The sequence below is a fragment of the Echeneis naucrates genome, chromosome 24 (genome assembly GCF_900963305.1).
Source record: "Echeneis naucrates chromosome 24, fEcheNa1.1, whole genome shotgun sequence".
Lineage (NCBI taxonomy): Eukaryota > Metazoa > Chordata > Actinopteri > Carangiformes > Echeneidae > Echeneis > Echeneis naucrates.
Window position 1 is genome coordinate 3,227,371 of NC_042534.1, and position 141,849 is coordinate 3,369,219.

General features: G+C 43.5%; 7 protein-coding genes across 12 annotated transcripts; 2 read left to right on the forward strand and 5 right to left on the reverse strand.

The window, feature by feature from the left end:
* Positions 1-2,611: 2,611 nt before the first annotated feature.
* kif3ca (kinesin family member 3Ca) lies at positions 2,612-23,890 on the reverse strand. Of its 2 annotated transcripts, XM_029496661.1 has the most exons (10): positions 23,834-23,890; positions 19,494-21,368; positions 9,128-9,229; positions 8,494-8,616; positions 8,212-8,220; positions 6,612-6,730; positions 6,080-6,196; positions 5,718-5,826; positions 5,064-5,209; positions 2,612-4,590 (listed from the first exon to the last, which is right to left on the reverse strand). In XM_029496661.1, the coding sequence occupies exons 2-10, from the start codon at positions 20,898-20,900 to the stop codon at positions 4,503-4,505; spliced, it is 2,220 nt and encodes a 739-aa protein (XP_029352521.1). In that variant the 5' UTR covers positions 20,901-21,368; positions 23,834-23,890; the 3' UTR covers positions 2,612-4,502. The 2 variants fall into 2 exon arrangements, with proteins under 2 accessions (XP_029352521.1, XP_029352522.1); XM_029496662.1 differs by lacking the exon at positions 8,212-8,220.
* Positions 23,891-25,341: 1,451 nt separating this feature from the next.
* rab10 (RAB10, member RAS oncogene family) lies at positions 25,342-38,805 on the forward strand. Of its 2 annotated transcripts, XM_029497001.1 has the most exons (7): positions 25,342-25,513; positions 25,999-26,135; positions 31,635-31,695; positions 33,448-33,586; positions 35,222-35,311; positions 36,971-37,072; positions 37,629-38,805. In XM_029497001.1, exons 1-7 carry the CDS (start codon positions 25,506-25,508, stop codon positions 37,713-37,715), a joined length of 624 nt encoding a protein of 207 aa, XP_029352861.1. In that variant the 5' UTR covers positions 25,342-25,505; the 3' UTR covers positions 37,716-38,805. The 2 variants fall into 2 exon arrangements, with proteins under 2 accessions (XP_029352861.1, XP_029352862.1); XM_029497002.1 differs by having other exon boundaries at positions 25,342-26,135.
* Positions 38,806-40,288: 1,483 nt separating this feature from the next.
* lats1 (large tumor suppressor kinase 1) lies at positions 40,289-47,620 on the reverse strand. Its single transcript, XM_029497000.1, has 8 exons — positions 47,450-47,620; positions 46,270-46,716; positions 45,546-45,666; positions 43,848-45,253; positions 42,743-43,325; positions 42,035-42,217; positions 41,638-41,744; positions 40,289-41,556 (listed from the first exon to the last, which is right to left on the reverse strand). Exons 2-8 carry the CDS (start codon positions 46,615-46,617, stop codon positions 41,044-41,046), a joined length of 3,261 nt encoding a protein of 1,086 aa, XP_029352860.1. The 5' UTR covers positions 46,618-46,716; positions 47,450-47,620; the 3' UTR covers positions 40,289-41,043.
* Positions 47,621-48,040: 420 nt separating this feature from the next.
* nup43 (nucleoporin 43) lies at positions 48,041-51,289 on the reverse strand. The gene is made up of 8 exons (XM_029496716.1): positions 51,084-51,289; positions 50,174-50,296; positions 49,906-49,983; positions 49,617-49,779; positions 49,356-49,491; positions 49,070-49,221; positions 48,801-48,917; positions 48,041-48,482 (listed from the first exon to the last, which is right to left on the reverse strand). The coding sequence occupies exons 1-8, from the start codon at positions 51,201-51,203 to the stop codon at positions 48,253-48,255; spliced, it is 1,119 nt and encodes a 372-aa protein (XP_029352576.1). The 5' UTR covers positions 51,204-51,289; the 3' UTR covers positions 48,041-48,252.
* Positions 51,290-52,374: 1,085 nt separating this feature from the next.
* On the forward strand, positions 52,375-58,598 carry pcmt (protein-L-isoaspartate (D-aspartate) O-methyltransferase). 3 transcript variants are annotated; one of them, XM_029496615.1, is made up of 8 exons: positions 52,375-52,529; positions 54,753-54,857; positions 54,948-54,979; positions 55,442-55,546; positions 55,720-55,840; positions 56,632-56,717; positions 56,912-57,139; positions 57,631-58,598. In XM_029496615.1, exons 1-7 carry the CDS (start codon positions 52,475-52,477, stop codon positions 57,089-57,091), a joined length of 684 nt encoding a protein of 227 aa, XP_029352475.1. In that variant the 5' UTR covers positions 52,375-52,474; the 3' UTR covers positions 57,092-57,139; positions 57,631-58,598. The 3 variants fall into 3 exon arrangements, with proteins under 3 accessions (XP_029352475.1, XP_029352474.1, XP_029352476.1); XM_029496614.1 differs by having other exon boundaries at positions 56,912-57,081; XM_029496616.1 differs by lacking the exon at positions 54,753-54,857 and having other exon boundaries at positions 52,399-52,529; positions 56,912-58,598.
* lrp11 (low density lipoprotein receptor-related protein 11) lies at positions 58,493-64,303 on the reverse strand. Its single transcript, XM_029496613.1, has 9 exons — positions 63,214-64,303; positions 61,975-62,132; positions 61,480-61,621; positions 61,084-61,209; positions 60,714-60,911; positions 59,925-60,092; positions 59,783-59,839; positions 59,599-59,691; positions 58,493-59,511 (listed from the first exon to the last, which is right to left on the reverse strand). Exons 1-9 carry the CDS (start codon positions 63,965-63,967, stop codon positions 59,357-59,359), a joined length of 1,851 nt encoding a protein of 616 aa, XP_029352473.1. The 5' UTR covers positions 63,968-64,303; the 3' UTR covers positions 58,493-59,356.
* Positions 64,304-65,199: 896 nt separating this feature from the next.
* Positions 65,200-113,947, reverse strand: map3k5 (mitogen-activated protein kinase kinase kinase 5). Of its 2 annotated transcripts, none has more exons than XM_029496207.1 (30): positions 113,059-113,947; positions 100,264-100,403; positions 98,004-98,027; positions 93,819-94,012; positions 92,193-92,361; positions 90,983-91,089; positions 87,216-87,386; positions 85,014-85,126; positions 83,583-83,742; positions 82,348-82,501; positions 82,169-82,276; positions 81,403-81,455; positions 79,204-79,299; positions 77,796-77,877; positions 76,165-76,298; positions 74,275-74,402; positions 73,882-74,018; positions 72,493-72,598; positions 71,545-71,702; positions 70,010-70,187; positions 69,724-69,741; positions 69,057-69,234; positions 68,531-68,699; positions 68,257-68,442; positions 67,369-67,474; positions 66,674-66,917; positions 66,459-66,571; positions 66,237-66,352; positions 65,948-66,024; positions 65,200-65,684 (listed from the first exon to the last, which is right to left on the reverse strand). In XM_029496207.1, the coding sequence occupies exons 1-30, from the start codon at positions 113,492-113,494 to the stop codon at positions 65,624-65,626; spliced, it is 4,116 nt and encodes a 1,371-aa protein (XP_029352067.1). In that variant the 5' UTR covers positions 113,495-113,947; the 3' UTR covers positions 65,200-65,623. The 2 variants fall into 2 exon arrangements, with proteins under 2 accessions (XP_029352067.1, XP_029352068.1); XM_029496208.1 differs by having other exon boundaries at positions 81,403-81,448; positions 82,165-82,276.
* Positions 113,948-141,849: the final 27,902 nt, after the last annotated feature.

Sequence of the window (141,849 nt, forward strand, 5' to 3'; positions counted from 1 at the left end):
GTATTACAGCTATTGTGTTGAGTCAACACTTCAATTCAAGTGGACACAATCCAGTAAATTTGCCACTGATGATCTAAAAAGGGATTTCAGACTCTTTGGCTCAAATCTCATTTTCTGCCCCAATTAGCAGCAGCCCAAGTTAATATTTAACTTCTTCAGCGGAAAGAAAAACGACAATGAACTATTCAGCAGCAGCACGTGTAAACAGACACACCAAAGACAGCAGCTGTTGTGAGCTGAGTTTGTAAATGTATTTATTAAAAGCTGTGTCACTCTCAGGATGGGCTTTGGTGCTGCCGTAAATAAGGACATGCCTTTCTCAGAGGAAAGTGGGGTCTATGCAAAAATGGGACATTTTAAAAAAGATAAATAGAGGATTAGAGGATAAATAAAAAATGCTGCTCCGTGTAGATCAAGTACGACCAGCTGATGATATTTCAGAATCTCCTCTCTTTGCAGTCCAAATGGAGACGATACATTTTTCCACTGAAGGTTTGAATCGGGCAGCCATTTTCTCCTCCTCCTGCAGCAGAGGGCGACCTCAGCCCAGTTAGTCCCCACTCACAGTGAACCTCTCTTGGAAACAACAGGACCGGCCTCCCTCCAGCTGGGATCAGCGTGCAGCAATGCACCACTCAGTTGCATAATGTCAGAGTAGTTCGAGAGCGGCAGTAAGATGGTCAGAACGGGAGTTCATAACTGTCACAGAAAAGGATTAAGGCTGCCGTGCGCTCAGATAAAGTAGGTAAATAGGTCTGATCGGTGCTCAGGGGAGAGAAGCAGGCAAACAGGTCAATAATCAGTTCACTTCAGGTGCGTGGGAACTGCAGGCCAAGGACAGAAACCGCATCATGTGTTTTTGGGAGAAGAGGGGTGAAGGATTTTTCCAGAAGATCTGAAGTAGATCTGTTGAAAGACAAAACTCTGTGTGGCATAACCAAAGGAACCAACGCAGGCAATAAACCCAAAACCTCTTCAGTACCGTCGGTCACTGACAAACAACCTAAAAAAAATTGGTTTTTATGCTGCTTTTTATTCCTCTCACGGCTGTAAAGCTGATCTGGGGGGTGTTTTCATTAATCAGTGGACCACAGTCATCTTCTGTTTTAATGAGGTTAATGAAAGCACGTGCACACACACACACACTTTATCTAACATCTATTGATCATGGAGAATTAAACATGACTGATTGACCAGCAGGCGTGTGTGACAGTGTCTTTATTGGACTGGCCCACCATATTATGTACATACATATAGAGATTCCCCCACCCCGCCACATACAGCCCCATCCCAACACCCATTACCAGCAGGTTACCATGGAAACAGGCTCCTCCACAGTCACTTCCTGATCGTCTTTGGATTCCTGCATCTATCCATCTGTGCCCTCCCCCCTCCCATGCTTCTCTCTTTGAATGAGCACCATCCCTCCTCCACACACACACACACACACACACACACACACACACACACACTCATTTGTACAATATGTTACAGCCCTGGCAGATGGGAACCATACATTGATATGGATATATATATTTTTTTTTTTTTACTGAATAATATGACAAAAACGTTTACATGTGAGAAACTGTCATCCAATTTATACCATAATTCACATAAACACTGAGGCAGTGGAGGCAACGCAGCACGCATAAACAAGTGGAGGTTTAAACATTTAAATGAGCTGTTTCAGTATTATAGACACCTTTTCTCCCTACATTTTGCTTAAACATCACATCTTTAATGCCGTATTTTGATCGTTAGCACCCTGAAATGTGACCTGAAATGTACAATGCCCTCCTCCATATAATTAAGAATACACTTTCAATTGCTATAGAGCTTTCATCAAATTAAAGGTATAGTTGCATGTTTCTATTAAAAAAGCACAAACATGAAAATTTGGATGAGGCCTCAAGAGTATTTCAAGTTACTTTTTTCACAACTGGGCCAATTATGTACCCAGACTACAATGACTAAACACATAAAATCCTCTGAGCGTCAACACTGAGGAGTAAGTAGGTTAACACAGACTTAAATTCACTCAAAACAGCGTCTGATGCTAATTTGTACCATATCAAGTGCCTGTTCTTGATATTTTTAACCATTCCCGCCCGTTTAGTTTAAATCACTGAGAGACAGTTTTGGTTTTCTCAAAGCGAGCGTGGACAGGACCTTTGTTGAAACAATCTTTATCAAAAAAAAACAAAAAACTGGAAGCATCATCTTGTTCTGGCTTCTAAAATGTGTTGAAATGCTTCAAGCTGAATATTTTTTTAAACGCTGTCTGGTTTTCTTTTCAGGGAGATTATTTGTCTTTTTTTTGGTCATTTATCATCAATTGAGAATGTGTATTGATTCGGCGTTGATGAAAATAACTTTTCTGTCCAACTATCTGACATTTTTAATGACGCTTGGGTCATGAAACAGCCACATTTAAAAAAAGGTTTGAGTCAGATATGTCAGACAGGTGAAGGTCTGTGTTGTGCTCTTAAACCTAGCAGGGGGGCGCTCAGCTGCAACAGGATCTGTGGCATCAATAATGCAGTGATAATTGGTCAGCCTAACCTAACCCCCCCCCCCCCCCCCCCCCCCAAACCTAAAGAACCCAGTGACACCAAACTGCTCGGGCCAGCCTGGCAAACTTCAACTTCAGTTCATCAGCCCTCAGTTAGCAGAATAGGTTTTACTGATGTTCTCACCACAGCAGCCATGATGAATTTACTTCATTTCTGTTTTACATCCACATTATAATCCACCGTGTCACTTCACAGAAGCTGCACGGTGGAGAAAATGGCCAGGCTACACTGACCCACTTAGGGCTATTGTGCTGACATTGAGTGGAAAAAGTAAGCGAACCTTCTGCCTCCAAGTGTAAATATATACCTGATGTAGAGGCCCGATCAGAGCCCGTTACAGATGCTGCAGAGGACCGTCAGAATATGGCTGAGCTGAAGCAGTTTGTAAAATAATACAAGTCAAATTCTAACCAATCAATGCAGAAAACCACATGAAGCTCACATATTTTACAACATATACACATCCGGGCAACTTTATTAATCCAAGACATGTTGATTGAGCTATTTATTCATTACTAGTCAGTGGTGAAGGTGTTGTGGGTTGTGTTACACTGAGGTGGAACTATAAAATCCCCCATCATGTTTGGAGCTGGGATCAGCAAAACATTAGAACCACCTCTCAATATGACAGAGTCCCGTTCAACAAAACAGCCTCAATACTAAGCATGTAGTTAAAATAAAACCCAGCAGAGCCGCTCAAAAACAAACATCATTATTTTTTATAACGGTGGAGTGATTAAAGTGGCTACTGAGACTTTTAAATTTTGTATCACCACTAACAGATTGTTGTTTGGTCAGAGTGTTCGATCTTCAACGGGGCCACAAACAGAACTTCCTTTTGGTGCATAAAGCACAAAGAGGCATCTTGATAGACAAAAGTACATCTGAAGATGAGGCAGAGAACAATATAAGGCAACACAATCACTGACTCTGTACTGTTGTGCTTTCTGGAAGTGGTCCACCAACAGCATAAAGACCGGTTGTGTTTAAATTGAGGTTTGTCTCAGCTTACGGCGCACTTATAAGCTTTTCACCACCTTTTATGGCCTTCATCAAAAATACGGAATAAACAGATCAAATGTAATCCGTCCAGCTCCAGAAAAGGAAAACGAGTGGACTTTTTTTCTGTCAGTGTTGTGTTCATGATCAAGAATACATTTCATAATTGTTGTGATTATTGTTTAATCTACATTGGAGACTTTGTGCCTTGGTTTCAGATTTGTGTTTTCCACGGCCCTGGTATGAATAAAAAAAATCCAAATAAAAGGCATTTCTTATGAATCAGACAGAGTATAATGTGAGACAACAAGTATAACAAAGGTCATCATTCAGGCTTCGAAGCACTTCGTCTGACCCACAACAGCAAACATTATTTTCTACTTTGGTTAACTCAACACAGGTAGAAACTCTCTGACGGAGTGAACCATGAACACAAACCCGCTCTTTTACACACAAACCAGGCCAAACTGCCTCCAAAGAAAACCCAGATACATGAACTATTTACACCAGTTGAGCTCTCAGATCCGTATCGATCACAATAAAATGCAAACAGGAAATCATACAGGCCTGTATGTACAACTCAACACACACACACACACACACACACACACACACACTCTCTGAACAGTCTGGGCAGTGCAGCACTGCTGCCAGTTGTTTAAGGATAATCTGAGGCCCTTGGTCTCGAACATGCACAGGAGAAAGGGATCAGGTGGTTTCTTTCTGATGTTACACAGAGTTCCTGAGGTTCATCAGGTCGTTCCGTTTCCTGTCATGACATCATTTCCTTATTTACAACCCATTTAAGTATCTATGACCTCTACGGATTCAGCAGAGGTGGTGTCGCAGATGAGAAGTCGTCCAGGAGCAGAGGAATAAAATAAATAACAATCGTAATAATCATTTAAAAGGAAAACTCTCTGCAATGCTTCACTGCGCCGCCGTGGGCGTGGCAGTGTGACATGCTGCCAAGGAAATGTTAGAAGATGAGGAAGTGATGGATTTCCGGGGCTGGTACCTGCAATAGAAAAGGAAAAAGTGTTTTAACATATACATCAAAATAGGTTAATATGATTATCAGGCAGCATTTAGATCAGAGGCTGCGGGGCGAATAAAATTCACCTCAGATTAAGAACGGCTAGAGAGGGTGTGGCTAATCCTTAATAATCCCATTTTTAGATTAACTGAGTCTAAACCATTTACACTCATCAGATACAGGATGAGCAACAACGACTGCATTTTACATGAAAGTCATAATGACAACAAAAATATTCATATTTAAGATTAATACAAATCCTTCACTAAAAGATAAAACAAGACGGTGAGTGAGAGATTTTACGGATGAAAATAAAATAAAAAACAAACAAGTGTTTTGCATTTAGGTATTTATCAACGGGATAAATTAATTAATGAAACCTACAACAGAAATAAAAGGCCCAGAAGATGTTTTTCTATGAAAATAAGAAGAAAACAGGAATTCGTCCGGCTCACCAGGAGCGAGACTTGCGGACGCCTCTGTCCTTGGAGGGGGAGTTGGCGGCAGAGTGACTTTGGTTCGACGCTGCCTCCGTCGAGCGATCCAGCGACGCCGTGCTTGGAGGAGTCATGTCCAGCTCCAGAAACATGATGTTCTCGGCCTGCAAACACAAACAATCAGCCATCTGGATCACACTGGATCCACCTCGGTCTCCGCTGGAGGATCATCGCGTCAAGACTTTCTCTCACTCTTTAGTCAGGTTTATTTTGAAGTCCATAAATTTCACATACGAGGCCTTTAATGGAGGTTTTAACTGCGCTAACATCCCTCTAGCATGAGATGTAAGCTTGTGGCTCTGCAAAGCAAATAGGGATGATCACCAACAGAACAGGTTCACTTTTCTTTTTAATACAGGAAAGTGGAGCGTGGCAGGAAATGGGGCAGAGAGAGGAGGAAGGTGGACCAAGGAGACCTAAACATTCAGCCGTCAGGTTGACCTTTTATAAAATAACGTCATATTTCTACTACGTCTGCACCTTGTGCACAGAAACGGGGCATCTCAGCCTCAAAATCTTCTTTCACATTTATTTCCAAATTTGCTTCGGTGAACATAAATCAAACTCCCTTCAACAGGTATCCTGTCCTGTGACACACACACACACACATACCCTGTATCTGGAGTGGGCTCCCATCGCTATGGCAACCCTGGCGTACTGGCTGATGGGTCGTTTGTATCCGACTGCAGATGCAGGCCTCTTCTTCATCCGTGAGGATTTACTGAAATGAGGATCAGGACGAGGTGATCAATGAGAAACAAGTCTCAAAAGTCTATGTTGTGATTTCACATTAAAATCTCAGTTTCCACAAACAGCGTCTCTGTTTGGGTGACAGAAGAGAGAGCAGGCCTGTTACAAAGGGTCAAAGGTCATGAGCTTTGACCGGAGTCCACCACGTTTTGAGCACATCGTTTCCTGATCGAACACGACAACCCGCAGAGGGAGCGTCCCAACTGCCCCCGACACACACTGACCTTTCCCCGGGAACAAGAGGCTGAAACTTCCACTGATCCTCCTCAGGGTCAAAGGTCAGTCTGTTCATGATCTTATTCTTCTCCTCCGGAGGGATGAAGTTCTCTATGATCAGATACCTGCACGGACACAAAGAACGCCTTCAGTCTGAGGTTATATCAAAATCAATTAAAACTCTTTGTCGGGCTCCAGCTGCAGACTGTTTTTATTTACTTTTGTTTATACTGTCGTTTAGCACTGCCACCGTTACAGCGGAGCCATTTTCTAGGAAAAGGGGAAAAGTGTGCATTTGTGAATTTTATGAATGTGGGAAAAAGTTAGAATAAGTCCCCCCCCTCCCCTGCTGTGCTTTGTATAATTCCAAGGCAGAACATAAAGCACATATTTAATCAAAGCTTTTAGCATTTTAAACCTAAGCTGTGGAAAAGAGACACTGCAGTGAAAAGGAGGGAGAAATAAATTCTAAAAAATGGGATAAGTGGGTCTAAACATTGGAGGAAATGAAGAGATAGTGGTTGTTTTCTCTGGACTCACTTGAACTTGAGCTCTCTGGTGAGCTCGTTCTGAGTTTGCTCCAGCTCCTGCCGGCTCCTCACGTGCTCGTCGTTCACGTCCTGGATCTCCGCTTTGATGCACTGGAGCTTGGCGTAAAGCTGGGGAGGGAAGAGAGAGCGAGCGAGGCAAACGGAGAGGGTGAGAGGACGAACCGGTCTCCGACTCGCTGCAGCTCGGTCGCCCGTAGCAACAGCACTGGAGGCGCTGGTGTCTGCAGAAAACGGCCAGCGCTACACAAACATGGCAGCCATTCCTCCTTCACTCCTGAGCTTTCAGCCTGCTCACTCTTTGACTTCCGTCAAACACAAGTAGGTTAATCCTGACTTTAGTCCTGGTCTGGCCTTTTAGATGTCGCTGCGGTTCCAGTAAAATTTACATGCAGCTTGAGCGTAAACGTGCCCAAGAAGAAGCAGCATTTTATGTTGCAGCAACCAAACTGATTGGATATATTGTTTAAATTACGCTGTTCCAAAATGAGAAATTCAAAATAAGAGCAGAATGCTGTTGTGGAGTTTTCTGATGGACTAAAGAGCGTCTCCATGATTCATCATGTTTGGTTATTTATGATCCACTCAAATCACGGATGACACTTTTCTGCAAGCCTTCAATCTGTGTGACTGTGGTGTTTTTTAAGCTTTCAGCCAAAGCCTTGTCCACAGAGTGTATGAAATCTTTATGTTCTAATGAGCCGGTGACTGCAGCAAACGTTTGCAGTGTGATGCATTTCTTACTGAAAACTAGGAGCTTGTTGTTTGCTCGTCAAACAGCCTCCGATGATTTGATGACCTTTAGCTTTAACCTTCTGAGGGTGTAGTAAGGAAAGTCTCAGCTCATAAGAATGGAAATAAAAAACAAAAGTGTTGTGTTTAGTTTATCGATTAAATTTGAGGGGAAGAAAATAATCTAATACACCCAACAGTTCTCGTCAACAGATCCGTATTGACATGAAAGTGAGAGTGCGAGGCTGAAGTCAGCTGTCTGATGCCAAAAGGCTGAGAGCTGCCAGCCCCAGATGCTGCTGCTGCTCTGCTGTGAATACTTAATGCACCAGCTTATAAAACACTCAGCGGCTTTTATCAACCTCTAGTTCATTCATTGCTAATGAATCTTGAAAGCAAACAGCGTGCACAAACTTTGCTGAGATTTTTCCTCATCCAATTAAACTTTCTGTTCCTGATCTTTAAAATCATAAATCAGCTTCTGTTCCTCAAACCAACAACGCCATGCAGTGAGAGAAGGATGGAGGGCACACGTGTTGCATTAGGCCGTCGGGGGGAACAAGAAAAATCAACGCAGGATCATTAGTCACACTGTCATCCACATTCACACCCGTTCGCTGGGTTAGTCCTGCTGTGTCGGCCAGTGCAGAGGACCAGGAAGTGGAGAAATGCGGGAGGAGGGATTTATGAGGTTTGGAGCTTTAGGCTTCGGAGATAAGGGATCTTAGGAGTGAGTTACTGGGAGGACCTGGATAATCTGGCCGGTGAGGAGGGTTAGCATGGGAAGGCAGGGACAGAGTGACAAAGGCAGACGGAGGAAGGGGAAGGTCCAGGAAAGAGGAGGGGACGGCAGGACAAACCTTCAGGTACTGAGATTTAAGCATGTGTCCGGACGGAGCATGAGTCCGAGGCCGGGGATCATTAAGGTCCAGGTCAAGGTTCAGGGGTTCAGGGGCGAAAGAGGGATATACTCACATTAGGAACAAAAAAGAAAAAGGAAAGTGTGTGTGTGTGTGTGTGAAAACAAATCATTGTGTCCTTACTCATCTTTATAAATGATAAAGTGCATTTGGTGGATTTATCTTATGTCTGTTTTTGGATTGTGTACGCGTGTGTTCCAAATTTCTTCAGTGATATTTTACCTTCTTGAGTTTCTTGGTCTTGGCCTCCACCTCCTGTTGCAGGGACGTGAAGGTCTCTCTCAGCTCCACCGTCTCCTCGTCCTGGACCAACATCTGCTGCTGCATCTCCCTCTCTCTGCGCGTCTGAAAGCGTCAACGTGAAGGTCACCGTTCTGCCGACTGACACGTTCATACGCTGATGGAACAGCTGCCCCATCTTCTGATGGGTCCACCTGCAGTCACTCTGTATTTAACTTCAACCCTTATGTCCTGTTGTTGATGGAAAACTTTTACTTCCTTACTAGCCACAAAATGTTGAAGAAATGAAGCTGCCGTTTTAAAAACCACAATCACCGTCATTGTCACGTCTCCTGTTGGTTTTTAATAATGTTAAGATTGATAATGCCCACCAGCCGGGCAGCAGAGAAAGGCCTGGTTAATATTTATTTTTGATAAATAAGGAAAAGGCAGAACTTGGAAAGTGAAATCTAAACTGACATGGACAGTATGAGAGAATAAACAGGTGGAAATGATCGATTATAACAGCACTGACAGAAATACTAAAACAAAAATAATCTCCAGCCATAAAAGTAAACACATAAACACATTCAGTTTCCGAGTTAAAAGCCTCCGCTGGGATCAGAGGAGTCTTTACCTGCTCAGCGATCTCCTGCCGTTTCATCTCCAGCATCTTCTGCTGCTCGTTGGTGTGATCCATGATGTTCTTCCCTCCGACCAGCAGCTTGCTCTCCATCGCCTGCGACGGCGTCAAACATTTGGATTAATCATCAAGTCGCCACACATCAAACAGTTCACACTTAATGTCACCACTGTTGTGCATTGTACATGAGTACACCTTTTTTTTTCGTTTTTATAGATCTACTTTATACTTAAAAGTGAAGCATCCATCCATCTATCACTGCAGATATCACCCTTCAAACGTTTTCCAAATGTGTCGTGTGGAGGTAATCTTGACGTCTATTAAATGTCAGTTCAGCAGTGTTGCATTTTGATGTTAATGCCATTTTCATTTCCAACCAAACCTCAACATCTGTCTGATTTCTGACATCCGGTGACAGGCGGCCAAGAAAGTGGTTTGAACTAGAAATGACTAACAAACACAGCGGCTGAAAGATGTCCGTCTCAGTGCTGCTGTCGTCAGCGCAGACATTGTGCTGATGATGCGGATGCAGCTCTGACCACACCGATCAACACAACTGTAGTCAGTGACTGTATGACCGGTGAGGAATCCCTTCAGTATATTTTACTCTCATCAGAGTAAGCCTTTACATCTGTCTGAAACTTTCAAATGTAATGTTTAAAGAAGACCGACATTTACAGAGAAAGATTGATTACTTTTGATAAACAAGACAAACAATTCATCTGAAACCACAACATACCTACATGCTGATTATTTTTAGGCATTATCAGGATGGCCAGTCACACAGCTTGATGATTGACGTTGGTATTGATCCTGAGGGACGCTGATAAGGATCAGAGAGTATATTGACCTGGACGACTGAGCAGCTTCACATTTTGACAACGAAATAAAAAAACACAACTGAGATGAGCTTTTGTTTGGCTGTTTTGTTACTCCAATCGGTGAAAGAGCTGCCAACAAACACAACTGTCTCTCACACAGGCGGGAATCCTTCTTTGCCAAATGCTGTCTGCTTGTGGCCAAGTCGCAGTTGTTCAAACCAATCAGCGTGCTGTGGGGGAGGGACTACAGGCTGCGACAGAGAGGACACCGCCTTGGTATTTGTGCCTTTTGTGTGTAAACTATCTTCACAAAGACGGCAAGAATCATCTGCTGACAAGCTGAATACCTTCAGGAGCCGCTCAGACGGCAGCTTGTTGTCTCAGATTTATTTATTCCTCTACAACATCAGATGACTGACAAATAGCTCCGCCAAGTGTTTCCTGAAAGCGTTCCGGTCTTTTTTTTTTTTTTCATCCGTTTCCAACGAAGCCTTCCCGGATTGTTCTGTTTAACAAACCACCTGGCACATCAGGTTAGGTTTTCCTGCTTCTGGGCTTTACAGTTTCTTTTGAAATCAAACAAAACACAACATGTCACTTAACTCCAGCTCTGCCATCTGTACGCGACAACAAACAAACAGTAGACCACCCGCTCGCTCCTTCTCCAGCTGAGCTTGGGATGTCAGTTTCACAGCAGTTAGAAAAACTCCTGTTTCTGCACTGAATAATGGCCTGAAGCGGTTTTGTGGAACAGATGTGGGAGTGATGCTGACCTCTGACCTCTGATGTGAAACGACAAACATTTGTGTTAAATTCGTCGTGTTAGCGCATTGATTCATGAGCCAGGACCAAAATTGTGTGTTGTTAGCTCAGAACGACCTTTGATGGACAACCTGATGAACATAATCCCTTCAAAACAAAAGAAAGTGTATCTGTTGCTAACCCTGAATGGTTTCTAGTCTCACTTCTGCACTTTCAAGGGACGAAAATGATTATGATTTCAGCACTTCGGTTACAGCGTCTCAGTTTACTGTGGAGATTAAAGGCCTCGGCTTGAAGTGATGCAATCTGTCTTCCCTGCCTTTGTCTGAGAACGGATGAACGCTGGCCTGGGGGGTACAAATCTGAAGTGAAAGTAGAAACAGCAGAAGAATGAGAGATGAGAAACAGGAAGAGGGCGAGAGGAGAAGAAAATGTAAAAGAGAATAAAGAGGCCCGAGGAGGGCAAGCAGGGGCCACGGCCATTTTATACAGGCCACATTCCAGTCTCAGGACTTTATACAAAAAGACCGTGTGTGTGTGTGTGTGTGTGTGTGTGTAGCCTATACATGCACATACCACACTGTCCACTTGATTATAGGAGCAAACACACACACACACACACACACACTCATGCAGAGAGTACAGTGGAGTCCTTTAGAGTCGATGCGTCTGCAGCAGGTTTTTACAGAAAGCCTCTTTGTTTTGAGCTGTCTTTGTGTCCGCTGTGTATTTGTGTGTGTGTGTGTGTGTGCGTGTTTGTGAGACTGCCTGGTTTGCTGCTCTTTGTGTTTTGTCATATTCTTTTTCAGGTTCATTAAAAGGGCTGATTCATGTCAGAGATTTTCTCTCTCTCTCATGCATCCTATGTCCTCTGTCTGCGAGGAATCAGATTATTTAAATCACCGGTACTGATAAACACAACACACACACACACACACACACATTTGTAATCTTTCATGTTTCTAACAGAGTGTTGGGAGGTGAAGCCTCGGATTTAATGACTAATCGAACAGGGAACAACAGCCTGAGGTGAGCTCTTCCAGGGGCAGCTGATCAGATCTGGAGCTGAAGATACGGCCTTGTGCGTTTATTAGTTTTTCACCATGTTGCTGTTTTTGACATTTAAAATGATAGCAGTGTGTGTGTGTATTTATACTTAGTTAAACCTCTCTACATGTATGAGCGCAGGCGATGAATAAAAGGTCATATAAAGATAAAGGAGATGACTCAATGTGACATTTGAATTGATGATTTGGAAAGAACTCATCTATCAAAGAGTTCACAGCAGTCACAGGGTGATGAGTGCGCAGGGCAGATTTTCAATCAGAGTATTTGAAAAAAACAAAAAACCTCCAACAAAGCAAATGTGGGCGTCGTGTTTTTGATGTTCAGGTCTGCGCTGGTGAGACGGAGGTGAAGGGCAGGAGGAGCGATGACGCAGTCACATAACTCTTGTCATTTGAGTCATTAGACACCAACAGACAGCCACAGTTGTCCGCCGCGTCACTACGAACCTGACGTCTCACTGTTTTGTGCTGAAGCTGTAAAGCAGCTTTCATAAACTCTCCAGATGTGAGTCAGTCTGATTTTGAGCTACTTTTCGCTGATTTAAGGCTCTCCAGCTTCTCCACACCAAGAAGAGGTGGAGAAAATTTCACTTAAGAGCTCGATGAGACGAGACGCGTCGTTATTCTGCTGCAGTTTTCCCTCAACCAATGAGAAGACCTGAAATAGCAGCAATAAGAACAGCATATCTCGTTGTAGTACTTTTCTACTAAAATAATATTTGTGTACTTGCTTACTTCCCACTGATGCAGCCTTGTCTGTTTGCGCTCACATGATCAGAATTATTAGACATGCTGTGTATTTTAGTGTCTGTGAGCTGATTCTGGGGGATGAAAACTAAAATGGAGAAGAAAACTGAAGCGTTCAAAATTAAATTTATCTTTTCTTGGAGGTCATGTGCAGTCAAGTGCCAGCCTGATTATTTGGCTGTGACTGATTCATATCCTGACAGGAAAGTGAGGAGAATGGGAAGTGCTGCATATTGAGCTGGTTCGTCCGCCATCAGGCAGCCAATCACAGCGGGACCTGGAGGCCTGCGGGGAGCGAGCGGGCTATAAATACAACGTGACGACAACAGGTCTCATGTGAGCCGCTGAAGATGAGAGGAAGAAGAAGAGAAGAGAGAAAAAAAATAGAAAGAAGAAAAGACAAGAGACACAGCAAGAAAAATGAGAGGATAAAGGTCGGGACGGAGCTGGGAATCTGTTTCACATCAGAGGACACAACTTAAAGCCAACGACGTCCATACCAATCTTCACCGTCAGTCGAATCCGGAGTCGAACACACTCAGTGATGAGAGAGATCAGAGATCAGCCCAAACTCCAAAAGAAACGCCATACGCACAACATTCATGCCACTTCGTGCAGCTGTGCGTACAGATGTGCATGTTTATCTTTGATTCTCAGAGATCAAAAAAAGATGTGTGGATAAGAGCATGGCATGGAGAATAAAGAAATATTTTCTAGAATAATCAAACTCCCTTAAGATGAAAACAAGACGCTGTTGCTTTACACAGCTGGTATAAAAATCATCAATTCATTATTCATGTGTTGTGATAATTGCTTTGAATGTTTTATGAGGATACAGCGGTTACATTTGTGAAATATCACATCTCGCTTCTATCCAAAATGTCAATTTCCAATTTTTCTTGACTTGTTTGTTTGCAGTTTTACAAGATAAAGAAACATGCTCAGATATTTCTGTGTTGGGTGTAGAGTTGTGAGAGTGATTAAAGAAATGGCTTTCTCCTCTGATCCCATGACTTAAACATGTGTACACTCACACACAGTTTCATCAATATTTCAGCGACACAGCAGGGATGAGCTCTTTTCTGTTTATCAGAAGATCCCCCAACACAACGAGACAACTACAGACACGCAACAACAGCTGCCCACGTCCTCCCAACGCCGCTCCAACGCCGCAGACACACACGGGACGGTGTTACACCTACAGCTGCAGAGGACGGCATCCTCATCCTACATCACTCGTTTCTCTCCTCTAAAGCGTCACAAAACAAATCTGATAGTTTCGACAAAGGCCACCAGCACACTGACCTCTTCGCCAAAAGGACCGACCCCAAAGACTTCTATCAAGCTCCTCATCAACCCTAACCCACCCTGCAAATACACATTATGTATAAATGTGTCTCCTTATATTGATATTTATACACTCACAACAATGTACTTTATATACTGTAATTATTTATATACCCTGTATTTATTATAACACTGCTCAGGTATTCTGATTATCGTCGGCACAATGACAAACAATAGATGCATTCTGTTCTCTTCTACTCTATAAGCCCCCCTCTGTCCAGGCTTTTTCTCCTCTAATTAGACAGGAAGGGAGCTACATAAACAGGACACAGACATCCTATCCATACAGCCATGTATCTGTGTGTGTGTGTGTGTGTGTGTGTGTGTGAGTCACGCCAGCAATCTTTCCAATGAAGCAGCGGGCATTGTTTTCTGCCCCTGAACTCTGATTGGCTGAACTTCAGCTGGCAGGATGTAGGAAAAGCCTTGATGTAGAGTCGACGTCCATTTGCTCCGATAACACAAAAAAAAAAAAAAAGAAAAAGAAGTGAAGGATTACAGGAAGTTTTAATTGGTCCAGAGACTGTAAACGCTCTGTGGCACCGGCGTGTTTTAATGCTGTAACAGTCGTCCTGCCTCGTGCAGACCTGCTGACGATGCAACGTTTACTTCAGGCTCCTCACCAAATAAATCAGAAGACCAAAAGCATCAGATAGAAACACAGATTTTATCTGGGCTGCTTGGCACAGAGGACTCATTTGACATCATCCTCCTGTTATCGCAGATAAATATTCCTCACTTCGATCCAACTTTCCGAGTACTTGTAGCAACACTGACGAAGGTGGCCCAGATCTCTCAGATCTGAAAGCTCGTCCGTCATTCATGCCCCAAATGATCAGGTTAAAAACCAAAAGGTCACAGAAACTGAGACTTCAGCAACAAGTTTGATGTGTGAACTTTGGTTTTTAAAACCAGCCTGGATGAGAAGTGCTCACGAACTGGAAATTCAAAGTTGGTGTGACGTGACTGAAAGCTTCCTCAACAGGCCGTGGGGTGAAAATGTGACTTTAAAAGCAGCTAGGATTAAAACTAGAAGTGAGCATCCGTTAATTCTTCTAAAAATAAAACTAGCTCAGACGGATTGAGCAGTTTTTATGACGATGAGGAGCAAGAGAAAGACTGATCAGTCAACTGTCCACGGCTCGGACGCAGCACCCTGATCACGCTGACTGTGTCGCAGTCGATAAGATCACGAGAACGAGCAGCTGCAGACAGACTCGCTTTTGTCTCAGTTTTTGAGTGGCACACACACACAAAAAAAAAAAAGGCAGCCACATCTGTGCAGCTGAGCGACGCAGCTGCTGTCGGCACATCGTCCCTTTTTAACTACAGAGCGGAGCCTCGTCAGTGTGGGTGAGTCCTGATGGGCGGAAAGAGATGAGCACCACGTTTTCAAACCAAATGCCGACTTTCCCGCTGGGAAGTTTTTCTGGAGTTACGGCTGTTGCTAAAGACGATTCAAAAAGTTGAATGCACTTCATCATCCTGTGAGATGTCCACAAAAAGGCAGACACAAAGAAATATCTACAATATCGGCCACAACATGAAGACAGCAGCAAAGACGAGGCTGAAATTAAATCAGCTCCTTCTCAAACGGTTCTGATTTCTCTTTTCATTTTGGTGACAGAAAGTGAAATAATTCTCAGTTTCAGGAAGCACATTCTCTCAGTTAAACTTTATTTTCTATCAATCAGCATCATAAACCTCCAAGTTTGAATTAAGATCTCCGGAATCTGCTTCAAATTGCTGCTCACGTTCACAGTGGTGAGTATTTCTTTGGCCTGAAAGTCCCTCAGGACAAATAAACCTTTGTTGTATGCGACCTCACAGTCGACTCTCCTCACACGTTATGGAAGAGAAAGCATTCGGGCACACGAGTCCGAGCTGGTGGCGTCTGGAACGGGAGGCCGGTGAGCTCACGGCGCCCTGCAGAAACACCAGCTGACCCGGCGCAGCTTCACACGGCGGCTTTCTGACCTACTTTTATATATGTTGTGTGTCTGCGTTGTGTGACAGAGAGGAAAGCAGAGATGTGATCTATAACTGGTGATTTTTTTTTTCTCCCTCTCTCATTCTGACTCTTTGCCCAGGAGCCTCTTTCTCATTGGTCTGGAGTCTTCAGACGACCGTCTGTGATTGGTGGGTGAATATCAGTGACAGCCAATCAGAGGACAGCTAGGCTGGGGTCTACTAAACTGGATCACAACAGTGATTTTTGCTTGGCTTGGACACACGTTTTAATCATTAGTCACACTGGCTGTTAAATATTATTTTTTATTGTCTGTTATGACCTATTTTTCTTTTTCATCGTGAATTGTAGATTTCATGTAAATGCAAATTATATATACAACAACAGTTTACAGACCAACAACAGGAACAAGCTTTAACTGGATTAAATCAGCTTGTTTTGGGCTTTTAGCTGAATTTCTTGGCAAAAAGAGAAAAAGAGGAAGTCAAATGATAATTCCTTTCAGTTTTTAACACCAATGAATCTGTTGCTTGCCTGATAAATATGGATTTGAGCTTTCTCAGGTTTCCTTTGAAAGCACTATCAACAAAGTGATGCATCAAAGGCAGGAAATTCTTCTTCTCCCTAACCATCGTCGTCCTCTGGGGAAGAGGAGGAGGAGGACAGTCAGTTTTGCAGATTTTTTGCACCACCATCACTCTGTGCATCCCCGCAGCCTGCACCAAACACTTTAATCGTCCTTCCCTCCCAGCTTTGTCTACCCAAAGGTGCCAAATATGAAGGGCGTCACGCAGAAAGGTACATGAGAGTGGTTGGTCAGGATCAGGATCATGGGACTTCCCCAGACCTCACAAAGAAAAAGTGCCCGAACTCACGAAGCGATAACAAACGTTTGCTTGTGTTGCTCTTAAAACGAAGACGTCGGCACAAACGCTCTGACATTTTTTGCTAATCCGAGCGATTTGAAAACGTTTGCTCTGAGTGTGTGCTGATCGGTGCATTTTCTAAAAATAAAGAAAATATGCAGCTTTGGCTTTTTGTTTCTTTGCTGCCATCAATATTAAAGCAAATTATTCTGTAAATGTACGAGCCCCGTTGTGTTGTCCATATCCGGCATGTTCCCAAAACCAAATAGAAAGGTTTCCATTGGAATCATTTTTAGTCAATTTAAGCATATTTTTTCCATTTTCCTGTAATTCATGTTCTGATGTTCTGTGAATTTTGGAAAAATTTGGAGCTTTTATCTTCTTTTTAACCCGATCAGGTTTTGGTTTTTATTCGGTTCAGTGAACATCAGATTTATTATTTTCTGTATGACTTTGCATAGATCTGCAATGCCTAAAAAAATCCCGACAGTGATCTGGAACATGTTGCTGCTGTAGGAGAGTCAAACAGATCAATGTGACCGCTGAGAACGCTTTCAGCAGGCCGCCGTGCCGTTCTCCCGCATTACATGCAGACTTGTTAGACGTTGGGGAAACCAGAACATTTCCTAAAGTGTAAAATCTCTGTGTGTCGCTCCTTCTGCCTACACACCCCGCCTCTGCTCTGGGAGCTGTTAGAAACACTCTGGTCGGAGAATTCAAACCAAAAATGTCACAAATGAAACAGAAAATGAGAATGTGAGCATGTTTTCTCTTTTAACCCGTTTAGATCCACATCAGGGCTTTATGTTTTTTTCCTTATAAAGTCGCTTTCATTTCTTCTGAATGTCACCAAGTCTCCACAGAATCGGAATCAGCACAGCCACTAATTATAAATGTCATTCAATAAAGACTGTTTGCTGTATTTGGGAATTGCTTCGAAGGCATTTTGAAGTTTTTATCTTTTTTTCATCATTCTTTTGAGCAATAATGATGAAAAATCTGCCACAAAGCCTCCCAAAGCTCTAAATGTTTTATTGTCCACGTCTTCGTCTTCATTCTGTCACTGCAACAAACTCGACCAACTCTCTGTTCTCTGTCAGAGCAGAAAAATACACAACATCACCCACCGGAGCCAATAGGAGTGTCCGATATAGAGGCGTGACTTCAGCCGTCACAGCAAAGATGGAGGATGAGAACTGTCTGACAAAACAGGACTGCTCCTCTAAAAGAGTCAGACCGAACCAGCTCAGACCATCAACGCTCAGAAGACGGCGTGATCAGGACTAAAGGCAGAGGTGACACCGACGGTTCATTTTCCCTCCTCGCATTAGCGCCTCGGGCTGCAGCTCAGCAAACCCCCCCCGACGTGTCTCCTGTTGGACGGTCCTGGCAGCGCTGGGAGCTGCAGTCGTTCTGCACGGGTGACTTATCGACTGGATGCCCTCATGAATCAGAGCGAGTCATTGATGCGGCTCTGACTCAGCCTTCGGCAGCCGGCTGTGTTTTTGGGAAGGACCGACATTTTTAACTCCAACAATCACAGCCCCTGTTTGGACATATGAGACAGCCAGACAACAGGCACACAAACACACACAGTGCCAGTCACTGGAGCCAGTTACAGCAGCTGTTTGTGAAGTTTAAACACAAAATAGTGCCGATGTAGAGGGAGAGTTCAGTGTGTGTGCTGAAGAAAGTAAAAAAATATTAGATTTATATTAAAAGTGATTTTGTTTGCATGCCTTTGTCCTTGTTTGGGTGCAAATTAAAGAAAATATTAATTTGTACTTTTTTTTTAAATGCTCTACACTCCCTGCACATCTTTACACACAAAAACATCCTCATTATGTTCGCTGAGATCAGCTGACTCATTATTTTATCTCCAGTCGGAGATAAACATACTAAGTCAATCCAAACAGTAACACTAATATCAGACATCGAAGAAGTTTAAATTGTAGGATGTCTTTCAGAACCCTGTTGGTTCAGTATCAGTAATTAGACGCAGAGATCGCAGGGTGAGTTCCCATAATGTCACTTAATGACGGATCATCAGATTATCACACACGATAATCCCTGGACTGCATGTCCTTAATCTAAATCCTTCAGATGAGTGTGTGTGTGTGTGTGTGTTTGAGGGTTTCTATGAATCTGAAGTCTTTTTTTTTTGTGTGTCACACAGATTATCAGAGCGGACATTCAGTTTTTTTCAACATGCGTCACAATCGATCTCCAAACGAGTTTCAGCGGACCGCGATGTGAGATTATTTTCCCGCCTGCTGGACGTGCTGCTTCTGGAAACGCCAGAAGGTCACTGATGTCACTGACTTCACTGATTTCATTCATATATCTCTTCTGTGAGGTTGGAAATCTTCATCTTCAGGCTTCAGGTTTGGCTCTTGGAGGTTATTGAAGGTGTTGTGTGAATGTGATTAATCCAGAAAGTAATGAGGAAACGTAATTGTTGCTCTCTGATGCTGACTGATAATTACCTGCAGGTTTTTTGTTCACAAGCTAAAGAAAGGATTGCTCCTCTTTTGTCCTGATGAATTAACTGAGAGTTTGATCCCGATCAAAGCCGCCTAATGCTGTCAATGGGAAAATGAATGGGATTCCCACTTTTCTATGCAGATAATTGTTGACACTCTTTGTGTAGTTTGTGTGTTGCTCTGTTCTTTGACTATTCACTTCATATTTGACCCTTTGTGTGTTTTTGTCAGTGAGCTGCGGCAGAAAGAAAGGAGGAATAAAAACCACCTGAATCCGGACTCAGGTTTAAACTCTCACCTTGTACTTGGCGGTGAGCTGCTCGGTGGCTTCCTGCTCCTTCCTCAGATCTCCCATCATCCTCTCCTTCTCGCCCAGCAGCCTCTGCTTCTCCTCGGCCAACAGGAATCTGTCCTCTCTGATGGCCTCCTTCTCCCTCTCCAACCGCTGCTCCTCCAGCCTCACGTAGTCCTCCGCTTCCTTCTCCACCTCCTCCTCCTCCTCCTCCTCCTCCGTCTCCCCATCTCTCTCCCAGACCTCGCCCTCCACCTGCTCCTTCTTCTGTTTGCTCCTCCACTTCCTGTGGTTGAGCTGAGCCCTGAGGCGAGCGATCTCCCTCTGAAACTCCCGCAGGAGAGCGTCCTTGGGGTCCTCGTTGACTTTCGGCTGGTTCTGGATGTTCTTGGCTCGGCTGGCGTAGCGGAGGGTGGTGATGGTCTCGTCGTAATGCTGGGGTGCCGGGCCTAAGGTGGCGACCATGACCGTCTTTGCGTTACCGCCCAAAGAGTCCTGCAACAGGCGGGTAAGCTTGGAGTCCCGGTAGGGCACGTGGCCACTGCGCCCATCTGCTAGAGCCGAGATGACGTTCCCCAGGGCCGACAGGGAGAGGTTGATCTTTGCGGCCTCTTTCAGGCGCTCCCCCTGGACGCCAGTCTTGGCTTGGCGCTCGCTTCCAGCCAGATCCACCAGGTTGAGGCGTCCAACTCGAATGTGTTTCCTCCCATCTGGTCCGGGCTGGCTGCACTCCACCGTGATCAGGAACAAAGCGTGGGACCTCGACGAGTGCTCGTTCATGTCTGTGGCTCCAACCGCCCTCGCCTGGTTGCCCACGTTCATCACCTCCTCGATCTCCTTGATGCTCTTGCAAACACACGACGTCAGATCCCGGACGTAGACCCCCGTGTCTGGACTCTCTCTGAGCTCCAAGGCTCTGGCGTTGGCGTGGTTGGGATCGAGAAGATCTCGAATCTCCTCCCGATAGATCTCGAGGTAGGATGCCCGCACCAGGTACTGCTTATCGGACTGCGAGCGGGAGATGTGCGTGAAGATGTGGTCGAAAGCGTTGGGAATCACGCCCCGTTTCTCTGGGTCCAACCAGGCCCCCTGCATGGTGTACGTCTTTCCGGTTCCAGTTTGGCCGTAGGCAAATATGGTGCCGTTGAAGCCTGCGAGCACCGAGTCAATCAGAGGCCGCACGCTCTCGTCGTACAGGTCTCGCTGCTTGGAGTTTGCATCATAAACTGCATCGAAGGTGAAGGTTTTCTGGGGCTCGCTGGCTGGCGCCCGAGGGTTTCTGAGGATGACCTGTCCGAGCCGCAGGTCCATCTGCACGATGCCTCCTGCAGGCCCGTTGGACTCCTCTCTGCGGTTCAAAGGGCGGCATCGAACCACCACCTTCACCGACTCGCTGCTCTTGCTCTTAGACATGACTTCTCTCTGATTCTTCTAACAAGATGAATTCAGAGAGACGCTCTCGTGAAAACGGGCTGAATATCCTCCTGTCTGCTGTAACCACTGACTGTTAAATCATTAACACCAAGTTCACTATGGCTCCTTTGTCACACCAAGAAAGCCAGCAGCCACAGCACCTACTAAAAGACTTCAATGATTACCAGATATTATGGGATGCCCCTGGTTCTAATGGCTAATTCCCATTTGCTTATTGTCTGCGATGAAACAGGCAGACGGTCAGCAGATCTCCCATTTCAGTCCCGCTACACGTCCGGATTCAGTCGGTGAAAAAAATCCCCCACAGCCGGTAACACAACCGCACAATGCAGACCTCACACTCATGTCGTCCTGGTTTTAGACCCACAACACCCGGTAGGTCCGGATCCAGCCCGCCGCCGGTCCTCCGGCTCTCAGATGCTCCGGTCCGGATCTGCGGCTCCCGGTCTGTGCGGGGGGAGAGAGAGAGAGAGAGAGAGAGAGAGAGAGAGAGAGAGAGAGAGAGAGAGAGAGAGAGAGAGAGACACAACCACCACACCCCACATCACTGCGGAGTGGAACAAAGGATCATGGGAGATGGAGTTTTTGTTTCCTGCACAGGAGAGTTAATTTTTGTCCAAGGCTGCCACCAATGGACGAAATGACACCTTTAATTTATCTTTTTCTGTCTGTCGTTATTCCTGTCGAAGCTTTCACAATTCACTCATTCATCCAGGAGGATTCATATTTTATCTTATTGCACAATGTATGACAAAACGATGCAATATATTCTTTTTTGTTTTTATAGTTGCAGCAAATCAAAATAAAACACCAATGAGGTTTTGTGACTTACTTTATAAATAAGGTATGATTTCTATCATCTAGACGTTTTATGTTGCAAAACGTTTTCTAGAGTCACAAGATCCATTTTCCTGTCTCTGTTTAATTAATTTTTCTTTTTTCAATTTGGCTAATAACATTATAATTTATCTTAATCTATTTTTTTCCTGCTACCTCTAAATACAGAGTTGTTTCTTGAGGAATAGAGGACTAACGACTGAGTGATGAATTACTTAAGCTACTCAGGCATGTTTAAGATAAATCAATGTCATTGTGATTTCCAAGATGCTCTTAAAGTGGCACAAATGGAGCAGAGACCCAACGCAAAGCTGATTTGACCCCATGGCGCCACCTAGTGGAAGAACTACGGAGAACACCGTGACCTGCAGCTGGTCAAAGTCACCACAGGAGGTCAGGAGACTCACAACCGAAACACAACTGTCTCCAGGTTCCCAGTGTGGTGTCGGAGGTCACATTGTGGGAAGCTGGGCTATTCCTTCTGAAACTACCCACATTTCACCCTCAGTGCTGTTCGGGGAGTTACTGCTGACGTAGGGCGTGAGTGACCACAAAGGGGAAACACTGAGCCACATGGGGAATTTAACACATCACATTATTCCTCTTATGTGGAGGAGCCGGTTGACACAAACAGCTTCACAGCCCTTGATGTGTCACCTCTCTGTGATGTGTTTAGGCTGCCTGCGCAATTAACACTGACTACAGTCATCGTAGCTTTGTGCGGTATTTGTTGAAGTTTTGTGGAGCAGAATGGGAACTTTACCCGGCTTTGCACCGAAAACCCCCTCGAGTTGTTATGGACGAGCACACAATCAGGACCTTAGTGTGCGAGGTTAACTGTAAGTGTGTCAAGTGTGTGCTATTGTGATATTTGAAAATGGGATGTCAGGAGTATTTTTGCATTGTGAATACATTATGGCCCTGCCATTGTCTTTCTGCTGAAGGGCAAAATGCTTTCTCCTCTAAAGGTCAGTAAATCACACAGGCGAAGCTGGTTTTATATTACTTGTGGGTTTTACACCGAAATTACTCAGATTTTAACCCTGTGGAAAAATCAAGTTTTAACTGAAAACAATCATAAATACCTAGTCCCTTGTGAAAAAGACTTTAGGGAAGTTTGGCCAAACAACACAAACTAAATAACTGTATCAAAGTGGCTGGATTTGTGCCTGATGTTTCTCTAGCTTGGGTCTTTCAAAATGTGAATGCGATGCAGATTATTTTGTGTGGACTGGCTTTATGTCCATCTTGTTTCAACTGAAATAATTTAATTTTGTTTTTATTTCTGTTTTTTTTTTTGTGTGTAACAGTGATCATACAAAACAAAAGCTAATTTACATTCCCCTGACTGTTAATCAAGGAGAAAACAATCCCTTCAGGGGACAGGGGATGTTTGCTTCAAAAAGTACATCACCAGCAAACTGGTTTATTGGTTTCTTGTTTCAGTTTCACAATAGAATAAAAGTGCTGTAACTGCGGATGAAAGCTGCATTTTCTCCAAGATGAACACAAGGATGGGGCGCCTAGCGATCAACATGCATACCATTTACTGTTGCTCAGCTCTTCCCCCCTCCCTCTCAGCCCTCATTTCCTGTCACCTCTCAGCCATCCACTGTTGTTTGAAGAAAAAATGCTGCTCCAAAACACAAAAAAAAACCCAAAACAAAACGTGACTTTACTTGTGAAACAGATACACATGAAGGCAGACTTTTTCCCTTAAATGTGCATAACTATCTCTGCCAGAATAGTGAAGATTGTAGAGATTTGCAATGAAGCTGCAGGCAGTTTTTGAGTGTGTGGGACGAACCCTGGGGCCCCATGCAGCAAAATTTAGGGAATGCACACAGATCTGGGAAGATTTCTGTGTGAAGACATGATTTATTAGCGTTACAAACATTGCTTCACTGAGGAGAAGGAGAAAAGCAAATTTACCCAACTGGGATCAATAAAATCTCATCTTATCTTAGAAAATGGGCTAACATAAAAAATATTAATTACCTTTACTTATCCAACAGGACTTTAAATGAAAGCCTAAAGAGAATCGGACTTCCATAAAGCCTTTACCCCATACCAACCTTTTAACCTCTGTACCATCTGTTTCAGTCCATGCACAGACTCCTTTGTGTTGAGATGTCTGTCTTTTTTTTTTTTCTTTCTTGAAGGTCATTCGACTAGCATGGCTGCACGAATGTTGGTCTGTTGTTTGGCGATCTGGTCCACTACTATTGTCAAGAAACTGTCTCCAGACATTCATAGTCCCCACAGGATGAATTAGTTTTTTCTGCTTTCCCTTAAGCTCCACGTGAACACATGGAAAGAAAAACTATCATTACATAACCCTTTTCACAGTCTGCTGGTTTTAATAGTTCTTAATATATTTATCAGAGATTTGAATTTCCCCACTATTTTTTCACTCAGAATTCAAATGACAATCAAAGAAAGTAATAGTCAGGATGATTGATAATAAAAGAGAATATTGTGAGTTCCCCATAATAATAAGCAATTTGATGACATAAAACAATGTTATCATACAAAGCAAACCATTTAAGTCTTAAAACTAGAATTTGCCTCAAAGACAAAGCTAGAAGAAGGGATGGGGATGGAGGACCTGATGTATCTGATATTGCATTTAAGATGGCGAACGTTTCTAACGTGTTTGTGGTTAAGCAGATTATGTAGATCCAAATAATATGGACTAAATTTGGGCTGATGGGGCTCCAGGGGGTCTGGACTCCTTAGTTGTCCAGTTTGCTCAGTAGGTAATCAAACCTGCATTATCGGGTAAAAAAGTTAGGTTTTCTAATATTTAGAGTTTTATTTATTTATTACCTAAAAGTTGGTTTTCTTTATAACGGATAACATTGACAGCACAGCTCCTAAGTGTTGTTCGTTCTTTCTTATGGCCTGACTTCTTTCTCGTTCCTTATAGCTTCTTTCTTTTTTAAAAAAATCTTTCTTCGTTTGTGTCAAGTCTGTACTTGGCAGCAGAAAGCAGGCCATACTCAGCATTCCTGAGGAGTGTCTAAGAGTTAAACTACTCTGACAGGCGGAAGAAGGAAAGAGTAACACACACACACACACACAACATGGAAGGATACACACAAAGTCCTCAGTCCACGCACGAACCTCCTCGGTCATGTAAAGAGGATACATGTCTCTGCAGTCTTTAAAGCAGAGGATGTGGGAAACGCCCGTGACAAGCACAGAAGTACTTATATGACATCACTCAGCCTGACTCACAGCTGGGATAGTCACCGCATCGAATGCCAGCTTGCCATGAAAAAGACCAAGACACCCCGGCTATGACATGTAACTGGCCGCCATGTTGGATCTTTGAATAGATTTTCCATATGGGAGCAAACGCAGCTTCGAGCCAAAATGTCGGCGCGTCTCATGCAGTGGCATTCGCCCTGTGGGCCAACCGAAGACGCGCCCCTTTTAATTCTTAACTTCCGCGATCATAGCCAATCGCATTAGAGCCCACTGCCGAGTGACGTCGACGTCGACCAATCGGCGTGCCGGGAGCTGGCAGGAGGGGCGGGGAGATGGGCGTGGCCGCCGGCCCAGGGTGTCGCCGCGGTGGCTCCCATTCGAAGGCGACGGCGGTCGTCCGTATTTCGGTCCTAATCTCTCCGGAGAAGAACGGCAGAACAACTCCGCACACACGGCGGAAAAACCGACCCGCTTTGACGTCGATATTTGCCTTCTTAATCCCCCGCCGGGTCGAGCTTGTGGCGGAGCTCTGGAATGACCGGGTGTGTGCCGAGAATCTGAATTAGCTCGCCGTTAGTTTGAAGAAAGAGTGAGCCGAGTGAGAGAGAGAGAGAGAGAGAGAGAGAGAGAGAGAGAGAGGGGAGCCATTTTGTCCCGACTGTGTGGGAGAAAAGAAAGAGTGGAAAAGAGGAATCACACGAGAGGAGATCCTATTTCTGCTTTCTGCCCTCATGCTGTAAAGGGAGGAGGAAAAGACCAGTCGGGCTCGGGAAGTATAACTTCTGGGACGCGTTATTTCGGGCGGTATTTAGCCAACTAGCTCGCCGAGCTAATCAACAAATCCCAGATTGTTAACTGTTAACAGTCAAGAGGAAGGCTGCTGGTTCGGTTCGGTTTGGAGAAGGAGCTGGCTTTAGACTTCACAAAGGCGTGACAGCTTATTCGGGGTTTTTTGTTGTTGTTTTTTTTTTTATATTTTATTATTATTATTATTATTATTTTTTGTATCTGTCTGGGTAAACACAAGCTATTTTTCAATGGCGAAGAAGACGTACGACTTGCTGTTCAAGCTGCTGCTGATCGGGGACTCGGGCGTGGGGAAGACCTGTGTGCTGTTCCGCTTCTCTGACGACGCCTTCAACACAACCTTCATCTCCACCATAGGTAAGAGGACCAGGGGCTCACATCTGCCGGGTGGTGGTGGTGGTGGTGGTGGTGGGGGGGGGGGGGTCTGGTTTCCACTGGCCTGACAGCTGGGAGACTCCTCTGGCTCTGCCCTGCTGCAGCTGGACATATTTGGTTAGCCAGTGTGCTATCTGCATGCAGCGGCTGTCCGGGCCTGCACATGCTAGCTGGGGAAGCTAACGTGCAGCTTCAGAAGCTCTTGGCTCATCCCGAGTAACCCCTGTTTAAATTTCTAACAAAAGTGTTTTGTTCTTTTTTTTTGGGGGGGGGTTAGTCAGTTAGCTGGCAGGTATAACCGGTTTTACAGTTAGAGCAATTGCTGTCATGACAGCTGACCCAGTGACTGATAAGCTAACTAGGCTAGCAGCAGGTGAAGGCCGTGCTGTTGTTTTAGCAGCACAAGAGACTGCCTTCTATAGTGTCAGCCCACATAACTAAATGCTTTAACCCTTTAATTTTAGTCTAAAGGAAACTCATCTCTAGGTCATGAGAACAAAGCTCCAATTTATATACAAGTATCACTCCATATATACATTAAAAACTCATACATGATCTCTAATGCTGCAACATGTGTACACACCATCTATAGAGCTGTGTGACCACTGAGTCTTATCCAGAACAGTGGATTACATTATCTATGGGGATGTTTTGTAGAGCTGCAGCAATCATTTGGCTAATCTAGTAGTTGCTAGAAAGAAATTCTGGCATTATTATGGTATTATTGGCCACTGCAGAAGCAGAGGTGGTATGATTTTGCCTGTTGTGGTAGCTCAGATCTGATGATTTCATGTATTATAGTGAATTATTGTTGAGGCTTGACCTGACTGACAGACAAACCAGCTAATTTTTGATTTCACCTAATGGTGTGGGAAGCTTGAATGGTTGTTCTTTACTTTAACTTAAAAGGAAAATCGATTTAGCTAGAAAATAATTAATTATATCCCAAATGTTTTTTTGTTAAAACTCAGAATCTGCTATAGCTGTCAAATAATTATGGTGATATGCATAAAGTAACAGAAACTAAAACCGAAAACACTGAACTAAAGTGCCCCCGGTTCATACTGGAATGCTGAAGTAAATACACTCAGTAACTTTCCATGTCAGTTCAGAAGAGAACCATAAACAATTCATAATGGTGGCATCATCAGCTTTTTTCTCTCGCCTTCTATGCATGTGTCCAACATCATCCTCGTATGAGTCAAGTGTCAAGCTATGCCAAATCCCTACATGGGCCAAGTCGAGGCTCCTTTTACTTCTGTTGCTTAAGACCAGTGCTGAGTAATAGTGTAACATGAGCTTTGCTTTGCTGAGCCAAATGAAACATGTTTGCAGTGCACTGGCATTATAGCCTTGATCTCTTTGTTTAGCTCCACTTTTTTACGTAAACTACTCCTGACTGTATGCATAAGAACACACAACCATAATGGCCAACTGTGTTCCCTGTGGTGTCCGGGCTAGAATAGATTTGTTGAGGTACAGCCATGAATGTTGCTCTCTTGCAAAGCTTCTGTCACATGCAAGTATTTATGGATTTATTTATGACTTTGTTAAGGTTTGGGTGTTGTCTTTCAATTAGCCCAAGATTTGTTGCTCTAAATCTTGTAGTCATAGTTTGTGCTTTCGAACTAAGTACAAAATTATGGTGATTTATGTGCATTATTAGGGCTAAAGCCATCACATCGGAGCTTTGCTGAGAGACAATATGTATGATGCTGGTGAGCTGCAGACTGCCAGGTTCCTCAGCAAAGATCAGCAGTGATCTTTGTTTATTTGAAGGGTGTGTTCGCTGTCATATTCCGTAGTAAGTCAAGTATTTCAATGCATTTACAGCTGATTTCACCCCACCCTCATTCAACAAGCAAAGATTTCTTCATCTTAAAGCAAAAATTAAGTTACAAAAACACAGATTTTACTTGCATTAATATTATGGTTAATTGGGTCCAACCACAAAAATGCTCAACTCGAGTGATTTGTTATTTAAGTTTTGCGAGGCATTTTAGGTGACCAGAAGCAAAAATGATCACATGCTTAAACTGACACAATAATATTCACTTTTATTTTAGGAAGTGTTCATTTGCTGTGTTCCACCTAAGTTTCGCCAACAAAGCATAAAGATCAGTGGAACCAAAGAGATGCAGATATCTCAAGCCAACATAATGTTCCTGATGCCAGTATTTTCACTTTAAGAGCTGCCATTACAAACTGTTGTCACCCAGTGACAAGACCCTTGTCTTTATATGTCTTCGGTTTACGCCAGCACTCAGACCAGCATGTAATGTGTGAGGTTGTAAAAAGTTATGTATACTGAAATAATCCATCTGAAACTAGTTTTGATGTTTAGATTATACCTGCCAATGTTTTGGTGCACTATAATTAGTGAATGCCACAAACTGATATATAAAGAAAATCAAAGTACTATAAATGATGCAGAATATATTGTTTTATTTTAAACCACAATTTCCTTTTGAGGTTGGAAACCTCTTCTGTAAGAGTGACTTGGCCAAGACAGAGACAGTAAAAATTTATGGCTTGTTTGAAAAAAACAAACAAACACACCCAAAACGAAAAAAAAAAGAACAACAATAATAACTACAACAAAAACTGCAAGCAGTCTTATGAAGTTTAAAACAAAGGAGGAACCCCACATTTGGAAAGGGGATTTCTGTTGTAGCAGACCATATATCATGAGCAGATGGCAGATATGCCCTGCAGTGGAGAATGATCGCAAGATGACCAGTTTACTGCGTTAACAGTAGCCCAGACAGCAACTTTGACCATGTGATGGCGAAGGCTTAAATTCAGGCACTAAGTTGGCAGTAATATAGGCGTAGCGCAGTCCGAGTCAGGACCTAAATATTGTCTGAAGCTGGACCTGGACCGATAACCTATAGGTGATTTAGAATCATTTCTGAATTCATCTGTGGGTCCTTTTTACGACGCTGGTCACATGATACTGCTCAGCCAAACATTGTGATTTGAGTCAGTGAGTGAGATACACAGACTCAGGGCACATGACAGCTCGCAGTCGACAGTTTAAATTTCTTTTTCCACAAGTCAAGTATGAAAAAATCCCAAATGAACGCCATAATAATGTTTAATTCATATGAATTGTGCTGTGGACCTTTTTTTTTTTCTCATTTTACTGGTTTCCATTGTAAAAGGGTTAACCTGAGTCATGCTCTGTAGCCGAAGCACTCATACTGCACAGCTGTTAGATGGATTGTGTTGGATTCCTACTCAGTACTTGGACACACATGTTCAGTTATTGGAAGGGAAAGGATAGGATCGAAGCATTTATAAAAGCAAATGAACTTTGGTAAGTAACAGCAGAGCCAGGAAATGTGAAACAGGAGTGTGTTCTTCCTCTGACACAGTACTCATACCTTTGGAGACACAGATGCACAGCTGCTTCTCAAAATACCCCCTCTGGAAAACCCCCCTCTCTGAACTTCATTTCCAGTCCTCTGCTCTGAATGTCCCTCTCTCTGCTCCCCCTTCCTGGTATATTAGAGCTTATGCATAGTAAGAGCGGTGAATATGCAGAGTGCTGCAAACTGAAATGTCTTTCTACAACACATCATGAATTTTGCATGGAAACTCTGGCGAATAGATTCAGTGCAGTTCATACTTATGGACAGAGCAGCTCCGGTGGGATTAAGAAGAAAGCTGGTTATAAACCATGTACCTTCAGCATTTGGCTGCAGGAGAAAGCGTCTTTCTCTGCTGCTCAAGTGTGCCCACGTTTCCAGGGGTCGGGTCAATGTTGTGCGATTTTGCAATGCTCTGTGTTTTGTTTTTTTGTTGTTGTTTTTTGACAGCCTCTTGGTGCACATCACCAGGAGGAAAAAAAGGATTCATTCTGTGTTTTCACTACTCACCAGGAAACACCAATATTACGTGAACGCTGCTTAGCGTGTTGACTTAACTATCTTTTATAATTCTTATCCCGAAAACGCATCCTAACTCGGTAGTAAGACAAGTTTCAATGTGTTTTGGAATTTAATTTCAAAAGCCAATAATCCCTTTTCTCCCCTTTTTCTTTTTATCCAACTGTATCTTTGTTTCCCTCCCTCCCTCTCTCGTTCTCTCTGGGGTGTGAATAATATTTAGTTAGTCATACTTTGGCAGCCAGTTCCTTCATTATTCTATGGCCCTGCCCCACCTAGAGCACAGCTGTTTCTTGCTCTTTTCAACAAACCACAATCTCTGACCAGAGTGGAACTGACAACTCGGTTTTCAAGAGTGAGAAGCTCTGTTCTCCAAAACAGAAAATAGTGATGAATCACTGGTTTCGCAGGCCTCCTCTAGGCGAAAAAACAATTGTCTTTTTTACCAAATATTTTGAAATAATGATAATTCAGAGTTTAAAAATCGGCCAGGAAAATGCCATTTTGATTTTGAAGCGCCCAATATTCAACTCGCATTTCCTGCTTTTTGTTCTCTCTTGTGATTAAATTTAATATCTTAAGTTTAAAAGTAATTTGGGGAACTTGGAACTGAATTAGCTGGTGGGAATATTTCACTTTGTGGACTGTTTTATTGACCACAGGATTCATCTCAAGGAGACGAAGTAAATTTTACTCTTAGTCCCATGAAAGTTCAGTCGGATTTCACTTTCATATTTATATCTTTACAGCTGCATCTTTGGTATCAGATAGCCTCAAAGAAATCTTCTGTGCTTGGGTGAATTTATCTAGATCATAAATTACTTACTGAAGAAATAAAAGGACATAATGATGAAATATAATAGACAGGAGGCCAAGGAAAACTTGAAGGTAATAAATGTCCCGCATAAGAAGAAACATCAGTGCATTTAGTGCTGCGTTGTATCCAAAATAATTGAATCCAAAGTCCAATGAATACAGAAAAATTATCCTCCATACGTTTCCTCTGGTGAGCCGTTTGTTAAATTCATTGGCTTTCTCAGATAATAGACATTGTGTGCCTTATCACTGCACCAACAAACTGTAAGGCTTCGACGTCAGATAAAAATTACTTTTGTGTTTCTAACCTGCTGCGTTTAAGCGCCAGTTTTTCGCAGTAGCGATGTTATTGTGGCACACACAAACCTGTCCTCAGCTTTCTTGCGTTAACCTGATTTCACTCAGTAGCCTGGCGTGTGTGTCTTTGTGTGTGTGTGTGTGTTCATTGTTGGGGAGCTGCTGATCTCACAGCTGACTGCTGATAGGCTCAAGGTCTGGGCATGACACTGCAGAATCAGGAAGAGATAATGTTATTGTCTCCCTGATGGAAACAATTGTCGTACACTTTCCATTTTCCTCTGCTTCAAACTGTCTTTCTTTGGTTGTTTATTCTCTATTGTTGTTGGCTCTATATTTCTGTCACTGGGTTTCTGTTCCTCCCCACATCTGTGGTTTGTAGGCCTCCATTTATCCAGTCACCTCCTTCTCATTCCCATGTTTCCACAGCTTTTATGCTAGATTATGTGTTTGATGATATGTTTGTTTTCTTTCGCAGGAATAGACTTCAAGATCAAAACTGTTGAATTACAAGGAAAGAAGATTAAACTACAGATCTGGTGAGTCAGTGGATTGTTAAAAAGCTGTCGTGTTTATTTGTGTCTCTGTGTCAAAGCTCCGTATGTATTTGTTTGCAAACAGTTTGTGCATAGCTGAAAAAATACTTTTAAGTGTAGCCTCTTTTCACCGTCACATCATAGTGTAACATCTGCTGGACATACCTTCCTCCAGCACAGAAATGTGTCAGAGCAGTAGATGGACATCATCCACAACATGCCAATATTTTATGACATTAATGTTGAACTTGCTGTTTTCATAATGAGCTGTGATTAGTCAATTCATGGTCGTGAAATAAAGTGTTTATTTCAAGTATTTGATGATCAAGCAAACACAATAATTTAATAATGAATGCATGAATGCTGCTGAATGCAGGGGCCGTGTAGCCATTCGTAGTCTTACCTCCACCCTGCACATCCACACCCTCTGTCGTATAAGTAAACATACACAATAGAAAAAATAGGTTAGAGCAAACACTCCCTGATGTTTGATACAGTACTTACTGACTCTCTGCTCTGTGTGCAAGCATGGCTGACATTTTTAGTTGAATAAAAACGAGAGTGAACAAGTTGGTCTGATATTTGTGCTGATGAGTGAAAATACCCCAAAACAAAACAGATTCTTAAATATGAACACATGTTGACAGAAAGTAAACTGTGTATCTAAGTTGCTGTGCTGTTGTCAGACTCCTTTATTGACAGTAACTAAGAATTAAATGGCACTGGACTATTCCATGGCCTTTGTGACTTCATATATGTGCATATGTAAAATTCCATAGAGACGTAACAAAACGAATAACAGTGAAGATAGTCAAGCTCATGCAGATCTCATGATCTATGGTTGGTCTGCATACATTCATGAGTTTGATTGGATCTGAAGATTGATAACATTTGTCCTCATACTGTCTGTTAGGCTTCCTCTGCAGCCCTGTGCACTTCTCTCTCCGTCCACATCAGTTTCTCCTCTTCCTGTCCAAGCACGTTATGTCTGGATTTAATCTTGATATATTTCCTCAGTGCCTGAGGACGTGCTCATGCTTGGCATCAGTTGGAATGAAACTGATGAGACTTTACACAGCCTGTTAGTATTTCAAACATTTTAGGAAAACAAGCTTCATAAGTGGAGGTTGGAGTCTCTAATTGAGGCTGGTGCTCCTTGACTGTCTCTTCTTTATCAGATGGATTCTGGCAGTTTCCCCAGACAGGAAAATGTCACCGTAGAGGTGCACGCCAAAGCAGAAGGACAACATTTCCCTGTGGCAGATTTTAATGTGTGTATCGGGTTGAAATTTATTTGAAAGCCCTAGCAGGCTCAAACGGAGTATACGCTCTCAAATGTTTTGTCCCCCCGGGCCTCAAAACCGTAATATTATAACTAATGTCAGCCGTATTTGGAGACCAACGCTGACAGTGGAATTTTAACTTTGCAGTTTTTCAAGCAAATATTCAGGTTTCAGCCTCTACGTGAGAGTTGCTACTTTTTTTTTTTGGTCATGTATCATTAAACTGAATATTTCTGGCTAATTTGACCTCCTGTCCAAAATGGGACAAGGATAGTAACAGTAGAATCAACAGTTTTCCTCTATTGCATTTTGAACAAAACATGCAGCTAACGCTTGTTTTGCATTTCCATGACAGACATATCAACCTCTGAGGTAATCTTTGGTTGTGCAGTTTGAGCTGCGGTGGTGTGACGGTCTGAAGTTATCGAGCCGTTAAACCGTTAATGTGACTGTTCGTCTCCTCTGTGTTTAGGGACACAGCGGGCCAGGAACGGTTCCACACCATCACCACCTCCTACTACAGAGGAGCCATGGGCATCATGCTGGTCTACGACATCACCAATGCCAAGAGCTTCGAAAACATCAGTAAATGGCTGCGCAACATTGACGAGGTAAAAACAAAACACATCAGGCTCACTGACCATATAACATCACGCTGGTCTAAGCTTAACAGGATTACATGGAGCTTTGGAGAGTTGGTTTTCCTTTAGTATCTTTAGTTTTTATCTTTGGCACGATGACAAGCAACAAATAGTTCAAGGGGATGCAGCCAACATGGCTAACTGCCTTGCTAATCTTTGTGCATTGAGCTGTAGAGCAAAAGTCTGTGACTAAATCACATCACATGAGCCAGATGTCCGCATACACCTGGCTCTTTGTACTGTTGAATATCAGCCATGGTTGTTCTGTAGAAGCTTCAGGAAGGTTTTAAATTCTAGAGATGCCAAATGAAACAGGTTCTGCGATGTGCGTTTTATCCTAATGGAAAGGAAGCCACAAGGAAAGGGTTGTGTGGACTGCTGAATGTATCATTTATTGACATCAGGCTCCAGCAGGGCTGATATTTCAGGACCCAATCGGGGCGATTATCAGAGAAGACAAGCTGTCTGTAACATATGGTCAGTTTGTCCTGCTGCTGAGCTCACCCCTGAGAGAGATGGATGCATCTCTGAGGGTAATTAGGTCTCCAGTGAAGCTTCCATTTCTGTGTTGGTGCTTCTTTCCCTTGAATCTCCCATTGTGTCTAAAGCTGTTATCTCTTTCCTTATCCTACTATGGATTATTATTCTCATGTAAGTAATCCTCCTGGATCCATTCCAGATCAAAAACTCTCATTATTATTATTATTGATAATGCCTGTTATCTATATACTTTTTTCTGGGAGCACCAAAACATGATAATATCAGCGCACATGGTTGGTGTGAAGGCGTAGCCTGACGGGTGGAGTGGATGGGGTCAGATGGAGTGATTGTTATGAGACACGTTATTGTAATTTTTCTCACCCTCGCTGTTTAAAGAGCTTTGGGTACAGCGGAGGAAAAGGAAATGTATTTTGTTTCCTGCAGGCTAAAAACTCGACCTTGCTTGTATTGTACCTTTGTGTTTGAAAGCTCGTGTTGACTCTCAAGAACAGGATTCAGGGGTTTGTGTTACTTGGAGAGCATGAATACTGTGTGAGTGGTTTCCAATCTTCAGTTTGGCTGGATTTAAACATTTTGGTCTCATTTTTACACCTAAAATGGTAAAATTGTTTACTGGTTTCTCAAGTGTGAGAACTTGGATCATAAACTGAGCCCCTTTGACTTTTGGACTGTTGGCCGGACAAAACCAGACATTTGTCTGGGGTCACCGTGGGAACTTGAATACGTGATTAGTTGATAAATTAACTAAATAATTAGTAGATTCACCTCTGATGAGACCTGGAACAATTCATCCATCGGGGTGTTGAATCAGCAATTGTTTTTTGTTTTGCATTTTATAAATAGTTTTGAAGTGGTTGGTCTGGTCTACAGAAATTCTTCAAGGACAGTCAGGCGTAATAATTTCTACACACACAGACCAAAATGTAAATAAAATGTTAATGGGTGATCTTTTTATCGCTCCTTTGTGTTTGACTGTGTCGATGGATCTGCATGTGTGACTAAAACGAGTCTGTTCCAGCTGGTGCGTTGACCGATCAGCGACCAAGGTCAAGTTTATTGTTGCTGATGTGAAGAAATAACCTCTTTCCTCTTAATCTTTTCCAGCATGCAAATGAGGACGTTGAGAGGATGCTGCTAGGCAACAAGTGTGACATGGAGGACAAGAGGGTCGTACCAAAAGCCAAGGGGGAGCAGGTGAGATGGTGCAGTCCCATGCAGCAGCTATAAGCTGCCTCTCGTCACCAGTTGCCTGCATGCTGATTGGCACATTTGTTGCTACCACTTCATGATCAATTTACAGCCATTAATGTAGAAATAAACAAAAGAAGCTATTCATGAAGTTTCCTCCGTTAAATGATATTTCACGCTTTTCTTTTCACATGATAGCTTTTAAGTAATGAGAGCAAATATATATAGATGTTGACACTGATGCTGTGAATATTTACACTGAAATGTTGAAAGACGTCTGAGTTTGGGCCCTGTGGTCGCTGAATGAACTGAGCTGACCTTTGCAGTAAATCACCGACTGCACTGCTTTCTTAGCTGCTGACACAGCAAACTGCCACATGTTCCATCAACCGGCGTCCGCACGGTCGGGAATATTAGGCCACAGGAGACGTTGGTGCTGAGTGTGGGCTGTAACTCCCAGTAGACTGAACTGGGAGTTCGGGCTAACAGTGAAATGTAGTGCCGCATTCAGTTTGTCGATCATTGTTTGGTCATAATTTGACATTTAAAATACAGCCTCCATTATCCTGGATCCTGGAGCCCTGATGGCTGGTCCTGTTTTCAATTTGTGTCTGGGAATTAATTCAACATGACTCAAGGCCGAAGATGTAAATTTCCCCAAAAACGCAACACGCTGTTGTGGTTTGGTTGCTCTTGGACTTTTAAAACTGCAGCACGTCCATGTCCACATCATTTCTCAATCAGTAACCTCATCACTCATCAGTGCTGCCTGCTGCCAACGGGCAGAGTAGGTCTGCAACATTAACATTTAGATCTGGTGCTCTGAGCCGTTAACTGTCCCATAAAGAATCTGTTGCCTGTTTGCATCCGTCCTGTAATCTGCTGCTCACACGTGTCGAGACCGAGGCTTATCAGACCGGGAGGGGAACAGCTTTGTTTTCGGTTTGAGCAGTGAAGATAAACTTGGATTTTTGACGGGTGATTAGATTTAGCTTTAGTGTGTCTGTTCTCACATCAGTTGTGTGTTTTCTCTCTTGGTGTTAAGATATTAGTGTGACGAAGGGGAGCAGAGCTGTGTGGGAGTTAGCGGTGCAGCATGTGATGTTTGTCCAGTAAATGAACACCACATCTACTCACGAGCCACTCATCCTAAAACTGTGTGTGGAAATCCAGATGCAGGGGAAGGTTTGAGTTTAGGAAGCACAGACGGCTCCAAGCCGGCCCCTGCCGTCACAAAAAAGGACATCTTAATCTGGTCCATATTGTCCCTGCCGGTTTTGTAAACAGCTGGATTTTCAGGGATGAAGGAGGCTGACGACACGCTCTGCTCTGTGTTTTCTGTTTACGTTGTCATGCTGTAGTTTACTCAGCAGTCATGTCCCGATGTGTCCGGCCACAGACGGGGAATGTTGGGATATTTGCTCCTTGAAGTGGAGCAACTAGCAGTGACTAGTCGGTCTGCAGATTTTGCAATACCCAGATACAGATCTACTCACACACACACACACACAAAAACACCTACTGTGTGTTTGAGTTGGTAACGCCAGTGATACCTGATCCCTCTGCTCTACACGGGAGATCAGCCACTTTTATTTTTGGACGGGACCTTTCTTCAACTGTTTCCACATTCGTCAGTCTTAACTCGTCCTCCTTTCTTCTCTGCAGATTGCGAGGGAGCACGGCATTAGGTTTTTTGAGACGAGCGCTAAGGCCAACATCAACATCGAGAAGGCTTTCCTCACGTTAGCAGAAGACATCCTCAGAAAGGTACGTGCACGCCGTGACTGCGTGTTCTGATGTGATTTTATGACGATGTTTCTCGCACCATGTTGTCAGGGTAAATGAATCCTGCTTAGACCAGCTCATTGAGAACCAGATCCCTTTAAGAACCAAAACAAAGTCCAGACTCAACATTTCAACCGCTATCAACAGAACATTCCATCTTGGATTCTTATTATTGGGAGGAGACATTACGGCTGTATCTCATCAGGTCGTTCAGCAGTTTAAAGACTTCAGCAGGATAAACTGCTCCTCAGTGCTGCTTTATTCTTAATATGTGAAAATATTTTTTTTTTTTTTTGTTTAAGATGCAGCAACACTTTTGTTTATTGGAGGAATTATTTCATGATGCAGCGGTTCTTAAACTTTGTGGCTCAAATAATTCTCATGAAAATAATGATTTTCATATTTCAAATTGATAACATAAATTTGAGACACTATCTGCTCACAGAAATTTGAATAATTGTTTTTTGTTTTTTTTTTTTAGCTGCAAAAAGCGAAACTGCATTTATTTATTTATTTATATATATTTCTTTTTTGTCAGACGCCTGTAAAAGAGCCCAACAGTGAAAATGTCGACATCAGCAGTGGAGGTGGAGTCACAGGCTGGAAGAGCAAGTGCTGCAGTTGAACAACTCCTCTGTTTCACTCACACTAACGCACACAAACACAGACACACACAGAAACTCTCTCTCTAACTGCTAACTCTAACTCTCTTGCCCTCTAACCTGTCTCATGAGTTTTTCTTGCACACTGACACTCTGTCTGTCTCTTTATCAGAATAAAACAATAAACCACTTCACTTGTTTAAACCCCCCCATCCATCCTCCATGCCTCCCTTCCTCCTCCACTACCCCCCCACCCCTCCCCTCCCACAACGGCACCATATTCCTCCATTTAATGATCATTTTTATTTCTGCTAAAAAAAAAAAAAAAAAAAAAAAGAGAGAAATAGTCACATTTTGTCATTTGTTTTAACGGTTGTAAAAAAGAAAAAAAGTAAAAAAAAAAAAAAAAAGGAAAGAAAGTGTAAAAAGACAAGCTCATATTTTTAATATTTCCTTTGCCTGAACTCACCTGGTTGGACACCCCACCCCCCCCCACCCCACCCACAGCACACACCTTCAGTCAGAGGAAATAAAAATCAGACAAAAACAGACAAACGTAGGGTTTAACATTTTGTACATTTAGTGAGGTTTCTGTTGTCTAATTGTATTCAGTCATTTACAATTTGTTACCAAGTGACAGAGGCGTGGCCAGCTCCTTTTGTATGTGGGGGTTTATTTTGTCCTGTGCCTTATATGGAAGGTGGGGGCGGGGCTGTGTGGTGGGCGGAGCCACATCCACCCAATGAAATTACATCTTAATATTCTGTCGGTTTGGGCCGTTGCCACGGAGACGCCCAACCGAAGCAGAAACGTTTGAATTTCTCCTCCAGCCGAGAGAACGGCATTATACAGTATGTCCTGTTTATTGATGTTTTATTTTTGTCTATGATTTATTTTACTTTTTTTTTTTTTTTCCTCTTTGGGTTGATTTAGTTTTTTCTTTTTTTTTTTTCTTTTTTTTCCTTGCATGCACATTTCTTTGGGTTGGAAGCGTTTCTGTAACGTGTAACGTGTAACGTTTGCCACTGGGTAACTGGGCGGGAGGTACCGAAGTTCTCTTTGGAAATTCAAACAATTTTGCAGATCCATTAAAAATAAGCTTGTTTAAGTTAACTCGTGCAGTTTCATGTCTGTGTCTGACTTTGGACCCAAAGAGGAGTTGAATAACACTTAAAATTTTGGAGGATCTGAGAGAGCATTTGAGCAAATGTGCACCAAAAACTCTTCTCATCGAATCAATCTTTGTGCTACCAAGTTTATAGAAGAAGAAGCAACTAAATCATCACGCTGCAGCGTTTATTGTGACGTTTATGGACAAACTTTGACCGCCACAGTTTACAACAAAAATGAAACTAAATGTTAATCTGAGACGATCTGAGATAAAATGATGGTTTTCAGAGTGGATCTGGGTCACTGGTCCTCAGCAGGTCTGTGTGTGTCGCCCTCTGCTGGCACGAGCTGCGCCATCGTCCTCTAGATTCTATATCAAAGTCAAACGGCTGAATTTGTTTGGCTGTCAGTTTAGGACGAAAGTCTTCAACTTAAGACTCAGATGAAATTGTAACATTACAACATATAAAAGTGTTGCTATTTTTTTTGTGTTTAAAAGTTTTGCTTCAAAAATTAAATGATCCAACTTTTTTTCTTTTGCCATCTCTGGCTTTAAAGAACGGAAGCATATTTTTCTGACATTTTACTGTGAATTATTCAGTTAGCCTCAGTCAGACTGCTTCATAATACCGACAAACATGTTGTGTTGTTTACATTCTTTATTTATCACCGTCTTCCCAAACCTCCCAGAGCAAATGTACACAAAAATAAAATTCTCTCACTTACAAAGAAAACTAAACAAGTGCAGAGTGCCAGTGGTCACCATTAAGTCCGATATAACTACATTCAGAGATCTGTTCCTAAACACACAGGAAAGTACAGCGGGTTACAAAAATCATCCTTCCAGTTTGTTTCTGCAGTTGACTGCAGTGTTTCACAGACAGGAAACGTGAACTTTATTTTGAAGGAGCTGGCGTCCGAGCTCCTCACACACAACGTAGTGTCCCACAGAATAAAAGTGTTTCTGCTTGTTGCTGTAGTGTCACATTAAACTTAATTTCATCACTTTGTGTTATTTCCAAATAACAGGTTATTTATCAAGCATGTGGTTTGTTGCCCAAAAACAAAACACACATGTAGTGCTTCGGTTGAGACACAAAAATGAAGGAAGAATAACGGTGTTAAATCTTTTTAGAGTCATTGAATTAGTGATTCAGGGTGTTTGGGGAAAAACACAATAATGAGAAAAGGCAGCAGCAGCGGACACTGACGAGGGCCTGCCCTAAAAAAAAAAAACTGACAAAGGACAAAAATATTTACATCAACTGTGTACAACTTAATTTATAAATACATTTTAGGTATAAATTAGAAAAACAAAACAAACCTACTGTAGTTCAATCACACTACTGCTACTCTCATTTTAAAATGCCAGTCTGATTATTAACCCTCTTTATATTTGGTCAAAAGTAAAAACAACAAAAAGATCAAAAAGGCACAGCAATGAATAATTAGAGCAGTTAATCCCTGCGAATGTCTAAAAACTCTACGTCCCCATTGCAACAGACATTAAAATATAAATTAAGACCATTTTTTCTTTTTTTTTTTAACTAGTAAATGTAATTCAACATAATTCCCACACAGCTGCTACACTAGTGATACTTTCTTAAATAAATTAAGGCTTAAAGGGGGTTTGACAGGTCGTCTTCTGCTTTCAGTTCCTTTGCAGATTTTAAGACAGCATGTGTTGCACATTAAAGGAGCAGTTCAACAATTTGGGAAAACACTTGTTCTCCTCATGTCGTGTCTGAGGTGGCATCTGGGCCGATCGGCTCTTTTTGGATGTCAAGGGACATTTTTGTTTGCAGCATCCAAAAAAAATATATATCACACAACGCTAAAATTCAGGAGTGTTGGTCAGACATCTGATCACTTCACCTTTACAGGAAAATGTCACGACAACTGGGTGACAAAGGAAACTTTTTTTTTTTGTAGACGTGGCTGTAATCTGTTCACTAACATCAGATTTCAGTCAGCAGTCAGGAATCACAATCAAAATCTAAAGAAGAAAGAAAATGTGTTTCTCCAAAGTGTAAAAATATTCTTTGAACCTACAGTGTGACTTTTTTTGTGTTACAGTTGTTGTGTCTTGTGCTGCTGAGCGTTCGACCTCCTACAAACAAACGTTCCTATGCGGAAGGTTTTAAATTCTGTACCGCTGCAATCCCCTTCCCTCAGTCACTCACACGCACACACACACTCACTCACACACTCACACACAGGCAGCTCCTGCGGCGTCGGGTGCTACACGTAGACCAGGTCTCGGCCCTGTGGTGCAGAGCCACAGGCCGCCTCCTGCGGCGGGCCCTCGGAGTCCGCCTCGTCCTCGTTGTAGCCCTCATACTCGATGGGCTTGGGGCAGCTGTACGGGTGGCCGTTGTCGTCGAAGAAGCGGCGGAAAGTGAACTCGTAGAAGGCGTGCTCCGGGTGTTTGCCGTTGCGGAACCAGCCGTTCAGGGTGTCGTTGTGGTTGTCCTCGCCGTCGCTGTCGCTGCTCCACAGTTTGTCCGGGTCCACGGGGTCGAAGTTGGAGGTGTCCGTGGAGTGGGCGATGGTGGGGACGTACGGCGCCACCTGCTGCCTCAGGTCGCTGGAGAAGTCGATAGTCTTGAAGAAAGGGTGAGCTTTGATTTTGTCGGCGCCGTTCTTCCCCAGGCGGTCCTCGGGACCCCGGCACAGTTTAACGATGAGGTCCGACGCCTCGTGGCTGAGCTTGGCTGGCGGAGGAATGTGCAGCGTGCTCTTCCAGTTGATCACCTGGTTCCCGCAGAGACACGACATCAGAACACAATGAACTCACACTGATGCCTAACGTTTCACAGCACGTGCCTCACATACCTTCAGCTGCGTCTCCAGGGGAGTCGTCGCTAAGAAGGGAGGCTGCCCGACGACCATCTCGTACAGGATGACGCCAACACTCCACCAATCACAGAGCTGAGTGTATCCTGCAGAACGTTAAACACGGTTTAAACATCTGCTGCGTCCGAAGAATTCGCAGATGTCACACAGAAGTCCCTGATTTACACAGCGAAGGTTTGTGTAACAGCATTCTCTCAGTGTTGTTGTCTACATCGCTGGTTTTTATCTTACATGTTCTTGTGCTGTTTATGTACTCCAGAGCTTTTTGGATTCTCCAAGACTACACATCCTATGACGGATAAACCAGGACTGACAGAATATGAGACAGACAGACGTCTGTACAACATCAATAAGAGCTGGACGTTGTCTGCTGTACCTGTCCGCAGCAGCACCTCCGGGGCGATGTAGTTGGGCGTCCCCACCAGTGAGTGGGCCAGACAGCGCTGGTGCTGCCGGGCCTTCCTCCTCTCCAGAGGCTTCAGGCGGTCTGTGCAGCGGCAGTTAGCTGGGTCCTCCCATTCCTTACTGAAGTCCATGCTGTCCTGCCTCACGTGGTCCCCTGGAGACGGAGACAGAGCCCAGAACAGTGAGGTACTGATCAGCTGTGGATTCAAAATGTTTTTGTTCCCACCTCACCTCCAACTTTACATGATTTCCAAAATATCAGCGGAGGTTTATTTCTCACTGCCTTCCAAGAATTAGCTTTTTTGAAAGCCAACTGTTATTTCTGGCCTGAAGCTGGCAGCCATCAATATGGAGCTGTTTTCTTACACATTATTGTTGGCAGGAGGCAGCTCCAAATTAGATTACTGATTTTTTTTCTAGAAACAATTCACTGGATGAAATGATCATAGTGTGAACAACCTGCTCCCTCTCCCTGGACCACACTCACATCCTGCCTACTGACTGTGTTTTATCCACTGGTTGATGTCACTGTTCCACATTAATCTCTCACTCTGGTTTTGTTTTTTTCCATTTTTGCAGCCATGCTGTATCCATCACAGTAAAGATGCCAAAGAGCTTCTGGTTTTAAAACAAGCTCATTCTAAGCTGAATTGAACTGTTAATAAAAAGTGATACTGACCACTCTGGTAGTACTTGGAGTCATGTGTCCAGCGGAAGCCGGTGCACAGGCCAAAGTCGGTCAGCTTTATGTGTCCGTCTCTGTCTATGAGGATGTTATCAGGCTTTATGTCGCGGTGGATGAAGCCCATCTTGTGGACGCTCTCCACGGCACAGGTGAGCTCTGCGATGTAAAACTGAGCTAACTCCTCTTTGAAGATGCCGAGCCGGATGAGGAGGCTCATCATGTCCCCTCCGGGAATATACTCCATGGCGAAGTACAAACTGTCCTTGTCTTGGAAAGAGTAGTAGAGACGCACCACCCACTCGTTGTCAGCCTCAGCCAGGATGTCCCTCTCTGCCTTTACGTGGGCCACCTGGTTCCTCAGCAGCACATCCTTCTTACGGAGCGTTTTCATGGCGTACAGCGCTCCTGTGTCCTCTTTCCTGGCCAGACAGACCTCACCAAAAGCGCCAATGCCGAGGGTCTTGATCCGTTTGAACATGGATTTGTCCATCTTGGCTCGCTTTAACCGGATGTAGTTGGATTCTTTCTGACAGAGCATCATACGCATCTGCTCCTGAGCCTCTGAAGACAGACCCACCTGAGCACAGGATGAAGCCAGAAGGTATTTAAAACCAGATATAATCTCAATACATAAAAAAAAAAACACCACAAACATGTAACATTGTTAGACATGAGCTGGTATTACTGACTAAAACCAATACAAAAACATTAGATGCAAAAATATTAGCGTTGAAATCTTAGTCCAAAACAAAAACGCACAAGCAGCGGAGGTCACGCTGTGGCATGCATTCCCTTCAGCCGCATGCTTTCATCAGATGTAGTGCTTTAAATACAAAGAGTCTCTGAACAACAGCTTACTTGAACGACTGATGTGTCACAGAACAGCAGATACCTTTACCTTTTAGATCAGCTGTTAGTGACAGCGAGGAGGAAAAGGAAGAGAAAGAACAGCTAAGAAAAAATGGAATAATATGATGAAGACAGATAATACAGCAATGATAAGATAGTTTAGGGGGGAAAATGTTGGAAAACAGTAAGAAGTCAAGAAGATCCATCTTTAACTGCTCTATCAGAGAAAACTTTCACCACTGGGTCTCACCCTTTGCATCTCACTTTCCAGCTGCTTCCGCCTCCTGATCCGCTGCTGATGGTTCTTCAGGATGTTCTCCACGTGTTGCTCCATGAAGAACTTGAAGGCCTGCGGGGAGTACAGTGCCACTCTGCCAGACTCCCCCCGCCGCTCCTCATCTTTCTTGTTCCGGCGGACAGGAACAGGCGATGTTGTGATTTGTTTCTTCTCCTTTTCCGTCGCCGTGGTGCTTTTGGGGTTTTCTGCTGCCCTGTCTCTGGGGGTGTCGCCGCCGCCGCCCTCTTCCTCTGGGGTCTTATTGGAGTTTGGATCATACGCCGGGGGACAGGGTGCGGCTGTTTGCTGGAGGAGGTGTTTTGGGTAGGGTGGAGGGGGACCTTGGTAGCTGGGTACCTCTGCTACAACGGGGATCTGGGAAACAGGAGCTGAGGGTTCTGGGTAGGAGGGTGCAGCCGGAGGGGGTGGAGCCTGCTGCATCCACGGGGGATGTGTGGGTGCAACTGCAGTGTGTAACTCAGGTTTGTGAACACGCATGCTTTTGACTGGCTGCAGGATGGGAGCCTGGGTGATGGCAGTGACTGTGGTGGCCGAGGGCTGGGAGCTGGCTGGGTGAGCCCCTCTGCCATTCAACTGGTGGTTGTTGAAGGAGTTGGAGTGGTGGACTGGTTTGTTGTGCTGCCATGACGGGGACAGATCTTTGTTGCTATTGTTGCCGGAAGAAGACTGCGACTGGTTAGAGGCCAAGGGGGGTTGAGACCAGGACTGAGGACCGATGTTGCACATATCCAGGTTGTGACTGTTGCGGTTGGGAACCATCATGGACTGCGGGATGTTTCCACCGTTGACATAAGAGGGAGAGGATGCAGGTCCTCCCGCCTGCATCTGCTGGTCAGTGGGGCTGTGCCGGCTGCTCTGGTTCACCGGGTACGGGGGAGGAGGCTGTCGGCTGCCCCCCGACATGTAGTCTGGCTGAGGGGAGCCATTCTGGGACCAACTGTTGGGGAAGGTGAATTTAGTCCCCCCAGAGTTTTGCATTATAATGGGCTGGTGGCCCACAGACACTGGGCTGATTCCACGCTGGTTCTGAGATGCTGCAGCTGGGTAGCCATCAGGCCAAGCCCCCTGGGGTACTGGTGAGATGCGTGGCACGAGGTAATCCATGTTACCGGAGTAGCGCTTTGTTGTTGGGTTGTTGTCCCAGGACGTTGCAGGAGGCATGGCACCGCGGTTCGGTGGAGGGTTGACCCGCTGGCTGTTTGCAGGGTGACCCTGTGGGAAGGCAGGAGTTGGCCCGGGGCTGTCAGATCGGTACATTATTCCATCTACGATGATCGGACCATGTCGGGTAGCCAGAGACTCCTTAGAGCCTTTCCAGCTTGGCCTCCTCAGCACAGACTGCTGCATGTGGGAAGCACCTACAGCCACAAAAAAAACAGGGAAACACACGTGACTTTCCTCTATTTCAAACATTAACATGGTGAGGATAACAAAGTTGCACTCTTTCACAACTATCTTACAACATTTCCTTTGTGATGGGGTTTGTTATTATGCACATTTGACTCTGCTTTTCTTAGCCTGTATTTAGTTGCCACGATTTTGACAGCAGTCCAGAACAGTTGTGGAAAACACACAATACTGCCTTAATCATAGTACAGTATGTCGCCAAGCATCACAACCTGTGGTTAATCTCAGTGGACGGTTACATACCTGGGGCTTTCAGTCCTGCAGGGTTAGGGTTGGCAACTACCATCTGGTCCCTCATTGAGTCCGAGTAGGTCAATTTACCAATGTAGTCAGCAGCTACCCCGAGATTGCGACTGTTGCTTGGCTAAAGGGTTAGGGTTAGGGTTAAAAACCCAAAACAAAACACATACTTGCTTTAAAAAGCATGTAAATAAACTCCAGTAGCAACTGTTAATTAATTATCTCATTGATTAAACTACAATGAAGCAGTTTATTACAAGTGGCAGAACAGTGAGATCACAGTTTCCATCAGATTAATGTCACATCTTACATTTTGTCAGATTAAAAAACTGGTTTCCAGTTTATAACCTTAGTTATAAGGTTGAAACAGCAAAAACTCATAATTAATTAAGAAAATGCTGAAACCAAAGAGCAATTAATCTATTATCAAAATTGCTCCTTAATCATTTTCTGTTGCTCAACCAGTGTAGCCATAAATAATCTGTCACAACTGATCAACACTGTGCACTGTGATTTCGTAACTGGCTTTCTTACACATACCAACTTGTATTCATTACTGTACAAGCTTGTCATTCCACTTTTCATACCTGTAATTTTTAAAATTATTTCAATGTTAACAAACTGCACCAAGGGATTATTCTGCTGCAGAGTTATGCACAATATGTCATTCTTCTGAGATCCTCCAAAACAACCTGTCCTGGTAACAAGTAGAACACACTCATCTCACCTCTTCGAACCCTGCACATGGGAGTTCCAGCACCATTTTTTTGTTGACCTCAGGGCCTGCAGTGTTAGATTCGTTGGCGAAAGGCATCAGGGATTTCCGGATCTCCTGTAAGGCCTTGTGATGGGGGTTTTTGGGGTTGCTGGAGCGTCCTTGTTGCCTTGGATCCTCGGGATGCATCTTTCCTGCTCCTGATATTTCCCCTTTAGGTGGGTCAGAGGGTTTAGACAGGTTGCGCAGGCTGTTCCTTATTTCCTGCAGCATTTGCTGGCTGTTGCCGCTGTAGTTGCTGGCAGGGAACGTTTTGGGCCTCATCTGTCTGTATCCTTCGGGTTTCTCCCCTCTCTTCATGTAAGAGCATGTATGACGACGATGAAGGGGATGAAAAGGATGTCACTCAGTCCAGGGTTGCAGCAGAAGGTGACAGGGGTCAGATTTCACCTCTGCATGCTGCTGAGAAAGAATGTCCAAAACAAATCTGTGATGAGCAGGCATGCAGAGCACATGTGATGCTGCCCAACAGGTTGGGCAGATATGATGTAGAGAGAACTCACTGTCCAACAAATCAGATGTTATTAGCCAGGCTGTGATATTTGGGAGTTAACACACATATTTTGCATATATGAACGAATCTAAATTACGGTTACTTTGGCAACATAAGACATAATAACAAATAAGAGAATAAAATAAACATCAATAAATAGAGCAAACCTAAAGATTACTACCATCACATAATAATGCGGTAAACTATTAACAAGCAGCTCGGGGAGATGTTGCACGAACTTAAACGGGGTTTAACTTAAACTTAAGAGTATAGCCCTGAAGGTACAGACACCTGCCACCAAAAGGGGAATAACACCCTCTCAAAACCAGATCCCGTCCGCTTGGTAGCGTCGTTAGCAGCATCGGCTAACAGCGCTACCTCAACCGTAACCCTTCTGCGTCGAGGAGCCCAACTATCAGAGCCAAAGCTGTTCGCCATACTTTCCTAAATGTTCCCGTTTTTTGGCCACCGAGTGAGCCACAAGCTGTGGTCCCCCCCCCCCCCCCCGAACTTCACGTCGTAGCAGCAGCGGCTCCGCGGCCCTGCGCTTTAAAGGCATCCATTTGCTGCTTGCTAAGCTAATTCAACAACAGGTTGAGCGTTAGCCTGCTAGCTCGTTAGCCGTGTTTGACAACTGACCAGTGACCGTTAGCCGCCGCTTCCCTCGACGTTTGTCCCGTTTCGGCGACAAACGACGTGTCCTCGACCTTTCTCTGCGACGGGGCCGCGATTTGGACTTGAAATGTCCTTGTTATGTCGAGCTTGTTGGTTCCTTAGTCGCGTTGAATTCCTGGGATGTCTGAATGACAAGTAAGACAGCCGCGAAGCTGAACCCGAAAACAGCACAACGGACTTCCGCCGACTGCAGGCTTCACAATAAAATACCTCTGAATGCAAGGACGCTAATTAAATAAAGGTAAATAAACAAATTTAGTGTAGAGCATAAAAATGCGAGGTGTATTTTCATTTGATTGGATTTAAAATCGATTCATAATAATAGTCTCACGTACACTTCGCGCCGTCGCGTTAAAATCGGAAAACCGGAAACACTGCTAGGTGAGGCTTTGGGAAACTTCACACAAATTCCCCGGATGCATCCAATTCACTCCTGAAAACTCCAACCAGTGGATTTACCTCACCAGAAATAAATTAAACTACATATGCAGAATTACAACATTTCCTAATGGCGATTTAAAAATAAACAAACAGGACCCATTCTTGGATTAAAAGCAGATGAACTCACATTTATGTCAGCGATTTATTTCAAAACATCCATACAAAAAAGTAATGAATTCAAATACTCTGCTCCAAATGATTTAAACTGAGTCATTACGATCCACTAATGCGGCTGCAGAAAGTGTGATTGAAACGTTTAGGAAAGAAACAGTAAACAGGCCAAAATGTCACAATTACACATACAGTATTTGTTGCTCCCTGTGTGGTCAAACTGGGACCTGTCTGTTGACAAAAATAGCTTCTCCATCAGTCCCACAGACAAGACATTGTCCGAGTACATCCAAACTATTGACCGACAGCGTCTGGCTGGGCAGCATGTGAGTCGTCTCCAGGCGGCCTTTACTGGAGTCTCCACTCAGCCAGGCGCTAATGAGGGACTGGTTCCCTCCAGCTGGAGCCATTGCACTACGAGACATCATGCTGCTGTTCCTTCCTCCTGTCAATATGATGGTAAATCACATTATGGTTACGATTTGAGGTTATAATGATTACGCCACCATTCTGTTGGTGTGCTGCTTCCTTGCCATGTTGACTTTTTAGTTCTTGGTTATCTGCATCATACTAGCTGACCAGGCTTTCTGTAGTCACTGACAAATAAAAAGTAGCAGCTGGGGTTGTGTATCTAATCTTTGAAGTATAAGAAAGCAAAGTATAAAAATACTGTAAATATACTCAACTAAGTGCATTGAACTTTGGCTTTTTGCACAGCAGTAGAATAAATGTGATTAAAGAAAAAGATAACATTCAGGCTTGCCTTGCAGGAATGAAGGAATCTCAGAATGTGACAATGTCTCCCAGTGCAACAGTGAGCCGTCTTCTGAGCATGTGAACAGATGGTCTGGGTTGGTTGGGTGGAAGTGGACCTCCCACACTATGCAGAAAAACACAGTAAAAAAACAAAAAGCTGTTACAAAACAAAGTAAAGTCTTGGCAAAAAGAGATATTCAAGCCTTTTCATATAAAATCTTAGCAAAATTAAATTGTTTATATATGTCAAATTATCTGCCCACAACAGTGTCTTACTTTCAGCAGAGTGTGCCTCCATGAGCGAGAAGGGAGTGTTGCCTTGTCTCACATCCCAGACACAGAGCATGCCATCCTGGCCGCCTGTGGCTACAATGTGCTGCTGGTTGGGATGTCTGTCCACACAGTGCAGAGGAACTCTATCCCCCGACCTGAGAAGAAAATAACTTAGACTTGCTTATAATGAACATCACACACAAGATAAATCCTAAAAAGGAAATAGTAGATCAGAAAAGTCAATGTTTGAAATATATATTTTAATCTTTTATCACTGAGGAGCTCTTACAGGGAGAGAATCTGGGATGGTGAGTTGCTCTGTTGTCTGAAATCCCACAGCTTGAGTTGACCAATAGAATTCACTGTCAAAATCTCTGTTGTCCTCAGGTAAGTGACAGCGTGAATTGTGCTGCTATCTGCATTCTCTAGTAATGAGAGACCCATATAAAATGTTCCTCACAATATTCAAGCCATTCATATGATTTTTAATTCTGCATGACATTTAATGAAACTTGCTGGTCTGCCTAGAGCAATTTAATCTTAAACTCACCTATTACTCGGATCACTCCTTCCTGGTCGGCTCTGAACACGGTGATCCTGCCATCCTCACCGACTGTAACAATCTCGGGACTGCTGCACACAACACTGGTACAGGGGGCGTTGTCACAGGGGTAACGGTGTGCTCTTGCCCAGTGCTGACAAACTGATATTGTCTGCAGTCCAGAGAGTTTCCACACAGAACACTTTATTTAGTTAAATCTTAAAATGTCATATTACTGGATTGATTCAAGGATAGACTGGGTCTGAGTGAGAACATTATGTGTGAAGGTAATGTATACCTGATTGTTTTGGTGGTGGCGGTAAATGGTGACTGCTCCAGTTGAAGATGCTGTTACGATTCTGTCTTGGTCAAGAAACTGTAAAATATTATAAAAGAAAATTAAATGAGCCCTACATAGACTTATAATCCAAAAAGTTGAACCCATCAATCACAGACATTTAATTTACCCAAACTATGTCACATTTATCACGTAATACAAGAACATCTTATCCTTGTTAACCAGTGTAGAGTACTGTCATTATTACTTTACAAATCAGGAGATTTACCTGTAGGTCAAGAACATCTCCATCGTGCTTGTGTTCACATAATAGCTGTGGATCTCCTTCAAATCCATCTTCCATGCTAACACTTCCATGACTCCCAATGGACCAGAAGGAAATCTTGTTGTCCTGCAACAGACACATTGAGGCTGACTAAAAATTTGATGTAAATTTCTCTTAACCAAATGTTATTAATCTGTCAACAGTGGTGGAAAGTAACTAAGGGCTTTCAGTTAGGAAGTATTTCAAGTTTTGGATACTTTCATTACATTCCTGAGGTTCATTTTTTTATTTTATTTTACACCACAAAATGTATCTAACAAAGTTACTTTATGTGTAAAGATTTTAGAGTAGACATATAAAATGTAATGCGGTGCAACTAATTAAATTTTACATCTGTTTTATGTTTACAAAGACATATACAAGTCCTTAGACTTTCATTCACACTCAATGTACCCAAATGTGCATCAATCCAAAGTCAACAAGAGCTTTTCAAGACACTCAAAAGACAAACTGACTTCCTTCAAATAAAAACTGGAGAACTGAGTGCTACTGATTAAAGTGTACATATACATATATCATACATAATACATGTATATAAATGTCAGTATGTATATAGCAGTTCGTGTTTCTAAAAAGTAAACAAAGGTGATAAAAGCTGGCGACAATGTGAAAGGCAAAACAGCGTGTAGTTTTCAGGATATTTGTTTGCTTCAGGTATTAAAGAGTTGTATGACCACACCAACCTGAAAGTCTTCGTGCCAGTAAACAGTAAGTTTAATTTAAAGCAACTCAGTTAATAGTTGCAAATTAACAATTAACAAGATTCACAACTGGTCCTAAGGTATAATAAAACGTGAACAGTGACATAAAAATATGGACATGTTGAAGTCCATTCGGGTGTCAACATGCCAACCTCGTTGTCCCACGAACCGGTGGCAAAAACCTCCGGCTGCTGCAGAGTCGAATAGGAAACAGGCTTCCATCGCGTTTTGCTGATTTTCTGGGACACATATTTCGCATTTATACTCTCCATTGAAACAGAAAACAGTCCGCGACGCTGGAGTTTGGAGACGTTAGCCGCCGTTAGCTTAGCATTCACAGGCAAAAACGAACTGTATACGCGCCTGCTAACGATGTACGTAACTACGGTGGCCCAGTTAGGTCAAACAACCAGAATTATGCGTTTGACACTCCTGGATGTTTTTTTTTTTGTCCTTAATTTACGATAATACGGTGCATCACAGTCGAGTGGCATCAACACTGCATGTTTATAATCCAAGTCAGTCCCAACACACTGATATTACATGTCTTTAAACAAAATGTATTTATTTTTGGCCAATGTTCCATTAAAAACAGCAGCACTAGCTGAAAATGTCTTGAGCTATGCAACACGTTTCAACAGCCATGATACTTTACAATTTACCAAAATGTCACTCGACTCTAGGTTTTAGTGGTTCTGCGTGGATGTATAATTTATGCATTTTCTATCAAATTATTCTTCTGTTGTGTTATCGATGTTGTATGTGTGTAGTCAGAAAAAAACAGAACAAAAAACAAACAACTGTCACAATTTACCCAGGCTGTGTTACTTTAAATGTAAGATCTTGTCCTACTGCACCGATGCAGAGAACTTTCCATTTAAATATATTCAAAGCAACAAAAACATTCACGGTGAAAAATGCTCCATGTTTAATGAGCTAACTCTAGTTAACAGACGGCAATAAACAGCAATAGAAATAATGTAATATGTATAACTTTGTCGTGAGGGGGACCTTTAGGACCTTTATTCATATTGTACATTAGATTACATTAACCTGCAGAGATTGTGATGTCATGATCTGACAAAATTGTTCTTCCTGAGTTGTGCATGAATTGTCCTGGTTGCACTGGTGGATTTTTTTTATATAACCCAAAGCATAGATTATATACACACATGCAAATATGTAAAAAGCAAACACAACTGAATGGTGTGTTACAGTTTCTCACGCCACCTTGTGGGTGCCATTCAAGCTCCTGCTGCAAATCTCACTAATGCACCGAGTGAGGAATGCAGCTTTCCACCGGTGCAAATATCCAAACTGACTCATTATTATGTAAAAAGGCGCCTTGCTGTGCGTCATCCAGTGTGTGTCGGTGTGTGTCATGAAGGCAGCCCTGCAGCAGGGAGCCGGTCTCTGGATGCCCGGTGACGCGCCCGCCGCTCCGCCGTCTGCTCTGGAGGTTGTCAGCTTCGTCGGCAAAACGGTCGGCGCAGGCGCGGCACTGACAGCTGCTGTCTACTTACTCCGCAAAGTCTGCTTAATAATGGCCTGGAAGTCCGGAGGAGCCAGCCACGCAGAGCTCGTCAACAATCTCCGCAGTGAGTCTGTATATTTTACATTGGTGTTTAAAACGATTTTATTTTATTTGTTTATTTTTATTTTTTTCTGAGCGGGGAGCAGGCTGACGCTGGAGCGGCAGCTAGCTAGCTGGCTGGTTGCTAAGCTATGTGGTATGTTGATGTTGACCCAGCGTTACCTCTCTCCACCCCTTTGCTAAACCACGTTACGCCATGGAAGACACACATGCCCGCGCATCTGCTAAAATTAGCCAAGAATAACGGCACAATTCGCCTTTTGTTTGGTGTGTGAGTGTAGAATATTAGCACAGCCTCAGTTCTGTTTGAAGGTTAGCTTAGCCTGCTAGCTCTATGTGCGTCATTTGGTATGTTGAAGCTAGCGTTAGCTGCGCTGCTAACTGCCCTGCCCACCTCCACTCCATTGATGCCCCTCTGTCTGCTGCACCGTTCACCCCTTTCTTACCTGACTGACACACACAGGTGGACATGTGAAGCCACCTTGTATTTCTTTAGAGGCTGAATATAACCAGTATCTGTCACGGTGGTGGCTGGTTGTTCATTTATTCAGGTGACAGTGAGCACAGAAAAAAAGGGCAGTGTCTCACCCTGCCAGACGTCTGTTATCTGGTCCATGATGATCAATGCCCTGTGTGGTGCAAACAGCAACACACAAGCTATAAATTAGACATGCCGTATTCTCAATTGCATATGAGGATATTCAATGTGATGCTGTCTCTAGAATTGAGTATGGAAGTCCAATTTCAATATAAAGTATCTCACAGGGCTATTTATAATCTCTTCAGTCCAGCTCGGGAGTTGTGAGCATTTCCATTTGGAAACAGTGTCCAGTCAAAACCAAAAGCAAAACTTGCATACTCATCTAGATTGATTAGACAGATTTGACTACATTTCAGTTCTATCTATTCTGCCCAGGGAAATAACAGATCATCTAAACAAGGAAGTTGCAGTTCTTAAAAAATAGAGTTAAAATTTTTTTTTTCCCTTGGTGCTAATAAAATTTAAATATTAATGTTTTAACTCTTGAGATTTATGTGGTTATTATTTAAAATTTTATGTTCCTTCTGAATGAGCTCTTTACTGGTTAGTGACCCATTTAAACACAGGAGTGTTTTAACTTTAACCCTGAGTTTGCATAAGCAGGATTTAAGCAGGTCACACACAGGATGCATGCTAATTCACAACATTGTCATTGTCTGTCTTTCAGACCAGTGCTGAGAACTGGCCAGTTTAGGCAACAACAGTTCATCCAGTTTTTCAGCCTTAAATGCCTCATACATTTATAAAGTTCAATCCTGAGTTATGTGCTTTCAAATTGTGTAGTAGTGGGTCGATAACCTAGAAACAGATTGTGAAGGCTTTGCTTCTCCTATGACTTTGCAAAGTCAAGTTTGAATTCTGAGAATAATTTCTGGATAGAGTGAAACATCCTGATTTCTGCCAGTGCATCTTATTTTAATGTCAGAAATCACTAGTAGGTGTCCATCTGGCAGCTTGTATGGTTTATTTGTAATGTATCCTAAAGCGGTGCATAGCTGTGAGGGTGAGGGGAGTCAGTAATGGGAGCAGCGCCGGCTGTTGTTGGCTTTTCCTGCCTTTGGCAGCAGCTGCTGCAGGAGCCTGTTCGGAGGGATTATTCTGAAGACACTACTGCTTCTTTGTACAGCCTTTTTAATATCTTCCACGACTTGTCTATCATGTTCAGCACTTTTCTGTAGTTCACATGTACGGCTCTGTGGACATCTGTTCCTCTCAGCAACACACATCTGTTACTGAATGCTACAGTCTCCATTCATCCCAAATTTTCTCTGATAGTCCATTTGTTATATTGGGCGTTTTCATGGATATGCACTGGAACATAGTAAATTTCCCAAATGCTTCATATATATAATCTCAAAATGGGCTGATCCTGAGTTTGAAAATTGTCCACAGTGATCTCATACATGCACAGTGTCACACTGGGACAAGTTAATGCCAATAGGAAGAAGGGGAACATATCCTTGTATGTTCCAGTGTGTATTTTTTTGCTTCTCTTTGTCTAAATATTTTCTGCTAATTACTCTCTGCATAGCTATGATTCAATCTAATGTGTTACTTGTGCCTTGTTTAATGTATTTTAATCTGTCTGTTTCTGCTGTCAGAATAATGTAATGAATTTCTTCCTGGTGTTTGTACTTGTGCATGTTTCCATAATACACAGTGACACAAACTCTTGTGCATCTGCAGAAAATGGCATTATTAAATCTGACAAGGTCTATGAAGTCATGCTGGCCACAGACCGAGCCCATTTCTCTAGGTGTAATCCCTACATGGACTCGCCGCAGTCAATAGGTATGTCTGGTCATGCAATTATTCTGAAGAGCAAATACAGTCTGACATGTGCGGTGTGAACTAACCTAATTCCTTTCTTTCAACCACAAGGCTATCAAGCAACCATCAGCGCCCCACACATGGTATGACTTTAAAGGCTGACTCTTCTGCACTGTGAATCCAATTTTTTTGTATAGATTGCTCCCATTCAGTTAATAATAAAGAGAAGCGGCCAGGGAATTGTGCTATATTATCCTCAAACTCTTATTCCAAACAAACCTAATCACTTATTTTTAGTGGTTTACAATGACAGTTGAATAAATATGGGGAAAGTAAAGGATTTCCGTTGATTCTCTCCATGTTAGCTCTGTCAAATTCTTCAGATGTTTGTCTGAAGTGTGAGCAAACTACACTCATAACTTTGTGACTCTGACAGGAAGATATGAGTAGTAATGTTTGTGAGCTAGCTTTAGCCTGTGTATGACCTCAGCGGGCTCTACCTCGTCATTTTTGATGTTTGATGCAACATAAATGCTGACCGGGGGATTGTAATGCAGTTTCCTTCGTGAACCCCCCCCCCCCTCCCCTCCAATCCCTCCACCTAGCATGCCTATGCCCTGGAGCTTCTACATGATCAGCTGTATGATGGTGCCAAAGCTTTAGATGTTGGCTCCGGCAGTGGAATCCTGTCTGCCTGCTTCGCACGAATGGTGAGCCACACACAAGACGGGTAAACGCATACAACTTCTCTTTGGTGGCTTTCTGATTTATTAAAATGGATTGCTTTTTATTAGCTCACCAGCCGGTTGACATATAGTGTGTTACTGTTGTGTAAATGTTTGTGTATGAATCTGAGTACCATCCCTCCCTCCACGCTTTACAGGTAGGTCCTAAAGGGAAAGTTATAGGAATTGATCACATCAAAGAGCTGGTAGATGATTCTATAAACAATGTGAAGAAAGATGACCCCAGTTTGATAACTTCGGGCCGAGTCAAGCTAATAGGTAAGATGTCATTGATGAAAATTTACAGGCATCTTGTGCATTCTTTTGTTGTGTTTTCAAACATTTTTAGAGGTTGAGTGGCAAAATTCATTTGAAAGCCAGGGAAAGTGCAATGCCTGCAAGACCTGTGTGTCCTCTCAGGAATCAAACATACACACAGGATAGTGCTGAGCTAAATAATTGAGCAGTACCAACTTTCCCCTGCTGTGGGGGGGGGGGGGCTGCTAAAACAGTCAGGCTATTTCTAAAAATAGTCAGAAAGAGATGCTTTTTTCACATTTTTTATGTTTTTACAACTATATTAGACCCCCTAACCCTCTCAGTGTGGGTGAGTAAAACAGTTGTTAAATATGACTTTTTAACTTTAACATTTTAAGAAAATTCGATTTAAAGCATTTATTGTGCACTGGTATCATATAAGAAAAATACAGAAAGTGCTCCCAACATCACAAGACAGACATGCCAGATTAACACATACAAAGGATTTCCTGCAGACTGAAAAGATGTAGCTGTTGCTTCAGCTGACTGCACCACCTTTTGTCAACACACAACCTATTAGAGGCCAATAAATAGCATCGGGAAGATTTGCTGTGTGTGTGAATATGTGCTTCTGATTAGTATTTGCCTTCATTTTAGACGTATTCACATTTAAATAATTAGTTGACGTAAGACTCATTATTAATCACAAAGTACGTGCATCACAGCTCTGTTTAAATGTCTGACCACTTGATGAGGACATCCGTCCATGTGTTGTTTGTGGCAGGCTGTAAGTGATGTGCTGTGTGTTTCAGTGGGAGACGGCCGGATGGGTCATACGGAGGAGGCGCCTTATGATGCAATCCACGTTGGCGCAGCAGCACCCACTGTCCCCCAAGCTGTGAGTCTCTCTGACTGTTTTTAAAACTGATGACCATGCTCACATTATCCCAGTTCACTTCAAAATAAAGAATTTAAATGACTGACTGACGTGACTGGCTTAAAATAGCAACATAGAAAAGTTTTTCACAGCCAGTCCTGTTCTTTGTGCCTTCGTGCTCTTGACTCGTTGCGGTCACCTTGTTTCCCTCTCAGCTCCTGGACCAGTTGAAGCCCGGCGGCCGGCTGATTCTCCCCGTCGGCCCAGTGGGAGGAAACCAGATGTTGGAGCAGTATGACAAGATGGAGGACGGCAGCACCAAAATGAAACCCTTGATGGGGGTGATTTATGTGCCTTTAACAGACAAAGACAAGCAGTGGTCCAGGTGGAAGTGACTTCCTTCTCCCCCTTCCTCCCCCTCTCTCCTTCTCACATTGGCAAAGGTGAAATGGTTTGGCCTAAAGCAGGCAACGGATCACCAGGGGCTGCATTTTGCTGCTTGTTGACATTTTTTGGGTCTTCCATACCATACCAACAAGCTGCACATCCCTTCACCCTTTTCCTTCACCCTTTTTTAACACCATAGTCCTAAATTGGTGCCTGATTGAATAGATTTTAAGTCCCAGTTTTTTTTAAACCCAAACACAAACCAATAAACTGAAATAGCAGCAGTGTGATAGCAAATGCTTGATTTTCAGAGCATGGCTGCTTAATTTGAATGATCATATGACATTAAAGCCGCATTGCCTGACGATTCTCTTTGATCTTCTACTCTGTGAGATGTAGAAAATTCCCCATCTTTTAACGTTGTTTAAAATTTTGCATGGAATTCTAACTTTTTGTGTTTGCATGACAGGGGGATGCTTGTGTTTCTGTCTTTAGTGCTGATCTTCCTTTTCCCTCTTTTCTAACACTTGACTTGTGCTTCTCGTAGGGATGAACTTTGAAGAGGAAGACTGTCCATAATCCACCTTTAAGTTTGAAACCTGGAGGAAAGGAAACTCGGATGGGGTCAAACAGCCCTTGGCATTTTGTTCAAAGCATAACAAAACATGCTCTTTTTGTTTAAGTCTAACGATGGACTAGCGTGTCACACATTTGAGGGCCCAGAAAGGCTGGGGAGAAAGACTGCTTGAAGCTCAACACACAAATGTCTGGAGAGGGTGTTTTGTTTTTCTTTTCAGACGTGCATCTTTTTGGTTGTGCATTCTTTTTAACAGCAGTTTTTTTTTTTTTTTTTTTTTTTTGGTGGTTTCTTTATTTGAGTTGCAATCAGCCATTTTTACATTACTACATTTCAGCAGCATCAATGCTGAATGTAGGAGGGAAGGCCGGACAACGACGAGGAAAGCCTTTTAGATAGTTTACTTAGCTACAGCGTGTGTGTGTGTGGGTCATCTAACTGTAGACTTCACTGCTAACGTATGAGCTTCCCCTGCCAGCAGTATTAGGTACTAAAACACATATAGGCAACACAGTGGCTGATGTAACCCACACATCCTCTTTGGTGTACAGCACTCTAACTCATTCTACACATAGAATAAGCAGCTCTTTGGATCATACTGAATATAACTGAGGCAGCGGAGCACTAATAACACTGACACACGTGCACATTCAGGGCTGCGCTTTCCACTTGGTGAATGTGTTGCTTTCTGCTACTGGTTTTTTTCCATTAGAGATCTGTGCAGGCTCCTCTGGCGACTTAGGCTAAATGAGATAGTCACTGCTTTGCCAAAATAAACTCCAACAATTTAAAGCAAATGAATGTCTGCTTTGTTGAAGAAGAAAAACCCACATGAAATCAAAAAAGCACATTTTATTTTGGGTGATCTAAGTGACAGGTTGTCATTTGGCTTTCACAGTTTATGGAATGGCATGTGAAAATAAAGAGATGCTTCTGTTTTTGTCTGCCTTTTGTTCTTGAATCATGTGTGCAGAGTCAATCATTTATCATGACAGTGCACCAGTCATTTTTTATGATATATAATAAAGTTTAATATCTGACAGGTAAGACAGCACTTAGAGAGAATACAGCTGCATAAATACAATTTCACACTTCACAAATGTTTGCGTTAGAAGGAAGGATATGTAGCAAGCCCAGAAAGGAGTGGGAGTGGACAGGCTGAATTTACTATGGCTTTAATATTCTGGGATACCAATAAGAATAACATTAAGGGCAGGGACAGCACAGTCTTTAACTTTGCTCAGGTAAAACCTACAGATGTGGTAGATTGATGCCATCCAGTGGCAAAGTGAAGCAGCACTACTCAGAAAAATACCAAAATAACCAGTTTGAAGAATAAAAATTATTTAAACAAAGTGGAAAAAAAAAAAAAAAGGTATCCAAGAAGTCAGTGGGAAACTACAGGCAGTATCATCAGCAATGTTGTGAGAATGTTGATATTTCTGGATGGATGCACAAACAGGCTTTCTTCAGACGCCATAAGCAGGAGCTCCAAATAATCTGACTGAGGGTTTGGCAGCAGTTTTACCAGTCGGTGGGGTTCAGTGAGGGGTTGTCAAGAAACCTTCAAGAGAGCGACGGTTGGGATGTTTCCAGACCGAAGTAAGGACAAATTAAAGACAAGAAATTTATGATGTCCAGGCTCAGGGATGAAGTCCCGTTGATGAGTCTCTGTCCCTGCTCCCTGATTGGTTGGCTACAGGTACATGCCGTTGATGAGGTAATCGGACTCCTCTGTGGTCAGCGGTCGGGCTTTCTTCAGCTTGTGGCGAACGAGTCGGAGACGACAGCTGATCATGAGCAGCAGAAGAGCGGTGATGATTAGTCCGAGGGCCAGAGGAAGGATTGCACCTAGAGGAGGAGGCAGCACACACTTAGATCAGGAAATGACATATAAACCATGAGCTGAACAGACAGAAGACAAGTGCTGGGTCTTACCAGACTCTGGGACTGGATGTCCTCCCATTGCTGGGAATGGTTTTGAGACAGGGGTGTTGCTCTCAGGCTGACTCTGGGAGACCTTAGGGGCAGCTAAAACAAGCACAAATACAGATTAGTCTCTGAAGCAGATGAGTGTTGACATTAAGTTAATATCATTTAATTCATTCTAAAAAAATATTACCTATCTCTGTCTGTCTGGTGATGGGAGGAGCCACAGTGGCTGGTTTGAAATCTGGACCTGAAAGATGTTTATTCATGTAATTTATTGTTGTTACAAAATCAGAGGAAATGAAGAACCAAAGAATCAGGAGCCAAATTCTCACTTTTTTGGATGCATTCACTGACACAGTCTGATTCCTGGAGGAAATTGTTATGGTTGCCCTGGCAACCACCGTACAGAAAGTGTTTGCATTCCCCTGCATTTTGGTCATAGTACCAGCGTGGGAAGGTGCCCTTACAGGGTCCCACAACTGGAGCTGCTGCACACGGATCTACAGGAGCAGAGAGAGAGATTTACCTTTACCTTGTTGCATACAGTCTGTATATGCAACATGTAAATAATTATGCACAATCAACAAAGTACATCAAGATAACTGATCACCAAGAATTTCTGGTGCTGACCTTTCTCAGCTACACAATGAATCAAGCATGTGAACTTGGGACTGAGCATTTGTGAAATGAAGAAAAGTCTCCTGAGAGTAAAACCTACAGAAAACTAGCAATAGAGGAGGAAGGCTTTTGGTCAGTCAGATTGAGAGATCGGATGGCTGAGCGGACAGAGGTGCTTTGTTCGAGCAGAGCAGAGCTGCTTTCCCAGGACATGCAGAGTGGCCCTGTAGCTTTGCCAGCTCTGTGACTCAGTGGCTACCTACAGGGGCTCCATCTGCTTCTTTTTTCCAAACATGGACTAAAAACCATTTCTGGCTCTTTACAAAGCCATGCTGCAAGAATGACAGTAATGGAGGATCATATTCACACAAAGGCATGAACAAAGGCATGCTGCTACGTTCCCATCCATTATTTGCAATAATGGATAAACCTCCGTTTTTTAATGAGTCAAAATAAAGGTTATGATGATGATGATGATGATGATGATGAAAATGAACATGTACCTTCATCCAAAGAAGCCTTCTGTTGGCTGGGACTTTGTTGAGAGGCAGGTCTGTCCTGAGGTGGTACAAAGCTCTTGACGGTCTTCCTGGGCTCAGTCTGGATCATGGCACCTTCCTCGTCTTCCTCCGTTTGGGCCAAAGGCTGATGGAGGCTGGGTAGGTCAACAGGGTGGGTCACTGACTTCCTGCTGCTGTCGACTACGGAAATCACAGAGACACAAAGGTGGGAATGCCTCCATGCCTCCGTTTTTGGGCATTGCTCATTACACACTTTCCCCTCAGCTGATTCTGATAACACCAGAGATTATGAGTGGTTCCCCCATCACCTAAAAAATAAAACTAAAGAAAAAAAACAGTTAATGCTTCTTACAGTTTGGGCAGAAGTCTTCATCGGAGCGGTCTGGACAGTGTTGCTTCCCGTCACAGGCATAGGTGATGTCAATACAGCAGCCATCATCACACTTGAACTGGTAATTGGAACAATGACCTGTGCACACTGTGGACGCGAAAACAGGTCATCTACATAAATACTACATTTTTTTGGTGTAATACAAATTAAGCCGTAAATAAAAAATATAATGGGGCTTACAATAAATGTAGCAACTTCTGACCAACCCAGGCTTAAAGATACAACATCTGTATAAACCACGCCCACTTCAAATTTAAGTCCCGCCCCTTCTGAGTACAAATACAGATACAGATAATGGAGATGGTTGAACAGGTGCGGATACACACAGTGGTGTACTTGCTCATCCCTATACATCACCTTCCGCTTGGTGCTTTGGTGCCAGCACAGTGACAGAGACGTTGTCAGAGCTCTTCTGACCATTTGTGTCAGTGACTGTCATCTGGAAGGTGTACACGCCTTCCTGGAGACCACTAATCTTCAGTAGCCCAGGATGGGTCGCCTTCAACATACATGTAAAAAACAAAAAACGTTTAAAGGCGTGGAATCATTCTGCTGTCAGATCTGAATAAACACAGTGACATTTCTGAAAGATTTCCGTGAATAGAGGACAGGCTCCAACGTTGCTGCCGTCCTGAGGGAAGTTTAGGGCAGAATAAACTCATCTCTGTGGCTACAGAAAGCTACAATGGAGCTCTGAACAAGAACCCCTGTGTTGACTCGAGCAATGCAAACGCACAAATTAACTGCAATACAAATGTTAAAATCATGTGACCTAAGCCTCTCTTCTTTTTTGGATGTTTCCATTGAATGCATTTAAATGAATTACGCTGGAATCCACCATGTTGCTCTGACCTTCATATTGATGGCTGTATCCCCTTTAACAAGAGTCCATTCATAGTGGCTGATCCCATAGTCGTCCACACTGTCCCGGCCATCCAGGACGGCCCAGTCTGTAGGCAGCTGAATCACCACGTCCTGCCCAGCATCACTGCGAGGAGGCTCGTCCACCTCTGTGGACAGGAAACTCTAAGTCATCTGTGATCTTCTAAATGTCTATTTTATTTCAGATCAACTCTTTTTGGTCACATTCATTCTTGTGTGACAGATTTTTTCACAATTCTATTAAAAGATTGTGCTTATTTAAGGCTGTGATTATTTTCATCAGTGATTCATTGGCTGATTATTTTTAACTGTTCAGTCCACACGTTGCCACAAAATAAAAGAAAAAGGCATAAAATCGTGTAGAGTCTTACGATCATGTGTTTTCTGACTAACAATCCATTCCCATCAGGAAAAATTACAATTGATGACTTTATTATTGCGACAGTTTAATTTTTCTGTTGGTCAGTTGATGAATTGTTTTTGCTCTGTTCTCAATTCATTTATTCCTTTGAGCGCACTAGAATATCTGTTTTGCCTGCTTGTATGGAAATCACCAACAAATAGAGGAAATAACTGTTGTAGCACAAACACCTGCTTCTGGTCTCAGTGCCCTGATCTAATTTTTTCAAGACCAGAACCAAAAAGGCAAATCATTAACCCACACTGCTGCTGAATCAAGATAAGCAGCAGTGTCTGGAGGGTGCCGACCTTCATGGAACTGTTAGAAAGCTGGTGTAAAATCTAACATATGGTCTGCTGAAAATGGTTTTGAATATGATGTCCTACCCCCCTCATTTCTGTTTGTGCATAAACACCTCTGAAATGGCCTCGCACAGTAAATAAAGACACACTTTGTCGTTGCTGTTTTGATTACTGCACAAGAAGATGAGCGTGTCAATGAATATTTAAGTAACATTTTCAATAACTGCTATTGTTGTCATCATCAACACAAATGTCAAGTAATTTCTCTCCTTTAATGCCGAAATTTAGTGAAAGAAAACGGGAAAAAAATTAAAATAACTCTGAAAACTCTTTATTGAGATGAAAAGATGATCCCTTCTTAGTTGCAGTTTAATTTAAATGAATAGTTTTAAATCCTGCACCGCTGGATAAGACGGTTTATTATAAATTCCTTATAAAATGTTGCCCAGCTGTGTTAGATGCTGCTCAGTTTGACAGAAATAACTTTCAGGATTTGGCTCATCCTACCTGGAGCATCCGCCTCGTCGGGCAGGTGTCCCCGGGTGGTGTTGGGGGTCCGGCTGTAGGTGGTGAAGCCCTGCTGCGGGGCGAAGGAGCAGACATTTTTGTTCCTGTAGATGCAGTTGAACAGGTAGCAGTTGAGGCCGTCCCCCTGCTGCCTCGGCTCCTCCTGGAGCAGCGCCACGGTGCAGCGGGGCCGGGAGCAGCAGGAGTGCAGGCAGTCCCTCCAGGTGTACACCCGCTCCGGGGCCAGCAGGAAGGTGGCCCCCTGCTCCACGGAGGCCTTGGCCCGGATGATGCGCTCCCGGACGGCGTCGAAGTCGCCCACGCACGAGTCGACCGCGTCCCCGGCCCTGTGCGTCTGCTCCTGCTGGAGCTGCTTGCGGAACTCCTCCAGGAGCTCCTCCACGCCGGATATCTTGGACTTCAGGTCGGATATCGGAGAGGACCGAGCCGCCGCCGCCGCCGCCGACAGCACGACGCAGGCGAGAAGATGCTGCAGCGGAGCCATGTTGTTGACGCCTCCGGCCGGGCTCCGACACACCGGGAGGGCGGGGAGGGCGGGGAGGGCGGGGGGCGAAGTGTGTCCTCCGTTACCTTCAAAACAAAAACACGGCGTTTCACCGGACGGCCGTGTCCGGAAGAGGCGACGCTCGGGCCGGTGACGATGCGCGACTGCGTCGTTGTCATGGTGAGGCGCAGACTGCCTCGAGACCAGAGCGTTGGGGGAGGCGATGACGTCACCGCCGTGAATAAACATGGCAGACCGGAAGCAGCACACCTGCGACAAAAGCTCTGCACAAAACACTGTAAACACAGATTTACTTCATTATTAGTCCTTTTGCCTGTTTCACCGATTAACAGAAGGAATTACGAGCTTTTTCTCTCTGCTCCAGGAGTTATTTAGTCACGTTTAAAGTCCTTATTATGAAATATTCCTTATTAAATGATACTTTTTGTTATTTACTAATGTGCATCTCAGTAGGTTTACATGGTGGTCAGACACACACAGCTGTTTATTTTGCTGTTTGAACAGCATCATGTAACCAGAGTTAGACAAGGACAGGTGAAATCACTTTAATCACTCTAAATGAACCAAAACTTCTTCCTGTTGTTTTTTTTTTTCACGTTATATTTCCCAAGCAGTTTGTGTAGTTATATATGTCAGTGCTTATTAATAATAAGAATATCTGTTTCACAGTTTCAAGATGAAAAAAAAAAAAAAAACAAAAGAAAACAGAAAAAACCTTGGAATCATTTCAGATATGAAACAAAACGGACACCGTGCTCATGATTAGTTTCCCCTGCTTCTGACATGTTTTAAAATAAAAAAAAATCAAGGCTCTTTAATGTGAGATTTGTTTGTAATTCATATTCCATTACAACATACACGTGACTGATTTCTACACAAACAAGATAAACACAATTTTGTCAGTGTACAACAACAAAAACAGAGCAAAAATGAGCCAATGTTTATTATGAACTGAATATTATCTCCTATGATTTCTGGCACTTGAAGATACAGTAATATCCAATCTATGTTTCACATGTTCATTATAGACTTGCTTCAGTCTATGGAGATTCTGGAGAATCTAGAGATTTAACATTTATCTCTATATATAGTTTTTAAATTACATAAGCGTTGTTCACATATAATTTTATGACACAATATTTACATGTTTCTTAGGAATAAAAATGTAGATACCTATTATAAAAGAAAATGTGGAAAATTTTTTTTCACAATTTAAATAAATCTCAGTACAGATAAAAAACAAAATAGGGCATGCACCGACGTCCTTCAGATTACCTTAACAATTAAATTAAAATCTATTTAAATAGAGTAGTGACAAGATGCCTATGATAAAAATATTAGTACAGATGACTTGAATTGAATGTAGTATTTTGTATCTCAGGTATGTGTATATATATATATATATATATATATATATATATATATATATATATATATATTTCTTAAAAAAAAAAAGGTCAGTCTCCAACTTTGTAAACGCAATATCTTTTTTTAAGACAGGAAAAAAAAAAGTTTTGACATTTTCAAGGTTTTATCAATAAATTTACCTGAAATTGTCATTTTTAAACACACCTGTAACAAAACAAAACAAAAAAAACAGCATTGTGTCCAACAGGCATAACAAAACTAGGGGCACTTTGCAGTCATTATTGTTTTCAAAAATGACCTCATATCCTCAAGTCCTTGTTTCAAAACTAGAAAGCACTACAAGGACACCGGCCACTAAGTTTTGTAGTATGAATAGAAAGCTGCTCCACACCCCTGGTGAACACAGGGCCTTTTCCTAGAAGTCTTGCTCTTATAAATACTGAGGTAAAGAGGAGAATACTGAGTTTTTGGGACAAAGGTCCTGGCTTCTCTGAGTGGTTGTCTCCACTTAAGGCCTCAGGTTGGCTTCTGCCTGTGATCTGTGATGGCCTTCCATAGTTTACACAGGATCCCACCTCTGACAAGAAACAGTGAGAAGACTGTTACAATAGAAACATTACGACATGTTGCAGATGTGTGTACGTGTGTAAGGTCCCGTTACTTGGTTTTAAATTTCTGCTGCCCACGATTCCACTTCCTAATGTTTCTAATACTTTTAATTCTGAGATTCAATTCTCTGCAGCCTTTCGTGCATGAATTTAGCAATCTCACTTGTTAAAGCTGATCTTAAAGGAACAACACCACCAAAAAGAACAAAGGAAAAACAAACGGTTATATTACCTCAGTCTTAAACTCTTCAGATCATCTCTTGTTACATCATGGAGGATGTCGTTCAACGTGTACTCCTCACTCAGTATCTATGGAAACAAAGAGGAAATAAGTTTCACGCTGTGAAATAACCGACTGAATGATGACACAATCAATTAAATATCACAAACATATATAGGACTTCTGCCTTAACAAACCGTCATTATATAAGCCGCAATTTTGTTTGTATGTAGGACATCGTACACAATGGGAAAACTGAGACACACGCGGTCCCCTCCTGAGGGTAAAAGCAGGGACTCACTTTTTCTATGGAGTCCTGGTCAGCACCGTAAAGCCTCAGCCAGCTGGTGAGCTCTGAGTCGTCATGTCTGTCTGGAGTCCGACTCATCTGTCCCTCCGGGGATGGCGTTGGGACATCTGGCAGAGAAGAGTGAGCAGACGTCATCATCGCAGTAACCAAAATCATCTTTTATTATAAAGTCTGTTTAAATATTTCTTGTAAAAATGTAATCAAAGTCCAGACCTGCAGGCTCCGATCGCAGCCTCAGGAGTCTGATCTCCTGCTCTCTCTCTTCCAGCACTTGATGCAGAATGGCCTGATACTCTCTCTCCTTCTCCAGCAGCTGTTCCAGCAGCCTGGAGTCAAGCAGGTCGAGGATACGCATCAAGAGTCTTTATTTCTGAGAGCGTTATCACAGATAAACAGAAGTATCAGTTCCAGTCGGCGCCAGTGTTTACCTGCTGGTCTCCAGCTTCATCCGGCCCAGCTCCATGCTCACAGAGCGCTGGGCATTGTGGGACTCGTGTGAGACGGTGGAGCTGAGCGTGCTGACTCCCGATGTGGCCACGGTGTCGTCGTGGGCGGCGACCTGAGGCGCTCGGCTCTGGTGGGTGGAGTTTCCCTCCAGCTCAGCGTCATCGTCAACGTCCTGCTGATCGGCCGGGTCGCTTTCTGAGGCCAGACTGAAGTGAGGCCTCAGCTCTGGACACAGACGGCATGGCGGTGAATATTGTGGTTATATGGAACATATCGTGGATTCTAATGCTGCAGTAAGATTGGATTCAGGTTGGGCTGCACCATTATTACTTAGTTACTTTAAGTTTATCACAGTTTTCAGTTTTCCAAAAGTTTCCTGCACGTCATTTTAACCACTTTCTTTATCCAGGTTAATAACACACCATCTATGCTTCAAGTTCTCCTTCTCTTCCCTTTCACATAATTTTTGTATCACATTTTAACACATTCTACTAACGTGTGGCCGACAGACGGAGCTGATATTTATCTCTTTGGATCCCCTGTCTCCTAAAGCTCTGCCCTTTCACTGAAAAGCTCAGATTACTCTTGCTCTCAGGGCAAAACTATCACTGCAGCGCAGGAGTTTGTCAGCCATCCGCCGCTGCACGGGGGGACCGATCATTTAAAGGCATCATACCTGGCACCAGGATCGTGATGGCCGTCTGCACAGCTTTGCGGATGATGTTGTCGAGAGCGAACATCCAGTGAGGCTTGATATTGTGGTTTCGCAGCACTTTGTTCACCTGGAAATGTGGGAAGAAAGTGAAAGTGTATTTCAATAGTGGGCACATCACACATTATTCAGATATTCATGTTGCATTACATTTAGCAGTCTTTCTTTTAAAACGTTCATGAATTATATTGCACTTTATTAATTGAGCTTTACAACATTCCTCAGAGAAAATGACCAGAGGACATCTTTAAAGTGCCTTTCTACTGTACGTTTGCTGCATTCTAAGACATTTCAGTCAATCTTGGACTTCTGAACTTCCTCCCACTCTTCCCGGCTGCATGAACGCCTCCCTCCCCTGAGCCACATGGTCTGATAACCAACAGGTGGCATCAGAGCTTCATCTTCTTGCAGGATTACGCAATACCCCATCCTAACACAAAAAACCCCCACCTAGCCTCGTGTAATTTCAACTGCACGGCAGCATCACTGAGGGGGAAGAGCAGATCAGGCTTTTAACACAATGTGCAATTACTCCTGACAGATCTCCCTTTCAATGCCTCACTTAGTGCTTACAAGCATTTCACAGGTAGCTGTCAGATCTCTGTGCGGGGGGGAAAATCAGCGACATGGCAGCAAAGCAGCTCATTAGAAATGACAACAATTATCCTGAGGAGTTCAGAGCTCGTGGTTTGTGCGGAGAGCTGCTCTGCCTACAGATGAGGGGCTGGATAACAGGTGGGAGGGCGCATGTTAGTGCAGGAGAGGAGAAGATGAGCAGCCTGCGAGACGAATCTCAAAAAATTAAGCCCTCAGAGTGAGAGTTTAGGTTTTGGGATGAGATGAATTACTCACAGCGTCCTGGAAGCCGAACAGCACGACCTGCAGCTGACTGATGGCGCTGCTGTCAAAGTCCAGCTCCAGTTTGAGTTGAGACAGCGTGTTCGCGATGATCTTCCTGTCGGCCATGCGCACAAAATCGGCCAGACTGACCACGAGGGTGGAGATGTGCTGAGGTTTCAGCTTCGTTTCCTCAGAGCCCTGGGACGGGACGAAATGAGGTACACAGGAGTTACGAGGGATTTCATTATTCCATCCATTTCCTGATTGACCTCTTCCATGAACCCACCTGCGTGAGGGCCTCCATCAGGTTGGCCACCACCTTGTCCTGGTCCTCCGTCAGGATGTGGTGCAGGGTGGCTCGCCTCTCGCTGTCCTTCCGAAGCATGAAGAAGCCCGAATCCTTCTCATCGGGAGATGGAGGAGCGCTGTGATCCTCGAAGTTCTCAACAGGAATGCTGAGCAGAAACCAAAACAATACTTCTGCACTCCTGTCATTTTCCATTTATAAAGATGCTTCACGTTAATATTTTGGATTTAACTAAAGCAGAAAGCTCACGGATGGGGAGGCATGCAAATATGAGCTATTCCAGGGTACTCAGATGAAAGATCATTTCCAGATGAGCATCACTGGTTGAAATTGAGTTGTCACGTGTAGGTAATGCTTTGTTAACACAGCATTTACACTAAAGCACTCTGTGTTGGAGCCAATCATTGTGTTCTGATAAACAGCCGTTCCAAAGTTAAAAAAAAAACAAACAAACCAACAAATCGAATGATTAAAAACACGTTTCTGGGTTTAGCCATAGCTCTACCTGAGGAAGAGTGACCGGGGCCCCTTGACATCCCGCTCGCTGTAGCATTTGACGCTTGGCTTGAAGATGAAGGGGTTGGTATTGAGGTCGTTGTCGGGGGAGACGGAGCCGTACTCGCTGCTGCTGCTGGTGTCCTCCACCACCACCGGCACCGGCAGGGAGATGCTGCGGAGGTACTCTGAGGGACAAAACAGAGAATCTGTCCTGCTGCTGACAAAGACAAGTACAGCTTTTCAGATGCTGAAGCCCCGACGCTGCTTTTAGCTGTAATTCATATTATTTGAATCCCTGATTCAATATTGGTTAATTCACCAGTTAACCTAAACATGATGTTTTTGGACAGTGGGAGGAAACCCACGCATGCACGGGGAGAACATGCAAACTCCACACAGAAGGGCCGGGAAGTGAACCCACAATGCCACCGCACTGCCCCTCCTGATTCAGTATTAGAGTATAAATATAGAAAGACATGGAAGAATTTGGAAAAAAGTCAGGTTGTGAAATACTCCTGACTTCTTGGAAAGGGCAGAGTCATGCGAAGGGGGTAGAAGAAAAAAACCACAGCCCTGATAGGCAGGTTTCCTGGAACTGAAATCCATTTCATAAAGTCGCCCCTCTGGTGGTAAATGTGTGTGAAAGAGGTTGTGTAGGAGAGGAAATAACTCACCTGACCCTGGCGTCAGAGCTGTGAGGGCAAAACATAAAAAAAAAAAAACAAACAATATGTCAGCAGTTAATCAAAGATAAAACCAACAGGATAATATTTTTTTTTACACTTGTTTGTGTCAATGCCTGTGCACACGACAGTTTCACTGCAGCCGGGTGGAAACCCAATGAGAACAAAGACTATTCTGAAGTCAAGACAAGGGAGATCACGGGTGTGTTTTAAGGCTGCAGGCGCCACAATGCTTACTGACGCTTCAGCGTTCAAACAAGCAGCAGAAAAACTCCACCTGTGAAGCTGCTCTTGCTCTTCTTCTTGCGGCTGGTGACGGTGAGGAACTCGTCTGTGAGCAGGTCAAAGGCGGTGGCACGTTTGTCCGGGTCGGGCTCGAAACAGCGCAGGATGAAGGCTTTGGCCTCCGGCGACATGGACTCCGGGATTTCTGGGTGGATCTTAAACATGCCCACCTGAGGAGAAAACACACGGGCTCGGGTCAAACTGGAGCAGAAGGAGCAGCCCTACAAATGAGCCAGACACACGAGACTCGTTGGGTGAATTATCAGCAGCTGCATGAAGGTTGAGTGCAACATGAGTGTTTGACTGTGAGGCTGCACTTCAAGCTTGAATTCAGCTCAGGTAACAAGCCAAGAGCAATAATGCTCAAAGTTCAAGCATTACACTCTCATGACAATAAGAAGACTAGAAATGCCTTACGTGGCTGATAAGGAATGTTGACTTTAGATTAGCGGGGCGATGCCCCCCCCCCCCCCCCCCGAGACATTCCACAGAGTATTTTTGACTCAGTTGCGTTATTTGGGAAAAGTCTTGTGCAGACACAACAGGGATCCTTTTAGAGATGAAAGAGGTCTGATTACACAGATCTCAGTTTCAGTGCAGGAACACACCCCTGCCTGTCCGACGTGTCTGCCGTTTAATTAACTTGTACTGTTTGGAAAATTCCAGTGTTCGGTGCTGTAATGCCTCTCAGACGACCCACCAACATCTTTACTGACCTAAATGGGCCACATATGGGTAAGAGGAGCATTTCATTGGTGCAGGTCCAGCACTTTATGTTTCCATCCAGAGGCAAACACCCTTCAAACAAACTCGCACGCATGTGAAGAGCGGGGAATGAAAACCTGAGGGTTTCTCTCATCGAGCTACACGCGCGTTTTTGTCTTCAAACTAATGCTTGTGCACTCGATCACGTCATAATGCGCAGGTGGTAACACAATGCAGGTGTCTAACAGCTGACTCGCTGGTTTTCATTTCCATGAAAATGGGAACTGATAAAGCGCAGACACCAGACTTGCAGATTTATTTTTTTCTCTTTTTTCTCTTCCATTAGTGCAGCTAATGGAAAGTAGCTTAAGACAGGGAGTCAACATGAAACAGTGATTATGGATTTTAAAAGTCCAGGCATGAAGGAACACACACACACACACACACACACACACACACACACACACACACACCCTGTGTTGGTCAGTTTAATGGTTAATAAATTATTTTCTGGTGCATTTGTGGGAAACTGTCTTTGCATATATTTTTAAAGCTGCTATTTGTAAATCATATCTGTGTTTTCTTGGCAAGCGCATGTGAAGGTGACCGTTGTTTTGTTGTCTTTTAAAATACAAAACGTAATGAGTCGCCTACACGATTCAAATTTGCATACTTGGTTCACGTGAAAGCGTTGAGTGGGATTTATGATCAGATATCAGCTCCAAAACGTTAAAAATGGAGTCCCCACACAAACACGTCCTCTTACAGCCAACTGACTGTCTCAGAGGGATGACGATAGATGCGCCAACCGACGCCGCTCACCTTAAACATGGCGGCCTGCGGTTCTCCCAGCTCGTAGAACGGCGGTTTCCCGGTGGCCATTTCTATGATGGTGCAGCCGAGAGACCAGATGTCCGCCGGCTTACCGTACCCCCGAGGGCCCTTGTCGATGATTTCAGGGGCCATGTACTGTAGTGTGCCTGAGAAATAACACAGAAGAAGATGATGTGACAGCGGGTGTGTGGATCACCAGTGATCTCAGATGTTGTTGAATATACTTTCATTAGTCAGCTGACGGACTCGTTGGATGTGATGTTACTTTAAGATTATATCAACATTCTGTGTTTGTTTTTAGTGAGCTGAAAGCCAAGAAAAGCTTGTGGCCTGATTATATGCTACCTGCTTCCTGAGGCGATGACACAGTTCTTTGGAAGGACCAGTCAGGTTACAAACCGCTCCAGTGGTGGTTTATGGGGCTTATGGCTTTGTGTGTGTGGTGTGTGTTGTGAAATAACCACTGCCCAGGCCAGAAAAACATTTTCAGCCTCTATTGAAAGGACCCTTTTGTTCTAATTATAACCTGCTGCCTGTGTGTTTGCTGCTTTTAGAGGCTTGTTGGCTGAGCTAAAAACTGACAGGGACACATTTATAGCAGGCCTGGGCTATAAAAAGGAGTAGCCCAGTTTCCTGTCAGAGCTCCACCATTCAGGGTAAGTCCCTGTCTGCTCCAATCAGCTGCCTGTGGCTGCTCTGCTGTGGCAGCGACATCGCGGGGGCACAAACCTGCCTGAAACTGACCGCAGACCGAACGCAGTCAGCTATTTTCAGCCAAGAAACCTGGAGACAGGATCACTGCTCTAAAATGGTGACAGTGTTACGTGTTCGGGGTTCCCTCACTGCTCAGATCCTTCACGGCCGCTACTTCTGAGCTCTTGTTCAATATTTATTTTAGGTAACTTTAAACATTTGAATCCATCAGCCTGTGCGTACCTGTGAAGGTCTCGGTGCAGGGGTTGATGCCAGCCAACCTCTTGGACGTGCCAAAGTCTGAAATCTTCAGGACGCCACTGTAGGTGTTGATGAGAACATTGTCGCCCTGCAGATCAAAAACACAACCCATGAGAACAGACACACCCAGTTAAGAGGCTTAAATTCCAAGACACTGACGCTATTGAGATGATATAAGGTTCTCACACATCGACAAACGACAGGTATGTGTGTGTGGGAGGAGGAGGAGGAGAGGCAAAACAAGGTGATTAGCATTTACGTGCCTCTAATGACACTTACATGACCGCATTGTTAAATCAGGTGGATGCCTTGCCAAGAAGCTGCTTACTCTAATGACTTTGTGTGATGGGAGTGTTATCTGTGTTTGTTTGTCCTAACTGAGATAAGAACAGGGGTGGGGGGGTTAAAAGAAGCTCCAGGATTATCAGGCAGGCTGTGAGTGTCAGTGTCAGAACCCATCTCTTTCTTTTTATGTTAATCATAATGCGATTTGTGCATTTTTTATTTTTTATTTTTTTGCGCTTTTATTGTGACAGAGCAAGTGAAAAAACATGGGTGACATGTGGCAGGCCGGACTAAGCCTTTTGTTGAAACATGCTGGACAAATAAAGCCGCCTTGTTTGCACATTCTTCCACATTATTTATTCTTATTATTTACTCTTCTTCACACGTTTTGTGAAGTGTGAGCATTTTAAAGTGAAGGAAAGGCCTGTTTTAGTGCAACAGTCAGTCAGACAATGAGGTGGTTTTTGCACTGAATTGTTTCCCCACTGAGGTTCAGCCTGGAAAAAGTGTTTTGACTATCACTTGCTGTGCGTCGTGAGCGAACTTGGGAGGCCTCTGCTAATGGCCAACAGGAGGAAACGGAACCTGTTTCGATATAAATGTGATTATCTGAGTATTGTTTTGAGACAGACGTGAAAACATGTCAGCTGATTCTGTTAAGCAGGTTGCTTCAAGTTTTTCTTGCCGTGAAATGAGATTTAAATGACATTCCTTTGCAGAACAACACGTCGAATCGGTGCCTCTCTGTTTTTCTGCCCTGAAACTCCAGCAGATCACCTGTCGGTCACGCAGCGTGCCCACAGGCCAGCATGGAGTTTCTGCAGGTGGCTCAACTGCTCTCAGCTGCAGCTCTCACTATCTGTCCTTTGTTTTGTTTTTTTTTTTTTACAACATGCAAATGTCCTGAGCAGCAGCACTTTGAAAGACCAAGTTTTGACAGGGGACCTAAACATTTTTCTGCCGATTGCTCACCACTAAGTCGGAGCAGTGAATCCCCTGAATGCATCGTTCTTATATATGGAGGACCATTTCTGTGCAAACTGACAACAGAATATACAGAGAGAATTAAAGTTGCTGTTTGGTTACCTTGATGTCTCTGTGTGCTATCTGGTTGTCATGCAGGTATTTTAGTCCCTCCAGGATCTGTTTCGTGTAGAAGCCGATGGTGGACTCGTTGTTCTTCAGAGGGCCCCACTTAGACCTCAGCAGTGCCGACAGACTCCCTGCACACAACAGGACAAAGTGCCATAATAATTAATATGCCCACTCTGAGATTAGCAGCACAGGACTGATAACTCTGCAGCTCCATTTCCAATGCATCCACTTCAGAGAACGTAAACACGGTATCAGTTCTGGGACAGCTGGTTGTTTGGCTTAAAAAAGAGAATATTTCATAAATTAACTTCTTGGTCATCACCATGGTTTGGATTATTATTGCTTCGTTTCCTCTCTGTAGGATCAGCAGCCAGTGTGTCTCACCTCCAGGGACCTGCTCCATGAAGATCTTGATGAAGCCGTTCTCGCTGATGGAGCCGAGGTACTGGACGATGTTCTTGTGCTTTAGATACTTATGAAGGGCGATCTCCTCGTGGAGCGGCTGAGAGTATCTGCATTAAAGAGAACAAATATCAAATGCTGCGGAAATCCACTGTGATTTTTTTTTTTATCATACTTACTTTATCAATTTTTAATTGTTTGTGCTATGTAATAAAATAATAATAATAAAAAACCCCTTTGTAATTACAGACTGCAGTTTAGCCATTTATTAGCCTTTATTTCCCATTTGTGGATCTTTGATTGTTTAGGATGTTAGGATGTAATGAAAGGAGTCAAATTTAACTTCAGATCTTTCATATTTTACTGCGTGCCACCTTAAAAAAAACTGTATCCCAAACCTATATATATCACTTACTACGTTACTGACCCATAAAACATAAAAGATCAGATGGTGAGCGTGGCTGTCGGAGAGATGCTGTTATAAATGACTACTGACAACGTGCCAAGAGCCAAAAGAGCCAAAAGAACCAAAGAATCACTGAGGCTGCATCCTCGTCATATGAAAGCTACCTACCAGCATTTTCTTCTTACAATCAGTTCTCGGCATGAATCACACCCATTCCCTTTCTCTCTCTGTGTTGAGATTTCAAATCCTCTTGTGAATTATTTATCCGAATTCTCCACATTCTTGGCAGCCGGGTGCCCTGCTGACTTGCTGATATGATTAGTGCAGCAGTGCAATCATCTGGTCCGTGAGAGACAAGCAGGCAGAGGCATGAGGCGTAGGCTGTGGGGAATTAAAGGCCGGGGCCTTCGCCGATCCCCACTAACCCGTCACTCAAGCAGACGGCGGCCCGCTGGAGGCCAGAGAGCCACCAGGGACGCCGATGTGCACATCAACCTTTCAGCCAGAGGAAAGCGACACTTTGCCTGACGATTAGGCATTAGCTGCTCAGACACCTGTTTACATGCAGGCTGCACGTGTAGGGGGGCTTCTCATCAAATCAAACAGTCCCCTCAGTGCACAGCAGACGGCATGGAAATCTGCATATTTAATTAGAAAGTAAGGTTGGGGGTCACCTAAAATGTCACATTTTCCCTTCTGGAGATGACAAATATTTACAGAGGCCTTATTTTCAGCATTTCCCTCCATTTGACGGCTTCCTTGTGACGTTTCTAATGTCACAAGAGCTGGTGGATGCACCTGTGCCATCTCCTCCGATAAGTGTTCGGTGCGGCGCTCATTTCTGCTGCTGCCTTCACGCTGGTTACACCCCGGAGGGTAAGATTTGTAGCAACACGCCGACGAAGGCGGAGAAGAAGGAGAGGAATGTAATCAATCCATTTCACGGAGGCAAGAAATTGGCCTGTGTGTTTTCAGGCTCAGGCTCATTTGCACACCGTGTTGTAAAAACTGTTTCATAAAAATAAAACTGAATTAGCTGCAACTGGTCTTTTATTGCTTTTAATGCTGCACAATTGTTGGTTTTAAAGCCTGAAGTACACTATTATTGTTTTCATGGTGTGGATCAAACCTGAAGGGTGAGCTGATTACACCGTGACCAAATAATAGCCAACTTAATTCATGATATGACCACAATGTCTTAGAGATGATCAAAAGATGATCAATGTTGGTATCTTTAATATTAATATGTCCACTAGTTCTCACTGGCATTGAGTAATATACAGGGGAAGGGACATTTTTTGACCTACTGTGACCAGATGACGTTCAGTCAGAACTGCAGACTGACTGACATCACCGCAGTGACGTCTCACTTTCAATGAATGATCCAAGGGACAAATCACTAACTTACGTGTCAGGGACAGGCAAAATAAATAAATAAATAAAGACATGCTGGTCTTTTTTCTCACCTGCTGTCTCTCTCTGGTATCTCCTTGATGGCCAGTCTGACCTGGTTGCTGAGGTCTCGACCCGCGTACACCACCCCAAATGTGCCTTTTCCCAGAACCACCCTCTCTCCGTGCTCGTCGTACTCGTAGTCGTACTGCGGACACAAGAACAATGAGCACAAAACTCTGAGTGTTTACTCTGTCTCATCACACAAACAAAATGTAACACTGTTTTTGTAAACAGACAGCAGTAATCCAAATCAAAACAAAAGATCTGAACTTTCACGAACACCTTTTCTCTAAAACTGTTCAGTGTTTCCTTCAGCGTTTACATGCAGAAGAGGACTTCATTTTAAGGTTGACAGCTGATGGGGAAATTCGGGCAGATCAGAGAGAAACTGGTTCCACATCTGATATCCATTCTGCTGAGTCAAAGTGGGTGCGGCTGTGTTTTAGGCAATTAGTGTTTTTTTTTTTCCAGGCTTTACAGGTGAATGCAGCAACAGGTGTCTGCTCTGAGCAAAAAGCTCCTCATTCCAACCAGCTCCGGCTCAATTCACCGCGTTTGCAGATGAGATTCAATTCACTTATTATAATGCAAATTGTGAGGCACTGGATTAGAAAAGCAAAATGGAAAACCTGAATTTCTAGATTTTTACTCTGACCGCCCCCTGTGAAAAAAGCTAAACAAAACAAGAAAAAAGAACCAAGCCAGGCAGGAATGATACAGCATTTTTTTTTTTGTTTGATAGTTTTATGAGACACAGATGGAGCTTGTTCAATGCTAACTGACTGCTGTCACTGCTGCTTTTGATGAGTATCACATTTCCTGTCACAGTCCAACCCATGAAAGAAACAAAAACACAAAAAAACGACACAGAAACCCAACAGGATGTAACAAAACAATGTGGGGGAAATGAATGCAGCATAAAAAAAAAAAAAAAAAAGAGTTACACGACAGCAACATTGTGCATTTTGCTTGAGAACTATTATATCTAACACCTTGTTCCAAGTCAGGATGTTAGGATTCCTATGTCTACACCATCAGCTGGGAATAAAGATGGAAGCCTCACAGGTTTCTGAAAACTGCCCACTCCAGCTAAGTATGGTCTGATCTGAAAATGTGCAGAGAAGAGGGGAATGTGTGGAGCTGAGGCTTCGACGCAAATGTACACTCACCTGCCATTTACTCAAATCAGCAAAACTTTTAAGTCTTAATGAAATTCAAACAAGAGAATTATAAAAAAGAATTCACTCCGTACGTTTGACTTGGATTAGCTAAAAACAAAACATTTATTCCTGCTGTAAAGACATGGGAGTCAAAGGGGATTGATTCTTTTCAGAGTCTGCCTCAAACAGCCATTCAAAGATCTGCAGCTTGTTGTTGTTCAGCCTCAGAGGTTGTCACTGGATCTAAACAGAATCTGAAATAAGCTTTACATGAGGTCTCACTTTAGATGAGTTTATACGAATATGAGAAATATACGGCTCTAAAACTGGTACAACTGTGAGTTCAGCACGACAACAGCGCTGTGTCCGTGGGAGGCTGACACTGATTCATCAAATGAAAACAAAAATCTGTTTCAAGGCTGCAACAGCAACATTTTGGGAATAGATGTTATTTAATTGCGAGCGCCGAGCAGTCATCTCACCTCTAAGGCGTCGTTGTCACAGTCTCCCTCCTCTGGACCTTTGCACGTCTCCTCTGTTATGCTGTTGACCAGATCACAGAAGCTGCCAAAAGAAACTCATGGTCAGTGCGCAGATCACTTACAGCGCGGAGACATTTTCAGTTGCCTTGGCTCTCTCTTTCAGAGCACGTTCATGAGCACGTTTTCTAATTTATCAGCGGCGCAGCGCAACAATTACAGGCCCTCCGTGCTTCAATACGGACGTTAGCACCTTCAGCACAGAGCTGAATAACAATGAGCTAAAGCTCACGGTCACTGAAACAACTTAGCAGTGATAAGTGTCTGTCTGAAATGCTTAAGGACAGGAAGGCGTTAACATGAAGACGTTTCACATTTTTGAGATTGCCAACGTTTCATTTTGCATCCCAACTAACAGTTTTTGCAAACTGTCCAAAAAAAATCGGTGCTGCTATAGTTGTTGCACGTTTCTGTCTCGTTTGGCTCATCTCCTGTGTACTTCAGTCATTTCCTGTACAGAATGGGCACATGTTGTCTGAGCTACACGGAGTACATATTGTGATTGAATTACTTCGGCTGGGTCACAGTGTGTTTACATGCACACCTCCCACACACACACACACACACACACACACACACACACACTCATATAATGACCTTTACTGCTCTGACTGCACACAAGCTGTGAATCAGTCATGCTGTCTCACACACGGCATGCCTGCAGGTGTTGGGTAACACACATGCCTCTTACTGTGCAGACGTTCCAGCTTGATACACACACACACACACACACACACACACAATCAGGATGCATCTCTTCCTCTTTTCTCCCACCTCCCTCCTCACCCCACCCATCTCACCGTCACTCCTCCTTTCATTTCAGCGTTAAAAAGGAAAAACAGCATCATAACAGCAGCAGGCATGACTCACTGACTCTCACTCTGTGGAGAATGACACTGGAGTCTCTGATGTGAGAGTCACAAGTAAGAACACTCAGCGAGCAGCTAGCGACGGTCTGAAATGAAAGGAAGCGCTCTTGGTGATGGCAAGGTGCAAGATTTCCCACCTGCATGTAGAGCTGACAAGAGTTGGCTGAACTGTTGTGGAGACGGTTTAGACTGTGTTGGTCTGCTTCATTCTGGATCAGGCGGAGGAAGGCCTGTCTGCAGGGCGCTGCAGCAGTTTTATTCATTAAACTTATAGAGTAACAGCAATTTGTGTGACAAATTGGGAGTGCAGCAGACTTTGAGCTAGACTTTGGACTTTGGGGCCGTCATCACACATACACACCCATTCTGCCAGTTAGCCTAACGTGTGTGTGGGTGGAGGGAACCCAACCATTATGGATGGACCAGAATTATATTCAGTCATCAGTTGCTGGGGAGTGTCAGGCAAAAGCAGGCAGACGAACCTTTTACAGTGCATCTCTGTGCAGAAATAGATCTGGAAGTCTTCTGCATTGTGGAGGACGTAGAGGAAGGCGCTGCGCTCATCGAACTTGGAGATGCTGAGGAGAGACAGTCCAGCCAGACAGTTAGTCGAACAACAAAACCGGCGTGAGCAAATGTGAGAGCTTGTGTCAGAGGATGAATGAAGCTTTTCAGCAGGCGCCTGACATCAGATTTCACATCTCTGGGATGAAATAAAAGACTGTTTGTCTTTGTGCGTGGACAGCCACTCAGTCACAACACAAGGCCCAGCAGAGCAGAATGCATATGCCCCTGTGGCATCAACACATCTTACTGATACGTGCATAGAGAGGGCAGTCTTATGAGCATGAGCTGCAGCTGTTACACAGTTTTTTCTGCATCTGTTACGAGCACAAACGTTGCCGTGCAAATCGGCAAATTAAATGATGCCTATTTGGCTGCACAAAAGATGCATGGCCTCCATTCAGCAACTATAAACTGAAAACTTTCCGTCTGCTGGGACGAGCGCTACGTCCAATTTTGCCAAGGCCAGAGCCAGACGACGGAGCGCCTGTATGAGTGGGGGCATTGTTGCTCGCCGAGCTGCTATTGTGTCCCGCTGAGTGGGCACAGAGAATGAGCGGTTCCCTAGCAACATGTGAGCGCGGCCGTCCGCTTTTCCCTCCAATCTGACACTAAATTCCTCTGAGGGCCGTGGAAGGCACCGTGAAAGCTGTCTGGGATATGAACGCTCTGTAACGTTACTGACTGCACGACTGTGACTCGTTCACGTGCAGCTTCAGGAGGAAATCCTGATGTTTGAGCTGCTCATGAATCCGGCTTATTTATTTTATCATATGCTGCAGTTTGGAATTTTTCGAGCATTTGAATTTTGCATTCGCTCCTGTCACTAATTTTGAAATGATTAGAATAAACGGATTCACTGAGGTTCGATGGACTGAGCTGTGGACAGGAACACAGCACAGTATGATTTTTTATTTAAGGATTTTTAATCTTCTGACACCACTACATAGCACTCGTTACACTGAAGCAGAGCTTTTAGCCTGAAAAACTGCTTTTCTTCGATTTTTTAGGATGCAGTAGCTCATATGTCTGATTCTAGAAATGCCAATAACAGCCAACTCGTGATCTTACCTTCAGTCCATGTATGAAATTCTTTGAACTAAAGAAAGATTTCTCATGTTCTAAACCTACCCTGCGATGCTGTCAAAGAACTCGAGGTATGTAATGTTTGATTAATCACACATTAATACAGAAAAAGGTTGGGGTGGTTTGTTCTCCTTTCATTTATTCTGTTGTGTTTAACGGCTGCCAGTTTGTTTACGACTGGTAGATACAGTTTAAAAGTTCTGTGAAGGGGGACGAAGTCAACCACCTCAGCTATGTTTGATGCCGATTTATTTTTTAAGTCTCTGAACAACTTTCACTGACCGTACTTTGTCCACCTCAGAGAGTTTGTAGCTTGTAATCAGACACTCGTATGTGCGTCTTACTTGGATGCTCTGCTCTTTTTTCCAGGGATCTTGTTTATCTTATTCCTGTTCTCATCTCCTTGGCTGAGTCTTTTGCACGCATGTTTTAACTTGGCTCTTTGTGCAGTTGCGCCTTCACATGCGGCTGATGCGTGCTGGTGTGAATACAATATTAATGATATTAGGCAGCGACTAATGGAATTGCAATCTGAGCGTATTGAGACTTGAGGACGAGCCATAAACATGCCTGAGGAGCTCCAAAGAGCTGCTGTGTTCCAACCTGATGGCAGAAATAATGTTCAACACTTTTCTTTTCCTCCTTTGAGTCTCGCAAAACACTCAATTTCACCTCTGGCCTCTAAAACGCTTTCAAAATAAGGAAACAAACCACTTTTTTTTTTAATAAAGAGTTTAGAGTATCAGGCAGATCTTATGTTAGGTGTTTTATCTATTAGCTATTTATTAAATCATCTGAGAAAGTTTTCTTTTTGTACTTGCCTAATGAACAGGATTGATCAGAAAACGTTATCCTGGGCTCATCATATTCTGCATTTTTGCTTGTGTCTTGTTGATGGCGTCAAATTGACTATGAAGTTATACCAAAAAAAAACAAAACAAAACAATCCTTCAGATCCACCACCTCCCATTAATCCCATCAGGTCACTCAGCTGTAATATAAGTGTGGCATTAAAGGCAGCAGACACTGACCTGACACCTCGGACCGATGTGGCGCTGAAGTTCCACTCGTGAATCCCTTTGTTCTGCAGCACAAATCGAAACAAATCACATCATTACATCTTCTGGGAGACGTTAAATCAATGCGCCTGCCGTGCAATACCCTCTGCTGACAGACACCAGCGGGCCGGTGGGAGTGCCAGAGCAGTAAAATCTCAGGCTGAGCTGGACTTCACTGGTTTTTATTGTGCCGACTGTGGCCGACTGTAGCTTTGCTCCGACTGCTGCTCGGCAGGTGAGCAGTAATGTGCTACGATGTGACATAATAACCATCAAGGCAGATGCAAAAGAGCGCCGCGACGGGAAGAAAGAGCCCATTATCACATCACAGCATCTAACCAAAGATAACCTAACAGGAAAATTAACAATCACCATGATCAGCAGCATCATCATCACCCATCTGCTGGCTAATGTGATGAGTATCAGTTTAATTCTCTCACTTTAGATAAAGCAACACATCACTGTGGTTATTTTCAACTTAGAGCTGGTAAAAATTGTAGTTATGATAGGATGATTTATGTTTAATTTTACATGTCTGAAATTACACACTCTCTGATTTCCCCCACGGGCGTTGTCATCTTTCTGGGAAGACTAAACTGAAAGCTTCTAAAGATTTTGGCCTGATCCGTTAAATGACGATTTCACCAATCTTTGCCACAGTTAGCTCTCCGCAGACTGGATGGATGTTTTTGGGAACGGGGTCAGCTGATGGAGCATTTACTGTGGACAGGACACCCACCTTGTCATCAGGTGCAACATGCCAGATGGAGACTGTGTTGTCATCCACGTCTTTGTTTATGGACAAATACGAAGGCTGGTACACTTTGGTGGGCTCCAATATCAACACCTGCAGAAGAGACCTTCATGTTACAGTTGTTGGAGCGTTTTCTGTTTTCTGTGTCTGCAGCAGTCACTTACAGGGAATCGGACGGAGGAGACGTCCTTCTTCGTTGCCTCCACAAGAAAGTCCATCCAGAAATCCACCAGCTCCTGTTTGGGGGCTGGCTGCTCCACGCCGGGCTTTTTGAAATGCTGATATATCAAAATGGTCTCCACCAGCGAGCGCAAATACCTGAAACCAACCAGAAACAAATAAATCTGTATCCTCCCAGATCTAACTAGACGTCATCCCATTTCAGCTCAGGGATATCTCATAAAAAGATAATCTGTGCACATGTTATACTGATTTAATCCTACGGACGTAAATCAAAAGAATAAAAAAACAACAAACGAGAGAACAGTGTGTTTTCCTGCTGGGTAATGTTTGTGTTTCCAACATTAATGGAAACTTAAAGGGTTTTCAGCATTAAGGCAAATAAAAAAACAGCATGGTTTTTATAAACACTGCACATTTTACTGCACACCTCCTCAGATCTGACGCGACGTGAAAACAGCCTTTCAAATCATGTCTTGATGACGTGAAAGGATTATGTGAGAATAGCATGGATTAGCTTAGCTCTTATTTAATTGAAGGACATTTTTGCGCCTTTCTGTCTATTAACACACGTAAACATTTGCTCACTCGCAGGTTAAAGTGTTTAGAAAGCTGAAATAAAGTATATGTGTTGAAGTAAAGGTTTTGTTTGTGGCCAAATAACACAAGAGTAGATGAGAAAAGATGAAGATTGACTAAATCTTTTCCCACGGTTCTAATCTTGCTGGTGTAATTAGAGTTGAGGTGAAAGTTTTAATGCCCTTTTGGGCATTTTCAGCATAATTTCATCCATTTAACTATTTTGGATTTCTGTAATAAAATGCTATCAAATGTTGGTCTGGGGTGTCATTTGTAGGAAAAAGTTTGTCGTGTTGGCTGATCCGCTGCCCGTCATTGGAAACTCCAGCTTGTTCTTCTGCTTTGTTTTCCCATAGAGTAAATTAATTTCATTGTAACACATGTTAACGCTTCACAAAATGTTGTGACACCAGGCTCCAAATCCCCGCAAAGACCGAGAGGCACTGCTCAACCGAGCAACATGGTCTTTTCTGTTCTTGCGAAGGAATGCACCAAATGCTCGCACAATGTCCACAGATGGCCGACTGTGGTTTCCAGTGAAAGCGGCACACAATGACACAGGCCCAGTTGGTGACGGATGCTCTCCCGAAATGTGTTTTTCGGCAAAGCTAATCTGACAACAGCTTAACTGTTTGCTCACCAGATGGGGGCTTTGAGTTTGAAGAGTTTCTCTGAGGCCTGGATGACCCGGGTGTTGTCGCATGCCAGGATGCTGGCGCCCAGGAAGAAGCCCACATCCCAGTAGCTCTGCAGCTTGTCCAGGCTGCCTTTTTTACCCAGCAGGCTGCTCAGCTTCACTCCTGAAAAGAAAGACAGATCAGATATTTATAAAGGAAGGTAATTGTTTCGCTGGACCATCACTAATTGAGATTTCCAGCAGATCAGACAGCGAAGGGAAGAGACGCTTGCAAAGAAGTCCTCCATTTGGATGTGCCACAACACGCAGTATTGAGCTCCACGTTTGCAATTTGTAGTCACATTTAACAGGAGATGTTGTCATATGCCATGTTGTCATAATGTTCTTGATTCCCGTGAAGCAACGCTGCCGCTACATGTCCGAAAACGCTCGCTGCAGAAACCGTCAGGTGGGGGTCGCTGGGATAAGTATAGGAGTTAGTTCAGGAGTCTGTGGGGACGGAGGCTTGGGTTCACTTCGGGAGCTGCAGGCGGATTCCCACATTCCTGAGCTCCTCTGAGCCGCGGATTTCAGGGCAAGAGTAAAAGAGTGGGAACGAGGGTTTAAAGGAATGTTTACTCCCAAAACAGGAGAAATTGTTGCCATGCATTATCTGATTATTTGCTGTTAAGTTATTGTTATTTGTAGCTATAATTGATATTTTCACAAGACACAAAGGATCAAGCAGGTTTGTCTCTTTTGAAAGCGGGCAACAGAGAATTACCAAAATCTGCAGCTCTGAGGAGCTTTAACGTCACAGCGTTGTTTCAGTCTCTTGTGGTTTCACCTCACAGCGCTGCGTTCTGCTGCAACAAGCAATGATTGCCTGAGATGAGATTGCAAGGTGCATCACATACGATGCATTAAAAAAAAAACAAAAAAAAAAAACAACCCCAAAACTAAGCGATGAAGCAAAAACACCAAAAAGCCTGGAAACTGTATGAGAGCTGCAGTCAGATGACACATCTCTGTGGCAACAAGCAACACTTCTTAAATTACAATGTCATTCTTTTTCCTGATGTAAATATAATAATGTCAATCAGTGCAGCTTTACACTCCACAAGTTGGTTATGAATTTGAGCGTTCTGGACAGAAATACGTTTTGTGAGGCCACATCGATGGCGACCTTTGACCATCATCAGTTCATCAGGCCGACTGGATGTTCGTGTCAGATGGAAAGAAATTCCCCCAAGGTGGTCTTTGGATACTGCATTCAGGAAGCCAAAGACACGTTAACCTTTGACCTCGAAACACCAAAATCTGAGCTGTTCACCTTCTGTGCATATATGACGAAGCTCCCCGAAGCCGTTCCCGAGATATCGCCTTGAGGAGGCCGAAGGAAAGCGGCATATTTAGGTCAAAGACACAGAATTACCCAGTCTAGCATCCACTCACCCACTTTGCGAAGCTCGAAAGACGTGTCGAACTGGTGTCCGGCTGCCAGGAGGAGAACAGCATAGTTGATACCAGAGTGTAGTGTTGGCTCTGACTCAAACCCCTTTTTAAACCTGAGAGGAAAGAGAGGAAAAATAAACAACTCCAATGAACACCGTTCTTCCAAGAAATGCGTCATTCGGCTTCACGGGGCCTCCACCAACTTCATGACACACGTAAGGAATAAAAAAATAAATAAACCAAACAATTACAGCCATATTGAGTTGGGGCCACAGAACAGCAAACAGCAACAGTGGGTACCGTCAGAAAAAAGGAAATTTCATTTATTTAATGAGCAATCTGTTTTGCTGAGGGAAGGGGTGTGAATGTTATTCGGAGCCTCTGCCAAGTTGTGACACGAAGCTGACAATAACAGCCAGATGGGAGCTCGATTATCGAAGCAGCATATTCAATCAGCAAAGATATGAGATCTTAAAAGCAATTTCCAGAAGAAGGCAATCAGCAGCCTTGAGTTGTTATTAAGTCAACTTCTGTCAGCCGCCGTCGGCCTCTCTGTGCTCACATTACAAATGTGCTCGTGAGGCAACGGATGGCGTACTAGAGGGTAAAACCCAGATCTGCATCAGGACAAGCCGACTTCCCACATTCCAGATTGAGAGACGTTCTAGAAGCCGTCAGCACGCGTCTCCCCCGTTGCTCATCAGCGTCAAGCAGATCCTGACGGGAGTTTTCCCAGAGCTCATACATTGTCTGAACATCCAGCACACATCCTAAAGGCCTCTACAGGTCACTGTATTTAACCTGCCCTCTGAGCAGCACTGCGTCTTAAAGGCTGACTCGGTATCAGAAAAGGATGAGACGGGCTGGGGTTAGCTGGTTAGCATGCTAATTTAAGAAAAAGAGAAGACAAATGAAGTTTGATGCTGTGCTAACGATGTTTCTTTTAACCCAGAAGTAAAAAAAAAAAAAAAAAGTTAAAAAGTTAAAGTTAACGCTGGCTACATGGCTTCCAAATATCTCCTTCAAGAATTTAAATGGATAAGGTTTTGAAAAAGAAGCAAAGATGCTGCAACATCTCGAGGAATGATGCAACATCCTGTTTCCCAATGAGAAAAGTCAGACCAAAGCAAAGGAAGTGTGTTGAGCAATTCTTTCACCGGCGATTTTAGTCACCCAGTTTCTCAGATTCACAACCACGGCACGGGCAAAAAGTAGGTGAACTTTCATAGGTAGGTCACAATCTGCAGTTCAGGAAAGTGATGCAGCATCTATAATAGAAAAGGTCAGCTCGACTGCATCGCTGCCTTGACGCTGAGTTATTCAGCAGTTCAGCGGTCAGGTTTGAGCCCAGGAGGACAGCCAGGACACCCGTTGGTCATGCAGTGATGAGGAGGATTTTGGCGTTTAACATTTAAAAACGGCCCCATTTGTTCCGTTTATCTGCCAGGACTGGAGTCAGTCTGAGCTGGACAGGCCTCCCGTCTATCACAGTTCATCTAAATGTCTTTGGAGATGCTTTCACATTAAGAGCGTTCACCCAGAAAGGCCTCATCACACAACCTGAATGCTTAATATCAAATGTTAATGCATGAGAGCTGCGTTGGTACAAGTATTCAGCCGTACTTTACAACTTAAGAGGCTTTTCATTTAGTTACACCCTTACTAATATTTACCAACAGTGTGCACTGCCTCTCAGATGCGGCTTGATTGACAGACATAAAAATATCTCCCCATCCTTACTTCCTCCTCCCACCACAAGCCGCCCGCGCTGCTGAAAACAGGCAGCGCCTTTCACTTTTCACATCACAATCCACCGCTATCATCGTCTTAGCCCTTCAACCACTTTGGCGTCGTGGAGCGTAGACATTTGTTCTTAGTTGGCAGACGTGGCTCCTCCTCCTTTTTCTCGTGCTTTTGGTAGCACGCCGCTGCCGTTTGCAGACTTGCTGCACGCCTCTCTCTGTGAATGAAACTCCTCATGATGAGCGCGGCGTTTCACCTTCACGGTGAAAGGCCCTTCATTCACAGCAGCAGCATTTGTGGTGAACTTTGGTTTCTCGAGTGAGTCATCCTAAAGCAATCTATCGTGTATCTTTCCCTTGGAAAACATTTCTTCTAACAATATTTACAAGTGACTAAGTGTCTGGGGGGAGCCACCTGTTTGCCTGAGTAGAACTGTGCCACACACACAGGCTGTCTCACCACAGTGTGCCGTTGTCTCTGCTCTGTGTGTCGGTGAAGTGAGACTCCAGGAACATGTCCTTGTAGATCCGTCCCACCATGCAGTAGATGTCCGAGGCTACCTGCTCCTCATCTTCAACCAAGGGCAGCATGATGCCCAGCGCTTTCTGCCTGTCACCCGGCAAGTTCCTCCTGTGCACGCACACACACACACACGCAGCAGGCAAACAGAAAATAAAAGATAAATTACACTTCTGACATTTTCAAACTGGAGTGAGAAATTTTCCTGCAGGGATGAAGAATAAACTAATCACATCCATCCAGCTCAGTGTCAGAGACAAGCTGTCTGTGCTGCTCGTGATGATAAACTCTTATTAAGTCTTTCCACGCTGAACTGTCCTGATCCGGAAAGGGTCGATTTCATAACCCAGAATCAATTCATCAGTCATGGGGAGAGCCGCTCAGACCAGAGAAAACAGCTGTATGAATTCTTCATGGGTGATATTTAGTTGCATTGTGGGAAATGTAGGATTGTGTTTTTGGATCTTTGCCAACTTTAAGTCATGTGTCTCTCTCACAACTGAATAGAAGCGCACTATTAAAATCGTAGCATATTCTCAGTGTTTAATTAATCAGACTAAAAAGCCCTCGTTTGTATCAAACAAATCCTTCAGGGTGTATTTTTCTCTTTGGCTATTTTTACAAACTGCGCAAAAGACTTTCCAAGCCTGTGTTCTCTTTTAAAGGTGGAGCTGTGTTCCTCCCACACAGCTGATTTATAACATGACCTTTCCTGGTGGCTAAGACCCGGCTTTGGTCTTGTGCATTAAAATGCTCTCCCTGGTTTAGGAAACGCAGCAGATTCCAGACATTCCTCTTGTCAAATCCTACTTCCTACATTACCCACGATGCAACTCAGCTCAGCTCATCGCAAGTCTTCATGATCACATGCAGAATATAAATAAGCGTGTTTTATGTACAAAGTGGAAAAAAAAATCTTGTGTCTTTGTGTGTTTGCTACGTGTGGCTAGAGAACTGTTGCACAGACTTTGTTGTGTTGTGTTGTATGAATTCACAAGCATTTCCGAGTTTAAGTGCTTCACATCCAGAAACAATGTTTCACCAACTATTGGTGAGTTTTCGTCTCTTCTGCAAATCCTTTATCGGCATCTTTGTCAGAGCCATCACTGTCAGAAAGTCCCAAAGCCTCAGATTTGTAATTACAAGTTCAGCGGGTGACAAGAACTGTTGTTGCTGTTGTTGTTTTTTTTTTTCCTTCTTCACGGTTCGCCTGCTTGTAATTACAATTAACGCAACCTAAATCACAACAACAGCTCTCAAAGGAGAGAACGAGGTGTCCATGTGCTGTTGTCCCGACCTGCACCAACACAAACAACGTGTTTTCCTGTTTCATTCGGACGGTGCTTTGATGATGGTGACAGCTAGAAAAGGTCAAAGATAATCAACGGGGGGGATTCAAACGATGGAGCGGCATTAAGTGCCCACATCTGTGGCCATTATATTTCTTACTTTTTTTTATATTTCTTATTAATTATCACACTCCTAATCAGGAGGAATAAAAAGACCATTAATGAAGATCTTTGCTTGTCTTTATATAGCACAGGGATTAATATTAACAAAATAAAGGCCTCGGGGGGAAAAGCCTCTTTATTATTATTCTAATTTATGCAGCAGAGTGTGTACTCCTCTGAAGGACTTTGAGTTGTGAGGCAGGAAATTTCGATCACTTCTTGAATCAGCGAACATCTGACAGAAAGGTGTTATCTGTGAAGTTACATCTCACACAGGAGCAATGTGTGATAGTCATAGAAAAAAAAAAAAGTGGCTTCTGTCCAGTGAGAAGGTTAAATAAAACATATGGGATGTTACCAGCCATTACCATGGTGACCATCCAGAGGGAAGAGCGCTGCTCTCTCCTCTCTATACATCACATCGCTCTTCGGCTTCCCTCCACGGGGCTGATGGGTATTCGGACGGTGCTGACATGGCTGACGCTGCCCTGAGGCCACGAGAAGGCTGAAGCCAATTAGTCAACGATCACTTAAAGCCGGCAGGTTCATTTAGAAGAACGGCACCTTGTTCGGAAAGCTCGTTAAGCATTTATTAAAGCTCAACGTTGATAATCGCAGCGTTTTTTTAATCATACAACCTTTGACTGAATCTGAGAAATGCGGCTTTTGATTACTGCTGAATTAACCAGCCCTTTAGTATTCAAGCTGCATTACAGCTATTTTACAAGTCAAGTGTCAAAAAATGCTCTCAGCATTACTGTGAATTTCAACAAAATGCTGCTTTAGCTTAGATAAACGCCTCCCAAGAGACAAGCAGCACTTATTGTAGAGGATAATAAATATGTCGTTCAGAAAACAGACTTTTTATTCATTCATCAAATTATTACTGCAGGTAAAAAGAAACGACTTAAGTATAATTTCGAGATATCTGAGAAAAACTCCAATGAGGAGGTTCTTTGGGTGCTTTCGATATATTGTGGTGTTATTTTTATTTCTTAAATTCTACTGTCTGACGCAGCTACATTCACTTTGCTATATGACCAAGTTCTCCCTCCTCATTTCTAAAATTCTTCAGCCTCATGCGCCGCATTTTATTTATTTTTTTAAGAAGCATTGCAATAACAGTTAGAGAGAGCTGTCACAGAGTGAACAAACCAAAAAGACCTCCTGCAGATGTTTGTCTCTTAACAGCTCATAACATCCTGCTCCGAACCTGAAGAAAACATCTCAACTTCCTCTTTTCATTAACACTGAATGCATAAATCTGTCTCACAGAAAGTCTCAGTGTGCTGCCTGTGGGGAAAAAATAAGTAATAATAATAGTAATAATTCAGTATCACATCCTGATATCAGGCCTGGCAGAACACGCAGGCATCTTGGTGCCCTGCAGAAACATTTTCCAGTTGCAGGCAAATGAAAGAACAGGGTGCTTTATTGCTATTTGAGGTTGTGGCACCTCAAAAAACCGCAAAAGGTTTACAAGACATGCAGCTAGTGAGAAAAACAGACGCGTCAAAATCTCCTGTGTTGTGCAGCTGTCCTTTTTTGTTTTTCCTCTTATCCGAGCAGAGTAACGGCACACGTGTGACTAATAATATCGCCTGAAGTCTCTGCTGCTTTAAAAAAAAGAAAAAGAAAAAGAAAAAGCATTGCCGTCCCTGACTCTTATGAAAACCTTTCAAATCCAGCAGATAAACTCCAAAAACTGCAGCAGTTAAAACTCCCACCTGAGCTGAAAACAGACTTTTGGGATTCAGTCCTGCTGCTCTCAGCTGGTAAACGCTGCGTTTAGGACTAAAAGCACGTTTGGCTCTCTAAACCAACAGAGTAAACCGCTGAAACTATTTACAATGATGACGTACATAAGAAATAGCAGCCTGCATGTATGGAGGTAAGAGAGAGAGTGAATCTCCTTCATTACGTTCTTTTCATCATAAAAAGACTAATAACAAGGAGACAAAGAAAAGAAGCTTCACGTCTGCTGCTGACATGTTATTACATCATAATTTACTTATTCCTCACTCCAGTTGCAGTGAAAGAAACAGAGCATTAAGTGTCAACAAGGAATGTCTCCTTGGGTACGTTTGGTTGTTTATAGTCTGACAGTCTTTTTTGGACACAACCAGTTTAACCTGATTCATTTTGTTTGTTATGAAAAGTCAGCGCTGCATCATCTGCCCGTCATGAGGCACGAGATAGATGAAATTACATTGGCGTGTTCGTGTGTGTGTGTCACTGCTGTGCTCTCAGTCTCACCGGTTCAGTGCAAAGGCGTAGTGGAACTTCACATGAGGATGAGCCATGGGGTCAAAGGTCGGCAGCTTCTCCAGGGTCTCCACCAGCTTCACGATGGATTCATAATCCTGGACAATCGGCAAGGAACAACTCTGAGACTGCTGTTCTGCACTGGTGACCTCCAAACGTGCCCTCCCCCCCCCCACACATCACAGCGCTGAGCCGCCTTTAGGCCAGAGAGAGCATTTCTGAAGTCTTTTTATTCATTCAGTCCGAGAATCGACTGTCTGCTTAACACAGAAAGCACTTCAATAATTGAGTGGTCCCTTCATCACATTTTTGTTGCTCCTACTTGCCGACACAGTCGCTATACCCAAAGCATGTTGAATAATTCAGCAGCTCCTCAATGCTTGTTGTTCTAATGAATGATTTATGAGACTGAGTGCTGCCTATAGTGAGCGGTAGGATCTGGCCTGTGAGAGCCATCACAATGCGAAGACTAAAGAGGAGAGGGAGCGGCAGATTTAAGACCAGCAAACCAAAAGTTTGGCCCAGAGCTCCCTGCAGGCGGTCTGCGGCGGTCCCCGGTTTGAGGAGACGGATGCTGAGGCAGCGATCACACTAAGTTTAAGCTGCAGCTTCAACTGGCAAGGTCGGGGGCACGAGGATGCACTTTGACTTCAGTCAAGTATGAGGAAACTTCAGGGTGTGAAATCATCTCAGGAGCATGATGGATGTACGTGTTTTTTTTCTTTTAAACCTTTTCTGCCAGACTGATATTTCAGTCTGGCAGAAAATTAATTGGCAGCTATTTTAATAAATAATTAATTGAAATTGAAGAATGCTATATTAATGTGAATACATTAAAGCGCCAGCAGCTGCTGGGGCTAACTGGTTCGGCTTAAAGATGTCATATCTGAAGCCTGGGAAACTGTTGGAAGACAACTGAATTTACACAGACGACTCCAATCTCTCCTCTTTCTTTCATCACAGACTTTGATAAAGTGCTTGAAAACGTTTTACATGTTTGCCTCTCTTCTGGTTGTCAGGTTTTGATTTATAAGATTTCCCCAACCTCCAGCTGAACCTTATTATGACCCAGTAAAGCAGGAGTGAAGTTATCGGTGTAAACACCTTCTGGAAAAGGAAGATGTTGATGTGAGACGAAAGTGACGTCAATAAAGAATTATCACGATCGTAACACGTTTGTTTAACTACCCAAACAGCACACCTGGATGTCCCTGTACGTCAGCAGCAGGTTGATGACGATGTCGACTGAAAGGCACTCCACGTTGTCCAGCCGCTGCTGGATTCGGCTCAGCTCGGCGGCCAGCTCCATGCCGGTGTACAGCTCACGTGCTTTCCGGATCTCACTCAGAATCGTCTCCCGGAAATACTGGCTGAAGGACGGGGAAGAATATAAAAAAAAAAAAAAGTCAAAGGTGTTTTCTGACTGGAAGTTAAAGGTTCTTTACCATTAAAAAAAAAAAGTTAGACATCTAAAAATCTTAAAATTAGGTATCAGCCAAAGCCAATACGAATTGCACCCCCATATTAAACCCGCTCAACGTGAGTCTACCAACTGAAATGAAACCTAAATGACACAGATTTTAGAGCCACCAGGCATCACGCATTCCACATGTAGCCGGTGGGTTATAAATAATATTATAAATAGCCGTATGAACAGTATTCATCCAGGTCAGATTCCAGCGTTGGCCCAGCTGTGCTTACTGGCTCTAACTCTGAGGTCATACTCTCCAGGAGACGTGCGCTCCACCAAAGTGCACCTTATTTATATATTTTTCTTTCTCTTACGCCTCTAAAACCTGAGTCACTACTCCTGGAGGGGAGTTTCAGCTAACTGGCAGCCACACAGCTTGTTGGCAAGAAAACCTTAAAATATTACAACAGCAACAGGCGGTGTAATCTTCTTCTTCTTCTTCTTTTTTAAAAATGTTTTTTTTTTTCACATGCAAATTACCACGCAAGTCAAAGCTGAGGGATGCACTGCATAAAAATAATTACAGCGAGTAAAAATAGGAAGAGTGTGACAGTAAAACAAAGGCCCTTACACCTACAAGAGACTTTTCCTCTACATGAATTGAAGAAGAGGTCACAATTTCGTGGCTTCTTCCGCCTCTGTAAAGCACCTAAGTTGTCATCTGTCATCTCATTTTCATTTAACACAACACCCGGTTGAGCACTGATTTCCTGCACGGACTGGAAATCGTTTCAGAGGAACTTCTGATTTACAGTGAAAGCTTTAAATGGGGTTTTTTGATTTTGCTTAATAATGATTTTGTTTTTATTTCCTTTAACAATTTCCAGCCTGCAGGAAAATTCGCGACCATTAACGTCATCATCATTGTAGGGAAATAACCTCCAAATGCTTTCTCCCCCAGAGAGCATTGCTGAATATGATTAGCACAGCTTAGCTGAAGCTAAATCTAAACAAACCTTCTGAAAATGGCCCCTAAATAAAAAGTAATTACACATCACTCTAAGTTAATAGTCCAGAGGCAGATTTAATCTCAATGGTGAAAGTTAAACAGCTAAACTCCTGCTTAACACAGTAAACTAAACAGCTAACTGCCATTTAGCTTTCAGTTTATTAGCCGATTTTCTGCAGCTATATATATATTAAATTGCCTATTAAGTTCATTTGAATATAAACAGCCGTAACATAAAACGCATTTCACTGTGTTGTTTTTGTTTTACCAGCCAAGGTCGAGCGTCTTTCGTGCACTTCTCAGGCTTCTAGGCATTAAATTACAACCTCTCTATTTGTCACAGTAAAAGGGTAAAATCGAGTTTGTGTTGCAGGAGTGTAAGCAGGGCAGCCTTTTCTTTGACTCACTGGGAGTTGGCCTGGGACACTTTGAGCAGCTGGATGAAGCGGTCCAGCAGCGGCATGCAGATGGGCCCCAGCAGGACCTCGAAGCCGGGCTGCATCAGCTCGGTCAGGCCCTTCATCAGGCTGCTATCACAGCAGTACACCTTGTTGTGGGGCGTCACCATGTACGGGATGAAGGTGTAGTTCGCCGAGCACGTCTGCGGAGACAAGAGGCACGCTTTTGGAAAACATATACCAGAGCCTTTAAACATCACAGGATTATTTCTGCGCAGCACTGTGGGTTTGGTGTGAAAGATGCACCAGTAGCATTTTAGCCAAACGTGGGAGCATCAGTTGAAAATTTAAATAAATGTGACCCGCTGAGGGGTTTTATTAAAAAAAAAAAAGCTGTGAACTATGTTATCTTGAATAAAAGTAAAATCATTTTAAGCTTTTGCTTGCACAAAGTTAGAAAATTTTACTTCACCCGTTTAGTGAAGTTGCTGTTTTGGAGCTTTCCGCAAGATCACATGATCTTTCTCAGCAAATAAAACGTGGCACGTAGTCTGAAGATTGTCTGCGTTTGAATACTTTCAGCTTTAGAAGTAAAGTAAACATTTAGCCTGGCCTACTTCTATTCTTTTCTTGCACACTGTCTGCTGAAGAAGTCTTCAGGAAGCTTTTCAAGGTGAAGAATGAAATTAATGCTGAATGTTTCTCTTTTCATTCTTAAACCCTCCAATTGGAAACGCATTGATTGGGCTAAATACACCGGATCTGACCGGGACCCTGTGGGCTTCACACATTTTAATAATTCATCAGATCTGACAATAAAAGAGGTACAACATGCGAATCCTCGGTCTGTTGTTATTTATTTATAAGTAGCTTGTGCATGTTGTGGATCATATGAATTAAAAAGCAGACTTGCAGTGTAAAGTATTGTAAGCAAAAAATGTCCTCACAGTACAAAGTGTGCAGTTAAGGTACGCTACAATACACACCTTTATTAAACAGTCGCCTTATCTGAGTTACATAACAAAGAAAAGCAGTTCAGGAGACTAAACAGACGCAGTGAAGTTAAACATTAAATGATATGTGGAGGAAGCAGCTCTCTGGAGTCAGAGCTGATTAGGTACCTCTGATCTGTCCCCATAAACAACAACATTAATGTGGCTTCTAAACAGGCGGTGATCTGCATCAGTGCTGACACCTGCATAAGGAGCCGCAACAACAAACACAAATTCCCACTTCATGCCGCCAGACGCCCATGAAAGACATGCAGGAGCAGAGGTCACACTGTTCGCCTGGTCATTTGTGTGCAGCAGCTGGTGGCCAATTTCTTCTTCTTTATTATTAAGCCCTTTAAAATTCTAGCGGTGCGCGTGTGTGTTTTGTCTGGAGTCGGGCTCCTGTATCTTTTGTTTGTTTTAACATTATTCTCCAGCAGCGGTCGTGATGCTCCGGTTGAAGCTTCCTGCCCCTGCTGAATAAACAAAGAGGAAACACGTGTGTGCGGTGTTTACAGGCTGCCCGGGGAGAGAAAGAGAAGCAGGCAGGAAAACCACAATTCACATCCTCAAGTGGCAGCTGAGACCTTTTCAAGGAGAGCTATTCCCAGAATGTCAGATGTGCGGCGAAACACAACATGAGAGCGTCTGAAGGCGCCACCCAGCTGCATCCTGATTTAATATTCAGCTTTTCAGCAGCCTCTTTGAGAAAAACACACTGCTGCTGCTTTCACCGCCACGTTTAAAAATACAAAAAGAGGAAAGTACACTGCTGAAGCAATGAAGTACTACTTCCTGTGCAACAGGAGGCTCGTGACGTCACAGTTTTCTGCGGAGACTGTGGACGCCTTTTAAAAATAAACCCATGCCCTTGGGTGATAGGTGTGACCAGACAGGTTGCAAAATCATGACACTATATTTAGCTTGCCTCTCTGTGTGTGTGTGTGAGAGAGATTCATGCCATCATGCAGATCACATGACAGGTTTGTTTTCACAGGCTGATGCATATTTCACTGCGGCTGCAGGTCATTTGAAGCTGTACCTCCGCTCGTCTGCTCGCAGGTAACAGCTTTCTGAGCCGCGAGAGACTTCAGCGGCTCACAGGAGGGACAATCTGGTGAATGTGACTGAGGTTGAGCCAGTTATTCAGCCAGTGAGTCATCTGGTTTGTTCGCCTTGCCGATGGCCCATCTGCCCATTTGGAATAATTATTGTACTAGAGCCGTGTTGCCTACTCACTCACCTTCCTCACACACACACACACAGCTGACCTAAACTTGGTACCAGTGCTCCATTAATATGACCACTCCACCAGCCATGAACCCATTCAGCTATTCATGGCTAACGCGGTCTCCTCCGCTGAGGCCTGAAGCTTTGAGAGTTTCTTAGTGGGCACACACACCAAACATAAAGGATTCAATGTGCAAAACTGTTACAGCAATTTGATGCACACCAAGAGAAAATTTGGATTTCAACTATGACGGGGGGTTAGGGTTAGGATTAGGGCTTTCATAACAGCAGAGAAACAATAAAGTTCATTTATTCCTGTTTGTGCCTCTCACCACCAGCATGTTGTTCAATCGCAGAGTCACAACAGCTGTCAGCTGTCTTATTATGTGTGTCGTATGATGGGCAGTGTCAGTTAGATTCACAGACATCAGGCTGTGGTGCGACGCTTTGGTTTGTGTTGTGGTTTGTAGGTGGCAGGTCACCACAGCAGAGCCTTGCTACTGGCTCAAGGTTTCCTGTTGATAAGCTTGATACGATATTCAAAAAGAAAAAAGGAAAAAGAAGAAATTTAAATATTGTGTTTTTTTGACATTGAGAAATTGCAATTGCGATATGAGTCAAGATCATACTGAAGAGGCTGTTTTCACATCTCGCTTTGCTGTTGGCACCGAATGAGACTGAATGTAACAGCAGCAGAACCAGAGACAGTAAAAACATTTTGTTAATTACAGAGAGAGGGGGGAAAAAAAAAAAATCACGCAAACGACTGCATTAAAGGGATTGAAAATCTAAAAATAAATGATTAAAAACAATTCCTCATCAAGCACCCAGATAACCAGCAGTAAGGGTTAGTTAAGAGCCCATGCAGCAGTGCAGAGGGCTGCTGAGTGCATTAACACAAACAGGGAAGAGCATGTGCACAAAGACAGTGAGTGCACACACACAGGAGATCAGTGGGCTTGTACTCTCGCACTGTGAGTGATAATCAGCTCTTCTCACACGTACGAGCTGATGTCAGAGATCAGTACATTTCATGCAGCACAGGTACCGGCACCTCCTTCCACTCTGAAAAGCCACTTAAGAGGCCTAAGCCTTTCATCTATCTGCCTCCTGAATGTGGACGCTCAGCCGCCCTGCTCCGGCTTTATTCTCACTTTGCCGAGTTACTTAACTAGAAACTATTTGGATTAGTGAATAATGAGTCAGGGGGATTTATCACGCAAAACTTGCAGCTTCTGTCTCTGTTTGAAATCACTGTAAGTTCAGTTTGTATTTTTATTAGTACATCTTTTGTGCCTTCGTTAAGAGAAAAGGGGACGACATGCAGCGACGAGTCCAGTCGGCTGGGAGTCAAACCAACAACTGTTGCTTAGTCAAAACAAGTGAAAACACAAGCAGCTTTCCACCGATGGTCACTCACAACACTCCAGCTTTGTCCTGTGCATTCAGCACTAAGCACTTATACTAAATGTACACACACCATTTTATCAAGAACCGTAAAGAAACAGGACTTCCTTCACTTTAAGTCATCCCCTCATTTGAATGCTGCAGCTTTTGCAAGTCACATTTCCATAATGTTTGTGCGTTTTTATGCAGATTGCGGTGACCATGCAGTAACTCACAGCCCAGCTGTCACCTGTGAGAAAAAAAAAACATGTTGAAACTGGAAGAGAGGACTTCTTTTTTTTTTTTTGTTTGTTTCAGTTTTACTGAGCATTTATCACAGTTTCTAAACAAAAGTGGCCTGCCGAGCAGAAAGACCTTTCAGAGGAGAGAGGAGAAAAAGCATAAGGTATCGAGACACTGTGCTTCCTGCATGTTGTAGAAAAAAAATATAAATAAATAAAAAAACATATTCTTTGCACCACATAATATGTGTGATGTGTGAGCAATGGGTGAGTAACGCGTGAAAGTCAGAAGCGCGAAGAGAAAGAAGAAGAAGAGGAGAAAAAAGATGGCTTTGTGTACTTACAGTGTTCTTCTGGCAAATTATCTCCTGAAAGAAAAAAAAATGGGTTTAGAGATTGAGCAGGAACATTTCATCCTCATGGCTATTCTATTTTGGAAGCTGCGTTACTGAATCAAACAATATAAAACCGACCGGTTCCACCAAAATTCAACAGATCTAACCAAAGGCAGTTACAGTTGGCTTGACCAACATCTTTTAGTGTTTTTAGTGTTAAGCTGCAGTCATATAAACATATAAACACGCATTTTATGGTCACATACAGTACCACAAAATTTAATACAATAATGTGAAAAAAAAAAAAAAACCCAAACCAAAACGCACCAAAATTAGAAAGACATTCAGAGACTTCTTCAGGCTTCTTCAGTGAGAGAGACAGAAAAACAAACAAAGAAACACTCTAATGCCCCAAAACGGAACTACAAACCATCAAACCAACTGCAAGTCTGTTCAGCCGTATTTCAATCCAAACAAACCTACAAAAGTAGAAACATTAGCTACCTGGTGCAAACGATTCGTCACCTAATTATCTGAATCAGTGAGGTTCAGCTGAAAACGACACAGCTACTGTTCTGCACAACTTTAAGCCTTTGAAAATGTCTAAACTGGTGAGTTATATGAACCTCTCCCAATAAAGGGGACGATTCATTCATTTTATTTTATAAAATTTGTAGGTTTTAAAATGAACAGCCCATCCAGCTGTCACATTTTCCTCTCTGCCATTCTGGGTTAATATCAGCGGCAGGATTTGACTTGGACCATGAACATATACTTTTAACCGCTGAGGTGCCTGACTGACCGACGTGCCAGTTCTTTCCTCACAAATGAGATTATTTCTGTCCTTGGTGTTTTTTCTTTTTTCCTCATGTCAGGTCAAAAGGAGAAATTCTCGGCATGTGGCCGCAGACGCATTTCAACAGTAAGTAAGATTGGCAAACAGACTGTACTTGTGTGTGAAGAGAGCCCATTTTATCCTTCTGCGGTAAAAAGGAGCGTGACCAGCATGGACCCAGTGAGTACACAAAGGCCTCTGTAGGGTCGAGCAGTTAGAGAAAAGCCCAGACTTTAAACAAGCACCGCCTGATAGCGATCAGAGGAAACCACTAGAGAGAGGAAGGCTGGTGGAGGAGCGGTGAGCCCACCGTACGGCCAGACGAGTGGGCACCACGGCAGACCACAGGGAGGGACAACGCCTGTTAGGTACCAGTTAGCATTAAAAGAAAGGACTGAAAGGACTGACGTTGAGCAATTATGTTGGATAAATAATGGAGCTTAGATTAATGTGTGTGAGCTTTTTTATGTCGTGTTTATCTTGACTCTGCAGGCCGACATGGTGACTACAGTTTGGCTGCTGCCTAAGATTCCCTGTCGCCATAAGACTCCTTTCACTACTAAAACCTCCCACAATAAAGCCGTCACTGTTTCAGTTTTTTTTTTTTTTTCCCCTCCACCCGGTGTGTTCAGGCTGTGTGAACTACGCCTTCACAGCAGCTATAAGACTTTCACTGTTGTCATGTGCTGACGCAGCCGAAACACATTCCAGCCTGTTTTAAGTGAACCGATTTGTTACCCTCCGCTGCAGATTCCTCTGACATAGACATTCACAATATGTACGCATGTCGCTGGGAAAGGTTTAAAGACTTTCATGTTTCCTTGAAGTTTACGGGGGTTTCCTCCAGGAAGCTGTTTAACAGGAAGCACTGCAGTGTTACTTTTCTTGGAAAAGCTTAAACATTTTTTATTTTCCTCCCACCACCTAAAGACATCATGTTCTACTGTCCGTAGGTCTGAGTGTGAGTGTGCGTGGTTGTTGGTCTCTGTCTGTCTCTGTGTGTTGGCCCTGTGATGCACTGGCGACCTGTCCAGTGTGATTCCCTCCAACCCGGAAACAGATAAGCAGTAGAAGATGAAGATGAGATTACATGATGGTGGAAAAAGACATCAAACTGACTGGAACGTGAGCAGAACCATAAAATGAAGACAAAAATAAAAGTGCCGCTTTAAACTGTTCCTGATTGTTAATTGAACAACAAAACTAAATTGTTTCTCTCCAGTGAAATCTTTTTTCCCCTGCAGACGTAATTTATTTTGCTGATCTACAACTGAAAGAGGCCACCGCCGACTTCCAATCTCCAAATGTCTCATAAATGAATTTCCTTCCATCAATTCACTGAGGTTTTTATTCGCCGCTGCCATCAAATTACACTTCCGTCAGTCCCACGCCTGCTCCCAAATAAAGCCGCCGATGGTTTGTCACGACGCTCACCTGCAGGGACTGTAGGGAGTCGGAGTTAGTGTCGCAGTACAGGATGATGTTGTTGGCCATGCTGAAGCTCTCTCTGACTCCCAGGTGGTAGAAGAGCGACGGCTGGCGAAAGGCGTCCGTCATCTCCACCACGGCGAGGTCTGATGGTGAGAAACAGGAAGGTGTCAGGTGAGCGTCCGTCTCATTTTCTACACTTAATCAATAATCAATATGTCAATCAGCAGTGAAATACCTCGAACACCTAAAACAACAACAAGCCTTTGATGTGTGTTTTCCTTTAAAGCCACCATCGACATGTCTTCATTGTTCTGGGAGAGAAAGGTCAAAGGTCAACAGCCGCCAACAAAACCACATTACGTGTTCGTCACTGTTGCAGCCTGTATATTGTTAAATGCGACGCTCACTGCAGTCTGTTGTTCACTATAGATTCTCGTGTCAGAGGGACAAGAGGAGGTAATTCAGAGGTCCACTCCTGAAGGACGAGCATACAAACACAGTCAATACCACACTGACTCCAGCTGGACTGAGCCTCATGATGAGGATCAATAGGTTAACAGGAGTAAATATTGTGTAGAGCCAGCAGGGCCCACCGCTTCTGGTGAAGGGGCGGAGAGTTCCCAGGCTTGAATCCAACAAAACAAGGCTGCCGTGTGACCACGAGGCTGAACCTTCCTCACAACGCAACTCTGAAAAATCCCTCAGTTCTTGTATTCGGGGGTGTTATTTTGGGTGTGTGGTGTCGAACAGGCTCATCGGCGTGTTGGAAAAGCAGACCAGTGTTATGCAGACCCTCAAACAGGATGGAGGGCGTGCACGGCGTCCCCCAAGGCCGCCGCGAGCCGCTGATAACAACAAAAACAGATCAGGCCGGAGCAGTAATGACAGAGGAGCTCAGAGTGCCACTGAGAAAACACCACACCCTGCGCTTCTCATCTGCTTCCAACTATCCACCTCTCTGAGACAACAAACACATGAAGTAGAGCTCCAGAGCAGAGAATTTCTGATCCAGCTCATCTGTGATCTTTTTTCCTCCCCGTACTGTATCAATCAGCGCCAAAACATTCAGTCACCTCGAGAGAAGGTTAAGATTTGTTCACGTTGTGAGTGACTCGTGACCGACTGCCCAATAGATTGTAAAATATTCTCTGATTGCTGAGAAATACAGTTTTGTTTCGTTTTTCAAACTCAAAGATTTTGCTCGTCAACTCAGAAAAAAATCTTGACTTCAAGTTCAAGTGACGTTTTGACCTTGCAAAAATTCTGAACATTACTCTGGAGACTTGGACGCAAGGCAGAATGAGGTCAGAAAAACAAGACTTAAGGAAGACTGTGCCATGTATATTCAGCGTTAACCATAAATATTTAATCATTAAATGTATTCACTGCCGCAGAGGTCATCTTTTCACCTCTGGTTGTTTATTTTTTGACAAAATGACACAAAAAGGGGTGAACTGGATCTAATTTGGTGGGCAAAAGAGGAAACCTTTTACATTTGGGGGCAGAAGTGGATCGTTTAGATGAAGTCTGGTGCGTGCTGTTTGACGGCCTGAGCTCTGCTCTGTCTGTGCTAACAGTTTAATTTAAGAATGACGGCAGTGAACAGACTTTGTCTGAGCTTCTCAAAAACAGTCCAAGAGAGAAAATATCTTCTCTTTTAGTTTATTACCACATTTGTATGCAATTACTAATAGCAGCCATTTTGCACACTCCTCAGTTTACCATAGATGAAATGACTGTTTTCTAAAATGGTTCTTTGGAGTGACCACATTTTAGCTCATCGTTTGGGTTGTTATGATACACGCAGCTTTTTAAAGGTGATGTAAAAGGTAAAATGTAATTAGATGAGTAGATGAGAATAAATCTCATACGCACAGCAGTCAGTTGAATTCAGCGTGACTGGGAGTGAAGCCTGTCAAAGGCAGGCTGATTGTGTGAGTGAAGAGCTTTTGTCAGTGATGAGAAGTTACGCAGCTCGACGCACTCCTCATCAGTGCATGCAAATCCAAGCAGGAAGCAGCCACTTGTTGCCGGCCTGAGAGATTCTCATCATCAACCTCCTTCCTCTGCAGCAGCTCTGGAGGATGGCCTCACATTTCCATCACAGCCGAGTGGGCAGAGGACAGGAGATGGGGGATCTGAAGCGCTGCAGCTCTGTCCGGTGATGCGGAAGATCGGATGAGCCGCCAGCATCTACCTGCTCTCTGATTGAGTGCAAGTTAGGTCTGACTTTCTGACAGCGGAGAGGGAAAGGACCTTACTCCTCACGTGGACCGGCCTCTGCTTAACAGCCATTCCACATCTGTGACGTGTTTTCTGTCAGCGATATCACCGAAACCGGTGAATCAGGGAATGTCTGGACTCGATTAAAAGTCCAAATGAAGACAGAAATAACAATCTCACATCAAACTGTAACAATCCCCAGCAAACAGAGTGAAAGGCAATCTCTCCTACTTTGTACACACAAGGTGCAACTGAATGTCAACATTCAGACAGCACCGGTTGTCTGACGAATAAAAGATAAGCCACTCTCATTTCTCTGGCAGGAGACGCATCAATATCACATCTGAGCAAAACTGTAATACAAAGAACTCATTCAAAAGCAGCAGCACGTCACGGGGCTGCCTTTTCACACCAGATATGGAGAAGCAGTTGTGTTACAACTCCGGCGGGGTATTTTTGGGGCAGCCGACGGAGTGCACACTAATAAAAGCAAAAGACACGCAGGGAGCAGCAATCAGCGCTCATAAGTGCTTTGCACTCACAGCAAAAGCCCCTGAGAGCTGACATGGCGTGTGACTTCGTCGGGTGTAAAATGGGACGAGAAATAACAAGAACAACATCACGGAACGAAACTGCAAGCTGTCTTTAGCGTCACCCTTCATTTCCCGAGAAGGCATTTTTACGTGATTAACAAAACGAGCCATCTCATCGCAGGAAAAATAGAATTAAAAGACAAGGTCATTTTTTAATGTCGTGCTCAACGGGGCTTTCTAAATTGCTGTAAAATGGCTTATGTGCCCCGTAGACTTGTTCAGTAATCCTCCCAGGAAATAACTACAGAAGTTACGGTTACAGATGGTCCACTATTTGTTTATGCTTCTGCAGAAGGGAAATTAATAAGTTTAACAGGAAGTACAGTAATTGTTTTATTGCATGAACTGAATGAGTAACAATGTCCACAACCTTCACTTCCTCTTTAGGGAAACCAATGTTTTTTTTTTATTTTACTTTCTTTTTCACGCATTCATAACATCATACTGATTATGCCATCTATTATCATTAAAGGCTGCCAAACTTGCAAAGTTACAGTCAATTGCTGAAACTGTCGGCTGACTGTGCTGCTTGTGTTAAAGAACTGTATTTAAAAAAGCTTTATCTGTCTGTCACAACAGGAAAGCTTTGTTAAAAAGGCAACATGAGGAAGTTTGGTTCTTGTGCATGATGCTCTCGGCTACATTTACAAGACTGTGTAAGTCTGCCGGTAGCTTCACGAAGAGCGTGATGCTCTTGAAGAAACAAGGCATAAATGCGCCTGTTGTCTAACCACAGAGCGTCTGATTGTGTCTGGAGAGCATTCAGAAGCTTTCCAACGCAACAGCCGAGCTCGGTTCATGCCAATCTAACAACAACACCTGCCAACCAGGCTGCAGAAAGCAGCTGGAATCACCCAGACACCCTTTTAACAGGCTCCTCTCTCTGATCATATGCGCTCAACCTCATCTGTTGCAATCACCTCAAAGCAGCAAGTGTCTCTCTGCCGAGGAGAGATGAGGCAAAACATGCACAGTGACGCCCCGATAATCCTGCTGCACCTCCTGCGGCGGGAACCGCTACTGTTAACCCAAACTCCATCGATAACCTCGCCTACTGCTCAAAGCATAATTCAATATTCTCTCACAGTGTTTGGCTTTCAGCAGCGCTCGGCCTGCTGCTGCAGGTTCCTCAGGCCCAGCGGTGCCTCTGAAGGGGGAGCTGGGTGATGAGCAGCTCAGAGAGCAAAGAGCCACATGAATTTGTTGGCTTCTCTTTATAGATCCTTTTCTTCCCCCCCCCCGGGGGTGCCTCCACCAGCAACACATGCTGTTTTTTTTTTGTTTTTTTTTTTTGTGGGGGGGGATGGAAAACTGGATCTGCTCAATATTATAATCACAGCAGAATCTAAATGGCACTGGAGACGGTTCAAGTGGGTATGGATTATTTCACCGACTCAAAATCTTTCTTGGCCGTGCAGCGAGCCAAAAGGAAAGCACACATGTGGACAGAGAAATCTATTTTAATGAGTAGAGGCTGTTCAGAAATATAAACAGTGACTCCCCACATCCTTCAGCTATGAACAACACGGACCGTTACGGCTGTAACGCCGTTTATGACTAAACCTGAAACCAACAATTATTTGCATTTGTAATAATAATAATAAAACATCCATATTTTTTACTCGAGTCTTTTTTCCAGCATATCATCTCCAGCTTAGCTAGATGGAGTTCCTCTTTCTGAAGAGGACAATGAGATGTGATTTTTTTTTTTTTTTGTAGTAACTGATAGACCTTTTAGTCCAGAGAGTTGGAGAAGATGGTAAAACAAAATGAAGATATACAATCAAGTCCACATCCACACACAATGACATCAAAAAAAGATGAACATATTTAACTTTAGCAGCTAACGCTATCTTTAAATGAGTGATTATCAGGTGAAAGGTATTTTGGATAAAAGTGCCCCATTTGTACCTCAGTATGTGTATCAATCCCAAATTTTCATGTTCTAGTGAAGTTTGCTGACAACGTCATGTTTTATGTAATCTCCTTTTCTGTGATAGCTCAGTGGATGTGCAGTTTGGCCCTTTTTTGGCCGAACATCACGTCATATTTGGGAAAATGGCCGAGTAATTACATTAGCAGCAGAGTTTCCGTGGGTCAACATGGAGCCAGCTGCAGTTCTACTGTGAATACGCGGAACCAATCAGGTACAGTAGGTTGATAAAACACTTACATCACAACCACCACGTAAGATGCGGTAACCATGGAGACTCAACGAGGACGCTGCTGGAAAAAACTGAAGTCAAACGGCTGATGTGTAGCACATCAGATGTTTCGCCTTCTCTGTAATGGCGAGGCTGCTGTTAGTGGAGCTTTGCCCACACTGAGAAACACAACCAGACAGAGGAAAGACTGTCTCCAAACCGTTTCCCACACTCAAAGAGTGCCCCCCCCCCAAAAAAAAAACAAAACAAAACAAAACAAAACAACACCACCTTCGAGAGCATAGTGTCCCAACTCTCTGCCAAATTTTCAGGAACTGCGGAGGACGGTCGTCATTGCAGCTGCATAACGATCACCTCGTCTGCTATTTGTGCTGCACACAATGTCTGCCATCTTCCCCTCATCCACCAGGATCTGCACGCAGATCTGCACATCACTGTGTAAATTGTGTGCTGCTGCCAGTGTGCAACATGTGTGTCGACCAAATCCTCCCCTTGTTGTGTCTCTTTGTGTACACTTCAGTCCTGAGTGCTGGTACAGCATAAGATATGAACAAATAAGGGCCTGTGACTAAAAAAAAAAAAACAATCACCAATCACCTGACACTTGGAAATGGGTATTTATTACTTCCTACTCTGATCTACACTCATGTAAACTCAACATGACTGTTTACATCAACGCCTGCCTGTTCTACCGCCTAATTTTAGTGAGAAAAGGGAAACAAAATGCTTCAATCAAGAAAACAGAACAGATTGAAGCGTCAGTTTTGGGACAGAGATTGTGTGTTTACATCTTGAACTTCAGTTTCTTGCTCAAAAATATATATTGGAGGTTTTTAAACTCTTCCAAAGAATTAGAAAACAGAAAAAAAAAAGTCATATGCAAATAAATCATGTGCACAAAAAAGAAGCCTTTTAGCTGAACGTGTTCTGGAAACGAGAAGTTCGTCGAAACTAGCGGCGCAGATAAAAACAGGGTGGTGGTTTGTCTGTCTGGGAGACATCATCATTCATTAATGATGACATTTGGTTTTGCCTGTACAGTTTTTTATTTTCTTTTCAACCACATGTAGATTTAACTGAGGAAAGGGAAAGCCAAAAAACACGGACTTAAAAAAAACAAAACAAAACACACACGTGTGTAGGGATTTGAAACTGTGACAAACACCTTGAGGCATCTGACTTTAAATTTCACTATAGTGAATCAGGTTCAGCTACATGTGAAGCCAAAAAGCAATACAAAGTATAAACAAGACTCTCCCAAAAATACAACCATGGGAATGGAAGAAAAAAAAAGCACCATGGAAGTCTTTGTACTGAGTATTTCTGTCCATGTAAATATAGCCACAGTGTTCTCCCAGAGGATAATATGGAAAATACTAGACAATAGTAATTCAGTATATTTGGACTGCGTGCCCAGCTCAGAGATTAATGCCGCCTTTATTGTTAGACAAAAGTGTGCTTGAAGGAATCGACCCTGAAAAACGGCAGAATGCAGGAAATGAGCTGCCAGTTGCACCGCTCTCCTGGCAGACTGGCTCTTTTTCACCTCTGCTCCACTTTGTTGTCTTTTCACACACTGCACTGGTGCGTCCCCGAGGTGGTGGTGGTGGGGGGGGGAGTAGCCGGGAGCAGAATGTGGATTCAAACCCGTGACACTGGGCTGGCTGCCCCGACTTGCCTGTTTTACTCCCGGCTCGTTTTTCAGTGAAACTGATTTCACTGAAACAAAACAGGGATTTGTCATTATTCAAAGTAAACAAATGTTTCAGCCAAATCTCAATGACCTCACGTGATGGGACTGAGTTAGAGCTGCAGTTGTTTTGCAAACTGTACTTGTTAGAGATTTGTGTAAAATTACACCCAAACACCCAAAGTGGAAAAGATTAGCACCTGGAAATAAAGAAATGTCACACACCGGAACGGTGTAATACATTTTTTTTGGGTATTCTCAGAGCCAGCTGATTTAAAAGTGGGGATATAAATACTCCTTAGTGGATTGAATTTGGTACTGATGCTCGTGGCTACAGTGGTTAGCACGCTCACCTGTGTGGAGTTGGCATGTTCCTGCCTGCGTTTCCACCAAAATGAAACTGCTGTGGCTCTCCACTTCTGGAGTTTGACACTGAACTCAGAACATTTCTTTAGATTAGCACGAAAAGATTAATTGCAGCAAATTCGGGTGATCAGTTAATGACAGACGAGACGGGGACTTTTGCAAATGCCATGTTAATCAGGTCAACACCATCACGGGGCGGCCTTGAACGGAGCAGCAGTCCTTCCGTCTGTCTGTAACTTTTAGTGTTCTGTGTGAATTGAAACTGGTTTTCTGTTGCTCCCTGAAAAAGGCTGTAAGTCTCCCACAGACACCCGTGCGAATACGGGGCTTTGCACTCGCACTCGTCGACCTTTGTGGTGCATGTGCTGCACAAGACAAGAGCTGCAAGCTGCATGTGTGAAGAACAAATGCAAAGGCAGGCTCAGCGTTTAATGTAGGTGAAGGGGTTGTAACATTTGAGAAAGCAGCCCTGCTCTTTTTTAACACAGTCGTTATGACTGGACTAAAAACGCATCATGCATCGAGGGTGATCCTGCAGATATCTGCGGTGAGAAAAATCATTCACGACTTCCTGCTGCCTCACGTCATGCTGAAAATGATAGAAGTCAGTTCCCTCAACGCCCCACCAATGATTTCTAAAGATGCTGGCTACCCGTTCCTGCTTCCTTTTACCTCAGATGAACCCTGATAAGAGCTGAGAGGGAGCTTTGATTCACCGCCTCTCTAACTCCTGTCATTTTTCTGCGGGGCACTTAAGAATTCTAGCCTGGGGTTTATCCAGGAGTAAACATGCAAAACAAAAAGGCTGAAACCTTTTAACAACTGTTTGATATTGAAATACTTCAGAGAAGGACATTTAGGATTACTGTTATTAGTCTGCAGAACATGCAAAGATTAGTGACTGCAGTGAGTGACGAGGATTTCGCCATAATAATGAATGAAGAACTGATCCTCAGCTTCAAATTTTCAATCCCCACCACTTCCTGTTGAGAAATATTACCATGTACCATCGAGGGGGAAAAACATCATCTGCCAACATGCACTTGAGGTTCTGTTGGCAGCTACCACTCCCGCTGAGGTGCGGCCTCTCCTCCCCAGACGCCATTGAGTGGCCTGTGGGCTAATTCCCTCTGACCTTGTGCTCTCTAACCTCCAAGGAGCGGCCGAGCATGCAGAGTAAACAGGAGGGAGGATAAACAACTTAGCTGAGTGCCAGCTGAGGGGATTTTCAGAGCGGCAAGGCCTCTCTGTCGGGGAGCTGAATGTTCAGTCTCATGCCGGTGAATCCCAAGACGCTCGCAGAGGGAAGCCGTCAGCTGAGGCCCACCAACGCCGACAATAAACATAGTTGGACCTCGTCCGCTGTGAAAGGATTACACTGCTTCCCTCTATAGAGCTCATGTTTTACTTAAAGAATGTAATAAAATTGTGTAACTAAAGCCAGAAAGAAAAGAGTAACAGGGAATTTAACTTTGGTGAAATTGAACTGACATCTATTTTAAACATTTATTAATAAGAAGTCGTCACTTCCGACTGTTGCGGGAAAGAGCTGCAGAGACGCTAACACATCTCTTTAGTTTATCTACTTAAAAAAAAATTTATAAAAAAAATAATCCTTCACTGTCAGAGCATGAACTGCAGACAAGAATCTTTGATATAAACATGCTTTTGAGCTAAACTGTGCAAACTTAGCGTGCTGTTAGCGAAGGAGGTAAATCCTCATTTTGACTGATGGGCTTGTTTGTCGTTAGCCGCTGAGCTAACAGCTCATCTGTAATTAACTATTCAATTGATTTATTAAGGACAAATAAAGAAATAGATTTCTGCTTGTTCTATGCGTAAATTGAATATTTTACATTTGTAAAATCTTTCTGCACACCTCGGCAGTAATGTTCTGGGTTTACAATGATGCAAATGTACTGTGACTGCTTTTTTAAAGTCACCGTAGATACTCACGAGCATTATACACTAGCTAGAACATAAGTTTTCATCACCTTCAGTGACAACTATTCTTTCTAGTGGTTTGTGGCTGGAGGTTTCAACAATGTTCTCCTCTTCAGCTCAGTGTAACAAAAAAAAAAAAAAAAAAAAAAAAGCACAAGTGGACATCCTAAAAACAATTTGTGAGTTTTGTATGTGCTGTTGGCAGAGCGCTGAGGACTGAACTTCAGCTCTCAGCACAAAACAAAAGGTGAGCAAACACTCAAAGCACCGATGGACTGTTAAAAGAAAAAAACAAAAAGATGAGGTAACAGCATGACGATCAACTGGAAAGATAAAGCTCTGCATACCACAGCTATGGCCCAACAGCCAACCAGCTTCGACAGGTGGAACAGCACAAGTCTGCACAATTAATCCCCGAAGAATACCGACGCACCAAATGGTTTTCAGCCAGTGTCGACTCCAGTCACACATATTTATCTAGAAAATCCTGAATATTGGCAGCAGTTTGATCACAAACTCATTTTATATCTGAATATAGCTGCAAATGTGTTTGTAGCTGCATCGACATGTCAATACGACATCACACCTTTATTCAGGTGGAAATGAACTTCCTGTTTTCTGTCAGAGGTAACATTGAACTACACGATTGCCGACTGAAGAATGTGTCCACCTTGTCTTGTTTTCAGTACACTAAAGCCCGATTAGCAGCCGGCTAGGAGGCCTCACCCCGGCAATTTACTGTCAATAGAGGCGATGATTGATGCGCTCGTATGAAACACGCAGAACTTTGTTCACTAGAGTGCTGTTTGTTAATTTTGCTGTTTCCTGCCAGCCATCAAAGCATCAAGCTAACTCTCCACCAAAACACTCGTACAATCTTTAGGACAAGAGGGGAGGGAGGGGAGGAGAGGGAAAGACACAGGTGAGGGGGGGGGGGGGGCACATCTTCAAACAGGCTGAGGTAGGTACAGACTCTACGTGACCAATTGGACCACCATCATCATCATCATCTGATCAAACCGACCAGACAGAATGTGTGTTCAGGAGTCAACGAACTTTATACAACGATGATTCTCACTGTGGTGGTGTGTGTGTGTGTGTGTGTGTGTGTGTGTGTGTGGGGGGGGGGGGGGGGGGGGGGCGGCAACCTAACATACTCATCTTAACTTCTGCTTTTTTATGATTAAAAAAAAAAAAAAAACTGCTTCCATTGGAAGCCACCACTCGCTGCAGCCAAAGTAAATTATTAGCTGATGGATTAACTGTGTGTTTTGCTCCACTGATTATCACAAATAGATTTTGTTGCTGCAGCTTTAATAGATGCATCCAGTCAAAGGCAGCTGATTTTTAAAGTGGTTGAAGTTGGGATGCTTTCAGCTTTATTGCCTTGTCAATGCAATGAAATGACAGGCGATGATGCTGCATCCATCTGAAATCATCCCACAGTCAGTGGGAGATAACTCAAGACTCATACTGCAGACAGATTATGATCTGTAATGTAACCTGTAAGACTTAAACTGTTTCTAATGCAAAGCCAAAACTTACAAAAGTCTCTTCAACACCTTTAAGCTGTAGAGAAACTCTTTAAAATGAAGGAATAAAATCATTGTCATTTGGAAAGCATTTAGAGTCGCTGGGCCAAAGTTTCTAGATGTGACAATTTGCTGCGTTTGAAACGGAGTGTATTTGAGATGAATTTTTAAAAGCCACTGCTGTCGAATGAAGCCAAACGTCACAGCTGACTGGTGTTAATAAGATGTGAGTAAGACCTCTGCGCATTGTGCTCGAGCTCCAGCTGATCAATACGACTGCCAGCGGTGATATCTGCGGTCTGACTTCTGGAACAGAGTCTGCCTTCGACGGAAGAAAAACAACCTCTGCAACATATCCGACCCAAAGGCTCGACAGTCGGCCTCTGCTATCTCTCAGCTAAATGCCCTCTTTGTGTGTGTGTCTTTGTGCGCGAGGCGGACATTTAAGGACAGATATCAGCAGCCTCTCTCTGCATTCGAATCTGCCAAATCATCTTTCCACATTAGGAGGCGTGCAGACGCCTTCGGTCCAGCTCTGAGGTCATTGTTTAAAGTTTTTTGTTGTCTGGCGCTCATATCTACTACACACACTTGCACAGGAAAAGTAGTTTGTGTTTGAGCGGATACAACTGTGTGTTTCTGGGAAAATTCCTCCTTCCAACCTCCCATGTGCATTTGGAGTAAAATTCCACGGTAGGTCAGAGGAAGACAACCAAATGGAAAATAAGAGCACTTGATGTGTTTGTACAACTAATAACACAATGTTATGAGAAGCCACAAGCCCAGCACACGCTGAACAGACAGACGTACAACTGTCTGGTTTCACCGGTGTATCCTGTCCTGGAAGGTGATTAATGAGTTGGTGTGCGTAAATCAAAAACGATTTATTGCTGCATTCCATTTCAGTGATTGGGATCCTGTTTTTAACATTATTTCAACGATAAACATGCCGAGAAGGTCTGCACAGCGCGCTTCTCCTCGTGTGCTGCTGTTGTTTTGGGGTCAGGAATCTATACCAAGGACATTTTGTGGTTAATGAAAAGTCAGTGTTGCTGACCGGCCTAAGTTTAGCTGACAAGTTCATTTTCCAGCATGTCGAAAGTTCATGTAAAGTCAAAGTGGCGAGAAGAAAGTTGTTTTTTGTTTTTTTTTGTTTTTTTTTAATGAATGTCTTTAGTTCAGCCTGAAGATCAGTATAAGAAATGATTAGATTCCAGGTGTGGCCTTGTCAGATTGATTTCTGCTGTTCGTTGTGTTCTCACTGTAACAAACAGTTCAGATCAGAAATTGTCCTGGTTGAAAGTTCATCTTGGCTGCTTTAGACAACAAATAAGTTTGATTCACTCTCGTCGCTGAGATGAAATCTCATTTGGACAGAGTTGCTATCATTGCCATCAGTGTGCTGATAAAGAGAGGTGTGAGGCGCCATTGAAGTTTGATGACTTTGACAAGCTGGTATTTTGAGGTGTTGCTGGTTGGCAGCAGCCTGCTGAACAAATCCTGATAGCAGATACCTGAGTTAAATCCAAACACTGGCTGTTTCTTCTGGCTCCTCATCTCTGTACATTAACAGCTGCTTTTCATTTGACCATGGCCCCTGAAAGGTCTGCCTTTCCAAAGCATGCCTTTTTTCTTTTTTCTTTTTTTCAGGGCTCATTATGCAACTGAACGTTTTCAGGAGGATTATAAGCCAACTGTTTCCCATACAGTATGATAAAAGTAGGGAAAGTGCTCTCAGTCGGACGGTTCAACTTTGTTTCTCGGCTCGTGGATTCCAGTGGAAAGTCCGGCCTCATGCCTTCAACCCACGACACTCCGGCACAACACTGGAGGCGCACAATGGAAGGGGGGAAACTATGTGTGGCAGGGAAAATACACAATCACCCCCACATTTGTGTGGAGCAAACTTTTTTTTTTTGCTGGAGTTCCACCTTTTTCTCACACAGCAGGGAGATAAGCATGAAGGCTGCAGGCTCGAGCCCTGACATGCACACAGCTGTGATGGCGTGTGTTTACAAGAGCTCAGAGTAACCGTCCTGCAGGCAAAACTGTTTCCAGGAACAACAAAGGCGTGACCTTTGACCCCCCCAAAACTAGTTTGGAAGACAGTTAACATTCCTGTTTCATGCAAGTGTGAAGTAATGCACTTCAGGGGTGACTGGCTCCAGTTTAATCATTTTAATGGAGAGCACAGATTAGATTAAATCCTCTGAGAAGCATTTAGAAGATTGATCTAAAAATCTGTAAATGTTTACATTCCTTCATGCATGGGGGGGGGGGCTCACCTGCATTATAGAAGCTGTCCAGCACTGTTGTCTCCCCAAAGTCCAGTTTGCTGAAGTTGACAGCCTCCAGCTTGCTGCCCACCGTGTCGCAGGCGTCCTTCAGGCACTGCAGAGCCATGCCCTCCGCGTTGTTCTGCTGGCTGGCCTCTCCGTTCACCACATAGGCCACCGTCACCGGCCTGCTTTTGCACGACTTCCCGGTGGACAGCAGACCTCCGCCGTCCATCAACGGGCAGCTCACGGCGGCCGGGCTGAGCCCCCCCACGCCGCCGCCGCCGCCGCCGCCGCCTCCTCCGCCGCCGATCACCGTGTCCTGCCAGAAACTCCCGGCTGCGGGGACTCCGGAGGAGGCACCGCCGCCGCTGCTGCTCTCTCTGCCGGGACACACACCGAAGCAAGGCACCGGTAAGGAGATCCCGTCCTGGTCCTGACTCATCTTGTCTAAAGTGTCACTCGCTGCGTCGAAGCGTGGATCGCGATGAGCGGCTCCCCGGCCAGTCCTCCATGGACAGCCGGCGTTACGCACGGCGCTTCCCCGCGGAGCCTCCGCGCAGGCACGACGTGCGGTGTCGGTTAGAGGCCGGCCTGCAGCTCCACATCGTGCTGCATGGTGGCTCGTTCTTGCTGCAGGCTCTCAGAAGAAGCTCCCGGATCGGCCGGAGTCACGACACGGTCCGCGCAACAAGAGGAAGAGCCGCCGAGATCCGCGCATTCCTCCCCGGCGCCCACAGCGAACCCGCACTCTTCCCCGCAAAGTTGTGCGAACGCACGAAGCGGCCGCGGGAGCCGCAGCAAGTTGAGCGCCGCCGGTTCAAAGTCTGGACGGAGAAAGTCGGAGTCCGGACCGGATTCATGAGCAGGCGGACCCTGCCTAGTTTCCCCCGCTGACACCCGGTACTCACTCACTCACTGGGCGGGGAGAGGCGGGGGAGTGCGGGGCCAGCTGGGCGGAGACACCGCGGAGAGTGTGCAGCCAAAAAAAAAAAAAGGAGCAGTTCACTGAATTCAACAGAATTATCTCAAACAAAATAATCAAGAAAAGGAAAGGATCCACAGAACTAAAAGGAGTTTAGAGAATAAACAGGCAGCCCTGAACATTCATCTGTTTAAAAATAAAAACAGCATTTTTATAAAGTTACGATACAAACTACCTGAATTATCGAACAAGACAACATGAAATGAAATAATAATAATAATAATAATAATAATAATAAATCAGCTTTCAGTGGCTGCAGCTTTTAAACTTGAGTTCAGGATGAATCGCCTTTTTAATAAACGGCCTCTTCCTCTGCTGTCCTCAGGAGGACATCTTGTGGTCAGGACTCCATATTACACATCATGAAGGTAAATTTACACATTACCTTAAATGGTACAGCAGTTATTTTAAGGAAAGAATCTACAAAGTTTTTACAGAACATCAATAAACTGTAAAGAATGAGAAATTATGTTCGAAACAGCTCGAACAGATTCTTGATTTCTGGATTTAAGAGCCCAAACCTTTTCTCAACTGTTTTTAATAAATAACTAAACCTAATAAACTGGCAACTAAATGTTCATGTGGTTCAACAGTCTTCTTTAGTATTTGACTAGAACATGATCACGTTCATTAGGTCGATTCACAAAAAAATGTCCATAATCTGCAGATGGTTAATATTCTTGTTTGTTTTAGACTTACACCAGAAAATAAACATTCATTGTGTCTGGTTTGTAATTTATTGCTTTAATTTGTTTTTTTTTTTTAATCTTAATTTTTAATTTTCTTCTTTCTGTCCATTCCTCTGCACCTTTCTCCACCTAAATATCTACTCGTCTTAATGACACATAAAGGACACAAACTGTACAAAATATAAGTGTTGTTTATGTGACTACACAAAGTAGCCACACAAAATGTTTCTCGATAGCTGCTGTAGTTAAAAGCAGAAGTTTGGCAGCTTTAGTCTCTGTGGAGGTGAACACACTGCAAAAACACTGAGCGTGAAATGGGATATTTTAGTCTTGGTGTGAAGACATCACCAAGGTAAAGAGAACCAAAAGCATCTTTCCCATCTCTCCCACTAGATGTCCCACACTGACCACAAATTTTAGCCGGGAACTTCTCGCTCTGAGAGCTGCCAAACCAAACACATCCACGGGGCTGTGTTATTTCACCGTCTGTCCTTAAACACATCTGTCTGCTCCTCATCATTTAGCTCAGGGCCAATTACAGATTACACCCAACTGTTTATGCATCACTGTGTCGCTCACTCACTCTCAAATCAAGTGTTGTGAATGCAGGGGTTTCATTATTGTCAGTCAAATTATTCAATACAATAAATATGCATGTTTTAACTCACTAATTTCTTTTTTCAGTCACTCATATACACCCCTGAAGAACCCCCCCCCCTCACTGAAATGCAACGCTTGCTGATAGACTGCTATTTCAACCTTTAATGCGTTCATAAAAGTAAAAATAACATCATCATCATAATAATAAAAACAACGAAGATGTCAGAGCAAATGAAAATGAAGTCTTGCCTCTTCCAGCCAACGCTGCCTGACACATCTGGCAGACAGAGCTGTGGAGCTGCTGAGCCTCTGCATCCTGCAGACGAGCTTTGGAAAGGTTTCTGTCCCCCGGCAGGAAATTTCTCCTGAAGCTGTGACCCAGAGCTCCCCTTATTCAGGTTATTGCAGAACGCCAAGAATGTTGACAATGCGACTGTCACTGCCTGCACTTGGAGTTACAGAGAGGTAGAAGAAGCTTCCAGACAAAAAAAAGTCAAAATTACTTATGAAAGATGAATGAGGCTTTTTCAAGCTCCAGCGATGCCCTGCACTTTTGGATAAGAACGTAACAAATTCAAAAAACACAAAACGAATTCTAAACTCAAAGCCTCAAATCAGGAGACGGCCCTGTGGAGGGGTGGAAAACAAGATGGAGGTCTAGTTGCATTCAACGTTTCTTTAATAAAAACTAGCGACAGCTGATTAAAACCTTTAAAAGTGAAACTCTACATTTGTTTGGCTGCAGTTGTATTCAGCATCTGAACAGCACAGAGACACACAAGCTGGATCCTGTAAGACTGATCTGAGAACAGATGAGCTATTTCCTTGTTGCTAAATTCTGATTGGCATGGCCACACCTCCACTGAAGAATTTTAAAAATGAGATTTTTGAAGAGACAGATGACCTGCGTTGAGTTGTTATGCTGAACATTTTAGCAGCATTAGCAGTAAATTGTCTCATTTCTGCTCACATGATGAATACGAGCCATCATTTTACACACGGCGTGTTCAGAGGCTCGTCACCGGTGTTGTCCCTCCTCTGTTTGCCGCTGGGCTGGTAGCGTCCAGAGGCTTTATCTGCGCTTTGGGGCGAACCTGCCTTCAGCTGCCGGGCTGACGAGCGCAGCGAGAGTGAAACCAACAGAAAAGTGAGCCGTTAAATCAAAACAATGAGCTGAAAGCGACTTCGAGGCCTCTCCGGAGCAGAGCTGGGTGATAATCCTCTGTGGGTTTGTCTGATACATCAGGTAACACAAAAATATTGATCAGCGCAGCTTTAACTATTCAACAGCAGCTAAAAAAACAGCAGCTTGTTTCTGTTGACCTCTGGCGGTTTAACTCCTTCCCTTGTTTACCTTATCAAGCCTCTCTTTAATCATGACCTGGTTTGACATCGTCCAGCTGGACCTTGTAAAAGAAAAGCGCACACAATGACCTTTCTTGTAAATGTCAAGTTGCTGTGCCAGGTTGCACCGCTGTTGCATTATATTTCTCAGCTGAAGAATCATCCATACAGCGTCTAGTAAAACTGAAAGACATGCACGGCCTTCGGTCTGAATTAGCAACAAACAAGTCAGACTATGGAGTTTTGGTTTAAGTTTGTAAGGGTCTGAGTATAGTTAACCATCAATAGGTCATCCACGCTGCACCCTGCAAATAAAGCTTTTCATTCTGCTTTGCCACAGACCATGAAATAGTCACTCAGCTCTGAAATGGGGAGAATCACTCACATAGAGAAACTGCAAGAAGTTCAGTTAGTTCTGCGGTGCAGGTAGGAGATAGATACTTGGAGGCACAGACTTATTGCAGCCTTCCATAGATATCTGCCAAAGTCTACACAAACATCAGAGGGAAACGGGGAAACAAAATTACAGAAATCTGCTAAGTTTGACAAATGGCGGGCCCGGCTTTGCCACTAGCTATTAGCCTGCAATGATTAATAAGTGAGAAAATAATTGCACTTCATTGAGATTGATGACGCCCCATTTAACCTCCCCACTCATCCTGGCTGCTCCACAGAGCAGCGAGATGAGCCTCGGACACACCGCTGCTCTGCTGGCCTCATTGGCGTCATACACACACACACACACTCGCACGGGGTCTGTAATGATCCTACGGGGCATTTTTTAAAAGCCTTGCGGCGCTCTGATCATAAGTTCATTGTTAGTAAGTGAAAAACAATGATCTCAGTGCTACGAGGCCTCTGGGAATCTCTCACTCCACCAATATAGAAGCATTTAAGTCAAACACCATGGGGAATTAATGACAGTGGAGCCACCATTAACTCCTATGCTAACGAGTTTGGGAGCTTTGGCCCTCTTGTTAGACATCTTCAGTGTGTGTGTGTGTTTGTTGGTGGACAAACAATCTTGTTGATCTGACTGTGAACGTGTTTGAATGCGATTTTCACGGGCAAAATGCAAACAAAACAGCGGCGATGAGGCGAGGGAACTAGGAGTGCCGAGGTGCCTTATCCTCTCAGTCTGCAAAGAGACATGGCCAAGGTTATTAAAGAAGGATGTAGCAGAGCAAGATGGCCGCTGTTGTGACCAGAGGCGGTGTGGAGAGATAAATGGTTGACCCAGCCTGGTGTCAGGTTAGGATTGATGCCACTATCAGCCCCACTGCTTTCCCAATGATTTTCTCAAATCTCTGATAGAGTGTGTTATCTAGTTACTGGCATGAGGGCAACGGCCTGCAGGCACAGAGAAGGTCAATCTATGAGGACAATCTTTGTTGGACTAAATGAGAAAAAAGACCTCACAAAAAAGAATAAAAAGCAGCTGCTAGGTCTCTGGGATAAGATAAGCCAAATTACTTCTCTTTAGTAGGATAGGCCTCGGGCAAAACATCACAAAAAAAAAAAAGAAAAAAGAAAGAAAAAAAAATTAAGTGAGGCAGCTGGTGTGCTCTCTGACTTCAATGTTGTAGATTTTACCTGGAACCTCGGTTTCTTGAACTAATGTTGATTTGGTGGCAGCGGCACCTTGAGGAACGGATCGGGCCAACATGTGCTTGTCTGCCGTTTAATCTGCATTATATGTCCAATAAATCTCCGTCAAAACAGGTGAAAAACTATGAATTTTCAGCAGCCACCTTCACAATATTCACCATAATCTCACTCCATGAACTTTTTTTTTTTGCTCTTTCTCAGAACTGGGGGGGAAAGAGTTTGACTAATAGGTTGTAATTTACCAGACGAGGCCCTGATCAATAATTCTGTGTCAATAATGATGGAGGGGTCTGCGTGAGGGGAAATGATTCCACTCATTGTCTGAGAAAAATGAAGGTGTGGACATCACCTCGGGCTGCAGGCAGATGTCCACAGGTGCCCGGCGACATATGATGGTGGAGCCGACAAGCGGGAAGACAAATAATGCACACATAGACACACACACACAAAGTACACAATGGATTTTCCCTTGTGGTGCATAGGAGCAAAACTTTAGAGAGGGTACACACACACACACACACACACACACACACACACACACACACACACACACACACACGTCCCTAATGGATATATTTTCCACCACACTTTTTTGTCGACGCCTCTCATGACAGTCTCATTTTGAAAGCCAAGCTCTGACAGAAATATTGACCAAACTGCTACAAATGAAGGGAAAGATTTGTTTCTTTGTGATCCAGAAAATTGCTTAAATGGTTTCAAGGGAATAATGAATGGTGTTGGCATCGCGTGGAAAATATATTATGTATGTATGAACACACTCTCACATAGGTTGTGAATTGAATTGCCCTCATGATGATAATAATAATAATGATATAAATACATTATTGCTACTCTGAAGCGAGTTGCATTTAAAGTATTCAGAAAGTTAAGATGTTAAATTTTCTTGTGATGCACCGACAAAATCTTTCCTTAATTGCATTTTGTGCAAAGCAACACGGAAGCACTTCTCTTCAGCATAATGCAAGACAAAAAAAAAACAAAAACAAAACAAAACTGAAATGCAGCATGATGGCATCCATTTAATAATATTATTCTACAACAAATGGCTGTAATTACTCACAATATAATTAATTGCTTTGCACCGAAGATCATGCATGCATCCTAATCACTGGTTTACTGTGCGATGTGGGTGCTGAGGAGTGAGCTCATCACTGGGATGTTGTGTTTGTTGTGTTGTTTAGTTTTTTTTCTTTTTCTTTAAGTCACAGCTGAAATCCTTTTTGAGATGTTTTTTTATTTGTTTTCTTCTGGAGAAGACAAAGATGCTTCTGAGTAACAAACAAATATCTGTTGCTGCACCAACCATAAAAACGTGAGTTTAACAAAGCTGAATTGTTTAACTTTTGCTGTTGAGACTTAGTCAGCATTAGCAGTAGCTAAGACCAGATAAGACACGTTAGGATAAAATAACCCTTTTTTACTCCCTGAGTGGGGGAAACTCACAGTCCAGCAGAAAAATTACAAGTTTAATATCAAACTTGATTCCCTTTCATCACCAAGAGCTGAACAAAGTCACTGTTGATTGTTTTGCTTCAATCTTCTACTGATAGTTAGCATGCTAGCTAGCTAGCCCTGGCCTAGTCAGCCGTTTGTCGCTTCCTGACTCAGAGTGGTGTCGAGTCTCCTCCGAGGAGGTATCACAGGTCAGAGGTCGCACTGTAAACACTATAATACCACTAATCCTTTTGGCAAGACTGGTAATAAACAGCTGTTAATGTTGCTGATGCGATGTATCAAAACATCCAAACAGTTGAGACAATAATCCAAATGGAATGTATTTAATAGTAATAATAATAATGTTCGTTTACATTTCAGAACACTGCGCATTTTTCTTTGCACATGAATAACTTGAGATATCCATATTAGTCTGCTGATTATTTGATTTCATGTGATTTCAGCTCATACTTATTGGCAGCTGAATATATAGATGAAAGTTCCCAGACAAACCTACTTCATGTCACCGTAACAGCTCAAAAATATGAATGTCAGTCATGGTTTCTGCTCCCTTCTGAGCAGACTCAGATAATCTACAATGAACCAATCAATCCCTGAACTGCTTTAATGATGGAGGGGCATAAATAGGATTATTTTATCTTGATAACTGAATTAGTGAAGCCACAACAATCTACTTTGTGTGTTGATGTATGTTTAACTGGCTGCTATCTAAATCCACAGGGAAGTTCTTTAATGAGGCAGAAACTCTACAGCATTTTGACTGGTCTCTGTTTCAGATAATAGCAGACGGCGTTCCTGGAGTGAGAATTCCTGTTTGTAGTTTCAAGATTGATATCAAAATCCTCTCAAGCTGCGGTAAGCCACACTCCACTACCTTGATCTGTCAGTCACAGATAAATGTAACCGACTCCAGCCGACACGAGTGCAGGTAGTTTCTGAAAGCAGTCTAAATATTTTGACACGAGCTTTCAGTAAAACCTCAGTCGCAGCAGACGCAGAGCTCAGACGGCGGATAACTACACACACAGCCTGACACTAAAATGGAAAGTCTACAGTAATGTGCGTCTGACACAAACTAAACTAAAACTGAGCGATTCTGATCCAAATCTCTGACACGTGAAGCTGGATGGATGGATGGAGGGACAAAGGCGGTCTGACACACATTAACGTGAATAAAAGACAACAGATTTGATGCGCCGGTGTTTAAACTGTCGAATTGGATTATTAAAAGAGTATGCGTTGAACCCTGTGGTGCTTTTTTCAGTACTTCTGTGAGTCGGTGGCCAAATACTGAAGTCTAACCCTAACCCTAACCCTAACCCTGCTGCCGGTGAGTTGCCTGATTCATTGGAAGGCTGCAAACAATTGTGCTAAAACCCACCAAGACATGAAACTGTACAAGGGAACGTGTTCACATGTAGTGGACAAAATTTCATTCACATTCTGATATTTTGCTGAAATTGAATGAAAATAATTTGGAGGCGGACTTTTATTTTGAAGATCTGGCAGATACACGTAGTGGGGGTGAAGAGCTCATACCTCGACCAAGAAAACGCTTAATAACTATTCAAGTGCACTTCCCATGTGTTATGTGAAGGCTGATTTGTCTGCTGTCGCCCTGGTGCTGATTGTGGCCGGAGGCCCAGGAGTTCTTTTCGGAAAAAAATATCCCACGTTTTTATTTTTCAACATGTTCAGCAGTCACAGGGGGAGAAATCCACCAAAGATAAGACCAAATTAGGTGTCAGCTCTTGTCCAGCGGTGGTAATTCTGCACTGACAGTGGCCTAAACAGAGCAGGCTGCAGTATAACCACAAGACATGTGTTTTGAATTTGCAGCAGGACATTGCTCCTCAGCTTAAAAAAAAAAAAAAAACATTTCTCTATTTGTGCTCTTCACCTGCAGGTATAAGCCAAAGCTCAGTGATAAAAAGCTCAAGCTCTTCTGTGGGAATAATTGAAAGCCATTCAGTAAAACTATAAATGTAGCTCAGAAGTCAAAGGGCCCGGTGAGGAAAAGGTGTTCGTCAGGAGATTAAAATGCCAAAATAAGTATTTAGATGGTCTGAAGTTGGTGTCTGACCCCTCTGAACCGTCACCGTCCTTTCCCCTGCAGCCCGGCCACTCTTCTTCTGAAGCGAGCACAGGTTTGTTTTCAGAGCAGACCTGAGCACTTTGAACATTGTGCTCTAAGTGGATTGGGTTCCTGTCAGAGCTGAGCGTTTGGACATTGATAAATTTCCTCCTGTGTGGGATCGATAACTCTCACCTTTCAGCCCAGGGCTCCTTCAGAGTGGGACGTCATAATTACTCTGTCAAACTGAATGCCTGTCTGTGTTAAGACTGATGACTGCGTGCGTTTGTGTGTGTGTGTGTGTGTGTGTGAGACAATAACCTAGAGTTATCCAACCTGGGTGCAATGCAGTGAGGCTTATATATGTATATGTGCTGTTGTGTATTTGGAGATGTGTGCAAGGAGTTGTATGGATTCCATTTTGTACGTGTTGGTTGTAGGTGTGTGTTTGACTGTGGGGGGGGCAGGTGATGCTTTGTTGACTGAGCTGGACTTGTGACTGGCAGTGATTGACAGCTGGGCAGCCCGCCTCCTCCTTTCTCCTCCCACGGCTGTTTTTGAAGCCTGTCATATTGGCCAATCAGCGAGGTGATCTGACAGCTGTCCTCACACACAGATACGCACACACGTTGCACACATACGGTCAAAAAAATAAATAAATAAATAACACTCACACATGCATACACATCGTACACAGGCCCAGTTCTAATTGATACTCTAAACCTATTTCCCAAATCAATCATTTAAAATGAATCGCTCAACCAGAAAATGAACTACATTTGGAAGACTTTGCTCATCTTTGATCAAGCTTGACAACAATAAACTGAAAAAACACATTTATAACAGTGCAAATCACCAAAACAGTAATGTTTACTCACTGATTAGCAGCAGCCATTAGCTGCAAAAACAGCACACAGGGGATGACGGGCCCTTCGCATCGATCATGCTAACTCAGTTAACATATGCAACGTTCCTTTTCGGATCTGTTGTCTGTCCAGATGTAATGATGATTTATTTATTCTGTTTTCAGGGAAGGCAGGGAATTGGCTCCATCTGCTCCTCCATCAGACACGCCTTCCTCCAGGTTAGTGCTGGTTCGTGGGGGCATTTTGAGGCATATGTTCATCGATGAAATTATCATTATTATTATTATTTTTGTGTCTTCTGTATGAGGACGTGTAAGTGTAAGTTTGCACATACATACTTATGAAAGAATGCAACTTTTTACATGTAGAGGGCACCAGCGTGTAAACACGTATGTGTATCTGCTATTATTGGATTTGTGTACGGTGTGTGTGTGTCACAGTGACCATGTGGTGCTGCTGTTGGTGAAAGAGGCAGCCTGTGGAATTAAAAGTGAATGAAGCAAAGATGAGCGTGGCTGCCTGCTCCTCATAACGCCGCCACAATAATAATAATAATAATAATCAGGGCAATAATAACCTCAGTGCTCATTTAGACATCAATACTAATCACTCTCATTTGGAGGACAATAATAATAATCAGGCTCATTTAGAGTGCCGTTTCTCCACAGAGACTTTCACTGCCTTTGGGGCTGGTTGGTGCTTAACTTAATGATAATAGTCATGATTCATGGCTCAACCCTCCCTGCCTGCATGTTGCTTTGACTCCACATGAACACAGTGGAAGAGGAAGTGTGTGTGTGTGTGTGTGTGTGTCTCTCCATGGTTTGATGTGTTGTACTCTTTTGGCAAATGGTTGAAGCACACTGACTTTTTCGTGGGTGTGTGAAATGTGCTATAAATGGTCTGTGGTCAAAGTCTTGTCTGCTAACTTCATCCTACTGAGAACAACACACTGACACCGCAACCTCTAAATTTGATGATGTAGTGTTAAAACATACATAAAAAAAAAAAAAAGGTTATTTATTTACAAGAGAAAAAGCACTTCGCACTGACAGCGTTTTCACTAATTTGTTCACACGGACGCTGAAAATAAAAGTCAGCATGGTTTGTTGTCATCATTCACCAAACTCAATCTAACGCTGTCTTTATGCCAAACATGAACATCTGGCCCGTAGAAGCTCAAGTTAACTCACAACTTGGTGCACATTTGTTTCTTCCAGCTACAGTTTGTTTATTTTTTTAGTTTACTAATAAAAACGTGAATCATTAAGTCATTCTCACTAAAGGTCACGACGGGAACAGCAGCAAAGCCGATCTGGATCCGTGCACCTGTTTTATTTCATTGTCTGTTCCTGTTTGTGCGACTGTGCGATGGAGACGGTGGGGGGGGGGTGGACTTTTTGTTTCCCCCCCCACCTGACAACAGTCCAGGCCACACTGTGGTCAATATCACAGGAATTTAGGTTGTGCAGTAACACTCCCTCAGCCCTTTTACAGCACGATATGGCCGCCTTCAAGTCATGAAAATATCCTCTTCTCTGTCTGATGCATTACGTGCCGGCACATGGAACAGTCAGGCACTAATGTAATTCCTTGCGAGTGGCGCTCATCTCATCTGGGCTCCAGCTTTGAACTCTGAAGACGGGGGACGGGGGACGGGTTGGGGAGGAATTGTCCGGCGCTGATTTGCTGTAAAAACTCGGACAGAGGATCATTTCAGCTCCGCTCCGGAAGATCAAAAGCTCTGCTCGCAGAGAGCAGGCGCAAGAGGAGATGGCATCGACGGGCTCTCATTTCATTCCCAGACGAGTGTGAAATGACTTCATCTGTTGTGTGGACTCACACTGGACACTATTATACACCACTGTACCCTGGCCCTCCCCTCCTTGCTCGCTCGCTCTCTGCTGCAAGGTGGCAGCCACGGGCCAAAGTCACTGCAGCTCTGCCCTAATAACACACCTGTAAGGTGCCACTTTGTGCAGGGACTGACCCTATGCTGGCACTACAACTACGAGACAGCTTCATTTTCCAGTGCGGGCTCAGGTCTGCTCTTAATTCCCTGTTAATTAAGAAGCTCTAAACTTTGACCCTTAAAAAACACAAACTGGGGAATCGGAGTCCACTAATAAGGAAGTCCAGGCCTGTAGTTGCTGTTGTCAGGCCCCGGCAGTGCAGATCATTACCAGCCTGCCTCCTGCACTTAAAACAGGAGGAAAGGCGGAAACTTCTGAGCCTTTAACACTTGAATAATTCAGTGCTGAATATTAGATATGTGGTTGATTATTTCAGGAACGGGTTTCAACACCACAGCATCTCTCTCTTGGCGTTGCTGCTAATGGAGATCCCAGCACACACACACACACACACACACATTCAGAGAAAGTTAAAGGAGTAGGAAGCATGATGAGATAATAAGAGTCGACTTAACAGAAGGATTTTCCTCCTCTTTCTTCTTCTTCCTTCATTTCCTCCTTCATTAAAAGCGGAGTCCGGCGCAGAGCCAGGCTGTAATGCTGCGTGTTGCCACTGAGAGCTTCCCTCCCTCTTTCTACCTCCGTCTCTTTTTTCTTTTGCCCTCCCTCCTCCTGTCTTCCTTCTCCTGCTTCTCTGTTGAACACCCAGTTTAGCTGTTTAAGCTGATGACACAGAGAATATTGCACATTGAAAGGCTGTTTCACTACACACACACACACACGCACGCACACACTCTTGCCCAGAGCGAAAGGCCCCAGGCAGTCTCTTTTCCGCTTGCCAGCGGCGATCATTCTGCCTCTATGATACTTTAACTGTGGGATGTCAGGAAACATTAGGCCTTTAAAAACACAGCTACGATGCAGCGCAGACACACACACACACACACACACACAAACCCACATCCCATCCTGTTTCCTCCAAGGCCAGAATACTTATGAAATCCTCCTGTGCAGAAAACCTTATTTTTTCGCCCAACACAGCTGAAATGTATTCTTTATCTTTTCTTTCCATAAAAAAACTAAAAGTATTGATAAATGACAGGAGCTTAATATGACCTGTTCTGTGAAACCGTAATCTTTTAATGCACAGAAAAGGATGCAACTTCGGTCCAAGACGAGTCTGGAAATCACCTCAAGAAGGAGAGGAAATAATAGTTTCTTGGATATCTGATGCTCAGTTGATTGTTATTGACTGTATCTGTCTAACAGACAAAAGACACACAAGATCAGATTGCGTTTAAGTAATTTGAATGCAGCTGAAAATCTAAACGAAGATGAACGTTTTGATTTACGACACTGTCGAGGTGCGCCCCATACCCTGCAGGTCTCCCCTGCACCATGGAGATGATGCTTATAAACGGCTAATTTGCAGCAGAGCGTTAAAATGGGATACAACATGATACTAATGCGTCACTGTCAGGAAAGTCTTCACAAACAAGGTGCTCGTACGTTCCGCACATGCACGGTAGGCTCAGCTCAACGCAAACTGAAAGCTGATAAAATGCACACACGGATGCATGTGTGCACAGTAACGTGCTGGTTTAAAGTCAAACCAAAACGATGTACCTCAGTCTAATATTTAACAAGAAGTCATGCAGAATTTAAATTCATGCTGAACTAAGGAGCATGTCTTCTCATGCAATACTGTGCTTTATTTTTACTGTTAAGAGTTTTAAGACTTCGGCAACAAAGGATAGACTCTTCAGATGAGGTGTACTTGTTTAAAGGGGGGAAAAATACTGCGAAGGGCACGCGTGATCTAGAATGAATACCACATTGCAGAACGTCAGAGAACCCCTCCACCTCTCTGCCCATATTTCCTGTCTGCTTCTTCAAATCAAATAAATCCAGAAGAGGCCTAAAAGTTTTAAAATGTAATATACTTCAATAGATACCCAGCGTCTCACTGATGTAAAATGCTTGATTCGTTGGAGTCGTGCTGTAGCTCATATCCATTGGTGTTACGGTAGATGGCCGGTTTAGACGTGTGTCTGTTGTATTTTGCATTATGACTCCAGCCTTCTCCTTCTCAGTCTCTGAGCCGCTGAGAACTGCAAAGAGTGGAATGAATGGTTCAGAGTTTTAATAATAAAACATCTGACATCAGGATTTAGGGGGCTCTGCGCTGGAATACTTCCTGTATCCTCGCAATAACTCCTGTATTTTCTTCCAGAATCACGGAGAGATCTGCTTGTGAGCAGAGACACAATCAGACAGCGCTCAGATATTAGCATTTAATGAAATGCACATTTTTTTCATTTAGTCGAAAACGTTTCCAAATCTGGGGAAACGCTGGGATGACCCGTGTTTTGATATGCTCCTTATTAGTTTGTTTTCTTTTCATTTATTCTCCACTTAAGGTTTCACTTCACCCCCTTTGAGCCCTGCGTGCCAAACAGCCTCATTGTGTTTTTCGTGCTTCAGTTGGTTTTTTTTTTTGCTGCTCTCTATTTGAACCGTCAGTAAAGAGTTCACTCCGGCTCCTCCTCCTTCGGTTGTTTCAATCAAACAGTATTGTTATCTTAACTGATCTCCATTAAAAAGCAGCAAGGTGGCTGAAAAAGTTTGTCATGTATCTGAAGTTGCTGGTGAGCCAAATTAAAATGGATTCAAAGTGTGCCAAATATACAGAGATGTCTGTCATTTCCAAATAAAGGAAAATGAACTGATCTCTCCTGTTGCATCGTTGTGCCATTTGGAATCAACCTGCTCATCAGTCGCCTCAGAAATTATGAGTTTGCTTGTAAATGTGGCAACATCGGGGTTCAAGCCCATGACCTTTGTGTTTTAAAAAATAAAAATGTGTTAAATGTCCTTTCAGTATCTATGACAGGGTAAAACAAAGCCACTTTGTATGTTATAAAACATTAAAGTTGCCACTCGTCTGCTTCACTTCAGTTTTAAAGAAAGTGTCGTGTCGTGTCTAATCCAACAATTAGAACAGAAACAGAGCATACGCTACACAATCATGATGGATGTATACACACAGGTGATGAATCGGTGAACTGTAACCAGCTGAGCAGTACGTTTGGCTTCACACAGTAATTTTAAAGGTCGCTGAGACAGACGGACGAGGTCGCATGTCGATGGTGATGAGAAGATTAAAGTGTGGTGATTGTCGGCTTTGTGACGTCCTCCTTCTTCGCTCAAGTGTGTTAGTCTTTCAGTGTGTGTACTGCAGTGCTTAGTAACAACAAACCAGGTTTGAAATAATTAACAGTCTGTTTAACGAGCAGAAACTTCATTTCTGTGTCGTGAACTTAAAAAAGAAAAGGTTTTACTATATGAGCAGCTGCCAGCAGAGCTAGAAGTTTCCGCCAACATTTCCTATTTTAACTTTGTTGAAATCCCCATATTAAACACACACACACAAATAATGGACCTTCCTGTGTGCGTTTGTGTGTGTGTGGCCGCGGGCCCACATGGTGTTAATTGGATAATGAGGTACAATGACAAATCCCTGTTGCTGCAACAATAAGGTGCTGCTGTCCAGGTTTAATATCACAGGCCCTGCTGTAATGCTGTTTGGACACACACACACACACACACACACACACACACACACACACAAAGAGAGTCCAGGTGTCTGTCGCTCCACTTTGGAATCTAATCTGGCTCTTCCTCCTAGCAGCCAATCAGAGGCAGCCGTTTCTGGCCCCACAACCAATCAATTATCTCTAATTTTAGAAAGGCTCTCCTCTCCTCATTTCCTCTTCCCTCCTCTCTCCTTGTTTCCTTGTTCCTCCTCACTTTCACTCTTCCTTGCCTCCTCTCCTCTCCTTGTTTAATTTCCTCTCTCTTATAATTCATCTGCTCCTTTCTTACTTTCCTTTCCTTTTCCTTGAAATATCCTGTCCTGGATTTCCTCTGAACTTATTCTCTTTAAACTCTTGTTCATCCTCTCTTTTTTGTCATTTCCTTTCTCTCCTCTTACTTTAGAAACAGTTTTTTCCCGCCTTCATTTCTCTGTCTCCTCATTTCCTCTTTATTTCCTTCTTTCCTTTCTTCTTCCATTCCCTCATCCCCTTCTTTCTCCTTTTCTCTGCTATCCTTGCTACTGCTGCTCTCCTCTCCCTTGCCAAGCCATAACTGGGGGGATGATGGACCATAATTCACCAGGATCCAGGCCGCCCCAGACGTGCTCACATTAATTGGATGTCCATATTAAATGGAAAATGAGAGCGGCACTGAGGGAAAAAGTGAATGACTGACTCTCTTGGCTGCTATTGACCTATGAGGAAGAGACGCTGCCCTTTTCCCGAGCGCTCTCCCTCGCCCAGTTTTCTCTGCTCCCGTCAGCGTGATGGATCTCAAAGCATTCATTTTCTGACCCCTCACCTGGAAGCAGATTAAGCGCTTTGATTCAATAGGGCCGTTAATGGGGGCGCCAAAAGTTTATGAGGATTTCTGGAAAAGGCCAGGGAAATTAGATTGTAAGCTAACAGATTTATTGCTCTGTTTCAACACATTGTAAAAAGATTATAGGACCTCCAGGCAGGTTGGAGGGGCAGCAGGGCCGCGATGTGTCTTTCGGTGTGAAGGAGAGGTATAGGAGAGAGAGACACAATCCAACTCCTCACATACACCAGCTATTTTACACTGACAGGGAAAAGACAAGCATGTCAGTCAGCAGAGGATAAGCTCACATCTGACCGTAACCTGAAGGAAAGATGTTTAGACAGCATGCCGAGCATTTCTCAGCTGGCGTCCTGCTAGAGGTGATGTGATGTGGAGTGATGTTCTTGTCTGTTACGACCCCCCCCCCTCACCTGTTTTTAAATCACAAGCTTCCTGTTTTGTGCCAGCAGGGATGAAGAAGAACTGAGCCTTCAACTTTTGTCCAAAAATAGCACTTTTAATATTCACATCGTATCAGATGTGTCACAGGAGGCTTTGCTGGTGCGCGCGCACACACACACACACACACTTCTCACCTTGAATTTTAGCTTCTCGCCGGCTCAGTATCGTGAACTCCTGGTGCTCATCGACCTGGAGTGAAATGAAATCGAAAAGGGCATGTGATTGTGAAGTTTACTGCACCTTGGTTCTCAAATCCACGAACATTTTACACATTCATTCTCAGTTTCGTGGTTGACTTTATGTTAAACGCTCATCGTCATGTCCACATGACGACATTATCCAGACGGATATTAAACTGACTGCTGGAGGGTAAAGGCCACTGTATGCTGCACAATATCAGGACATGTTCGGTGACAAAGTACTGGTACTGGTACCTGATTGGTCCTCTTGAGGCTGATTGGCCACCGTCACATTGTAAACACATTTGGAATAAATGTTTAAAATTCAAGTTTAATTTTAAACTACTCAAACTGAAGTTTATGGATGGCACATATCAAAAGATTTTCTAAATTAACTTTTTTTTTTTTACCTTCTGCACCTTTAGATGTGTCTACTGCAATTTCACTGTACGGATGCCTGTATAGTGACAATAAAGCTTTATCTTATCTCTTAACTTGTCTGAAATCACAAAGAAAATAAAAGGTTATCAGTCAAATGAAGTTTTCTTTTTGTTTTGTCTGCATTAAACTGACCTCAGGTAGTTTCTCCTCTCTGTTTGTACTGAGTCAGAAGGATTTACTTTTTCTTCTGATGAGTTTCTTCTCTGCAAACTGTGACGGTCCTTTAAACATAATCATACACGTAAAGCACCAGCTGGTGTCACGAATCACAACATTACAGAGCATCTCTGGAGGACCAGCTCTTATACAGGTTAACTCTCTTTGGAGCTAATTGGACTAAACCACTTGTGGGGGTGGAGCAGGTTACACAAAAAGAGAAACACTGAAATTGGCAAAATAAATTTGTGTATTTTATTCAACATTACCAAGAACCACCAACTAAAAAAGATACAGACACCTCTGGACCCAAAAGCTCCAAGAAATACTCATTAAAAAAACAAAAAAAAAAAGTGTAAAACTCACTGATGACTCCTGCTCCTCAGAAAATGGTGGAACCAGGAAGCAGCCCAGGCTTTATATAGTAGACGTGGGGCAGTCAGCCTCCATTTGTCCGACTGCTGGAAAACAAGTCAGCAAGCTGTTAGCACTCCTTCACTCCTTCTCATGTTCACAGGTGAATCATGAACACGAAGGCACGAATAAATATGTTGTTTGCAGCAACATGCAAACATGGAGCTCGCAAGAAACTCAGTGTAGAAAGACAGACCTGAGTCTGTGGTAGGTGGAAGAAGAGGAAAAGGAAAATGGAGAGACTGAGAGAAATGGAAGAAAAATGAAGGTAATGGAGCTAAAAGCTACACCTGCAAAAGGTCTTACCAAAGCGACTGGTCGGGTGTTTAAAGGCTTATGTGAATAAATTTAGCATTTTAAGCTAAGCCAGGCCGATGGTTGAGGTGAAAGTAGGCCTTATTTTTCACAGGGGCCCAGATCTGTGGCTCCAAATGGAAGCTAACGTTGCTGTGTGACTGCTCTCCCTGTTGGCTAGCATACTCTCAGAATACAAACAATACATGTAGTCACAACGCTACACAACGGGACACGGGTGGCAGGACGCACCCTTCATGTTGGTTTTTATGTGCAGACAGACAAAGTGTTGCACAAGCACAAATTAATACTGAGTGAAGAGCTCGGCCTCTGCCGGAGATAAAACCTGCTGAGGTCCCCACATTGTCAGCAGCAGAAACAGATTCCCCGAGTGTCTGTAATGAACTCAGGAGGAATGTAAAACTGCCATGCATGTTGGTTTGTGTGTAGCTGGTGTTTGTGGTGCGTTCAGATTTACTCATCACAGCCGAAGCGTCTCTGTGGGCTGAGCTGCAGTTTGGGTTTAACCCTCTGATGTCTGGCGTTCAGTTTGCGTAGCAGCGCCTCGGGAAACTCTTTCTGTAGTAAATTAATTTACATTTGGAGGATTTTCTAAAGATGCTGGCTTCCTGTGGAGCCAGAGAGATCAAAGTATCTCATTCTGTGTGTTTGATGATGTTTGATGTTTGCTTTGAGTGGGAATGTTGCTGACTTTTTTTTTTGGGCTGTCTTTTTCTCTTCGCAGTGGGAGGTGCTCTTTCCTGCCTTGTACTTTCTGCCCTTCCTCATCCAAATTCGGTAAGTTGCATTTGCCTTTTTCTTTTTTTTTTTTTTTTCCTGGCTCTGATTCAGGTTCCCGATGCTGACACTCTTAATCACCTTGTGATATCTACTCAGCAAGCATTTGATGGATGATGAAGATGTTGGAGGAGGAAGCTGAGTGCAACTCTAGCCCAAAGATGAACAAAATCTTTGACATTTAATTTCATGGATCAGTAAAACTCCAGCTTTAGAGAGATTTGGTTTTTGATTTCACACAATAATGCAGGGTGGACTTATCAGAACAAACTGCTGCTTATTTGTTTCATCACTTTGCCCTAACCAATCAGAGCTGACTGACTTGCACATAATTTAAAGGGTTTGTTTTTTTTTTTTTAGGAGCAGTTAACTAAATGCAACTAGTTGAGCCAAAAACAAAGAAATTGTTCAATAACCTGCTAAATTATCTCTCAGATTACAAGTCTTGATGTAGAGCTTTGGATTATGAAAACAAATTTCTCCTTCATAGAGGTGCAGCTAAAGTTTGGCCATTTGTAAATCAAAAAGATTCTTAAAGACGGATCCAAGCCTCCATTTCACGTCTTTGATTTTTGTAATGCACATTTATTTGGTCTCCTGACAAAAAACACAGGCCCCTTCAGTTCAGGACAGCAGCAGGAACCAAGAGGAGAAAGTTCATTAGACCTGTACAAGCTGCATCCTTTCCCGTCCTCTGTCTCGTTTCCAAAGTTGCATATATAAAGTACACGAGGACCAGGCTGCAATGCTAACGTCCTAATTTACTGTCTCCACAGCACTCTGGGAGTAAAGGAGTAAAGTTTGATGGTGACCCCAGCGTTTCTACTGAACTGGTAAGTAAACAGCTCTTTGTGCTAAAGCTGGCTGAGCAGCAAAAGGAACACTTCTTTGTGAGCTTATTGAAAGATTGCAGTGTTGGTGACTGTTTGAACCGGCGTGCTTATTTACATGTTGTGTGTTTGCTGCCTTTTTGCTGATGTCATTGCTGTGATCACTGTGCTTTGTACGCTGCTGTTTATACATGTTGTTTAAATGAACCTAAGACAGCCAGTGATATGTTTGTGCCAAGCAGCCTGCTTTAGCTGTGGTGACCCTGAGGATATGTGCAGTCGGTCCATGTGTCAGGCAGTGTGGGCTTGTGCGTACAAGGACAACGTTAAAATAATAACCAGACAAGCTGCACAGCTGGGAAACAGAATCGGGTTCATGTGTCTGCTGACTGACAGCGGTGATCACTGCTGACTCCTGTGTGTGATGGCGTGTAAAAATGTAAATGAAATGACACTTTCTACATCTGCAAAGATGCCGTTTCACCTGGCAGCTGTGATGCCTTGACAGCGTGGTTGACTTGTGATAGAGGAGTCGGTTTGTGATGCGGATTATCCTGCGTGGCTGTGCCGAGCTGTACGCTGAGGGGCAGAGCGGCCTGATGGAAATGAATCTGTGATTGCTGTGAAACCTGCGTCTTATTGCCTGCTCATTCAAATTCCATTATTGCAGAGGACGCTCATGCTTGTGCGTGTTTGCTGGTGGTTGTTGTGTGCGTGTGCTGATGGATGCCACGGTGGTTGTATGCAAAAAATTACCAGAGTCTCCGCTGACTCTTCCTGCATATATGACTCCTGGAGGCGACAGCAGGGGCCCCTGGGCACTTTGAGGCCCAGACACCCACTCCCTGTGTGTGTGTGTGTGTGTGTTTCCATGGACGCAGCTATTGTTGTTAATCTGATTTGGTTAAATGTCCCAGAGGCACACACAAAGCAGAACCCTCCCTCACCTTTCACCTCCTCTCGCTTTCCCTCAAAGATAATAATCCCCGAACATTTCACTGATTTGAGGAGGCTAATCAGTTTAAATACTTTGTTACAGATCGCGTTTTGGTGGAACATACTGTGTGAAAATGTGCTCAGTCTGCCAAGACTTTCCTTTCTCTTTTCTCATCAGTGTTTTTATTTTTTGTAGTCCTGCAGCAGCTGGGTTTGGGCTCCATTTTTTGGGGGGGGGGGGCGTTGACATGTGCTGACATAAACATCCTGATGATCATGTGTGAACAGTGGCATCATAACTGAATTAAACATAGTTATGATTAAAGGCCTTCATACTGCAGCAGTCCTTTATCTTCTTTCCTTTAGAAATTGACCATCTGTATACAAACGCAGGCCGAAGTGGGATGACTGCCGTCATTGTTAAACGACTCATGTTGGACTCTGTAAAGCGGTCATTGAATTGTTGATCACTTCAGACACGAGCCGTCCTGACTCCAGTTCCACTACTCAAAGTCAAAGCAGTGCATATTGATTAACAGATCAGGTTACCGGAAATCAATTCCTCTTTGTTGCTTTATAACAGCAGCTGCCTGTGGCTGCAGACCACAACTTTCTGTCCTGGCTGCTGTTTTGAATTGTCTGTACAAGCAGCAGTTTTATCCAGGTGTGAAACCATAAAGTTAATAAACGCCATTGTGCGCGGGGTGTCGGAGATTTTGTTGATCAGGAGCGCAGGATGTCTTAACGCTGAGGATGACATACTTGATGTTGCCTCATTTCTGAGCGGAAAAACTTCTGCTGTCGGCCTCCACTGAAATAAAAAACCCATATTTTGTCATATCTCGGCTGTCACAGAGGGGTGTGGAGGAGTATTTGTGGTCTTGGAGACATTTTTGAACAACTTTCAGACCCATAGCTTCATGTGGGACCTTTAAACGTCCCTCTGAAGCCGTCAACACCTTCAAAACATATTTAGTGTCACATATTCGTAGGTTATGAATCTGCATTTTTAGAGGTCAGGGGTGTTGAGAGTGCAACAAATATCTTTTCCTGCAGCTTCTATTGAAATGACATAAATATTTGTTTGCTTGTGTTTTTAAGAAATTGGATGAATTTCCTGCACATGTTGGATGTTATCGCTTGATGAAATAATGGAGATGCATCTCTTTATACAAATGTTACTCTCCTTTCCTGACTTCTGCGGCTGTCGTTGGATTTTTAAGAAACGATTTGTTCGTTGTAGAATCTGTCCAGTCACTGTTTGACAGGAGGACTGATGGCAGCAGCAGCAGACGTGTGTTGAACACACACCCTGAGTCTTGTAGACACTTGACACCAGCTTTGTAGACATTTTCTCGGAGTGGAGCCGCGATGTCGATGCTGTTGGTTTAGCCTCATTATCCCACATCCAGCGTGTTTCCAGTCAGATGAGTGTTTGTGTGTTTACCGCTCGCTGCTTCTCTCTCCACTATCTGAACTGTGATATTCAGCTGACCTCAAAGCTAACAGCCGCCCAATTCGTCTTCTCTCCCTCCTGCACCCATTTCACCCCCCCACCCCAACACACACACACACTCCCCACCCCACTCCTCTCCTACCTGGGGCAAAGTCTTATGTAAAACACATTTATTTTTAATGGATTTTTTAATGAATTTTTTAGCTGCCTATTAATAATGCCATTAGTGGTGGCAGAGCGGCGTCAGACAGCAGCCCGGCCTGCTAATCCTGCCCCGCAGCCCTGGCAAAGCAGCTAATCCAGGCCCCTGCTTTGGATCCAAGTAGGCCTCACACACACACACACACACACACAAAGTATGTGCAAACACCGCACTGTATGTAAAACACACTGCCACACACACACACACACGAGTGTTCTTAATCCTCAGTGTGTATATGTTCAGTCACTCTGCTTCACCTTTTTTTTTCTTTGCTGTCTTTTTTACACACACACACACACACACACACACACACACACACACACACCACCTCTTCTTCGCTCGCTCACCAGTCCTTCTCCTTTAATCCTGCTGTCGCTCCTTTCCTCCCTCCCTCATTCATGTCTATCCTTTGCCTCCCACCTTATTTCTCCCTCGTCCCTCTTTCAAGCACGCCCCTCCCGTTCCATCTTGACCCCCCCCCCAACCCCCCCTTCTGCTTTTTATTCTCTTCGTTCTTCGCCTCCCTCTTCAACTGCCTTTCTTCTTCTTCTTCTCCTCCTCCTCCTCCTCCTCCCCTGGGCACCCAGCAGGCCTGGCCTTGGTGCTCGACTCCTCATGGAGGCGCCTTACCTGGGGCCCTGAGTGTGCAAACACACACCCACACACACACACACACACATACACATCTGTGGATGCTACAGAAAGTCATTGCAGAGCCGGAGAAATAGTGAGCTGCTCAAAGCTTTAATAGAATTTGAGCTGGGCTCAGAGAGCGCTGGAGAAAAGGTGTTAATTACTGCTGGTTTTAATGCTAATTAAATGTTTCAATTAATGGCGTGTTTGTTGCCAAAATGTGTCAGTAATTGACAAACGGCAATAAGATGTGTGAAGGCATTAAAGAAAGAGACAAAGAGAGAGAGAGAGCTACCTCTTAGATGTGCCAGAGCCCGGAGCAGTGCAGCATGGGAAATTTCATTCATGAGGTGGGGAAGGAAAAAAAAAAACTAAGCTGGAACAGATTCAATACATCTGTTTTCCATAAAAGCGTTCATGGCCTCCGTTAAACAGTGTTTCTGTCCGTGTTCTGTTTCTGTGCATCGTGTCGTTGGACTGGAAGCAGCGTGGACGTTCAAGTGCAAATTATCTGTCGAGAGAAAACAACAGAAAGCAAGTAAGAAGCAGCTCACCTCCAACTTAAAGAGAAACAACTTCAGCTTCCTTACTTCCTCGTTCCTAATTGACATGGTGACGGCTCAGAGAAAACAAATCCAGCAGAGAAAGTGACGATGAGTCTCTAACTTCCAAACCAATAAATGATAGAACAAGTTGTCACCTTCATTTCAAGACGTTTAAAGTCGGCACCATGTAGATACTGTGATGTTGTTCATCAGCTCTTGTGGGCCTTTAATGAAAATCCAATTTATCAGCAGATGCAGTCAAAAGACCGCAATTAAGATTTGTAATCAAAGTTTTTCACAAAGGTTCAACATGTTAACTGCATTCAAAGCTGCAACATATTCCTTCTTTGTGTTTGTTCAACCTGAAGTAGATTGAATCAAATCTCACTTGTTGCTCAGCCGCTGGTCAAACTCTTAACCACATCACAACACAAGCTGCACACAAGCTCTGGAGAAATCATGCCAATGTAATTCAATGACGTACATATTAGTAATTATAGGAAATATTTTGAGTGATTCTAATAACTAATCTTAGAATGAATATGATAAGTCATCAAGTGAAGAGAAAACACGCCGAAACTGTTTTGGCTTCAGTGAACAGTTGTCGGTCTGAATGTTTAGTTGTGTTGGACATGAAAAGCATCAGTTACATGATGTCAGCTCTCTCTCAGTACAGTCGGATGAACACCAGTAATACCATTTAAAAACAGGCCAGATGTGTGAAACGGGCTGGAGTTCGTCTGTATGTTAATGTGCTGAGGCCACAGGTTTGTGTGCGTTTTTGTGCGTTGCCCCTCGGTGTTACACTGCAGACACAGACAGTCCATCATGCTGAATTATAACCTCAGTGAGGAGCCTGCACGACACACTCACAACTTTGTGTTCACTTTGCACACTCGCTTTTTAGTGTGTGAACGCTTATGTATTCTCCCCTCTCTCTCTCTCTCTCTCTATATATATATATATATATAAATAAAATGTGGTGTGTGTGTGTGTGTGTGTGTGTCACACTTGCTGCACACTGATATGAATTCCATCTGACTTGGTATGCAAATCAAAAGACTCCAGGTAGGATAGTGCTAATCGCCCAGTGGCTCTTTGGGCAGTGTGTGTGTGTGTGTGTGTGTGTGTGTGTGTGTGGTGTGTGTGTGTGTGTGTGTGTGTGTGTGTGTGTGTGTGTGTGTGTGTGTGTGTGTGTGTGTCCTAAGGCTTTCGGGATAAGGATGTGAAATTCCAGATCAGCGTTTCGGTGCTGAAGAGCCGTGGGCTCCTGTCAATCTTGGCGCGTGCACATAGACACACACGTACACACAGAGGCGTGTGCGCTCAGACACACACACACACACACACACACTTCTTTTCAGTTTCTGGCTCAGATTAGCATAATTAAGTCATTTGTTGTGGTGAAGCTTGATAAAATCATTGAATTATTCAATACCAACAATATCGCAGGGTAGATAAATCTGTGCGTGTTCGTGTGTTTGAACGTTTATTTGCATGTGTGCGCAGGTGTCACTGAGCACCCCGACACCTCTTCTCCATTACCCACAATGCACTCCGCTTCTGGCAATGATCCGGCGGGGGCCTAATCGATTGCTCCTCCACCCGCCACAACAACAATCCATCACACACAAAAGCATTTCGTCTGCCTCCACAACAGCAGAAGTGCGGACAGAGCCGAGCGTTTGTCTGCAGACGCTCTGAAAACTTCTCTAATTGTGTGTTTTAATCGTCTTAAAGCACATTTGTTTCTGTGCCCGGTCCATCCGTGACTGAGAACTGAGCGTTGCTTTGTGTTGCTGAGAAGAATTAGTGTCAGCATCTTCTGCAAGTCTGAAACCAGACAAAGTTTTTTTTTTTTTTTTTTTTTTTGACTGAACACCGACAGCAAAACAAAATAGACTGTCGGGAGGAGGAAGAGGAGGAAGAGGGGGGGTGAACGCACTTTGAAGTACTGAGCACCAAGGACAATAGGAAGTTTGTCGAGAGCAGAGAAATGCTGTAATTGTGGGGGTGCAGCGTGTAACGGTGAAAATGAAACGGTGTTGGCAGAGCAAAATTACAGACGCAGCACAGCAGCTGTGGGCTTCATGTACACGTCGTCTGGGAGCACAAAATGAGACTGAACTTCCAGTTAAAGTTTAGCTAAAACAAAACAAAACTTTCATCTTCCCCCAGTTTTTTTTTTAAGTTTGAGCAGGAGAAATGAAATCAAATTCAATCTCCAACTTTTGACCTGCTTTGAATTACATCATACATGAGAAAGTGATGACAGCCGTGAAATCTCACGTCTTTCACTCAAAACATGAATTCACATTCACAACAGAAGAAAGTTCATTGCTGAAGTTTCATCTGTCACTTATACAAGTGATTAATAAGGATCTCGTTGTTTGGCCCCCCCATTATGAAAACCAGAAGATGGCGACACTGTGAATGAACACAGATTTGTAAACTATATTATGTCAAAATAAGACTGTTTCAGCTATCATATTTCATATTTTCCTGATGACTCAAAGATAAAACTATCCTGTTGAAGCTTTTTGTCAACTTAAGTGTAACTGGGGAAAATAAAAAGAGATAAATTTAACCAAATATAAAAACAAAGCTTTGGCACGGGCCAAAGATGGAAAAAACAAAAAAAGAAAATGAATTGGGTTAAAACTTAAGGGAGGACCTTACATGCATTAACCATCAAGGATTATGAGCAGATTTTAATTTTGACCTGAAGCTCCAAAACGTGTTGGCTTATACTAAGAATATTTCCTGACATTGGACCTTTAATTTCCCACAATGCCTTTGGTTTCTGCACTCCTGGTCCCATCCTGGCTCCCCACTTGAAGCAGCCTTGCAGAGAGGTAAATAAGGAGGGTGATTAAGGGGAATGAAGCGCTCTCCCCTGTTACGTTGGCGTCCTTTCCTTCTAATCAGCATTAGTTCAGAGTCATTATTCCTCTGTAGTAATTGAAGCTTCCACACACTCATAACCTCGTCCATTACTCTTTGCTGCCAAGCAGGAGGGAAGAGCTCAGAGGAGGAAGCAGAGAGCAGAGGAGGGGGGGGGTATGAGGATAAGAGGCAGGAGAGAAGAATCGTTATTTTGGTTCAAAATAAGACACAAAGTATAAAAGCTGAATCGTTGTGGATCGTAATCCTTGTCACGAAAAAGAGGAGGGGTCAATAATGTTTTTTTTTTTTTTTAATTCATCAAGACTCGATGGCAAAACACACTGTCAATATTTCCCTTCCAAAATAAAATATCTCAGATTTTAATCAATAATTTTTGTATTGACATCAATCAAAAATGGCAGCTTCAGGAGTTGGTAGATACCCAAAACCGAGCTAAAAGGAGGAACAGTTATTTGTCTCTAGATGAATGTTCGGCTAATGTTGCTCTGTTTCTTGGTTTAATTATAATGCAACGATTTGTTAACACGTAATCATAAAATAATAGTAATGTTGCAGCTCCTTGCTGGCAAAAGAAATGCTTGTTTTCTACCAATCCAGTATCTAGCCAGTTCCATGGTCCAAATACAAAATGACCCCACGGCTGTCATCACCTTTGGCCTGGCTCTGAGATTTACTGACCACACTTGAAGGTAACAACCTGAAGAATGTGCCCTGTGGACGGCCGGACTAAGGCCGTGGATCCACACACACGTTGGGCCATCACTCACCTTTTGGTGTGTTGGTTTAACGTTTGTTTCAGTGTGAAATGACGTGGCGTCGACCCATCATGACTCAGCAGCGGCGGCTTTAATGCCGCAGTTATGACGTTGTGCTGCTTCCACCATTTTATTTATTTATTTTGTCAGAGCAGAAAACATTGATGGAGAATTCAAAGGTTGCCATAGTTCAGCTCAGGCGTTCAGGACCTTGACTGCTGCCGTTTTATATTCTAAATTGATCAAACCCTGCAGAGACTTAAAGCAAAAACTCTGCGATGAACACATCCAGTCGTCCCTTTGACAGTCTGAGGAGCTAAAGTCAGAAGTTCACGCTCACCTGTAGCTGTTTGATCCTGTGAGGAAGAATAGGTGAGGGATAAAAGCAGAATGAATGTAACGGAGAAAGAGAAAAATATGGACAGAGGAGGATGAAAATTAAGTTTGACCTGCTGTAGGTGAAGTCAGGAGGTCAAAGGTGCCTTCAGGAGAATCCTGCACATGTTTACCAGCCAGATATTTCTGTTGATCCGTTTATCTTACAGTCCCTGAACCTCTCACAACATCAGTGCATAACAATAAATAAAAAAATAAATAAAAAATCTGAATATCAAATCACTGAGCAAATCACATGGACTTATCTGTCCAATGGGAGCAGCTGGGAGACGGTCGGTGGTGGAACTGCAGTCACCACATGCAAAAAATAAAATAAAATAAATAAATAAAAAATGGACGAAAAATAAAACATTGTTGTGAGCTGCCACTTTAAGGAAACAGTAACAGCGAAGTAAAAAGAAAAAAGAAAAAACTTTACCAGCAAAAACTAATAATTGCAAAGCAGCCAATTAAATTGTGCGGGAGAGATGAAACCGCTCATATTTCCCCTGGTAATTTCATGCTCTAAACTCGCTTCCGTGCGCACATAAAAAGAGGAGAGAAAATATCATTTCAGAAGCTGACAGAACTCATTGTTCGTGGAATTTTAAATTCAAAAAAGTTAATAAAGGCGAGTGCGAGATGAAGGGAATTTGCATTTCTCAGATTAACAGCATGTAGAGCAGCGGCGGCGCGCGCAGCCTCGGGTCATCATTTAAGAAACCTTTGCATATTTTATTTAAGAGTGGCCCGGTTTGGAGCGTAATAAGACAGACAGATAATGATTAGAAGGTCGGGCCTGCAGGGCACAGCCGGGCTGGGCTCTGAAACGCTCTAATACCCAACACACACACACACACACAGCCTGAGCCGGCTCCTCTAATTGGCTGCTGATGGTTTATGAAATGTTTTCCAAAGGTTTTATTGTTGTTGTTGTTGTTGCTTTTATTGCTTTCATTATTTTAATGGAGGTTTTTTTTTTTTTTCTTCTTCTAGCGAGTCCTGGTTTGGCTCAGAGCCACCTGGTTCTGCTAACATGCTCCTTTTTAATTAACGCACAACAACCCCCCCCCCCCCCAAAAAAAAAAAAAAGGAGAAATATATATAAATAAATAAATAAAATTGGTCCAGAGATGCTAAATCATGGCTACATGCTAATGCAGGTCAGCTGGAGCTGGGAGATTCTCTGTAAACTCATGGGACTCAAAGACTGTGACACTGAAACTTGTGTAATTACAGGTTTGATTTAAGGCCCTTCCTTCTGAGCAGCTGTGAAAGAGAAGCTGCCGAGATCAAGAAATACTGAGAGGGGGGGGGTTTACAGATTGTTCATTATTAATGTGTGCGTACATAACCTGACACACCACAAGACTCTTTAAGCGTGGTGGAAAATGTGAAGGACTTAAGGTGATTCGATCATAATGGGATCTTCCACACACACTCAGATGCAGTACATTAGGAGAG

Bases quoted from the DNA above. Each gene is read 5' to 3' on its own strand.
- map3k5 (XM_029496207.1), bottom strand. From the start codon at position 113,494: ATGAGTCAGGACCAGGACGGGATCTCCTTACCGGTGCCTTGCTTCGGT. The intron at 98,028-100,263 runs GTGAGCGTCGTG...TTTTTCTTTCAG, and splicing joins ACTCCCTACAGTCCCTGCAG to GAGATAATTTGCCAGAAGAA. The intron at 72,599-73,881 runs GTAACCAAACAG...TTTGATCTGCAG, and splicing joins TAGCACACAGAGACATCAAG to GGCGACAATGTTCTCATCAA.
- lrp11 (XM_029496613.1), bottom strand. From the start codon at position 63,967: ATGTTTATTCACGGCGGTGACGTCATCGCCTCCCCCAACGCTCTGGTC. The intron at 60,912-61,083 runs GTAAGAAGCATT...TGATTTCCGTAG, and splicing joins TGAAGACTTCTGCCCAAACT to TCGACAGCAGCAGGAAGTCA. The intron at 59,512-59,598 runs GTAAGACCCAGC...CTCCTCCTCTAG, and splicing joins ACATCCAGTCCCAGAGTCTG to GTGCAATCCTTCCTCTGGCC.
- nup43 (XM_029496716.1), bottom strand. From the start codon at position 51,203: ATGGAGAGTATAAATGCGAAATATGTGTCCCAGAAAATCAGCAAAACG. The intron at 50,297-51,083 runs GTTGGCATGTTG...TGTCTGTTGCAG, and splicing joins CCGGTTCGTGGGACAACGAG to GACAACAAGATTTCCTTCTG. The intron at 48,918-49,069 runs GTAAGACACTGT...TTTTCTGCATAG, and splicing joins GGAGGCACACTCTGCTGAAA to TGTGGGAGGTCCACTTCCAC.
- pcmt (XM_029496614.1), top strand. From the start codon at position 52,475: ATGGCCTGGAAGTCCGGAGGAGCCAGCCACGCAGAGCTCGTCAACAAT. The intron at 52,530-54,752 runs GTGAGTCTGTAT...GTGCATCTGCAG, and splicing joins GCTCGTCAACAATCTCCGCA to AAAATGGCATTATTAAATCT. The intron at 56,718-56,911 runs GTGAGTCTCTCT...TTTCCCTCTCAG, and splicing joins CACCCACTGTCCCCCAAGCT to CTCCTGGACCAGTTGAAGCC.
- kif3ca (XM_029496661.1), bottom strand. From the start codon at position 20,900: ATGTCTAAGAGCAAGAGCAGCGAGTCGGTGAAGGTGGTGGTTCGATGC. The intron at 9,230-19,493 runs GTGAGAGTTTAA...ACGCCGTCGCAG, and splicing joins AGCTCACCGCCAAGTACAAG to GCGATGGAGAGCAAGCTGCT. The intron at 6,197-6,611 runs GTGAGTCCAGAG...GTGTCCGTGCAG, and splicing joins ACCAGAGAGCTCAAGTTCAA to GTATCTGATCATAGAGAACT.
- lats1 (XM_029497000.1), bottom strand. From the start codon at position 46,617: ATGAAGAGAGGGGAGAAACCCGAAGGATACAGACAGATGAGGCCCAAA. The intron at 45,667-46,269 runs GTGAGATGAGTG...CTAACCCTTTAG, and splicing joins CATGTGCAGGGTTCGAAGAG to CCAAGCAACAGTCGCAATCT. The intron at 41,557-41,637 runs GTATGTGAGGCA...TGCGGGAACCAG, and splicing joins CCCTGGAGACGCAGCTGAAG to GTGATCAACTGGAAGAGCAC.
- rab10 (XM_029497001.1), top strand. The intron at 33,587-35,221 runs GTAAAAACAAAA...AATCTTTTCCAG, and splicing joins GGCTGCGCAACATTGACGAG to CATGCAAATGAGGACGTTGA. The intron at 37,073-37,628 runs GTACGTGCACGC...CTTTTTTGTCAG, and splicing joins CAGAAGACATCCTCAGAAAG to ACGCCTGTAAAAGAGCCCAA.